Genomic DNA, 111,384 nt, shown 5'->3' with positions numbered 1-111,384 from the left:
TTTCTGAAGGTGAAAGTGTGCAATTATCCTTCATCATACTTCGAACTCATCAGATTTAAAAAGTTAAGGACACTGATAAAACGCTGTCTTTAATATGTGTTGATTTTTACTGTGTAGTTGTTCATACAGCACCACAAAAGCACAGTGCTGTATGCTCACACCTGCTGGAGCTAATCATCTCTACAGGAGGCGGTGCCTGATAACGCTCTCGCTGATCATACCTGTGTTTCCTCTCAGATGACTATCTCCATGTACAGATGCTCAGTCAACTTGGTGAAGCCCTGAAAACACCAGTGTATTATATTTGTAGACATAAAAGACATTTTATAACATAACAAATACGTTAATATAAAAAAAAAACTTGTGTCACCAGTCACTGAACTTCTGTCCCTTAAAGTGTGCAATGAATACAGATAGATGAATGAGACACTCCGTAAATAGTCAGCAAGTGTCTTCTGTCAGATTTCAACTACAGCACAACATGGAGACGTCTCTAGGTAAAGTTCTGAAACATGGAGAGCAGCAGCATTTCAGTCTTGGTGGTTCCAAATAAAGACCAAAAAAGTGCACTGAACAAAAAAACACAGATTTACCAAAGTTATCTTCAAGCCAAAGTAATGTGATGTTAAAGATGACAAAACAACCCATTAAATAATTGCACAAGGCACATTCAAATAATATTAAGAAATCACACAAGTCCTTTGTTCCGAGAGTTCGTTGCAAGGACGTGTCAGAGTATTAGTAACAGATTCAGAGAGTGGGACTCAGAGGGTAAGACGACCAAGAACCACTTACAAAGCATGGGAGGGAACAAAAACTAGTGGGCGGGGTATGGTCACATGGAAGTGTTCAAGTCAAGTTGGCTTTATTGTCACTTCAACCATATACAGTTTAACAGTACACAGTGAGGCGAAACAACGTTCCTCCAGGAACCAAGGTGCTACATGCAACATAAATTTACAACATAATTTAACAGAAAACTCTAAACTAGCTAACTAAGAGGCCTAGTTAGCTGGCTAGCAGAGACAAGACAGACTGACCTAACATAAATTACAACATAAATGAACAAAAAACTATCTAACTATCTAAGGATGACTTTTTTTTTTTGTTATCAGACAGCAGACAACAAAGTGCACGTGCAAATGTGCAAACAAGAGCAGCAAGTGACAGTGTGACAAAAAAAAAAAAACCAACAAAAAGCCCACAACGTAACATAACAATAAGGTTTTGTGATGATGAGTTGAGGTAGTGGAGGAACAGTAAACATTCCTTAGTGTAGCAGCAAAAAATTAGAAAGTGCAGAAGTTAGTGCAGAAAGTCCAGTAATAATATTGTGCAAAAGAGCATTCACAGGTTGGTGTGTGCGATGGTTTGGTGGTGTAGGTCAGTGTGTTTGCACTTGTGTTGATTAGTCAGTCCAGTCTCAATGTTTTGAGGTAGTTGAGTTAAGCTGAGTGATAATGTTAGTGTGTGTGTGTGTGTGTGTGTGTGCGTGTGCGTGTTTATCAGTCCAGTCCCTTTTTGCTGAGGAGACGGATGGCTTGTGGAAAAAAGCTGTTGCACAGTCTGGATGTGTGTGCCCGAATGCTTCGGTACCTTTTTCCAGATGGCAGGAGTGTGAAGAGTGTGTGAGAGGGGTGTGTCCGATCAGCCACAATGCTGGTGGCTTTGCGAATGCATCGTGTGGTGTAGATGTCCTCAATAGAGGGGAGAGAGACCCCGATGATCTTCTCTGCTGTTCCCACTATCCGCTGTAGGGTCTTGCGGTCCGATATGGCACAGTTCCCAAACCAGACAGTGATGCAGCCGCTCAGGATGCTCTCGATAGTTCCTCTATAGAAGGTGGTCAGGATCGGTGGTGGAAGCTGGGCCTTTCTCAGTCTTCTCAGAAAGAAGAGACGCTGTTGGGCTTTCTTGTGCAGGGAGCTGATGTTGAGGGACCAGCCGAGGTCCTTCTCCAGGTGGACGCCCAGGAATTTGGTGCTGTCGACGATCTCCACAGAGGAGCCGTTGATGCTCAGCGGTGAATGGTTGCCTCGTGTCCTCCTAAAGTCAACAACCATCTCTTTTGTTTTGTCAACATTCAGAGACAGGTTGTTGTCTTTACACCAGTCCGTTAGCCTCTGCACTTCCTCTCTGTACGCTGACTCGTCGTTCTTGCTAATGAGACCCACCACGGTCGTGTCATCAGCGAACTTAATGATGTGATTTGAACTGTGTGTTGCTACACAGTCATGAGTCAGCAGTGTGAACAGCAGAGGACTGAGCACACAGCCTTGTGGGGCCCCAGTGCTCAGTGTGGTGGTGCTGGAGGTGCAGTTCCCAATCCGTACTGACTGAGGCCTTCCGGTCAGAAAGTCCAGGATCCAGTTGCAGAGGGAGGTGTTCAGGCCCAACAGGCTCAGCTTTCCGATCAGTTGTTGGGGGATGATCGTGTTGAATGCTGAGCTGAAATCTCTGTACAGCATTCGGACGTGTGAGTCCTTCTTGTCCAAGTGTGTCAGGGCAAGATGGAGTGCAGTGGAGATGGCGTCGTCCGTTGAGCGGTTATGGCGGTATGCAAATTGCAGTGGGTCCAGTGAGGGGGGCAGCAGGGTCTTGATGTGTCTCATGACGAGCCGTTCGAAGCACTGGTGACTGGTGTTGGTGACAAGAAGAGATTAAGCATCTGAAAGACAACAATGAGCTGATAAGTTCAAAGACCAAGGCATATTGTGGCAAAACAAAAGTTTCACAGGGCCAGCATCAAGCATGCTGGGGGAAATTGTCTTCAGATTTACTTGATTAACCAAGATACAATTCAGCAGGATGAACAGGCATTGTTTCAGTAACAAAGTCATGTTAATTAATGAGACACACAATGTGTAAGGATCAAAGAAGCTTCATTTCAAAGAACTCCTGTTGCTTTAAAAATACATTTTTGTTTGTTTTTTTACCAGCTGACATTTAAAATTGCAGATTCCAGCCCTATTTTGTCACAATCAGCTGCGTAGCATGAGGATAGTTTTATTGTGGTGCCAAATGCAGAACACAGCAGACAGAAGTAAAAATATGGCAAGCCTTTAATGCTGAATAGTTCAAAGATAAACATGATCCAAAAAACAGTGGAGCCAGGAAATGCAAATAACAAGGAAACAGTAGGAATAATAATACAGGAAACCCAGGGAATGCATCCAGGAAACAATGGGAAACACAGAGAAACCAAGACAAGGAAACGTCTTGATGCATTCTCAATCATCCAGGAAAGTAAATCTCCAAAAGTTGATTCTGTTCATCTGGACGTAGTGTTTTGTGGGAGAAACGTTTCGTCACTCATCCAAGTGACTTCTTCAGGAGACTGAAGAAGTCACTAGTTTGGACGTAGCCTAAGTCAATACAAAGCACAAGTGACGAAAACTAGGAAGTAACTAAACAGAGAAGACAGACTCTAACACACAAACCTGACACAGAAGGGGATAAAAGGAAGGCTAAGAAAACATAAAAGAGACCATAAAGAAACCAAAAAACAAAGACTTGTGATGCACATGATACACATCAGGAATAAACAATACTGGTCAAACTAAGAACCAAAGGGTATGTTCAATAATAAGAATAAAAAAAAGTCCAAAACAGAAAACCCAGGACCATCACACCTTTTGGTTTCCTTTTCCTCACTGCATTTCTTTTTCCTGTTAGCTGTTGGTTTAGTTTGCTGTGACTCTTTTGGCCACTGTGCTGGCGAGAAAAAGCGCAGTCCCATCGGTCCTGCTGTTCCCGCATAACTTACTGATACTAAGACTTGAGACAGGGTGATTAAAATGATAGTCCAGCAGCTCTCTGTATTACTGCCCTCTGTCAAGGCAAAGACTTTAGATGACACCATTAATTTAGGTTCATTTGTTTCAAGTACACGAGTGCACGCATTCATCCTGAGCTCAAGCTAGATGACCATCAAGAACCAGCTGTGCAGTTTTATGTTTTAGATGATGGCTGTCTTTATTAATGGCATTTGTACATTAATAAACAACAATTGGAGGTTGTATGAATGAATCAAAACCAATCAACTTTCCACAGTTTCCACAGTCAGTGGAAAAATAAGTGACCACTTTTCTATACAAGGCTCCACAGATCTGAGCTCATTTTTGAAATAAAAGCCAATTGTATGTTGTACGGTTGCTTTGCTGAAACCAGACCCTGATGTCAGTCTAAAGACAGCAGAATAAATTTTGTAATGGGATCAAAAGTTGAAAATATTTCAGTTAAACTTGTGGATCAGTGTTCAAACTGACACCTTTAAAAGAATGAGTCAGCTGTGTTATAAGTGCTTACAAATGGGAAATAGTGAGTACTGAAAAGTGACAAATCAATCTTTCTGCTGTGGCGGGTGATGTGATCAGTTGGCACAGTAAACTGAGTGATCCAGGTTCTTGTTTTCTGGGTTGTATGTATTCTGCGCAAAGCAGTGAGCCGCAGCACGATCACACTCGCACACAGCAGCTTGACACGTATCGTTGGCCGCTGCAGAGAAAGAGCTGTGTCAGCACATGAATACACAACTTCACAGTAATAGCTAAACATCTAACACATTTAAACATTACAAAGGTGGTTCCATACATACATGGACAGTTGGAAATTTGTGATTTAAATACATTTTTTAAAACCCAGAACATTAGAATTTAACTATTTCTTTTGCCCAAAATGTGTGTGTGTGTGTGTGTGTGTGTGTGTAAGCCTGTTTAGTAAGACTCAGTGACAGTGTTACCTGAGCAGGTCACTCTTTGATTATTGCAGGTAAAATCGAAATCAATAATGTAAGGAAGGTCTTCAGCATCCCCGCATCCAGGAATCTTTCTGCTATTTGCATAGCATTTATCGTGAATTTGGCAGCACCTGCAAATGGATCGGGAGGAGAGAGCATGTTTGAGACAATGTCAAGTTCCCTTCTATTTCAAAAACTGAAAACAAGTCTGATGTGTCGTGTCTGATTCCTACGCATCCACTCCATCTCGGGGGGTCCCCTTCCCTCCGAAGCCACAATAGCAGCCGTAATTGTTGTATCTTAGAGGGTTAACACCGGGCTGGGCGCACTGGATCATCGACCCAAAATGCCACATTGCCTTAGGCAGCACTGCACCACTGACCGCACAAGCTGTTAGGACGTACTCAAAAAATCGATTAGGAGAATTGATCTATTTATATATATATATAAAATCTCTTGTAAATGAAAAACAACAACAACAACTTTTAAAGCGATACAGTCATTGTGTAAAACACGACTGATAATAACGTACATAGGCTTTTTCATGCTTACCAGTGAGAAGCAGCAGCAGAGGAGGAGTAATCATATTCATGGTTGCAGTCACATGAACCTGAAATTTGGTACAGCCTGCTTTTATAAGTACGGGTGAGAGGGGGTGGAGACATCTGTCAAAGACTAACATCAAATCTGATGCTCTGTTAGGCCAGCACACTTTGTTTTTCTTGTATTTCATTGGTAGAACATAACAGCATTTACTCAGTTTCTGTACTGTGTAAATTTAAGGTAATAAACCTCACTTTAGTATTTTTATGACATGCTTCTTAAACTTTGTTTAAAAAAAATCCATATCAAAGTTTCAGTTTATAATTTATGCTTTTATATATGAACCACCAAATGGTACAGTTCAATCACATGTGGAAAGCACAAAATAAAATAAAACTGAAGCAACAGGTGAGAGGTGAACGATCAAAGGAGTTTATTTCATCCACTAGTTGTTTTTGCAGCAGCAGTGAGTGGTGGGATGGATAAGTAGTCAAACCATGCACTACAGTGAACTTGAACTAATTTATGGGCAGTGGGCACAAAGGCTTGTTATAGTAGGACGAAATGTGATTGGACAGTTAAGATCATTCCCTCAGCAGACTGGTGAACTTGATGTGAACCTGATGAGTAAGAGCAGACCCCAGAATCAGATTTCAGGTTCAATTAGAAGATCGGGGGATTAAATGCTATGAAAAATAACTTGATGTTTGTTAAATTAAAAATAAAAATCTAAATGTTCTTCCAAATGTTCAGCATGAGTATATACAAAAAAGCCATGACATTTTGGGACTCTTACAGCACATCGTCCACCTTTTCTGCCAGAAAATAAAATCCATGCCACGAGACCAGCAAAACCCTTTAAAAACCAGTTGGAGTTGGTACTAACTGCCCCTTTCAGACGCACTCTGACACGTACAGATATGCTCCGTTCACTCTCAGAACAGCTCTGCCAAACACAGTTTAAACACCTGTCAGAATAAACCAAACCAAAGTGCAGTGCCATTGAAAAAAGAGGAACTGGCAAAAAATCCTGACAACCAAAAGAAAACTCTGTATAATGGCTTCACTAGTAAAACACAGATTCAAGTTCCTTCTATAAGGAAAACATTCAGAAAACGTTTATAAGAGCAAAATTATGGAGAATACCAATGGATCATAAAAGGTCTACAAAAAGCCTCTAATTACAGAGTTTATAAAATACAGAAGGTTACATCAAAGATATCTGGATACTGTGTGCAGCTGAACGCATCGAGAAGAAAAGAAGGTGGCACTTTGAGCATTAGTAAGATCTATTAGTAAGGTATTAGCAAATACTTAATTCATCATTTATACATCATTACTGCTTCTTAGTATGGCATTTCTAAGTACAGGTATGTTTATCCATCTGTTACGTTTAGGCTGTTTACGTTTACAGCTGTCACTGCAACCGCATCACTGCTAGCAATAATCATAGTCATAATAATATATGTGCAGTAATAAACTGCTAAGCAGGACTAATGCTGTATAAATGATGGATTAAGCATTTGTTAAAACCTTACTTATATCTTTCTGATGCTTAATAGTGTGACATAAGTGGCATTGCTAAAAAAACAAAACGTCAGTGACCCTTTAACACACAATTTCAGTTTGTACACAAATGAAAATAGCTGAAGTTATAACACTGTACAGAAATAGAGATCGACACCAAGTCACAAGTGATACAGTTACAGGCCTGTTTCTCTACTTTTACAACTCTTCAAAATACTGGACGAAGTTGTCATTAACAGATGAGAACAAATTAATTGATAAACACAAAACAGCTCCGGTTCTTGGTCACAACAAAAACAAAAACGTTTGTGAACCTGGTTTTGGAAGGATAGATATATCATTATATCTATATTTATCAGATAAATAAAAAAAATTTCTTTCTCTCTTTTGTGGGGCGAGTGTAGACAAGTATTGGGGGGATGTGGGGTTAATGGTGATCAGGGTAAACTGGTTTTGAACATGTGGGAGGGATTAATAAGTGTGTAGGTATTCCTTCCTACTCTATTTTGGACTTGGCAATTGAGTTGGTATTTCATGTCACGTTTATATTTTATGTGTATATGTTGATTTGTTTGATTTACATGTCTGGAGTAAAAGGTTATCACCATCATCATCATCATCGTCATCGTCATCAAGGAGGCAGTCAACATGTACAAATATGTCACCGTCTGAAGGTCAGTGAATGACTCACAGCTCAGACATTCATTTGATATACTGTGAAGACTGTATATAATTAAAATATTAATTTAATTATATATGCATTACATAGAAATCTTAAGGTTATAGCACAAAAAACATAATGTGAGATGAGACCTTGGTGACCTCATATCTGGCTTCAGGGACGTATTTACGGTTATTTATGGGGTTAAGCTTTCATCACCATCACCTGCCTTTATATTTTATGCACATTTTTATATAATGAAAGTTTGTTACAGAATTTTTACTTTTAACTGAAAAGTTTTCTTCTACTTGCCTCTATTATACGGTTGGTCTTTTCTCCCTGGTCACTCTGTGTTTCCATGAATTTGAATTATTGGAAGTTGAATTAAAAATAACTCATCAGCCTCACAGCTGTGTAAATAGCCAGCACTTACCACAGTTCCCACAACTTTCCACGGCACATTTCTGACGTGGGGTGTTTTATATGTGTATCTCATAGTGTTGTCACAAAAGGAAGCAGAACATGATGATGAATGTGCTGGACCTTTACAGCACACTGAGTAATTAAAAAAAATAAAGTGATGCATATTAAAGTACGGCTGACAAAATTACAGTTAGAGCTTTAAAAACGGAGAGAGATCAGTATCAGTGCCAGTATCAGAGTCACATAGAAACCTCTCCTCTAGGACTGCTGACAAATCACAAAGAGGACATCTATGACAAAAACAAATGTTCTCACGTGGAACTCTGCGGGTCACGTGAGTTTATTTTAATTAGACTCGATTTTTTTCCCTCTACTGTGCAGTTTACATTTGTCAAGCTGATATTTACTTAGGTATTGCCAAAAGCATTTGCTCGTTTGCTTTCACACGTATGTGCACTTGAGTGACATCCCATTTCTAATCCACAGGGTTTAATATGATGTCGGCACACCCTTTGCAGCTATAACAACTACAACTATTCTGTGAAGGTTTCCACGAGGTTTAGGAGTGTGTTTAAAGGTCAGCAAATATTTGTGGAAACCTGACATAAGTAACATGCCAGAACCTCAATGCAGCATTAAGATAATCCCCCAAAGCTTCTCTTAATCTGCTTGAATTATTTTCTATAAATTCATTCTTCTTGCACTGTGCTACTGCTGCACAGTAACTATTGTAAGTGACCACAGGGAGGCAGTATAACAGCCTCCCTGTGCTGAGGGAGCTGGAGACCCAGCCCTAACCCTAAGTTTTTTGAAATTCCCCAAATGTCCAAGAAATAACATCCCTCTACTCTTTAAAGACCTCTGCATTTTTTAATCAACATCTTTGACATCTTGGAAATCTTGAAAACATTCTGGAGACATTACATGCTAAAATGTGACTGCTCTGTAGTGTAGCTCTTATTTGATTCAGTGAGCAATGACTGGTACTCCAGGCCTGGAGGCTTTAGCACACCTGCTGGTGACTGTGACAGGCAACACTGCTGAGCCTATTTACGCTGTCTGTGTCCGTGCTGTGACCGTAACTGCTGTAAACAGCCTTGCTTCACAAAGACCCAAAGAGTGGATCAAAGAAAACACAAAAATGATCTCTGGGAGACTCACAAAAAGCAGCAGTCTTAAAAGCATCATTAATAAAGAGAACCACCAGCAGAGCCATGACAGTTAAGTTACACCAGGATACAACCGTTCAATAGGACCGTTGCTGTTAGGCTTTGCTCTGTTGCACCAGTAAAACAACTGTATTCACTCATAGATACTTTGAGATATGTGGCCTTCTGTGTTTTCATGTTATGCTCTCTTATTTTGAACAAAACTGCTGCATGTATACTAAAGCTACATATACTTGAGTGTTTCTCTGAGCAGAAGCAATAAAAAGACAACAAGCATTTCCATTTCCTGTCTCCAACATGACTCCTAAAAAGACAGCATTTATCTTCTCATGGACTCCACTAGTAACCTATTATGTGCTCCATAACTCAGCACGAGTCGTCCAGTTGTGGATGTGATTCCTCGTGAATGTTCAGGAAAAAAAATCATCTCTGTCATTCTTAGCCTAATTTCCAGGCAATGTATGATACTAGAAGTGATGTGGTAACAGTGACTGCTGTACACGGTGTAACAGCAACAGAAGGATAATTATCACACACTAAGGAGGAGGAATGGTGAATTAAGCACTTACCAATACTGCACCAATACCTTACTAATATCCTACTAATGCTTAACAGTCTGACATTGTTATAAAGTTACCCAATTACCCTATTTGGGCTTTTTAAAAAAAGATTTTCCTGAATAACGTGGTCTATAATGTATTTCTACATTTTCTGCTTACTCTGTGCTCCCTTGGGTTTGATTACCTGGAGTCAAATTAAAACTTGAACATGCACCTGTGTAAATAGCTAACATTTGGCACAGCTCTCATGACCTTCGGTTGCACCTTGCTTGTGTTCGGTGTGCATATAAGATCAAAGGAAATGAAACTTTACACAACAGAAAAAAAAAATCAACCAAATATAAAAAGCATTAATGTGTTTGTGCTTGCTCTTATATGCATGTGATTGTGTATGCACCTGTTGCTTATTTACAATACATGTGGATCCATATACGTTGTATAAGGTATTAAATAAGGGACTGGATGAGTCCCAGCAGCTGGTCAAAGCAGGACCACCTCTCAGTTGGACGGTCAATATAAAGCAACAGCTTTACCCCAAAGACCATTGAGACACTTCTCCAGTAAAATGCATCTGAGTCATTCTCTGCTCATTGTGCTCTTCGGCCTCCCAGCTCGTAAGTTTAAAAGTATTTGTCATGACAGCTCTCTTTCAGTGAAACTGATATCAGAAAATCTCCCAAGAGGCTTGAGTTTTGATTTTGCCTGATGCAATGCCAGACAGTTCTGGGATGTGAACCTGCTACATGTCTCTGTTGGGTCTCGTAGTGCTGGGTTATCGAGCTCTGTGGCAGTTCAGGTCCATGATCCTGTGCACGGTACCCGATAGCTGGCCAGCGCTGGACTACGCTGATTACGGCTGCTACTGCGGGCTGGGAGGCTCTGGCACACCTGTTGATGAGCTTGACAGGTAAGATTGCTGGAGTCGTACTGCTCATGCTGCCTGCCACGTTCTGTCCCCCAGTGAGATATCCACCTCTGAGTCTCCCACAGTCACTGTGAGTTATACGGTGTATCGCACAAAGTATTTAAACAAACTTAGCAGGAATAGCAAAGAGTTTATGTAATCCAAGTGGACGCTTCTCACGAAATGTATCAAAAAAATGTCATTAAACCCCAGAGTGTTTTTCTGCAGTCTTAATATCACATGTGAGGAGATTTCCCACAAACTGCACAACTGCATGATTATTACTTAGCTGAACACAGGCTGGAAATCTTTATTCACTCTAATCTTGGTCATGGCAGACACGAGTTAAACACAAACAGTAGAAACCACATGAGGACCACAAAACTACTTAATTCATTATTTGAACATTAACAGTCCCATGAGCCTTTGTGCTCACAGTAACTGTTTCCTCAGAAAAGCCATTCAGTTGTTTGTGTAAATTAAATCTGTTGCATTAATGGAATTTAGCTAGGAATTTACAGTGTTCAGTGAAAAGCGTTTCTTGTGCAACTTTGCTTTATTATCTCTTTTTGTTTTATTAATTAAAAGCTCATTAGATAAAATTGATTAGTGAACTCAAGGCGTTAAAAATGTCTCCATGGACTGAGCCGCACTGTTACAGACATATTTTTTAATGTTTGCTTTTTGCTTGTTATAGACACAGATAGATATAGATAAAGAAAATTAGTAAATTTTAAAGGGTTGCTTTAATGGTCTGATTGTGTCATGTGTGTGTTGTAGGTGCTGTCAGGTCCACGACCAGTGCTACAGTGATGCCATGCAGCACGATGACTGCTGGGCCATCCTGGACAACCCCTACACTGAAATATACAGCTATAACTGTGACAAGGCCAGCAAAACTATCACCTGCCTGGGTGAGTGTTAACAACAACAGCAGTGTACTATCGATCAACCTTGTCTACAGCTGGTAGTTAGATTTTCTCTTACTGTGTACAGCAAACACTCAACCGTCTTCTCTGCCTTTCCCCTTGTAGATGACAACGATCCGTGTGAGAAATTTATCTGCGAGTGTGACAGGAATGCAGCCATGTGCTTCGGTGAGGCTGGTTACAGTGAGGAAAATGCTGACATCCCGAGTGACCGCTGCCAGTGAGCTGAAGAGGGCATCATCAATTGAAAAAATAAAACATCAGTAAATGAATAGAAGTGCTATTGTTTCCATAGCTATTTATTTATTGTCCAAGAAAAGACTTAAAGACATACATGAACGTTTCATCTATTTCTGTGACACATCAGCACCAGTAACATCTTTTCCATCATTCTGGACTCCTGCCTGCCATGCAGGGTCGGCCTTGCTGGCGAGGGAGGGGCGGGGTTGTCATCTCAGGGCGTTCCCCTGTTCCTCATGCCCTTTTCTCACAGATGTAGCGGTACGTGATGTTACAGTCGGCATCATTCCACAACCTGCGTTCACGTCTTTCAGGCGGATGAAGCTGCCCGCAGTCCTCTCCATTCTCTCTGTAGTCCCAGTTGTCTGGCTGACCTTCATCCCAGAAACTGAACACAATCAGAAGAGGGAGGAGAAATAATGATGCCACACACAGTGATGACTTCCTTCTGCCTCGATTTGTTCCTCCCACTCATCTGTCTTTACATTTATTTTTTACATTTCTCTTACGTTGGGGTTGACCTGTAGTCAGTTCCGTCCACCCAGCTCCACTGTCCCTCGTGATGTCGTTCCACGAGTCCGATCCAATAGATATACTTGATTGGAACAATTCTGGAAATGTAGTCCTAGAAGTGATTAAAAAAAACCCTTTGTTTAAGACTATGTGTGCTTCTTAACTGGCATGTTCACAGCAAGCTGATGTGATAAAGAGCTCACCAATTCCTCCGCAGTGTTCAGAACCAGCAGGTGTCCTCCGTGTGCTTTGCACTGCTCCTCTGCTTTGCTCCAGGTTATACTGGTGATGGATACCAGGTAACAGCTACTCTGGTAAGACACCCAGCCTTCGCTGCATGTTCCTATTATGATAACGATTAGCATATGTTGACTGTAAAAAGAAATAAAATCTGATATAAATGATTTAAAAGCATGCAGTTTAATACCTCTAACTGGGGTGAGCTCCTCTAAGGCGTCACTGTGAACTGTCATCTCGCCTTAAATGTGGAAAACCACAAAACGACAGCGCAAGATTGTGAAGAGGAGTAAAAGGTTTATGTGTGCACATATTCAAACCAGATATCATTTTGTTTTTTAACCTGAACTGAGAGCTGATGTTGTTCCTCCATGGTTCGTTTTCCCAAGATACTGTTTGAGATCTGTGATTTCCCTGCTTAACTGTGAAACTTTAAGATAAAGGAATGATAGAAAGAAAAAGGTTAGATTCTTATACAGTTATATAATAATATATGAATGAACCAGCTTTACTTGACTGTGGTCACTGTGGACTATAGTCGTACATTTGATCCCAGTTACCAGCAGCAGAATCAACAACAGCAGCACCAGCAGGCCATAGAGCACAAAAATCACAATCCTCTTCATACCTACAAACATTAACCAACCAAATCACTGGAAACTACTGGAAACTACTTGATTAAAATGAAGTGACGTGAAAATGTTACCTGTCTTTGTGGTGTTTTCATGGACAGAGCTTCTATCCAAAGATCCAACCTGGTGATACTGAAGCTCCATTGCTGAAAGAAATCAGCTGATGCAAATGTGTGCATAAGTACTTAAAGCGCAGTTACCAGGATTCAGTCTAGAGACATGATCAGACTACAAGAGGTTAACCAAATGGTTCTTGTTTGTTTTTACACCTCATATTATGTTAACTATTAATGGTTCAATAAATAGATGCTGGTCTTTTAATAGTCTAAAAGCAAACACTTTCAAAGGTGTACAGCTAAAATTTGAGTTATTGTAAATTTAAATTATGTAAATACTTGTTGTATTTATTGATATTTAGATGATTACATTTATAACCCCCTGTGTCATGCACTAGTCTAAGCCTGCAAAGCCATATCAAGAGCAAACAATCCCAACCAATAAAACTTATCACTCACCTTGATCAGCCAGAGTATCTGCGTATCTGGACTCTGACCATGCAACCCCACAAAATCCTCCCCTGTTTAAAGAGAAACACATTCCAGGCACAGGAGACGTTCATAATGTGTTATAGTTATTTAAGGTTCATGAATCATTCTCTTGGGGTGAAGTTGAGAGAATTTAGGGGCTGTAACAAAAAAAAAATGAAAGTAAAAAAAAAAACTAGCTACAGTGGTGTTGGGGATCTAGTCAAATTTGAGTGAATTATAAACACAGAAAAGTACAATCAGATTTTGATCCACCATGCAATACCATGTGGAAAGGATCCCAAACATTACTGGAGCAGCGTGACAGACTACTTAAAGAAATTAGAAGAAAGCTTGCTTAAGACAGTTCAGGCTGTGCTGAAGAATAGAGGTGACTTTCAGGATCATTAGAAATATTTTTTTCCCTCCATATAAACTTTATTGCATGCTACATAAATTGCTGCACATAGGCTGCTGGGGGACTCCCATGATGCATTGAGTTTTTCCTTTCCTTTCACCTTTCTCACTCACTATGTATTAATAGACCTCTCTGCATTGAATCACACTTGTTATTAATCTCTGTCTCTCTTCCACAGCATGTCTTTTATCCTGTCTTCCTTCTCTCACCCCAACCGGTCGCAGCAGATGGCCCCGCCCCTCCCTGAGCCTGGTTCTGCCGGAGGTTTCTTCCTGTTAAAAGGGAGTTTTTCCTTCCCAATGTCGCCAAAGTGCTTGCTCATAGGGGGTCATTTGATTGTTGAATTTTTCTCTGTATGTATTATTGTAGCGCCTTGAGGCGACTGTTGTTGTGATTTGGCGCTATATAAATAAAATTGAATTGAATTGAATTGAATTTTGCATTCAATATACAATATACAGAAACTGAGGGGAGGCTGAACTAAATTAAATATAACAATATTTTACAAAGTTACAAAATATGAGAAATACCTTTAATAAATACAAATAGCCCAATTATAAATATTCAGGATATTATAGGGATTAAATATATACGAATGATACATATAGAAAACCTCACACCACATGAAATCAGAGAAAACAGATCACGGTTACAGCTGTGTTGTTTTAATGTGAAATGCAGGCTGCAGTTCTCCATCTCGCCGCTTGGTGACACAGCAGAGCTCACAGTTGTCCGGCCTTTACGTCACGCATGTGTACAAACCTCTTCCGGTCTATTCGTCAGCCAGAAAGGAAAATGGCGGCCTTTGGACGTTTCTCTCAAGTGTTGCTGAGGTCTTCTTTGACCCAAACCCGGCGTCACCTCTCTGCCGCTGCCGGACACGGCGAGCAGTCAGGTAATTATAACAGTCTATTTTACACCAGTGGTTGCATTTAATTTGTTTTGGCTTTAAGACGACCTGTTATGTTGGATCTAGTGACCTTGCTGAGCTAGCTAGCATTAGCATTAGCAATGCATCCTTGACAGGAGAGCACGTAGTCACTGCCCCCCGAAACGTGTGATTTTCTTGCATTTGTTGTTGTCTGTGTCTCACAGCAGCGCAGTCTGTTAGTTAACATGATTTAAAAGTGGAGCAGTGTGACGAACAGCATGTCTTACGAGCTAAAGTGCAACAAAAGATGAAAGGATAGTCACAAAGACACCTGATAATCGTTATGACCGACAGCTTGTAAAGGAAGTATTTATTTCAACACGAGAAAGGCGGACCAGTGTTAAGATAAAGAGAGGATAGGCATGCGTTTTGAGCAGGAAGGAAAAGGACAGCTTTGAACTGAATTGACTTGAGTTGAATAATTGTGGAGATACAAGGAAGTTGAACTGTTCTTGTATAAATGCACAGTTAATTTTGCATTTCGCATTGACAGTCTTTTAAAAGAGAGACTTTAAACCGTGTCTAACTATTCAGTAAGTGAGGTCATATCTTACAGAATCTTATCAGAAATCTTACAGCTGAAAGTAACAACATGCATCCAGTGGGGCCTTTTTATATGGTGTATTTTTGGACCAGATTTGAATGTAACTGTCTTTTAGTGAGTTAAACTGGTTGTATTTCTTGGATTTAGTTCTGGTCAAGGGCATGCTCTGTCGACTGTCTCAGGGGCATTCATATGATCTAACAGTGTCAGATGTCAGCACATTGTTATCGTTTTACTTCTCTTTCGCTCTTCTTTCTATTGTTACTTGTTAGTTAAATAATTCTGATTTCTTATCCCCAGGTAAGACCTGGAAGATCCTCACCTTCGTGGTTGCCCTTCCAGGTGTTGGAGTTTGCATGTTGAACACATTCTTGAAGGAGCAGCACCACAGCCATGAGCAACCAGAGTTTGTCCCCTACACCCATCTCCGCATTCGCAGCAAGGTCTGACTTCATGAGACTTGTAATTTTAAGTGCTGCCTTTAAAACAACAACAACAACAACATTATTTTTGACTTAATTATGTTTTTCTTATGCTTCCTCTCCCATTAGCGTTTCCCCTGGGGTGATGGCAACAAAAGTCTTTTCCACAACCCACATGTGAATCCTCTTCCTGATGGCTATGAGGGACATGAGTAAAAAAAAAACCTCCAGATGTCACAGATGGGATCAGTCTTTGTTAAGCAGTTGTTATTGGACCACACTCCTATTCACAGTTTACTCTTTCCTCTTTAATCGTTTTACCTCTGTGCTCTTAACACAGGGCACCTGAACCAATAGCTCCTTTGTTCTGGACCATTATACAAAATGTCTGACTTAACATAAATAAAGTAACTTCTATTACCTCACTTCATGTTTCTTGTATGTATCCATGCAGTTTGACCCATTTTATTTCCAGTTAGAAAATAACTAGAATTACCCAGTTGGGCTGTTGTTTGTTTACCCTGTACGTGTCCTTGGCAGTTCTAATGCCCTGCTTTGGGTTTGCTCTGGCACTGGAATACTGCACCTTGTCCTTTGGCCTGTAGGTGCTGTTACAGACTCTGAGGAGGAGCCGCACGTCACTCATCCTGGCTGGGGAAAAGCTGGCGGTATTTTGTGACAATAACGTTGCCAGTGCAAAAAGTGAAATAGAACAGCCCAGTCTCAGTATGTTCCTCTACATTCTTGCTCTCAAACAGTGACCAGTCGGTATCCATGAAACAGTCCTGTCACAGAGACGGCCTGTTCTGGCCAGATTTTAACCTTTTTTGTGAGAGGTTTGGATCCAATTTCTAATTACTAACAGCAGTTTTATTGAAAAGGCATACTCACAAAGCACAGGAGTTACAGTTTGTAAATAATTATCATTCTTCAATATAAAGCTACTCTCATCGGCTGCCTTAGTCACGACAGGTAGCAGAGCATGTTGATTTCATGGTCACGTGAATCACTACACTATGCAGCCATCATTGTTTAATATCGTTTGTTTTTTCTTTTAGATCCTACACAAAATCTTAATAGACCCTGTTCATAGCAGACACTGAGAAGTCCTAATAGAGGAGCTGACAGTAACGAGTGTTCTTTCCCCAGTAAAAGCTTTGTGATGTCTTGCTGAGGGAGTGCCTGCAACTCCAGCGCTGAAGCAGCTCTTGTGTATTGTTCACACCTGTCTTCCTCTGTTACACATAAAAGAAAAAACCCTTTTCTTTGTCTCACTCAGTAAAATCTGGGTCAGGCTTGTGCCCGTTCAGTCTGTGGCCAACCCCCCAAACCCGACATGACTCCTACGTTTTCCACTGGTCACCAGTGTCTATAAACCAGCTCCGTAAGCTTGTCCCGACCCAACAACCATTAACGTTATCAGTGATGATGTGATGATTCGCGCACGTGACTCGCTCTTTGTTACAGACTCCACCTCTTTCACGTGAACGCGCTTTAAGCCGAATTAGAAAATCCAGGGTTAACAAAGCTCGCTGATAGACAGCTCAATGACACCGTTTACCTTTGCCCGCTTCTGGTTTTTTCGAGGCTAACTGATGATGGGACTCGTGCCGTAACTAACCGTGGCATCGATCAAGCTCGGCTTTACTCCGTCTCGCGACCGCGGGTTGCGATTTGATTACTAAATCTAGCATTGAAACATCTCGGATAACTGCGCGTCCCCGCTCCTCCACAAAGGGAAGATCAGTCGCACGCAGAAACCCGGATCGAAATCCATGAACGCAGACGGAGGTGAGGAGACTTTGTGCAAGATCACACAAACTGTAACAAAAACCCCAAAAAACAATCAAAACCAACAACAATCATCACGTGGTGTTTGACTCTCATTCATGCACATTTATATTTCTGTGTTATTTTAAAACAGATTTTCAGATAATGAGGAAACAGGAGAGGGCGCATTTTTTCAGCTCCAAAGAGCAGGAGCTCATTCTGAAGTTGTATGAAGAGGAGAGAGAGATACTAACAGCTAAATCCAACACCACCAGTGCCTCTAAACTCAGAGAGGAAGCCTGGCAGAGAATTGCTGATAAAATAAATGCGTAAGGACATTTATTCACTCGTGTGAGTGTGATTGACCTATATTCAAATTATTGAATATAGACCCTACTGACACATCATCTTTATTTTTCCTGCTTCACAGGGTCTCAGACAGTGGCTACAAAAGGACATGGCAGCAAGTAAAAGTCAAACACAAGAACATTGTGCAAACAGGTGCAAGCACTTTGTCTTAGTTTTGATCTCAGCGAGTCAGCAGTTGCTTCGTAAAAGAGGTTTTTCTTTGTGGTTTTCTGCAAATCAATAAGTCTAAATGAATGAGTTTATGATCTTTGAGCTTATGAACTCTCCGCATCATTAAAATGCTTTATGCACATACATGCACTAGCATGACGGAGCTGTATAACATTCAGTGTTTCTCTTCCTGCACTGGCTCAGAGTCGGTAAAGTCCAGGTGTGTTACGTACCTGTCAAATCTGTCCCTGTGCAGCAAAAAGGAAAAGGGTTGCAATGATGAGAAACGAGGGCGGCTCGGCGACCCCGTCTCTGAACTCGGGTGAGGACGACGTGCTGCATCACAAAGACAACGGGCTGAGGGTGGAGGTTCTCCCTGGAGGCGCCTGTATTGACCCAGCAGCTGTGTCTGACAGCTCTTTCATGAGCGGTAGGTGAAATTCACGAGCATCCCTGCAAAAGTTTCCACATTGGCTTATTTAAATGTTTCTTCGCTGCTGCAGTGTCGGGCCACCCTGTCCTGCTGCTGCCCATAACAAAGACTGAACCAGAGAGCCTCAGCAGCGACGAGACGGACATTAGTGACACTCAGTTTGAGGGGGTGAGTACTGCTGCGCGTGCATCTCCTGGAGCTTTTGCCTGTGAGTACTTGGCGTGAAGACTGGATTGCTCTTTTTAACAGGACGTTCACAGCAGCAGCTTGCAGGAGGGCGCCAACGCGGCTGGGGCTACAGCTGGTGGCAGAAGCGGAGAGGTGAGGTCCATTTGTCACAGCTGTCCTGTGCTAATGAGAAGAAACGAATGCAACAAGAGCGCATGTTTTGTGTAATCTGATTCACAGAAGCAGACAGAAAACCTCAGGTCTCTCTACTGCTCCTACCTCAAGAAGGAGATTGAGAACCGGGACCAAGAGATGGCTTACAGAGCACTTAAAATGAGGAAGCTGGAGAAAGAGATCTTATTACTTGACAAGCAGCTGATGTGATTGCAAGGAAAAAAACAAAAGTACTTTTATCCTTTTATGTGGAAAAACAAGAATTTGTTGAAATGACATGTTGCCTTTTACCCCGGCACGCTCGCAGAGGTGTGTTTAGGTTGTAGTTGGCTGCAGCTGTAGGCAGCATAATCTCTTACATGCTGGTCAAGGTTGTAATGATACATGTCACTACCCTTTTTTTTGCAATATTGCATCACACAACTTATGCAACGGTGCTGATGCTGCCGTACACCGATTCTCAGACCACGAGAGTGTTTAAAGCGCACTGATGGAAGGCAGCATGGCTGCTTGAGGGTTCACAGTAGCATGTAAGTGGAGCCTGTGAGAGCACCATGTTCACTGTACTCTACCACAGCAGGTTTAAATGAACGAATGCAACAACAGATGGCTTTAATGTCAGAAGAGACTTTTAGGACCTTTTATATGTATTTGTGACAACTGGTCCAAATCTTATGCTTAAAATTTTAAATTGAAATTCTCAAGCTCCTTGGAAAACATCCCGAGGTCCAGGAAAGATGTGACAGAGAGTTCTTGCTGATCCACTTTTATTAACCTTTCTCTGAAGTCACATTAATGGATGCCGTTGCTAAGCAGATGCAGCTAATGCAGTCGGTGTTCCACCAGAACCCTCGCTCTGTTTTGATGATTTTATTCCGGCCAGTTGTGGTTATTTATAGAGATACTTCATTAAACCACACAGTGTCTCACACAAGGAGACATCTTCATGACACGACAGATTTGTAACAGTTCATCATTTTCTTGCGGTTGCCTAAACGAAGCTCAGCGCGGGAGATTATGTGATGACTTGCGTCATTTCTCAGTCATGTTGGTTTTTAATACAGGACGCTCCAGCCTATCCTCTGCTAAAGGATAGGAAGCATCTGAGCATCTTTAGTGTCCAAGGAATTTCACCAGCTCTTATCATGGCTGCCATGCAGATACATCTGAGTCACTTTGCTCAGTTGGAAACCTTCTACAGCAAAGCTGACTCTTTGTTTTTAATCACCAGCACGCAGAAAATCGGTGCTAACTGTTCTGTCACTGCTGGAGGCCTCCTAATAAACAGGCCGCTGGGTCACGTGATTTTCAAACGCATAAACTTCGCAGTTTATAAGAATCGTTGTCTGCTCTTTGTCTATGAACAGCTCTAACTCTCTGACATTTATCTCCAAAGAGTGATGTAAAAATCATGAGGTTCAGAGTAGAAAAAACTCAACTGTTAATCATTATGTTGATTAAATATTAATTTTGGTAAAAGTGTGTCTGCTTAGTGTAACTATTACTACTTCATATCATCGCTGTTGAGTCCGGTGTGCCGGAGAATGGGTTGTGAAGACTTTTATACAGAGACAGGTGTGTCCTTGGACTCCCACAGTGCACTGCGCGCTTGTTTGTGGGTCCAGAGTTCGCCGTTAGGCGTGGACATTGTCCAGCAGCTGCACGTCCTCAGGAGGCTTGGACACTAAATCGAAATGTCTGGGCTGGACTGAGAGTGAAAACAGCGCTTCCTCGCCAAAAATATTAAACTCGGGTCCCTCCTTTTGAACAGCTGCATGCTTAAACGTCTCCCTCTGTCACCTGATAAGCAGCTGAGTCCAGTGTCATCGCGCTTTCCTGCAGCCATGGGCTGGCGAGCGGTGCGCGTTCACGGCCCACGAATGGTAGCCATCATTAATCAAGAGCAGAGAAACGGATGTGCGATGGCTCTGCGGAGGAAAATGTGAAGTCAAAGCGGCTGTAAGGTGTAGAGCGTTTCAAAATTTTCCGATCCAGTCCCAGTGGAAACGCGCGTGATGCTGGGAGGGGCTCGTTACAAATGCGTTCTTATTACGCAGTTTTAAATCCACGCTCGACCTTTAACACCGTGCGCGAGAGTGGAGCTGCTGGAGGTCACCTTTCCTGCCAAAAGCCTCTGGCACTGCCTTTCCCAGGATGAAGAGCACGCGGGCATCTCACGTTTCCAGGCTTATGATCGGTTGTTGTCGAAGTCTTATGGAGCAATACACAGAAACGGTCCATGTAATGTGCCACCGGTTTAATTTAAAAATAAAATACAATAAAAACAGAACATTAGTTTTGTGTGGATGTGATTTCTTCGTCTTTTTTAAAAGTTCCGCCTAAAGCATCCGTTTCCACATAAATTAAAGAGTAATTTAAACAGTTGTAAATGACTTCTTGGGCTATAATCTGTCAAAAACACCTCAAACATAACTCTCATGAATGATATCAAGTCATTCCGAGGCAGAAAGAACGGCCCTGTCACAAAGTAGAAGCTGCAATCAAGTTTTGGTAAAGGGACTATTTACTGAGACTAAAAAAATTGTCTCTTTGAAGAGAGATCTGGCCAACATGGAAACAAATATCACATTTCTATAAAGATGTTTTAAGTGTCAAAAGAGGACTGGACTGACTGCAAATATGGAGTAGGAGCAACCAGGCTTGCAATACTGATCATTTCTTGATTTTAGCCCTTCATAAATCCTGTTCATTACCAATAAAGAATGGCTTAAAATAGACACATTTGACTGTGCAGGATTCATACATTCAAAGATGTTTAAGAAGCACGTTGTCTGAAAACGCCATGATAGTTTTACAAAACAAACAAACAAACAAAATAAGAAGAAAGTGACACTTTTCACAACAATTTCACGTAAAAGCACCGACACTGGGATCATAATCAATGTGACACTAAGAGGCAATCCGCCAACCAGCAGTGAGTAATCCTCACACACTCTCGTCTTCACCTTTCTAGTAATGTGCAGCGTAATGGCGCACTAGTTTGTCCCTGTGCGCTCGCCGTCCTTTCACATGATTTCCACTGCGTGTGACTGCCCTGCATTCCTCAAGTGGCGATATTTTCTCTGTGTGGAAGTAATTAAAACTTACGGCGAGCGAAACGTAAACATGGCGTGAAAACACGCTCCGTGGCCGTGTTTTGAGTGATCTGCGGCAAACAGCGGACCGTCTGCGGCGTGACAGGCGATTACTAAGATCAGAATTCGCGGATAAAACATCAGTTCCACTTTTTGTGTTTTAGTAGTTGTGTGTGTGTGTGTGTGTGTGTGTGTCTGTGTGTCAGAGTGCATCTGCAGCCTGCTCGGGCGGATGGATACAAGATACTGAGGGGCTTCTGGGGGCTTCGCGTCGGTCATGGCTGAGCTTCTGCAGCCAGATTCAAGAATGTAAGATCCGCTGAGAGCCACCTTTACTACAGACACCAGCTACAGCATGCAGGATGGACCATAAACATACACGGCTTTGCTACTTAGCTGATAGTGAGCTACTACATTATTATAGCAAACCAAACACATATCTTTATGCACAAAGTTAATTAGATGCTTGCTTCCAGCACAGTATTACTAATGCGTGGTTGAAATGTGTCTTTTCTTGCTTCTTTATTTCTTAAATGACACATTTAGCCACTCGTGTATGTTTACTTCTGCAGGTGTAACTATTTCTTCCTATATGATGGATCCAAGGTCAGAGGAGAGGCTGATCCTACAAGAGACGGAATCTGCTACTTCTACCCTGAAGAGGTCTGGCTGACACAAAGTGCTGCAAGCTGCACGTCTAGTGTGTGTGTGTGTGTGTGTGTTAGGGAGTGTGTCGAAGATGATAACAATCTCCCAGCACTTGTATTTGTGTGCGTATGTTCTTAGCTTGATTTCAGAGAAGTCTGTGAAAGCATCACATGTCTCTGTCAGACCCCACTAGACAAACAGGAGCTGCTGTGTGGGCAGCTCGCCGGCGTGGGCCGCTGCGTCTCCGAGCTCTCCTCCTCTCCAGCGCGCACGCTCAGGCTGCGGCGCAACAAGTTCGCCATCCGCATGAAAGACGACTTCTTCTGGGTGAGTGGGGCTCTACTGGTGGTCCAGCAGCAACCTCTTGTGATATTTCAGGCTTCCCTAATGGTTATTCTGGGGATGTGTTTTCTTTTCTCCCCCAGGCGCTGGGCTGCTCGGTGGATGTCCCTACTGTCAGCGTGTCTGAGTTCCTGGACCAGCTGATAGACCTCTTCTGTTTCTACAACGGCCCTGTCCGCCAGAGCTATCAGGTGCAGCTGCACAAATATTTCTGCTTTGTTCTACGTAGGTTTAAGAAACATTTACATCAGCCGTCACAAAAAGATCAAGATGTCTGACAGCACAACCAGTGACAAGTTAAAGGGGGAAAAAAGCCTTTATGTGTGTGGTTTTCAGCAACACTGTGGGGCTTTTTATTGAAATGGTTTTGGGTGGACTTAGTGTGAAGGGTCAGTGCAAACCTTCATGTCTGGTCTCTTCTCTGAGGAGCCTCCCTGTGCTTCATCCGTAGCACTGACTATGACAACAAGGTGAATCACACGCTGTGGCAGGCGAGCAATCTCGGCCCATGTGAGACATTTCGGGCCGTGCCGTTAAACAGTGGTCTGCCACCTTTATGTTTGAATTTCCTTTAATTTGCCACCTGTCTGAATAAAATCTCCAAATGCTCATTGTCATCAAGTTTGACCTTTGCTTTGCAGCTCAACAGTCAGGAAACCCTGGCAGCCCAGTGGGCGAGGTACCTCTCTCACCTGCAGTCAGGGTCCTCAGAGCTTAGTCACATCTTCAGCTGCTTGAAGACCATCGACTCGACTAACGTAAGTACTAAAGGTCACACGTGGGGTTCTGCTTTTAGCCTGCCGCCACTCAGAAGGCAGAATATATCACAACATCCTGTGGTGTTGAGTAAGACCTCAGCATGGCTCGACAAACCATCAGCGGTTCATTTCTGCTTATTTAGTGTGCCTGCAGGATACATGTAAACAATACAGTGGGCACACGCTGGAGATTTGCTCAGTAGATGATAATATAAAAGCAAAATCATTTTTTTTATTGTTTATTTCTGCATGAGCTGCAGGTAACATTTCATCGGATTCATTTCCTCAGGTTGACCCTCTTCTCCTGCTCAAAGCGGCCCTCATTCTTCAGGCCTGTCAGCGCTGCCCTCTAGTGTTAGCTGGATGTATTCTGTTCAGAGGAAGGTGAGCTCGCGTTTGAAGAGAACGGCCACGACTTCTTCTTTTAAATGTCAGCTTCTGAAATCAGAAATTTTTTTTAATGTATTTTTTTGTGATCTGCTTCAAAGAGTTGTCAGCACACAGATGTCTCCAGGGCTCACAATGAAGGTCATGGTTCACGAGAGTGAAACATACACCACGGTAGGACTTCAACATCTGTCCAGAGGTTTCCTAAACTTTTTTTTTCTTTTTTCTTCAGATCAGCAGTAGTAAAATCGTAGATATAATGAAAGGTTAACGTAAGTAAAGCAGCCTGAAAAGACGAGACGCACCAGCCCCCTCCCCCATTCACACGCATACACATAATTAGGGGATGGAAGCTCAAGGGTACTTCGCAGGTCTCTCCGCTGTGAGGACACCATGCTTGATTGATGCACTGTGCAGTTAGTGTTTTGTGACAAATTTCTTTATTTGACCAAGCTGCAAAAGCCGTACTTTAGAAGTCAGAGAATAACTTATTCTTCATCCAGGGTCACTCTCTTTGATGTGATAGGTCTATAAACGCATAATATTTCCACATCTCCACTGACTCTATATATTTGTTTCTCTAAGACGCAGGCAATCTTTAATAATGTCTAAAATGTAACAAAAAATACAGCATAACTTTGGCCTGCTGTTAAAGTGCAGAACGTCACTCGTGGACGGGCTATAAACAATCAAGAAATTGTTTAAGTTTGAAACAGCAGCTTGTATGTTTTGTAAAAATTAATGAATATTAAGTGTTGGCATATTTTCAGCCTGATGAAAACTTGGTGTATCTCAACATGGTGTGCAGTGTGTCCTATTAATCTATAACAGATTAATAGAATCTGAAAGCAATGTACTTCAGAAATAGGGGAGAAAAATCCATTAATAATGAAGGGAAACGGGGAGAAAGGTTTTATGGAGTGATGAATCCAAATCTCCAAATGTAAAAGTTTTGTTTCAAAGACACTCCGAGTGTCTGTGACCATCTATAAAACACAGCGGAGGCTCTGTCATGGTTTGGAACTGCATTCCCACCAGTCGTTTTTGAGATCTTGTCAAAATTAATGGAATTATGAACCCAGTAGAGTTCCATCATTTTCATCCACTGTGCCAAAAAGTGTTTTATTGGAAGCAGCTTCATTTTTCAGCATGATGATGATCCCAAACACACAGCCAGTGCCCTAAACCTGGGTAGAAAAGACACAGTGGAACACCATCAGTCATGGACTGACCACTCCAGAGACTGGACATCAACATTATTGAAGCAGTGTTTTGACAGACAGACAGAACAGAAGGCAAAAAGAAGAGCTTGTCCGTGAAGAAGCCTGGTGAGCTATTCCTGAAGACTATTTAAAGAAAAGTAAAAGAAAGCTCGTCTAAGACAGTTCAGGCTGTGTTGAAGAATAAAGAATAAAACCTATAAATGACAGAAAACAGAAAAACTGGAGTAAACCATGACAACTAATCTCAACACACGCAGTGATTCATCCTGCATGCTGCTGCTGTGACCCCGGGGTAGCTCAGCTATAAGCAGCTAATGCAAAGACGCAGGCAGAATTGCAGTGTGGTGCCAGGTGTTCTCACAAGCTAGCAAACCTGTTAGATTCCCTGGGAGGATGTGGGCTGGTGGATAATTAAAGTGGGCTGATGATGCAGCTCTCACTCTCAGAGGTGCTCAGAGAGCCTTTATTGTCATTGTGCAGAAAGACACCGAAGTAAGGAGTGCTGCTGCTGCTGTTGCATTTAAGTGTTGCTGCTGTATAACAGGCAGCAACAAATAATAATAATATTTTTGTTTTCTTGTGTAGGCTCAGCGGCCTAATGGAACAAGTGCATCAAGCTCATTTAGCGGTACTGTCAGCTCCACAACTGTGTTCCTGACCGCGCCTGAACTCCAGGACCTGCAGTCCGCTCCTGTCGACAGAGGTTTCAGGTGGTTTCTCCTTATTTATTTTACAGATGATATTCAGTGAAGCTTATTTAAACAAGCTGCTTGAATCCCTTTGTCACACAGTTCTGACATTCTAAAACCTTCCAGCTGTCCTACCACGCCACAAAGAGATGGTCCCTCAAAGAAGACCCGCCTGTCAAGGACTTTATCCGACACTCCTTCTACTGAGTCACAGGTGTCAAATCCAAGTTTATCCAAACCTCCTCAGAAGGCGTCCCTCAGCCCTCGTTTGTCAGACTCCGATGTGTTCAGCCCGGCTTCGTCCCACAGCGCTGCCAATTCCCTCAACCCATCTCCACAGTCGCTCAGGCTTCTCTCAAATGGAGAACACTCTGTTGAAGATGAGGCGGAAGAGAGCCGCTCCCGCGACAGCACAGGTGGTCGCAGCCAGATTCGCAGTGAAGGAGACGGCTCCGTGTTTGAAGACGACTCCCATCTAAATGGAGGAGAAGGGGAGGGAGCTTTTGGGGGTGTGTTTGAGTTTCAAGCGGTCGAGTCTGGAAATGAGCAGCCGCACGATGATAAGGTGGTGGAGGAATACAGCAGAGTCTCCCATGGGAGTGTTTCAGGCCACAAGGCAGGGAAGAGCGATCCTCCTCCTCTTCTTCCTCCTCCTCATCGTCTCTCTGACGCCTCAGAGGAGAATGCGCTGATCCCCATGACGTTGTACATGCACAGAGTGAAGGGCTTGGTGCTGGCTCTGCTGGTGGAGCCTCACTTCATGAGTGACGCCACTTCTATGGAGGAAGTGGTGAGGGCTGTGTTTTGTTTTTCCTCTGCAAACTGCAGCTCAATTTAAATTCAAGAAAATGAGTGCGTTGTTTTTGCCTTTGTCATGCTGATACGTGGCATTGTCGATCTGTCTCCAGTATCACAGCAGCCTGGCTTCACTCAATGGACTGGAGGCCCATCTGAGGACCATCTCTCCGGGTGCCCCGGGAGGTCCAGGGCCCTACACCTTTGCCCATTTCGACTGCATTCAGAGCACGCTCACAAGTAATAACTGCCCCTTAAATATCTAATCAGCTGTCTCCCTGCGTTAAATATTCGGCACTCCCTGCGCTTGTCTTTTCAGCTTTTTTTTCACATCTGATATTCCCAAACATTCTGTCTCTTCCAGTTTTCCAACTTTCACTTTTCTGCTGAAGTGAGTATAAGTCCCTGCATCTCTACCCAGGGCAGTGGGGCTAGGAGGGGGGAGGGTTGGTAGATTGTCTTTGCATGAGCTTACTGCTAATTTCAAGGACTGTGATTAGCATTCTTTTGAGCTGCAGGCATGCCTGTCCAGGTTAATGTGCCTCTGTTATTGTGTGTCTCTGCAGCCAACCTGTCTGGCCGGTCAGGGGGAGCCTGGGATCAACCCTTTGTCAGAGCCACATCACTTCTTCACTCGCATTTCTGTAACACTGAGACTCTGCAGGAGGCTATTATCAGGTCAGCATGGCAATGATGCAGTAGCTTTTGGTTGTGAGAGGGTGGAGGGGGCAGGGGGATTTCTTCTTCTTCTACTCAAGTAAAGGTTAGAAGGGAGGGGGGATTATTTGACAGTTTATCACGTTCATCCCTCTGAACCTAAACCTTCCCTTAACTAGCGTGGATCTCGCTCTGACAGCTGATGTTTACTGGTGAAAACCTCCCACACTGTTTGCCTTCTTTAGTGTGTTTGTTTGTTGCACAGCGGGCTTGAAATTTAAATCTGCGTGACATTATGTCGGCAGGAATGCCAGCACAGCTGTGTATGGCACCCGCAGCGTGGCCCAGGAGACTTACTTCCAGCAGAACGGAGGCTCGCTGAGGAACTCGGGCATCCCGAACCACCAGGACAGCGCTTTCTTGCTACCCAGCAAGGCCCGGCACAGACTGCTGAAACACGGGGTTAACCTGCTCTGACAGGGCAGCGTCGGGTCGCCCGTTCAGGAGGAAATGTATTTCACTGGGAGAAGAACTGCCCTGTAAGTAACATTAAAAAAATAAAATGGAAAAAAAAGCTCTGCTGTAGGAAATTTTACAACAGGATTACATCTTCTTTGCTGCCCTCCAGCTGTGGTTTACTTGTTCCCATGCTGTACATTACCGTACGCTGTGGCACTGTGCTGTAAAACCCTAGTGGATCTCATATTCACAGCAGAACTGTTTTTTTTAATTTATATTGTAACTATAAATTTGCTATGACAGTGGATGCTTGTTAAAGCTTAGTTAAAGTAGGTTATGTTTACTTCCATGCTTGTATGAGTCTAATTTTATTTGTTACATTTAAACAAAAAAAATAAATAAAATAACTGTCTGCAGCAGATGTTTCTGTTGCTTTCACTCATGCATTTAGACTGAAGCCAGAATCGTTATCCTCTCCCACATTTGAGAAGAAAAACGTGCTTGTTCGCTGCTCCTGTATTGGCTTATTTGTCTAGAAGTTCTAAAGCATTTTATAATCAACTCTATGTCAGCAATCAAAAGTGTTATTTAAATATTTGGCTATTAGGACTGTGATTTGTCTTTATTGCTGCCATTTACACGAAATGTGTGTATTCGAAGGTTGTCTGAGAAGAGGTTTGCTGTGATGAACTTCTGTGTGTTTTAAAATAAAATGAATATGTGATCCGCTCTGAGTTGGCCTCTTATGAGCTACTTTTCTCATGACTTGTTGAAAACAGCTGGGGTTGCCTGACCTTCTTATGACTTCAGTGTGGAGCCTATTGTTTTCTGCCTCTTGCTTAATGCCTCCGTTCAAACGACCATGAACAGGTGTGTGCAAAGCGGTCTGAAATGCCAAACGCATGCCTGTAAGATGTTCATACTTTTGCTCTCTCAGAATATCCTCCCCTATACGTGTTCCGAGTAAGGTCGTTCTCGACCATCCAGCTATGGAGTAATTAGGGCAATTAGCTAAGTAGCTGAATGTGAATGGGCTTGCTTGGCGCTCTGGGGGCGCCTAATTATGCAGGCGCATTCAATAAAAGGCAGCGGGGGTCAAATGGGTGGGCAAGGCACAAAAGGAGGGGCAGGGACTGTGAGGAGGGCCAGGATTCAAATTCTAAGTGGTGTGTTGTCCCCCCATTGTCAGTGGGGTATAATAGCGAGGGGTTCAAACTGGCCGCAGGGCTTTGGAGAGCTGGCATCAGAGAAGAAGTGGCCGCTCCTCGTCGCTGGAAAAGCACTGGGCGGAATTCGGGATTTCACCATGGCCTCTTCAAACTGCACGCGGATTACATCACTTTTCATTTTAATGATGCTGAGCTGCTGTGGAGTGTTCGGGCGCGCGGTGGGCACATCGGAGCTTTTGTCACGGGAGCCACACGAAGCGACTTTACGCACGGACCGGTGCGCGGAACTGGAAGCACCTTGGCTGGAGAACACGCAAGAAGCTCGCGTGGATAGCGGGACGCGTTTGGAGATCAGCATGCGGCACTTTTCCGCGAGAGCTTCACGTGGGTTGGTTTTTCCAGGAAAACCTCTGTTCGGCTTCGTCCGGCGCGTCTACCGCTGCTGTCAAGAAGGAGAAAACTGCAGGAGGCTGAAAGGGATTCAAGGTCGCATGAGAGGAGGTAAGAAAAAAAAGAAAGAGAATACACCCAGGCGAAAGAAACTTTAACTTAAACTTCATGCTCGTCCTGTGGAGGTCAGATGTGCTGAGCGGGATTGATCCTGATGGGAGGGAGTATTTCTAAATAATCCCCCAAACAAACAAAAAACCCAACTAAAATCGAAGATCGAAGATAATCCCTGTGGTTAATCCTCCAAAACAGAGTTCAGTTCAATACATAAAACTAGCTGTGTGGTAACCACGGGAACGGACTCTTCACATCTGTAAGCATCAGCTGGCCTCCACACAGCTTCTTCTCATATTTCTTGAGCTTACCTGCTATATTAAGAATCTTAATAATTCCAGAGTTTAAAAAACGTGTGCTGCGAATTAATCAGGAGAGAAGAGAAACTTTGTTCAGTAAACCATTCTGAATGGGTCTAATGAGCGATGAACTAAGTGAATAAATTACAGGGATGAATTGGTACCTAATTTAGCAGAAAATTAAGCAAAAGAAACATGAATAACACGAAGCAGCCACACACAGAGTAGGCATTCTGGCTTTTCCCTTTAAAAATATCATTTTTCAGCAGAGGTGAAGTGAAGACAGAAAGGCAGTTTGGGGGTGGATAATGACTTGAATAATGCAGCTGTAGGGAGGACTCTGTTATCTGCACACAAATGAGTCTTAGCTGGCTTAATGTTCCCTTCAAGAATTGTTGAGACATCCTGCTGACTCATTAACAAGGCATTAGGAGTGAAAACATCACCTCTGCGGCAGAGCCTGACATGAGTGAATGTGCTTCTCTGTGACATGAAATGCTGTACCGTGACTCTGGCAGACTGTTAATTGCCTCTTCTCCGCCTCACCAGATACGGGTGTGGAGTTTGTCCTCACCAGGGAGATCTTGTCATTAACGGTTACAAGAGCCGAGCTTCACCTTCAGCTTTCCAACCCGCAACATCTGGACATCCGCCCTGTGCTTCCATCCATGGCGAAGCACAAGCTTCCTACAAGGTACAGGCTCAAAACTCAAGAAATGTACTTTTGGTGTTTTTACACACAATCTTATTCAAGACCCAGTAATATCATTTGACTGATGGGCTCTGGGAATGGCTGGCCTGATTGTGACACTGTCTCTTGCCACCTTTAGGTACACTCTGGGGTCACGGGGTCACACCGTGGAATTGAGAGTGGACCTGCTGTTCCTTTTCCACAGCGCACAGGAGGTCATGGGTGGTCGAAGGCAGGGCCCCAGCTTGACAAACATCTGGCGGGTGATGTTTTTGTCCGGTGGAGATCCGCCGGGTGAAAACCCCTTCGTAAAGGATCCGCAGGACAACATGTTGGGGAGTCCTCCTCTGGATCTGGGCTTGGTCCTGGGTTGCAGTCAGGGTGGAACTGAGGTGTCATGTAGAGCTGGTGGTGTTGACTTTACGCACACACCTTTCATGGCTCTTTATTTTGGATCAGGTTAACAGTTGGACCTGACTGTTTTTGCATGGCAGCATTCATCTGTCTATTGCCATTACCAGCTGAACACAAAAGGATGCACTTCAAATGTCAAAATGATTAATTTATAGGCTAAAGCTTATGTAAACTATCTATTTCTCTCTCTATATATGTAAATATGTATATTGTAAATATGACATACTGTAAGTTTGTGTAATTTTGTGGTTATGAGACTCGGTCCAGCAGCAAACCGCGTGGCCTCCTCAGTCTTTGTTCAGCAGCTGTCCTCCTTTAGCTACGCATGAATCTGCCTCGTGCTTCTATTTAAAGAAGTTTTCACAGTTGGTGGGAAAAGAAGAAAAAAACAACACCTGGACAAACAAAGGGCTTGCACATGTGCTGCGACCATGCTGAACTGAGCTGCGATTATTCTGTTCATTTGTGAGGACGTATGGTTAGACCCTCGGACCCTGTGACACTTTTCTATCCTACCTCAGAAACCGATGATTATCATCGTTCACTTTTTTTTGTGATTTTCATTTGTTTCATTTGTTTACTCAAAATTTTCTTTGCTTATGTGGTTGAACTGACCATAAAATAACTTATTGGCTACACAATAAATCAGCTATTAATAAAATTCTTTAGACGACAGTGTTGACTTTATTTATCTGTGTTACTGTCCCTAAATTTATGGCACCGAGGAACACAAGGCATAAGATGCCACGACACTGCTGCCATTCAATAAGGGTTTCATAATGAAAATATATACTTATGAAAGACAAACAGAAAATAAGAGATGAGAGCCCCAGCTAAAAAAAACCCAAAAAACCCCAGGCGGTCCTGAGGTGGTGCTTTGCCTGACTTGGAAGAGATTCTTTTTTGTTTCTGGATTCAAAATTGTTATTTTCTGGAACGATTCTTTACCATTGTGAGATACAATTTTGCATCTTATCGCCAAATATATACCAAACTGAAGGACTATGACACAAAATGAGATCCAGATGTTCCTGATGTGGTGTGGCATGTGTGTTTTCAGCCTCTGTGGAGGTATTCAGTTTCAGGCTTGTTCAGTTTTTAGCCTTTTTAGACTATTTGAGGATTTGTATTATTAAACACACACACACACACACACACACACACACACACACCTCACCCTCTGACTCAGTTTGCCAGTGGGGGGGTGAGGCACTCAAAGCTATTTGAGAGCTGCTACCCTTAATCTGAATAACAATAATCTGGCCAAAGGGTTCAGGCAGTGAGTAGCCACCATCATCTGAGAGACAATTATCCATTTGTGAAGTAATTAAAAAAATATATGAATAATGTATGTTATTGTGTTATTTATGCAAGGCGTCACATGACACGGGCACTTTTAAGGTTAAGAGGTTTAAGGTAGAGCCTTGCTTGTCCTGGATGTACTGGTTTAAAAGTAATAAGAATTATCTGATGACCTGATCTTTACTGCAGTTCAGTTAAAAAACAAATTCTTAAAAATATATTTGCACATATCAGACGACATATACCCTGATACAGACAAATGTGTGATAGATCAATAATAATTACCAAGCCAAGCCAATATGTTGGAAGCTATTCATGCATCAACAAAAGGTACAGTACTGTGCAGAGGTCCCTCATTTCTTTATATGTTGTTAAGAAAATGGGAAATAGGTGCTGTGGATGACTGAACCATGCAGTCAAACTTGGATCTAAGTCTTTTATGAACTTTGTGTTCATAATTTCACCAGTTTTGGAAAGATCGCCAACGCTGTGTCTCACAGATGGCTGTCCACACTCACTGTTGTACCTCTGTACATACTGGATTAATCACTCCATAAGATCTGTTGCCGTTCAGTCCAGCTCATGTCATTTAGCATAGATCAGTGTTTTCTCCTCGTTTCTCTTCATTAAGCACGACTTCTTTCCACTCAGACCACTTCTGTCCAGATGCATCTCTCAGTATCAGATCTTTTATGGATTTTTCAGTAAAGACCTCATTAGATTACATAAATTACTTTTGCAAACTGTTCATCTGGTGAAGATATATTTGTTTAGGCTTTTGCCATGCAGAGAAATACCAAGTTTTCGACTAACAGCTCTGTGGGAGTCTCCTTGGAGTAAAAACACTATTTTGTGTGTCAAACTGTTATCTTTACAATTTTTCATAAATATAGCTAAAGAAATAGGAACAGATGTGTTCCTGCAACAGGCTACAAGCAGTAAAATGATTAAATACTACTTTTTGTTTTGCCAAGTTCTCTATTATGTGTAGATAATATTGGTTTATCCCTTACGAGTCTTTTATGCTCAAGTGATTGGTAACGTAACAGAATAAGTTCCTCTGAAAGTGGGGGAGGAACAAGGACTGCAGGGAAAATGAGCAGATAAGACTACTTAAATACAACTCTGGCTCCTCGGAACAAAAGAAAGAGAAATGAGGGGTGGCTCAAGACTTTTGTACGCTACACCCAGTCCAGCATACTTCACACTTTTTAATTCCAAAGTACTTGGCCTAAAAGAAATTCAATTAACCAGAGCACTATGTTCAAATATTAACTGACCTGGAATAATTGTAGGTGGTAACTCCTGGGTGGTGGAGGTGGAAGAACAGCAGCAACACATTCTGATAAAATAGCACATTTATTAAAAAGACAGCATTTATCAGCAGTTCCCATATATGCCATATCTGAGGCAGAAGATCAGGGGTCTCGCATACAGTTTCTCAGTCCACCTGCTGCTGCTTACATCCCTCAGAAGAGCAATTATTTACCAAACACGTGCGTATAAGGTACAACTTGCACACTCCATGTCTCACGCATACACATTCACGGCAGCAGACCCGGCTGTTCAAATTGAATGGGCTGCTGCCTGGGCAATGGGCAAGTTGGCTGATTTCTGCTGTTCAAATTTGTTTCCGTTTAAGTTGATCTCACATGTTTAGTTGTTTTAAAAAAAAAAAAAAAAAAAAAAAAGTTAAAAGAAAACAACATGCCAAAACAAAAACAATTTTACAATAATTACAGAGCAATTCAAACGACTCTTTTACAATGATTTTTAAAAACAAAAAAAAAAAAACAAGATTGAGTATTCTGGCATGGCCTCAATAAATGCGATGACAAGACATGAAATGACATGTTAGCTTGATTTAGCACGTTTCCCAGGTGAAAGAAAGGATGAGAGGTAATTATTTTGCACCATGTTAGGACTCTGATGAACAATTTGGATGGAATGACTGAAATTCTTTGGTTCTCTTGTGGGAAAAGAAAAAAAAAAAAAAGCAGAGCAGATCTTCATTCCACTGCGGTAGTTAACTACGAGACCAACAACAAAAGGTCTGGAAAGAAGGATGTGAGGAGACTGCTTGAAATAAGTTGTGGGTATATGTTTATTACACTTTTCCTGCAAAACTTGTGTATTTTTTAGTTGAGGTTAAGAACAGACTTGATATACATTTTAATTCTTCTGACATGTGTCCTGTTCTCCTAAAAAGAGTCCTTCCTGTGGAATGAAAATCTAGCCCTGAAAAGTTTTTTTTTGTACAGAGAAGGAAGAAAAAAAACTAATAAAATAAAAGGCTGTTTTGACATAAGCCAACAAAAGAGCCACCTCAAGGCGAATGATGGTAAAGCGCATTTGTATTTAACAATTCAAGGCAACAAAGACGCATGCACGCACACACGCACACACGCACACACACACACACACACACACACACACACACACACGACATTTTAAAATACATGAGGCAGTGCAAAATGTCACACCAATAATATATCACGTTTTAAAAAGTCAAACTAAAACAAATCCTGAGGAAAAAAAAAAAAAAATTCAAACAAATCCAAGCGTATTATAAAATATCTCCAGGTCAGCCCCGCTCCGATTTAAATTACACCTAACGCAATGGAAGATCCCATATATTCAGAGATAATCTCATTTGTTTAACAGACAGCTCATCTGGCTGCCTGTTAGAATTTTTATACTCTGTACCAATAACCATTTCTCCCCAGAAGAAAAGGCCACAAAGTCATCTTCATAAGAAACAAAACAAGATCAAAAACAAACCCTCACTTACAACCCCAAATTAAAACCAAAAACATTGTCGTCACACGATAAAAAGTGTGATCTTGTACCTTATATACAAACGCGACTGTGTAGACTTGCAGAGGAGCAGAATATGGTGACTTTGGCGCTGGATTAAATGAACGTTTTGCATCTTTTCAGAGGAAAGAAAGGCGCTTATACAGATTGGTGACAAATGAAAGAAAGAAAAACAAAACAAAAACAAACCCCAAAACAAAATCAGTCACACACTTGACGACTGCAGCGAGGAGACCTTATTTTCTGCTGTGCTATGAGGCATTTTGATGGGATGGCTTGGGTCCACTTGGCCCCCTGAAGCTGGTGTTATATTTTCCCTGCAAGGGGTGAGAACAAGGCTCCAAGAGGACATCTGTGTGCCCCCCCCCCCCCTTTTTTTTTTTTTTTTTAAACCATGCAAATTGTACACTATATTATAAATAGTATACTATTTATAATAAAGAACTATAAAAATTTCTTGATGGCTTCTTTGAGCGATGGACGCAAGCTTGCACATGACAAGGGTGGAGAGTCCACACCAAGCTGGGAGCAAGTTGTTGCCCCAAGGAGGTGGTTGAGTATCTCCAGGTCTTGTATGTGAGACAGAAGGAAGGAGCAGGTGTATGCTCCAGTGCTGTCATGGTGAGGAGAGCGCTGAAGGTGAAAGCGAAGCTGTCGATTTACCTGTGGATCACTTATGGCTATGAACTCTAAATAGCAACCAAAAGAAAGACTGAGCAAATACAAGCGGTGGAAATGAGCTTCCTCTGAATGGTGTCTAGGTTCTGCCTTAAAGACTGGATGGCTATTCAGGTCAGCAGAGCTGCTGGATCTCTGCAACAAAATGAGCCAGTTGAGCTCGATCAGGCATCTGACTTGGACCTGATCTGAGCTCCTGGATGAGGTGTTTCGGTTACGTCCAACTGGGACTAGGCTGGAGTAGACCCCGGACACGCTGGAGAGATTGTGTCTCTGTCTTAGGAACACTTGAAGGTAAAGGAGGTGGCTGGGGAGAGAGAGATCTCTGCTTAAGGAGCTGTCCTGGGACCTGGATAAGTGGCAGAAAATGCAGACAGATGGAAGGACTACGCATTCTCGATATCCGTGTCATCAAGCGAGCCTAAGGGCCACCATAAAGGCAAAGGTCAACGCAATCAAATGGTCATCTTTGTCCTACAAGAAGAAAACAAAAAAACAAAACAAACAAACCTTCAAACCCGATGGGAGTGACTTGAAGGAGGGTCCAAGTCTAGTCTCACTTCCAATTAAAAAAAAAAAAAACCAACATGCTGAGACTCAGTCAAGGCATTTTGGCATCACCAGCAAAATTCTGAAGATACTAACAATTAACCACTTAGGAAACCCCACCAGGTTTGGCTGCCTTAACCCAACCAAAAATAAAGTGAAAATGTGAGTAAACTTCACACTAAAACAACCCAAACATGCTAAAGCTCCCGCATAAGACACCAGTCAGTTTCCTTCGTGACACACTTATCTGGAAACTTCTGGAATCAGTGCCAAGGCACACTGAAACACTGTTGGTTTGTTCTTTCATTTCTCACCAGTCTGTATGAAATAAGAGTAAGATATTACAACATTCAAAAGAAACAAAAAACACACACAACACTACCATAAACTGGCTAAATATTTTCTGGCACCAAATTTTTAAACCACCATCAATCACAATGAGGAGGAGGACTGAGGAGTAAGGAAGCATCCACGACGCCTGAATTATTAATCACTTTTCAAGTACTGCGTATGGCAACAGCAATACTAGTCAGAGAAGGGAGAGGAGGATTGGGTGGATGGGTGGTGAGTACTTAAGACGCATTAGTGAAACAGGCAAAGTTACAAAATCATCCTCAGAGTAGAGCTAAGCACTTAAGGTAAGTAACTAGATACATTAACAGGAGACTTCACAACAACGCCACCAAAACCAAAAAACAAAGCTTCTTTTCAGTCTGCGTGGAAAGCCAAGAAGAACATTTTTGTCCAAAAGCTCAAAGCGGACGCCGACAACATAGATATGTGAGGGGAGTGCGAGGCGGGGGGGGGGGGGGGGGGGGGCTCATAGATTTCATTTTGTCCCAATTTGATCAACTCAAAAGACCGAAATATGACCCCACAGGAAATTCACAATGTAACTACACAAAAAGGTACAGGCAACACTGAAACGTTTGACGACAACAGAATGGAAAAAGCTAAGAGAAGAATTGAATAAAGGTTCACACATAACATCTGGTACACAGTTGATTTTTTTTTAAAAACTTATATTATTGTTGTGCTTTCTCACCTCTCAGAGGACAAACATCCGATATACAAAGAGTGACTTGGAGAATACATGGCAAGTGTATCGGGGGGGGAGGGGGGGGGGGGGGGGGGGGGGGTTAGAATCCTAATATTAAGAAGTCCTGACCTGTTGTGATAGTTTAACACTTCAGAGTCAACTACTCACATTTGTTTTAAAAACACACATTTTGGACAGAGATATAAAATTCAAATTTAAAAAAACCAAACAAAAAAACCAAAAAAAAAACCAGGCCACCATGTTTGAAGTTTTCTGATAAAATAACAAAAATGACATTCTTTGGTGAAACAAAAAAGACACGCACTAGTGAATGAACAGAAAAAAAAAAAAAAAGGCAGATGTCACAGAAAATACAGCGATGTAACTGACTCAATGAAGCTTTTCACAGCATGAACTTTGCCTCTCACTAAATATGAATATGGCGTCTTTTACTGAAGGAAACGGCTTTTTTCTTAAAAGATTAGATGTGCGACTTGTAAAATAAATCCATCCTCGGGATGACCCCCCCCCCCCAAAAAAACCAAACAAAAAGCGACCAAACAAACTCCAATAGGGTCTTGTAATTTGTTATCACAGATGAGCACATTTTTGATGGCCCCAATTTAGTATTTGGTGGAACAATACCAAAGATGTTCATCACTGCACACAGATGCATTTCTGAAACCCGACCTACATTTATGTAAAGGCAAGGCGACTTAGACAGCAAGTGAGCCCACCGGTTTGCAAAGGACTTTCTGATATTTCAACATGGCAGGTAGAAGATGGCACGTCAACAAAAAAGGACCAACTAGAACAGAAAGATACGAATATTCCATCTCTGCACTTGTCTCTCAGATGACAACTGCATTTCCATTAACCGTGACCGTGTTTGATTTCTAGTTTGTTTAATCAAATTCTCAGCAGTACCATTTCCAATTTGAAAGTAACCTGTCTGGCCAGATGCTGAGCAGGAGTGCATTCTTGCTACGCCCCGTACAAAGCAATGCTTTTTAGTTTACAAAAAACGTCCCGGACCAAACACTCCTGAGCATCCTTTTAATGCCGAAATGTTTTTTTTTTTTTTTCCCCCAGCCTTTGAAGGACTGGTGTGGAAATGGCTAACACTGTTCAAAAGGGTCAGCAGAGGTGGATGCAAACAAATTCACAGAGAAGCGCACAGCATACACTTCCTGCATCTCCTTCCCCCCCCCATTCTTACAGCATCTGCGTCGTCTTGCAGTGGGTCTTCCAAAAGTTATTGTCTTCTTTGTGTACTTCCTTGTCCAGCCCTCTCCTGTGTGTATGTTTTACCTGTGCTGCTGTTACCACCATGACCCCCTCCCCCCCTCATTCTCCTCCTCCCTTTCTTCACAGTCCCGTGTCCGTCTCGTTAGTAGATAGTTTTAGCTCACAGCCGGCAGAGGCAGAACAGTGTTGGGATGAACACCCCAAACGCAACGAGGATGGGAAACATTAGGCTGCTGTTGTCAGCTGCGTATGGGTTTGGTGTTCGGGGGCCTGACTGGACCCTGTGATGGGTACCTTTTGGGGGCTTTTTCTTCCCACCTTCCTCGCCTACTTCACCCTCATCATCGTCGTCGTCATCGTCCTCAGGCTTCTCTAAGCCAGGGTGAGGTTGAAGCTTTGGTACATCTTAAAAGATGTAGAACAAAAGTCAGGGAGAGCTCGCTGGTCCCAGAAAGTCAAAATGCTTTAGTCAACACACTTCACTGTAAAGTGCTGAACAATCTCAGGACTCACCTTCTAATGTCCCCTTCATCACGTAGAGAGCGCAGATCTTGGGGTTGTCATAATAACCCTGAAACAGCAGATTCAACAGAGTCAAATGTAAGCAAAACGTGTATCCACATATACTTTCAAAGCTCCCATTTAGTTGTTTGAGTTTCCATATTTGTTTCTCGACTTCCCATTCAGTTTGTGGTGTACATTTAATCCCATTTTGTGCCCAAATGGAGTTCAACTGATTCAGGAAAGGAAATCTTTTTAGACAGGAAAAATGCAAAGAGTGCCAGTGGTCCACAAAAATAATGGAAGAAAGAGGTCACTGCAGAAACTTTCCCAAGTATGCCACTTTATACATTTAGCATACAGTCGCATGCCCTACAAACAGGCTACCTGCTGTCATTCAGAGCTTTTCCTATGGCTGCAGCTCATTGATCAACATTTACTAGTATAAACTGAAAAGTGTAATAATTATGATGCATGTGTGTGAAAATAAATGGTGACTAGACAATTTCAATTTGGAGTCATTCAGTGAAACTAGTTAAACACATTTGAAATGAGAACACTACATAGAATATTTGTACAGTAACAGAACCCATGACTTAATTTTGGCCATGTTGCCACGTCACTCCAAAACCGCAAATAGCAGTCAATAAGAAGTCACACGCATATGTGCGCATTTTATTATTTTATTGATTTATGTATTTTTATATGTGTGTGTGTAAGTAGTCCTACTTAATTAGGTCAAGTAAATTTTGTTTTTCTTTTGGGAGATTTTAATTCATTCATGCTCATATATCTCAAAAGTCTAAAGTCGAACATGATAGATTATGTGAATGGGAAACACATAATACTGCTGCTACACTCACACTGGAGATACTTAACAAAATAAGAATTATTAACTTCTGATAAAGCAATAAATAGCAGGTCACATCAATGAATTAAAATAAATCTCAAAAAGAAAAAAACAACAACAATAAAAACTTACTTGACCTAATTAAGTAGACACACACACACACACACACACACACACACACACCATTTTCAAAGGCACTTATTGGGAACCTCACTGATAACATCGACTCCACTATTAACAGGAGCATGAAAGAGATTCAGGATATAAAAATATGGTACAAGATGCACGATCTAAACTATTCTAAAGACAATTAGGCTGAAAAGCTTCAAGACACTATGGGGGATAAATGATACCAAGGAAGGCAACAAGGTTTGTGAGTCAGCTGAGATAAGGGCATGCCTCAAAACACAGGGTTCAAGCACTGATGAAATTATTATTATTATTTTTTTAATCATTACATTAGCATTACATTGTTTAAAGGAAAATAAGATGTTACAATGTTAACCAATCCAACCATTTTGACACCCCCAACTTTCGCAGACATTACCCACAAAACTCTGACCACCTGTGTCGATATGAAAATAGACGCAAGTAAACATCCAATAAATTCACAGGCAGCGCGGTTGTCCTCTATTGTGCATGCTCTACTCAGACAACACCCTGGCCTGAACTAAATAAACCACTTCTAGCAGTGAGAGTCCTGTTTTGCGCTCAATGTTGGAAAGGACAGCTTCAGATAATATCTTGATGTGATTCTCCTGATATTTACCAAAGCTCGTGTGTCAAGATGATCCAGAAATGAATAAACTCAAAAATCACTGAAACGAATGTGAAACAGCACGCTACATCTGTGACATGAAAACAGACTGTTCAGAAAGAATGAAAACCACAGATGTGCCACAGATGTGCCACACTCTTAGTAATCCTGTCCTTCCTCCGCTACTAATTTGAATTCACCACCTGCAAGCATCAAAGCAAGTGATGTACACCTAGGTTTAATTTTTAGCTTATTTATAACAATTCATGATCTAACAGGTAGTTGTAGTGATATCAGGGAGGAAAAAAAACAAAACATCTTTTTTTTTTTTTTTAAGAAGCATGGTAGGGTCTGGGCTTTAGGCTTTTTTCTTCAGAGGCTTTTGAGTTTAACAGGTTCTGTGACTCCACCCATAAACAGCAAAAACAGCATCTGCTATGCCAGTTATTTTCTTCAGTTCCTTGACAATAATAGTAGGAACAGAAAAAAAAAAAAAAAAAAAATGCCACATCAAGTTCACTCTCCCCTAAGAGCCAATAAGATACTGGATGGTTATCAGTCAGTTTCACAGCCCACACACCAACTGGCTATCAAGAGACACTTTCACAAAGGGAGTTCATTATGCAAAGCTTTATGCGTGTCAGGGGTAATGGCACCCATGACACACAAGTAGTTATGCTCATATCTAGATCAAACTGCATTTGAGTTATATTAATATAAAGTGAGTACTACCTTTTCTCCCAACCTCTGACTATTACACATAGCTGCTTGTTGCCATCTTACAATGCTAAAACACTATTAAAGATATAGAAAATAAGAATTAAACACTTAGTTCATCGCTGTTTTTGGACATGTTGGGTTTAAAAAAAAAAAAGGAAAAGAAAAGTGTTTTAAGCTCAACAAATGACAAATACTTCCAAATACAGCACTCGTATGTAAATGGCCCGCATTACACATTCATGCACTGGTGATGGCAAGCTACATTGTAGCCACAGCTGCGGGGGGGGGGCGCGGCGCGCCTTTGACCACCACCAGTTGGCAGACATGGGGTTGCCCAAGGATATTTGGCATGCAGCCGGGAGGCAGCCTGGGATCGAACCACTGACCTTCTGATTAGTGGCTGACCTGCTCTGCCACCTGAGCTACAGCCCCACCCCACACAGTATGTAAACCGTGTGTAAAAATAGCCAAACTCAGATAATTCAACAAATTAGAACTCACCTTTACAAACTCCACAGTGAGCTTGCCATTGAAAGTGGACACCTCTCCCTGCACACTCAGCTTGCCCCGTCTAATAGAGAAGGGCACGATCTCATCATGAGCAGTACTGTGTCCTACTCGATCAAATATATCCAGGTCCTTCACCACCACGTGGCCATTTAGACGAACATCAAACACCTGGAAAAACATTCCTGAATCAGTAATGATTAACACCTCATTCTTGTACTGTCACTCACAGACACGTTTAACAGGAAACATTAACAACTCATAAAGTACAAGAAAATGTGGATTAAAGGTGAGGTTATGATGTTCCTTTTACGCAGTGGTCATGAGATGGGAAATATACTGGGCCATAACCAATTTAAATGCAACAAAAAATGTTTTTATATAAAAATGCTTCCTGTCCCTTTATTCATTATTCTCACTAAATTAACTTCTTATTAATTAGCAAATCATACCATGAACAGCCTTTTAAAACAGCCTTACCTTTTGCTGTGACTGAGCAAAGTAAACTTCTGCATACTTCATAACCAGTATATACTCTCCTTCTTCACGAATGGGGACGTCATATCCAAAGCTGTCTTCATTGTAGCGCTCTGTCTGGTACAAAATCTGGTCCTCCTGATTGGACCGTAGTATTGGCAGACGCATCCCATAATTAGAGGCTACAAACGGACAACATCATCAGGCTCGGTATGCAATCAGAAGACAAGATCTGCCTAACAGCAAAAGTACTAGAAATGTGCTGCTTTAGTTGACTTGCAGCATATTGCAAAACCCCACAGACCTTCTCTACATTTGATGAAATAACAGCACCGTGCGTCAAAAAAGTAACCAACCATGCTGCGTTTTCACCAAGGTTCAATAAGTTTGCCTCAAAAATGGAACCAAAAACTGTTCTCCAGTCACGCTGATCACATCACTACCTGCTTCCTCTACATATTGAGTGGGGCGGGGCTGTAGCCCTCTATGCTGACTCCTCATAAGTTTGGAGCTACTTGCGGAAGCCAGAACACGCAGGGGTTTCTGCAGGAAATGCCAATTTTACCTCCGTGGAGCACCTACCTTCACAATGTCACTCTCACTAGAACATCAGAGGTGAAGCCTAGCGAAGACACGCACGCATCTTAACAGTTAATCACGTTCACTCACCTTTACCAAGTTTCCCTTCCAGTGGGTCCTTTTTGTAGTGAATACCGTGCACATCTACATGCGCGTCGCCCCCGGCATTTACAGCCCAGATAACCCGTTCAGAGAGGCTGGGCCCCCCACCATCTGCCCAGGACTGCTCGGACAGCAGCGACAGCACCGCTGCGACCAGCCCGGCGACGAGCTGCGCCGTGACCCGCTGCATTACCTCACACCGCCTGCTCCTGGACACACAGACAGATATTCAGCGTCGGTATTTCCCCGCATGCGGCATGTAACATTAACTGTACCACATTAGCCAGTGTCAGGAGCTAGCAAGCTCGTCTTGATGACATGAAACATGATATCTTTAAGTTAGCCAGTATGCTAACAGTACCGGCAGTGGCATTTTGCACATACACACGGAAAATGTCAGTCCAGTCATAAACAATTATTGTAATTTCACGGTGACAAAGTCACGACATATCACCTCTGTATTCATTGGCCAAAGAATAAAAGACGACGAGAAATTAGCAGTGAATAGCGTTGGTTATTTAGCTAGGCTAGCTTGCTAGCTAACCTACCTGTCTAACCAGAAATTCTTGGTGAATGAGAGCCCGGCAAATCTTACCTTCCCCTGCCACAAATATCTCCAACCTGGATTTTTCCAAAGTATAGGCGTGTCTCTGCTTGCCCTGTGAAGCTGAGTGCCTACAATCTACACTGTGCGATAACTTCACCTAGTGCAGATATTGTTAGTTGCTGCTGACTACAGCCTCCTACACTGACTTTCATTCAATGTGTGCATCCAAATGAACATTTGCTCTGCTGCTAGCTGCAGCTGCTGGCAGTTTGCAGAGGGCGGAGCAGCGCTACCTAACTACACTTCAAATGACTGACAAGTACTTCGTCCAATCACTTTACTCCGCCGCTTAAAGGTTTCCCGGACCATCAAACACATTTTGTATAACACAAACCAATCACACAATTCTTTGTTTAAACACAAAAAACACAGCTATTAATTCACTTTTAGAAGAATATGACAGAAAATTACTTTTTGAGGGCTGGAACAATTATGCACCCTTAATAGAAACAGGCAAGACTTGTCGTGCGTCTTTTTTCCACGTCAAGTGAGGGATTTCAGCTGGAATGCCCCGAGTTTAGCCTTAAAGGCAACATAGCGCAGAAGAGTCTTTAGAAGAGTTTTAGGAAGTGACTATGAGGCATAAAAATATTTTAAAACTTCTAAACTCTAATGAAACTATCATTGTGGACTTCACAGCGTGTGAAGTGCTGTATTTTTCAATACTTGCTTAGGATTAAAGCTTTTTTTGCCCGTCGGTTTAACCATCAGTCCCTTCAAAAAAGCCGCTCGAGGGAAGGCTGTTAAGAAATCTGACAGCTCTACTCACTCTGTAAAAACAAAGGGGAAAAATATTCAACGCTGTACTTCCAGTATTTTGTTTTTTCTTTTAAATACAATGAACTGAACTATCTAGTCATACAGCATGCAGCACGTGTTCTTTAAGAAGAAGTACCGCCCCCTGTTTTTCCGGTATGGTAGGGTCTCGGCCAATTGGGAAAGTCCAACGCAACGCGCATCCAGGAGAGCCCTCTGCGCGAACACGGGGCACCTGAGATTTGACCAGAAAGAGATGAATGAAGATAGTTGCTATGGCAACGGCCAACCGCCACGGATGACAGGTGTTTTACGACTGCCCTTTTCCCTTTTTAACTTGCTAAATATCCTTTCTTCTTAAAATAAAGCCTAATAAAAAGAAATAGTTTAGTGCAGCCGTTTCTCTGTTTGAACCAGTACTGACTGTAGTGTTACGGCGGCACACGCCTACAGAGACATAGTGTTTCCACGAAGCACATTGGCTTGTTGCTGCTTTACAGACATTTAGGGCTCGGCTACATCTTTTTCTCCAGAAGACAAATAACCCAGAGGCAGCACGTGATAGTGCAGCTATGTCGTGGGTGTTGCAGTGCCCGCCTCAGTGTTTGGTTGTTTGTGCATGAAAACTTCACCTTGCACTGAAAATGTAGGCAAAGCATTAAAACAGACGTGTTCTTTAACTTTGTTGGTTGCTGCACATAGTTTTGTCAGAGTACTCTGAATATGGTCAGTTTCTGAATAGTCTTACCTGTGAATTTTAATAAAGAGATTATAAAAACAAATGTATGTATGTCTGTTTTATGGAAAATTATTAATTTGCATGTAATTGTCAAACATATTCTCAATAACGAAACTGATAAAAGTTCACACAGGAAGAAGGCACAGTTAACCTCACCCACCTTCACCCACCACTCCTTGCATCCTCACTGTTACACCAGAGCATACCTCCAGTTCTCCAGGCTCTGTTGCACCTGTCCCCTCCTCTCACTACAGATCACAATGTCGTCTGCAAACATCATAGTCATAAAGACTGCTGCCTGACCTCATCTATCAGCCTGTCCATCACCACTGCAAACAAGAAGGGGCTCCCTGATTGATCCCTGATGTAATCCCACCCCCTTCTTGAACCTTTCTGTCACACCTACCGCACACCTCACCATTGCCTCACTCTGCTACTCCTCACTTCCTCATGCAGTCCCACAGTTCCTCTCTTAGTACCCTGTCATATGCTTTTTCTAGAACCGTAGATGACATTTGATGATTGTACAATAATATCAAAACATACCCAGCTAGCAGACTCACAGACATGCCCAGTACAGTATAACAGTCTTGAGCTACCTCTTTGGTTTTAAGCAAGCCTTATTGGAAACACCTTCCGTTTTTAGCATGAAAATGATCCCCAAAACACTGTCAATGCACTAAAAGCATGTCTAGATAGAAAAACACACAATGTTACATTATCATTTGCATTTCGTTGCCCTGTACCTGTGCATGTGCAATGACAATAAAGTTGAATTCTATTCTATTCTATCAGTCATGGATTAGGCCTCCCCAGAGCCTGGACCTCAACGTTACAGAAACATCTTGAATAGAACAAAAGGCAGAAACATCCAAAGAAGAGCGTTGAATGTCCTCCAAAAAGCTTGGAGAACTATTCCTGAAGACAACTTTAAGAAATTACAAGAAAACTTGGCAGAGGGAGTTCAGGCTGTGTTAAAGAACAACATTTGGTCTCACCAAATGTTGACTTCCAAGCTCTTCAGAACTGCACAAGCTCTGTTTTTGTCTTTTATACCGACTGCATTCCCACGCATGTTTGCACTTATTTAAATAAACCGCTGCATCTGTTTGCCGCGTTCCTAGCAAAATATAAAGAAATCAGGGTTGGCTCGTGATTTTTGAATACTGCTATATGAATGACAAATATTATAAGGAGGGCGGAGATTTGTCCTCAGGACATGCAGTAACAGCAGTCTCCCAATCATTCTTAAAATGAATGCATTATAGAAAAACAAACAAAAGGTCCACACTGAAATAATCTGTTGTCATGTTTTCATTTTGATCGAAATATCAAACTAAAGACAGCAACACATTTTCCTTGGCAACATCACCACAATAAAAGGGGCTCAAATGTAAACACCTTTTATTCTTCTACAGTTAACTTGGCGGCTATTTTGTTTACTTTGTTAGACAGGAATGCAAATGTGCATACTGAATGTAATAAATGTCTTTGGCATGCATAGAATTTTCTTTTGACAGCACTGACATGTGGAGCATTACCACAAATACAATCATTGAGACACCGACAGACAGTACATTTACAACGTTATCACATCCACTGTAAATACGCTTCATATACGTTATTTCTACTGTGTAATCCCAGACAGGGCAAGGTGTTTCTTAAAAGAGAAAAACAATCTTGACATTGGCAGGATAGTGTCAGTTTGGCTCCACGGATTTAAAAGCTGTGCATCTTGTTCTTCTATAAATATTTCATCTGCCCTTCATCCCAGACAAGTGAATAACATACATGAAAAGTATTTATATTCAGCAGCTCATTATCATCAGTCTACTGAACTGCATGTCACACAGTGGTGCATTTTATCAGACTTTAACTGGCACAGTGAAAAACCACAGATGGTCACACAGTTAGGATACACAGTTAGGATATTGCCACCACATGGTTTCCTCGGTGGAGCACCAATGTCACACAAAGGTCGTTCTGGTTACAGTTTCTAATATAACACATACTGGGTGAATATATAGTGGAATTTTCAACAGTACAGTGACCTTTAACATCTTTTCTACAAACATTCGGCCTCTCATTCTGACGCCGTTGTACATCAAAGGTGACATTTTGTGAGACGCGTAATTAGACCACGTAAAGACTAAGACACCAGCGATTTATCCACAGAGGAAGTTATTAGTGTTAATTAAAGTGCAAAAAAAAAACCAACCCAAACATAAATTAGGTAATCATCAGCTAGGCTACAGCGAATTCTGCCTCAGTTGAACTGGAGACTTTTCAGGAAGAACACTTATTGACTGAAAGCGTGAGGTGACGCCTTCACTCCGTAACATTCAAAGTAGTTTTATTTTCCAGTGTCATTCAGAGTTGGATGGCTCAGAAGTTCTCAGTATGTCGTCTTGTTGTAGTTAGTCTAGTGTAGAGAAGGACGTAGCTTCACATTCAGGACCGATCATTTTAATGATCTCAGCGAGACATCATCCGTACAAACTCTGAAAGGAGAGAAGAAAGAGCACGAAACTGCAACTGCAGCTCAGCCACACTCTACGCTACACCTTAAACAGGTTGTCTGAAAAGGACGTTTTACCTTCAAAGTCGACAAGTCCGTCCCCATTCAAGTCCACATCCCTTAGGATGTCTTCTACTTCCTTCAGACCAACCTGAAAAACCAAAACAAAACAGGATGGTAGCAGTGAGTAAAGCACAACAAAAAACGTCTATTTCATTAACGAGAACTCTCTTTTCTCGCTCTGAGCTGAACCTTACTTGTTGTCCCAACAGTTTTCTCATTGCGTCTCTGAGCTCCGACGTGCTTATGGCACCATCTCCATTAGTGTCGAACTGAAAACAACAAGCCGAGGTTCAGTATTGAAAACAGAAAAGTAGCTAATAAAACCACTTGAATCCAGACAGTCTCACCTCCCTAAACGCGTCTTTTAGCTCCTTTATTCCAATCATGTCCGCAGTTTCGGCGAGGAGTTTTGGGCCCATCAGCTCTACGAAATCCTCAAAATCAACATGACCTCCCACTTAAAAAAAAGAGAGGATTTGGTACAAATTTCAAACCTCAAAAGACACAGAGGATATAGTTATATGTGTGATGTGTATAGATGACTGCTTGTCCTTACAGTTCATGTTGATCTGTTGGCTTAGTTCTATCAGCTCCATTTCAGTTGGCATGTATCCCATGGTCCTCATGCAGTTTCCAAGATCTTTGCAGCTGATGAAACCGTCCTTGTCTTTGTCAAACTCTTTGAAAGCATCTCGGAGCTCTGTTATAAAAATAGTAACAGAAATCGTATTAGTAATTGAATTATATTGATCCCTAGATGGTATATACAGGGAGTGCAGAATTATTAGGCAAATGAGTATTTTGTCCACATCATCCTCTTCATGCATGTTGTCTTACTCCAAGCTGTATAGGCTCGAAAGCCTACTACCAATTAAGCATATTAGGTGATGTGCATCTCTGTAATGAGAAGGGGTGTGGTCTAATGACATCAACACCCTATATCAGGTGTGCATAATTATTAGGCAACGTCCTTTCCTTTGGCAAAATGGGTCAAAAGAAGGACTTGACAGGCTCAGAAAAGTCAAAAATAGTGAGATATCTTGCAGAGGGATGCAGCAGTCTCAAAATTGCAAAGCTTCTGAAGCGTGATCATCGAACAATCAAGCGTTTCATTCAAAATAGTCAACAGGGTTGCAAGAAGCGTGTGGAAAAACCAAGGCGCAAAGTAACTGCCCATGAACTGAGAAAAGTCAAGTGTGCAGCTGCCAAGATGCCACTTGCCACCAGTTTGGCCATATTTCAGAGCTGCAACATCACTGGAGTGCCCAAAAGCACAAGGTGTGCAATAGCTCAGAGACATGGCCAAGGTAAGAAAGGCTGAAAGACGACCACCACTGAACAAGACACACAAGCTGAAACGTCAAGACTGGGCCAAGAAATATCTCAAGACTGGTTTTTCTAAGGTTTTATGGACTGATGAAATGAGAGTGAGTCTTGATGGGCCAGACTGGATGGGCCCGTGGCTGGATTGGTAAAGGGCAGAGAGCTCCAGTCCTGACTCAGACGCCAGCAAGGTGGAGGTGGAGTACTGGTTTGGGCTGGTATCATCAAAGATGAGCTTGTGGGGCCTTTTCGGGTTGAGGATGGAGTCAAGCTCAACTCCCAGTCCTACTGCCAGTTTCTGGAAGACACCTTCTTCAAGCAGTGGTACAGGAAGAAGTCTGCATCCTTCAAGAAAAACATGATTTTCATGCAGGACAATGCTCCATCACACGCGTCCAAGTACTCCACAGCGTGGCTGGCAAGAAAGGGTATAAAAGAAGAAAAACTAATGACATGGCCTCCTTGTTCACCTGATCTGAACCCCATTGAGAACCTGTGGTCCATCATCAAATGTGAGATTTACAAGGAGGGAAAACAGTACACCTCTCTGAACAGTGTCTGGGAGGCTGTGGTTGCTGCTGCACGCAATGTTGATGGTGAACAGATCAAAACGCTGACAGAATCCATGGATGGCAGGCTTTTGAGTGTCCTTGCAAAGAAAGGTGGCTATATTGGTCGCTGATTTGTTTTTGTTTTGTTTTTGAATGTCAGAAATGTATATTTGTGAATGTGGAGATGTTATATTGGTTTCACTGGTAAAAATAAATAATTGAAATGGGTATATATTTGTTTTTTGTTAAGTTGCCTAATAATTATGCACAGTAATAGTCACCTGCACACACACAGATATCCCCCTAAAATAGCTAAAACTAAAAACAAACTAAAAACTACTTCCAAAAACATTCAGCTTTGATATTAATGAGTTTTTTGAGTTCATTGAGAACATGGTTGCTGTTCAATAATAACATTATTCCTCAAAAATACAACTTGCCTAATAATTCTGCACTCCCTGTATAAAAGATGGCTGTAGCTGTACAAGTATAGAGCAAGTGGAAGGGCAAAATTGCCTTAATTATCCATTCTTACAAATGACCAGAATGGGGTGACTAATTTGATTGCACTTGATTTATGACCCCAGTAAACATGTTCCTTTTTTCAAAAATCCTAGTTTTGGGTCTCATTTATTACACCAGGATGTTCATTTAGTAAATTGTTGTCTCATTAGAAATTACATAATAGCTAATAAATCAAAGTATGATGTGGCGTGTTCTTGTTTTTGCTCAAAAACACCAGTCGCTCCTCACATACGGTTCAAAAAAGCAAAAAGTAATAATAGTCAAAATATTGAACTCAGAGCATGAATACAGTTCACCCTGCCATCCTCAGAATCAGGTTAAAGTTCTGCCAAAACGAAGAAGAACCGAACATGATCCAGAACACGTCTCTCTACTTTTAGCTACAACTCATTTACACTGACTGAGGCAAAGTATGAGACAAATCAAAATTTATAATCCTTTTTGGAAAACATGGATGCTGCATCCTCTGGACTGAAGAAGTCGGGGACCATCCAGCTTGTTATCAGCACCCAGTTTAAAAGCCTGCATCTCTAACGTATGCAGGAGCCTATAGAATTTGCAACTTGCACACCTGGAAGCGCACTGTCAATGCTGAAAGGTATATATGAGTTTTAGATCAGCATATGGTCCAGGCATCGTCTGAATGGGATGACCTCACATATTTAAAAAATATTGGAAACATTGCAAAAGGGAAAATATGACGAAGAAGAGCCAGGACTGTTTAGCAGCTAGAATCACATATCAGACAAGAATGGGACAACATTCCTTTCCCAAAGGTCCAGCAGCTGGTCTCCTCACTTCGCAGACATTTACAGTGTTGTTAAAAGTAGAGGGGATGCGACATAGTGGTAAACATGGCATTGTCCCAACTTTTTTGAGATGTGTTGCTGCTATTAAATTTAAAATGAGTTCATATTTTTTCTTAAAATGATCCATTTCCTCAGTTTAAACATTTGACATGTTTTCCATGTTCTGTTGTGAATATAATATTTGTGCATTTTGTTTTTATTTACATTTTTGCACAGCAGACTGGGGTTGTAGCGTCTGTGCATTGATCTGTACTCTAGCCCTTTCATTTGCACGTTGTTTCCATTTACAAATCCTGGTATTTTTAGACTTATGTTATGAAGGATTTGAATAATTTGTTTCATCTTTTCACTCTCTGTTTTGTTTATCTTAATGGCCTCAGCAAAGAAAGAAAGTGACAGCATTAAGTAAAGGGAAACTTACCATCCATCTCTTCTGGCCTCAGCTCTCTGTCCTGTTGAGAAAAAACAGCACAAAATCAAAATTACAATCCACGAAGAAAACATTCATCATCATCATCATATCAAATATTCTTCTGCATATGTGCTCTATGTAGACATACTGATGACAATGCTGTGACTTGAGTGACGCCTGACTCTAAATCAGCAGTATTTTCCATAACAGTCCGCAGACGCGGACGAAGTAAACTTCAGCTAAAGTAAAGATGTAAGAGCAGATTGGAAACGATCTCATGTCGTGATGACCAAACTTCTGGCATAAATAGGCCAATTCCTATAAAGCATAGCTGGGAATAAAGACTCTGGAGATCATAGAAGAATGTGACTGTTTCTATTTTTTTCCTGCTTGCTTACAATGGCTTACAATAAGTGCAACCTTTAAAGGACAGAGAAAGAGGCAGACATGTCCCAGAGTCCTCAGGGGTTAACAGCAGGAGTCGTGTGAAGTCTAAACACAACACCGAGGGCTGACATTGGGCCCGAAGAGCTCTCAGATGGGAAAAAACTGACATAGAAAACAAAGAAGAAATATGAGCCCAGAGGACCAGCCAACCCAACATGAATGCACGTGCAGTCCACGAGCAAAGCCTGTGTCAATCAGTCACTGCTAATACATCAACCATTATCGGTTATCCAATATACTTATGCTACAGAAAAAGCTGAACGTCTTTGCAGCGCAACACATCAGAGCAAAACGTTTCAAAGACGCTTGTTTGTTTTATGCAAATCACCATCGCGATCAGTCACCACAGTGCAGACAGGAAAATACATGAGCTGTGGATTTTGTGTGTTCTTACAGGAATAGGTTGACATTTAAGGCAATAAAAACTTTTTGTCTTTCTTGCCAAGAGATAAATTACAATGACATCATTCTCATGTCTGTGTGATAAATATGTTGACTCAGGGGGGAAACAGCTAGCCTCAATCTGTCTGAAAGTAGCAAAATCCACCTATCACCCTCTAAAACTCACAAACTAACATATTACACCCTTTTCTTTACAGTGTGTTGAAGTGCACTTGCTGCTCTAGCAATAGTATAGCAAATAACCTCTCTAAAAGGGGACCTATTATGTTTATTCCAGCTCTATATGTTTGTTGGACTCAGCTGGAGTGGTTGTGAATAATTCAGTTAAAAAAAAAAACCTTGTTTATCTCAGAAAAAGAGTTTTTACAGCAGTCTGAAGCCTGAGGTTTTAGCCACAAGGATTACTTCTACACACACCGTTCAACACCTTGTTAACACAGACATCTAATCAGCCAACCACAAGGTTGTTTGTACCAGAGGTTGATCTGGGTATTTTAGAAACAGCTGATCTGCTGGGATTTTCCCCACACAACTGTGTTTTATGTGGTTCGCTTTATAGATACTGGTCTGAAAAAGAGAAAATATGCAGTAAGCAGTAGTTCTCTGGATGAAAACACCTTATTGATTTCACAGGCCAGAGGAGAATCGCCAGACTGCTTCAAGCTGATAGGAAGGCGACAAAAACTCAAATAAAAACTCGTTATAACCAAGCTATGCAGAAGAGCATCTCTGAATGCACATGTAGAAGACCACACTGGGGGCCACTCAGGTCAGCTTAGAACAGGAAACTGAGGGTACAGTTTACACAGACTCACCAAAATTGTGCAACAGAAGACTGGAAAGACCGTGCCTGACATGATGGGCCATGATTTCTGCTGTGAAATTTAGATAGTAAGATCAGAATTTGGCCTAAACAACATGGATGAAAGCATGGATCCATCCTACGTTGTATTAAAGGTTCAGGCTGGTGGTGTAATGGTGGAAGGAATTTGAATATATTAATGTATTTTCTTGGCTCACTTTTGGGTCCTTTGGGACCAAATGAGCATATAATCACCACAGCCTACCTGAGTATTGCACATTGTGCCCATTTTCTGATGGCTGCTTCCAGCAGGTAACACACCATACCAAAAAGCTCAAATCATGTCAAACTGGTTTATTGAACATGAACATGAGTTTACTGTAGTCAGATAGCCTCCTCAGACACCAGATATCAATCCATAAGAGCACTATTAGGATGTGGAGAAACAGGAGACTCTCATCACGGATGTGCGACTGACAAATCTTCAGCAACTGTGTGATGTTCTCATCTTAATATGGATCAAAATCTCTGACTTCCCCACACCTTGATGAATCTGTGCCATAAAGAATTAAATCAGTTCTGACTCAAAAGTGAGTCCAACTTGAACTAGCAATGTCTACACTACATATACACATTATCCATCTATTTTCTTCTGCTCATCAAATTCAGAGTTGTAGGGGCTGAGGCTCATCCCAGCTGTCACAGGGCAAGAGGCAGGATACACCCTAACCCTGGACGGATTGGCAGACTGCTGCAAGAATAACACATAGAGATAAACAACCAATTACATCTACAGTCACTTTAGAATCAACAATTAACTGAACCTCATTCATGCTTTTGGACTGTGGGAGAAAGCTAGAGTACCTAGAGAAAATATACAAACTCCACACAGAAAGGCCCCAAGCTGGATTCAAACCCACAACCCTCTTTTTATGAGGTAACAGCGCCAGCCACCATGCCACCTCTATACACTATACTGCAAAAATGGAAAAGCACAATAGGTCCCCTTTAAAACCACAACATGCCCCCCCCCCCTTTTTAATAATTTTTTATATGGATCGAGTAAACAAGCTGCAGCACGTTAATTAATAGAAGCTTAAGCTGTGCTGGGAGGCGTATGCTGTTATCTTTGGACAGGAACAGGCTTGATGTTTGCCCTTCTTTTTAAATCTTGGCACTAAGCTAACTAATCCAGCTCCAGCTACACATTAACCTGACAAGCGGAGCAGTATGTCAGAATGCTGCTGTAATATTTTGTGCACTCGCTGCACAAACATGCAGATTTTTGATGTTAAAGCGAGAACAAGAGAGACAGAGAAAAGGTGTGTCTGCATTGCTACAGCTGGTTGTCCACGTGTGACACGTTTGGACTGTTGTTGGGTTACATGCATTGCATTTAATCTTTCGGACCTTCTTCTTCACCAGTGAATTCCAAGCTTATAGCTGAAAATGATGTACAATTAAGTTGCAGCTTCTTTAATAATTGCAGAAATGACAGCTTCTCTGACAGGAAGGAGTCATTAAAGAGAATTTTTGTCCAGACTTACGTACAGCCTGCCTGCACTTTGCCATGCCTTTACTCAGGAAGACACAGGATTGTCCCAGTATGTTGCTCACGAGAACGCAGTTTTGTGTCACCGAAACAATGGAGTCCTGATAAGACCCAAGATACCCAGACTGGCCCATCTCCTCACAGGACAGCACCACTCTGACTCTCCGCTCAGCATCCTGGAGCATCTTTCCAGAGGGGTGCAGAGACACAGCAGAATGGAACAAAGATACAAGTTGAGAGGGGATTCGTGAGCTCTTATGAGAAAGTCACTATAGACCTCCTGTATACTTTGAGGGATGACACAGCTGAGCTTTGCAGAGTAGAATAATACTATCTAAGAATTATATATCAGTGCCTGTGTGTGTGTGTGTGTGTGTGTGTGGTGGTGGGGTGCAAGTGTGTATGCAATAGAAACAATGTGGAAAATATGAAGACACGACTGAAAGGTAAATACATCAATAAACCAGCATGCTGCCAACTTTCCACTCATCGTTCATAACAGTTTACTCGCCACATTTTACGGACTGGCACCTCACACCTATACAGTGTCACTGGAACAGTAAACACACACACAGAAGCAGAGAAAAGGCAAGTGAAAGCACCGGGGAAGAGGTTACACATATACTGATCACAGACAGACATCACGACATCATGTCTTCTACAGGAAAGCAGTTCTGGATGGTAACAAAGATCTGCAAGTTTCTGAAACTATAAACCTGACTTGAGTTTAACAAACTATACTCCAGAGCAAGGTTACAAAGCAGTGCAGTGCACGCACATCTGCAGAATTAAACATCAAACTCTTTCTTTTGTTCTTTCTTTTGTTTTTTCTGTGTGTGTGTGGAGGAGGGTGGGAGGGGCTAAAATGAGTATGCATCTAATTAATAATTAGGTGCATGCTTCTTGCACTACCATGAGCATTTGCAATAAAATAAACAGAAACAACTGCAGAAAACTATGCACCACCTATGCAGCAGTACAGTCTGCTTCCAAGTTGCAAGTGCTACTGTAGCTAGTACAAGAGCTATGAAGGAAGCTGAGAAAGGCAGAGTGCAGCAGCACGGGCTTACCGTTCTCAGAGGCCAGTCTAAGCAGTTTCCCATACCAAAGGAAAGAAGAGGCACCGAAAAGGACCATGAGGGCCTTCTCTCCGTTAAGCTTGCACTCTGGGTTCTGAGAGGAGTGTAAACTCTGGTTTCAACAAGACCCATGAAGCCCGGGCTTCTAACCTGTTCCTACAGCCGAATGAGAAACTGTGAAGGATGCTGTTCTGGACTGTGGAGTGTAGCAAAAGCAAGACCAGCAATGATATGGAAAGAGTGAGAGAGAGTTGTGGGGGTAGGGGTAGAACATAAACGAGGGCGGGAAGTGGATGGACCAAAGAAGGAAACAGAATTATGCAAGGAAAAGAAGACATGTGAGCAATATTTCACCTGACTGTCACACTAACCAGACTACTATAAACAGCACGGACAGCTCCAAACAGATTAACAGACCTCCAAACACGAGAATAAATGAGAGAAATGGCATAAACTTTCCTACAGCAAAACACAACAAAGCATTAACAAATGTAAAGTAAACCTTTACGTCATGGGTTGCATGCACTCTGGGAGGGTTTTGGAAAATCTGTAGCAGGCAAGTTTGGAGGAACATTCTGTGATGACCTATTTACAGCTTTGTTTTCCTCCTCGGATGAACTCTCGCTCCAGAACAGTTTGTCAATGTCCAGCCTTCAGATTACATTTGAATTCATTTATGGCCTTTTTATATTTTATGAATTTTGATTTTTTTTTTCTTTCTCTGCCTTCCACCCACCCACCCACCCACCCACACACACCCACACACACACACACACACACACACACACACACACACACACACACACACCCACATCATCCTTTGCCCTCTGCAGGCTAGAGGAAGGTCATGCTGACCTACAGCAGCCACATGGAAGAGACACATATAGAAAGACTGTGAGTGGCAGGAATACTGTCAACATGTAGTCCAGCCATTGCAGTGAAATGTATATCTACATGTGTAAGTGCTCATTTTCATGTGTGTTTCTCTTCTGTGCTGCAATCAGTGCAATGTAAATCCTGCTTACTTTGTATGTACTACCAGAGGCACCATGCGTTGGTATTGCTCAAACCATGCGTTACATCTCTGCCCATCATTGCTTCTCTAGCTGTCTCATCAAAGCCCCCTTTCAGGTCATGCTAATGTTTTCATAGAACTGCTCACAGACTGACTCACGGGTTATTTGTAGAAATGGCTTTTGTACTACAAAGCAATAGAAAATGTTTCTCTGGAAGCCACAAAGGTTGATCTCCATGTTCCGTGCTGAGCTTATTTTACGACTGAGATCGGCCTATTTTGGCAACGTATGTAAATCACTCCCTGATTCATAATCTGACTAAAACCCAAACACTATAAAAGCAGCAAATAAACTCTTGGCCTTTGTGGAAGAGAAAGAAGAGGAAAATGTCCTCAGTAAACATCATTACCAGCAGTTTAAGCAGCAAGCTGGAGCTTAGTTCGGATTTTTCAGTGTAAAATGAAACCTGGCTGCTTTTATACATACCCCCCCCCCCCAACACACACACACACACACACACACACACACACACACACACACACACACACACCAAAATGAGCAAAAGTGCAGCACTGATAAAAATCCAAGCACATTAGGCTGAACTCCTTTCTTCTGTATAAATAGATTTGTCGCCCAAAATAGAAGCCCCCTCATCATCAGCAGGAACATCAATTTTATTTCCTTCAGTCACAAAACAGAAAACGCAGCAGTGTGCCTGACAGACTGATGCTGGAACATGAATGAGTTCCCTCCCCCCTATTTTTTCCTTTGAACAAATACACATTAACACATGTGAGATTTTCACCTCTCTGATGTTGGACCATACAGGACTGAGCAAACCTGTAGGAGGAAGAACTGTAAAATTATATAAGAAATGAGATGTTTAGACGAAGCTTTTTCTTGTACGTCCAGCAGTGTCAGTGTTTGCTGACAGCATCACAGGACACACACAGGACTCAAGGGAAGCCACATGTACACTTCACTGCTTCATATCTGTGTGCACCTCATGCATAAAAATATACTAACAACAAGGCGGCCTTCAGCAGAGAAGCCTCAGAAATCAATGCAGATATAGTCTTTTTTTAAAAAAGGTTTCTAGTAGGGTTAAAAAAAAAAAAGAATAATCATTTTCATACAGGTTATGGAAATGGGGTGTCACTGTCACAGCGTGTAAAATGACATTTACCCAGCTGTTGTGTTCTAACTGAGACCACACTACTGCTTTAATTCTCCCGTATATTTCAGGGCCTTACCTGCCCAAAGAGTGAATTGAGGATGGTGCGTAAATTAATATCTGATGCAGAAGAAGCAGCGCTGGACCTCCGAGAGCGACGAGAAGACCTGCTGGACAGCGGGACCAGGGAGTAAGAGGACGGGGATGGACTGCTGACCTGACCGCCGCTGTTGGCCGCACTGGCCCCGTTGCGGTCCCTCGGCTCGCAGAGGGGAACCCTGTCGTCATTGCTGTCCGACAGAGAGGGCACCCTGGGGACCGCGCGGGAGTGCGTGTGACAGCGACGGGGATGCTCCGGTTCGTCCGGTCCCGCTGCTGCCGGACGCTCGTCTCGGTTGTGCTTCCTGCGGTGGTGGTGACGGTGTTTTGATGTCCTGGAGCGCTCCCTCACACTTCGGCCTGCATCTCCGTTCGGCTCCGGCGGAGCGGAAACTTGGCTGTGAGGAGCATGTGACTTGCACTTGCCCCGAGTGGCTGCATTATTACTACTGTCCTGGCTGCCGACGAGGGAGGGATGGCACAGGGGTCTCCGGGCACTGACGTCGCACTCGGCCGACCAGAAGGATTCCTCGGCTCTGCTGCTGCTGCTCAGAAGCGCGGCGGGACGCTGGTTGTGATGCTGATGGTGGTGCTGATGGTGGTGCTGACTTCTCTGGCTTTCTGCCGTGTGCTCTGGGAGGTGTGTCGGTCTCCTCGCGGCCGAAGACGATTTCAGTAAGGAGGTCGTGGAATCAGATTTTGGAAAGGGGGTGCTCATCGCGGCGAATCTGGTCCGGTCTCTGTGTGCGGGCTGCTCATCGACACCATTTGCCGTTTTCTCTCCATTGTCGACACATATTCTCCCGCAGAGCCCGCTCGCTTCAAGTTGAGCTACCACCTGATTGCTGTGCGGCAGCGGTGCCGGAGCGCGCACAGACAGTGGAATAGAGGCTGCAGAGCGCGTCACCTTCTCATTGATGTGAATGTCTGTTTGTGTGACATCGGCTGTGATGTAGGTGAGGATGGTAGTATCCCAAGACAACACGGTGCTCTAGTTTTCAGTGAGAAAATAACAGATACTAATCTGCTCCTTAAATTTGAATTCAAAGACTCTAAAAATAATAACGTGAACCACAACAGGTGGAGAATAAATATCACAGGAGCTTTAATTAATGACAGAACTACGCATTTGGATAATATTTACCTAAAACTGAGAAAGTGGCTATTCTGCACCATCAGGGGCGTGGCTAGAGCGGGTGTGGTTCAAATTTGTTTTTGGCCAGCATCCTCGAAAATTATGTAATGGTCAAGGTGGTGGGAGGGGGTGTCGGGATCTGGATGCACCTCGTCCTAAATATAAAACTTTAAACCCTATAAAAAGTTATGTTGCTAATGTTTTATTAATGTAAACTGCCCAAACAAACAATCAACAGAGGAAGAAGGAATAAAAAGAAAGCATTATTATGCACCGTAAGCTCTTATGTAAAACAAAAGACTATTCAAGTTTTGAAAATTGAACTCCCCCGCACATGTCTCACAGTGGTTTGCGCCGTTTTCTAACTGTTTTACTCTGAAAAGTTGAGTGTTAGACAAAGGAAGTGTGAGACCCTACACTTTCTGCCACATAGGCAGATAAACATATTTACACATTTCGATATGGATTTGGATTGTCTTCCTGTTGCGTCATTGTGACCACCAAAAGGAACTCATTGCAATAAAGTAGCATTTTTATAGCATTGTTCTAGAGTTACTGACCAATCACAGGAGTTTGGACTGCAAGCCAGATTTAACCTCACTGATACAATGTTATATACTATATAAACTTTAGGTACTTTGTTTATCTCATTATGGGAAAAGCATGGACTGTGGGAGGAAGCAGATTACCCACAGGAAACTCATGGAGGAAGAACATGCAAACTTCACAGAGAGAGGCCCCAGCCAGGTCTCAAACCAGGAACTTCAGTGCAGTGAGTGACAGTAGCTGGCAGGGGTTAGCACACTTTACTCACAGCAAGACGGGAAGGTTCCTGGTTTGAATTATAAGATTTTTTTGTATGTTTTTGCACTTACCTGCTTATTATTGAATTTTTCTTTGACTCAGTGACATCAGTGCAGTGCATATATCTTTTATCCGCTGATAATCCTTGTTTGTATATATGTTGCTTACATTTCAATAACTATATAATCTTAAAGGTGGTCTAACCTTCCACCAACATCAACTATTACTGCACAGACTACTATGACAATGTTGTGCCTATGAAGGGTGCAGCTTAGACAACCACTGTGTTTCCTGTTCTGTGGCATTGGCATCAGGCCTTGAACAATCAGAGCTATAAAGCCCACGTATGGAAACACGAATGAAACTTTAGAGAGGTACTACAAATACAAACCACACTGATCTACCGTGTTGTTCAAAAGTCTTGAGCTATCACTCATTTCTTTATATTTTGCCAGGAAAAGGGGAAATAGGTGGAGTATTTAATTGAAACGTGTGCAAATATACATATAAATACAGTATATAAGGCAAAAATAGGATTTGTACAATTCTAACAAGCTTGAAAGTCAGTATTTGGTATGACCGCCTTTATTCGTTAACTCAGCCTGAACTCTCTTCTTGTCATGTCTTTAGGTGGTCTTCAAGTATATACATGGGAAATCGGAAGAAATTGTGTTTTTGTGACAGACTGCTAGTAATAAAGTGGCTGTTTGCTAAGCTGTCTGTTATACTTGAGTTATGTGCCTCTCTGGTCAGAAACAAGCACTGTACTGAAAATGAGTGAAAAAGCAGCCAATGTCCAAAGAAAAACTTTGAATGACCTTCAGAAAGCCTGGACCACTTTAAAAATTACACGAAAGTTTGGCTGCTTAGAAACAAAATATAGACATGAGAGATGGCTCAAGACTTTTGGACAGCACTGTATAGGAGACACACAATTTTTTTTCATTTGAAATTTTTGCATTGTGGCACAGTGTTTCTGACTTGACATCATATACAAGTAACAAGTTTGAAAGGAAATAACTGTCACAAGCAGAAACCGGAGCAGTGACAACATTGTTGCACTGGTATGCCTCCTTGTGCCAAAAGTATAAAACTGCATCTAGATGACAACAGGGAACAAACTCTTGCTTTATGTTGTGCAAGTAAAAAACCATAAGACTTTGTCCTTCACACAAGTTTTCTCTAGCAAATTGAAGCCTACCTCCGACTCACATCTGTAACTCCTGCGTGCAAGTGAGAATTCAGACACCAGCTGGTTAAATAAGATACTCGACCATTTATTAAATGTACAGAAATACTGTTCAAAATTCACACAAGAAGGTGTCAAAGAACAAATCCTCAGTCCAAATGTAAACAAAACGGTTGCCCCATCATCATGTAGAAAGCTTTAGGAATGACAGTTTTCATTCTCTAAGATGGATTAACAGCGCTCATGATTCGAACCCAATCACTGACAGCTGAGCGTCAGCGTCATCCGATGCCGTCGACAGCTCGGAAATGATCACGCCTTTGTAAACATTAGAACTGATGGGTACCTTGAATTGCAGTGGACTAGTAAAGCTGCTGAAGACTCATTTTCACTAGCTTTTAGACTGTGCACATATATCCATCAAGTGCTGTTAAAGAGTTAAGACTGTGGCCTTGAGAATAGATACAGTGCTGCAAAATTACAGTGATTGAAAGAAAAGGGAAATATAAACCCATCACAGAACATCAGAGCTTTACTTTATAAACATTTTACAGAATATACTAATTTAATCTATCAAAATGACCTCATGGATGGCTCTTTGAAGTGGACAATGAAATGCAATCACTTTAGCTAGAAATCAGGACAACACAAAAGTCTGAAGCATCGAAGACAATTGTTTAAAAAAAGAACAAACATCTGAGACCATTCGATTTTTTTTTGCTTTTTGTGTTTTTTGTTTGTTTGTTTTTTTACCTCAACCTTATTTACAGAAATACAAACCTCATATCAAATGCAACCAAATTACAAGAGTTTAGTAAATTTACCAAAAACACTTCATCTCCAGTGGTACGGCACGGGTCGACTCACACACTCGGATCTAAAAATGTGCTTGCCTAACCATGTCTTGTGAAAGCGGGGGGATGTTTCCAAAGGGGAGCACGACTGACTAGCACACCGGCAGGAGCTGGGACAGAGACATTAGCTGCGTCTGTAAACATTCACGTCATGATCGGCATTGGACCTCAGTTAGCAAACCACACATGGATGTATCAGTTCGCCTTACTGCTGACAAGCAAAGACAACATTCCTCTGTAGCTGCTCTAACACTGTTACAGCTCTATCTGCGATCCATTTCTATTTCCGTATCTACGTAACGGCTGCCAGTTGGGTCGGAATACTACAGAAATCCAACACGGCACCCAGCTCCAAATTAGATTTCCAGAAGGATCCTGCACTGCTTATTAAATCATTTTGTACAAATGGCTGAATCTGTCTTGATGTGCGTATCACAACAGTTGGCACAGCACGCCAACAAACACCGGAGCCTTTTCTTCACCTTTACTCCATCACTAACCATGTGGCGGTTTCATATAAATTATTACAATCAATAACAATATGTTAACATTCAATAAAAAGGAAAAAGTGTGTCCTATATGTTACTATAAATGAAACCCTCTGACAGCTGAGCTGGGAATATGGCTGAATGATAAAAAGCTGAATTATCAAATCTCCCCCAGCAGAACTTCAAGCTTTTCTGAAACATACCCCCTTTATTAGATTCATCAGGTCGGATCCCCCTTTTGCCTTTCATCGTAGCACAGATTCAACAAGGTGCTCTCAGAGAATTTGGTCCATATTGACATGATAGCATCACACTGTTGCTGCAGATTTGGCACGTCCATGACTACTCTCTTGTTTCTCTACATCCCAGAGGTGTTCTTTTGGATTGAGCTCTGGTGAATGTGGAGGTCATTTGAGTACAGTGAACCTAGAGTTTCTAAAATCCTCACACTAGCCTTTCTGGCACACAACAAACATGACACTTTCAATTTATTAAATCACCTTTCTTTCCATTCTGAAGCTCAGTTTGAACACACAGAGGCTGCCTCGATTATGCCATGCGAGCGGCTAATATGATCTGGGTTCATGAGCAAATGAATAGGTGTACCTAATAAACTGGACAGTGAGTGTACACTACACTATATATAAAAAACTGGTATTGCCAAAATAAACACAGTCAAAGGTTTAAGTAATGAGGCAAAGTTATGGAAAAGTAATCAGTTTAGGGCAGAGGTTCAGCATTCACGCAGCTCTAAATGCTTTGCTCCCAAAGGTTTTTTGTACTATTTTGCTCGACTGACATCATCTCGACAAGGTTTTCCTTATTTGGTCACCTTAGGCACAGACAGAACTGTGGCTCTTAAAAATGGCTTGCTTCAAACAGACGGAGTGTGAATCGTAAAAGACAAATAAAGGATGTGTTCAACAATGACACTCTAGCAGTGTTACAGAAAAATATTATGAAGTTAAAAATGAGTTAACAGATGTTGGCTGTCACCAATTGCCTTTCTTAAGGCCTCGAAGGAAGCGAGGGGTCTTTAATTCATGCAGAATGACTTCACTTCTTTGGGACATAACAGGTCAGACTGACTTATGGACCGACGTGTGCTGTGAAAGACTTCCGCGACAGAGTGATGGGTTATTACTTGGCTCGCAAAGAGACTTTGCCCCACATTAGCATACCGCTGCTAAAATAAATGTGACGCAAGTAGAAGATAAAATCCCCAAATTTTTGCTGTTCGGTGACGTCATTCATCTGTACTCAAATAAACATTCAGTGATTCAAAATAAAGCAAAACAACAGCAAGAAATGAGCCAAAAGGTCCCTGCTATGGTGTTATTACACATTAATAAAAATGGCTGCGTGCACCTACTAACCTCTATTTAAAAAAAACTTTTAAATATGGCTGCATTTTATACAATTAGACAGAGAAAAGGTGTTTGATAAAAGAGGCCCAATGTTTGGTCATGTGCTAAGAGGAGTTAAGAGCAAGACTGCATGAGCTGGAGAATATGTACACAGTGAATGTGAGAGCTGGTCTGGAGGCAGGAAAAAAAAGAAGAAAAAAAAAGGGCTGCTTCTCATACTACACACACCTCCCTAAATGCCATCTGTGTCTCACTTGGACACACGGCTTCTCACTCACACCTATTTCCCCTCCCTGTCCTCTAAACGGCCCGGTGTAAAAATGTAGTCCAAAGCCTGTCTCTCAGCGGCGGCCACGTTGGGGTGCCACAGGTCCACCATGAAAACCACCCTGGGGCCGTCCTCCTGGCTCCCTGCGTGCATAAAAACAAAATCGATGTTGTGAACTTAAATCTATAACAGACTCGCATTAAAAGGCTCTACATCTACCTTAGCTGCTGGATTGAATTAGGCCAATCCTCTTTTAGAATAAATAAAATGACACAGCCTAAGCCAAGATTGAATTTTAATGCCTTCTTACCCTCGTGGAAAGCCCTGTGAAGGAAGGAGTCGTCGAAAAGCAAACAGCTGCCCTCAGACCAGCACTGCGGCTCTCCACCAACCACAAGTTCACAGGAAGGGGGCACTCTGAGACCTGTCGGGAAAAAGACAAAAAAACAACAAAGTAATAAACGAGCCAATGTGTCGTTATAATAGTTCAAAAATAAATGCACTTAAAACATTTGTTTTGTTTGGATTCTACTGCGCAGGTGGCCTAAAGCACAGGTCATAAAGGGCCCTGTGTCATTACAGCACGCTGCTCTAAACGCTCTCACTAAAATGACTGCATACGTAACGATAAACGTGACTGTTTAGAGCCATCTCACAGGGTACAGATGGAAAGGGAATCAAAGCTCAGCTGCATGAAAACATTTTCTAGCATAACACAACATTTTAGCCTTTTGCCTCCATGACTCAAGAGAATTCAGGTTTTCAAGAGCAGCTGATTCTCTGCGTTGTTCCTTATAAATACACTGAAATCATCTGCTGTTGCGTTGGCTTAAAATTCACACTGAGACTCATTAGTTCCAGTTCAGTGAACTCTCTTACCCAGGTGGCATCGGAGCCTGACATTTGTCGGGCCGTAATGCTCGGTGATGAGCGCCCCGGGAGTCAGTACTGAGAAGCAGGCGTTCCCAAACACGTTGTTGGAGATGAAGGTGCGCAGCTGGCCCAGCACCCTCCAGGCTCGGGGACATCTCCTGACATTTAGAACCAGAGGGGTGCCTTGGTTGACCAGGTAGTAGGTCCACCACTGCCCGCGAGGAGTATTGTTGGCCTTCCACCCCGGCGGGAGGGAGGAGCCGCTGCGACCCGGAGGCTGGTGGTAGATGCTCTCGAACTCAGCCAGGAGTGCAGGGAAGCTCTGCTCAAGCAGCTCCACGTCATGTCTCTGCACTTCCCTGGAGAAGAAAGGCGCTGACGGCAGGTCGGGCAGGAAGAAGACCTCTGGCCGCTGGATGGTCGGTCGGCTGTTAAGGTACCGGCCTTGATCACGGACTCCTTTGTGCACCCTGCCCATCCCTGACCAGGTGTAGCGCTTGGCGTATTCCTGCAGGCTGTGATAGAGCCTCTGGTTCAGGCTCTCTCCAGCGCTGGTGCAGCGGAAGCACTCTGACGACTGACAGAAAGCAAAGCCGTTCTGCTCCTCCAGCATGGATCCGTGCTTTCCCTTCCCCCTGCTACGACAGTCTGAACTCATGAAGCCCCCCACCACACCTCCAATCCGTCCCGTGCCAGCTAGATACCTCCCACGCAGAGGGCTAGAGCCATGCTCCCGGCCCACCCGATAACAGTACCACATAAACAGCAGCAGCACACACATGGCTATGGCAAAAGCACAGATCTCACACTCCCTTATAGACTGCATCCCTCCAGCCACCATCTCCCTCACACTCTCTAGTGACCACTCCATTCTGGCTCGTTTCTGGGTTGCTGAATCGGTAGGAAACACAAAACGATGACGGGGAAGGATCAGTGAATGTGTCTTTTCTTGATTGTGATAGAAAGGTGGCCGTAAACCACACACACACTCACACGCGGGGCCACGGGTCTAGTGTCAAGCAGCTCTTATCGCCCCTCCATGATGGAAACAGTCTGCTGATTCAATCTGACACGCTCGCTCTTCAGGCCCAACATTTCAGCACTTTGCAGCGAGTGAAGGTTTCTCGTTGCATGATGTCTGGCCGTGTGGTATTTCTGCTGCTGCCTCTCCTGCTCCTTCAGACAAATGCAGACAGACACCACGCCTTAGGGTTATCAGTTCTCTGGAAAACAAAGACAGAAGGGAGAGAAAAGGGGGGCCATGAGAAGACAGGAGGGTATAGAATTCACAGCAGGAGGACGGTGCCATCAGTGCGCCAAACTCTGTCTACGGTGTGACGTGGGACTCGTTACACTTTGCTTTGTATCTGTGTGAGACACACCTGCCTCTCTGACAAAAACTTACCATCCTGGATCCACCACATGTTAAACACAGCTGCTGGAAGTCACCCACACACTGTTGACTTCAAAACAACTGCACCCCATGCACACACACACACACACACACACACACACACACACACACACACACACACACACACACACAGTGAACACAATTTTGAATTTTGAATTCAGCCTTACACACACACCCACACACCCCTGTTCTCCTCTCTATAAAATCATGAGTCATGGGTACATCGCTGCATTTAATTCAAATTTCTCCCCTTTTCTATTTTTTTTGCGCATGCACACACACGCACGCGCTCGGAAGAGTGAATTATATAAACGTAAACAGTTGCTGATACCCACCCACATTTATAATTTGGCATTCATAGGTTGCTCAGCAGGAGCTGCATAAATGGATCCTCGGGGGGAGGAAGGAGAAGGGGGAGCGGGTTCTAGTCTGTGGAATCGTATGCTGAGTATATAACAACAATAAAAAGGCTGGATTACATGAGTATGATTATATAATGATAATGGGACCGGCAGCCAGAATGCGAGGAGTGCAATGCGTCAACTGTGATCAGAACTCCAGTCTGCGCTCTCACCAAAAATGGTCGGGTAATCCTGCTCCAACAGATCCTCCCCTACATCCTGTCTGACACCATCAAGACGCCCCCACACCCCCCCTACACACGCACACAGACAAACACTCGCTGCTTTTAGGACACACTGACCACCAAACCCTGCCGAGGAGAGCGATATAAAACGCTCATTCTTCCAAACACTCCACTGTTTGAATGTAATCCGAGCACTCACGGATGCTGCCACCGGGATCGAGCTGTCTACAAACTGATGCCCAAAATATTGATGAGCTGTAACGTTCCACAAGGCTCGGTAAACAAGCAGAACTAAGGTCACGTTTCCTCCCCTCTACCTGAGTGTCTGAGGCGGGTTTCAGATTCATACCTACTCAACATTCATGACTGTGGGCATGTAGAAGAGACCGGCGCACAGGTGTTTCTCCAGGCGAAGCTGCGCACCACTGCAGTGCACACGGCAGACGGATATCACTCGCCAACATCACAGGAAACAGCTCCAAAATGCACAAAAGAAGTCGTGACTGGAACCAACAACAGAAAATAAGAAAGAAACAGAAATGAGAAGCTGTTCTACCGACAGGAGGAATCTTTGTCTGGCTGTCTGTGGAGGACGGCAGCGGAGGACAGGCTTCAGATAATATTGATGTAAATACTAAAAGCTCCACCAGGGAAGCCACCCAACACAGAAAGGAAAGGAATACCCACCAATATTTCCGGTTATGACTTTCAAAGTAAAAGACTAAAATTGTAAGCGGAGGAGGGCAGACTTTCAGTCGTAGATTCTGCTGTAAAACTGTCCCTAAACAAATAACAACAACAACAACAACAAAAATAATAATAATTATTATTATGATAAGAGCTTCCTCATTAACCACACCTTTGTGCATCAAATTGTGTTAGCTATGTAAGATTTCAATAAATTAATTTAGGGTCTTGGCATTTCCCTCACAATGTTAAGAAAAGTAATAATTCCGAAAAATGTAATAAATTACCGTGGCAATAAAAGTAATATATGGGAACACCATTAACAAATGTCTTGAGATTCAATTTACTGTAGTCAGTTATTTTACTTTGAAAGGAAAACGGCCTTCCCTCTGATTTTGGTCTCTTGATTATTTTACTTGATGGAGGTCTTCCGCATGTCTGATGGCTCGCCCATCGACTGCTGTTTAACATTTCTGGAGACATCATTTCCCAAAATGCATTGCAACATGCCTTGATTTCACCCACAGCAGTCACAAAGCAATAGTTTGCTGGTTATAGTTTATGACAGTGCACATCAAACAACCTTTCCTGGAAGGATTCAACTCAAAAACTATACCAAATTATAATGACATCCATCTCGTCATAAAACGACTAAACAGCCAATAAGATGAACAAAATAACTCACGATCTTTAAAATTTAAGCATTTTTATTTTCTTTGAAGTCACTTGGTCGCTATGTAAATGTGTATATATGTACTCGCATTCAAGTGGTTCCAAAGTGTTTTCTTTAAACAGAACATCTGACAAACACTGACAAAAAGAAAAAAAAAATTAACAGTACAGTTAGGCCCATATATATATTTGGACACTGACACAAGTTTAGTTTAGTTTTTTTTAAACCTGTTTACTGAAACATATGTCTTTTATAAGAGACCAAAGGTATTTGGACAATTGGCTCAAAGGCTATTTCACGGGCAGGTTTGGGTAATTCCTTCATTATGTCATTGTCAGTTAAGCAGATAAAAGGCTTGGAGTTGATTTAAGGTGTGGTGCTTGCATTTGGAAAATTGTGCTGTGAACAAACAACATGCAGTCAAAGATGCGCTCAATGCAGGTGAAACAAGCCATACTTAAGCTGCAAAAACAGAAAAAACCCATTCAAGAAATTGCTACAATATTAGGAGTGGCAAACTCTATAGTTTGGTCCATCCTGTGAAATACAGAAAAAAACTGGTGAACTCAGCAACACAAAGAGACTGGGATGCATACTGTGTGCTCAAATCCAGTTAAATGCAATCAAACTGATTGGGCAGTGTTTCATAATACAGATGGACAATGATGCAAAACATACAGCCAAAGCAGCCCAACAGTTTATTAAAGCAAAGAAGGTGAATATTCTTGAATGGCCAACCTGATCGTAACCCAACTGAGCATGCATTTCACTTGTTGGAGACTAAATTTCAGACAGAAAGGCCCACAAACAGAAACTGAAAGCTGCTGCGGTAAAGGCTTCAGGCTGTCATTGCCCGCAAAGTGCACCTAAGTTCTTTATTTTAAATTCATTATGGTAATCTACAGAACCAAAATTAGTAAAAAGTTGTCTCTGTCTAAATATTTATGGACCTAACCATATTTGGATATTTAACAATATCCAGAGCACCTTTAAGCTAGAATCACTGCTATGGTTGTTTTGACTCAGCCAAACAGTTAATTTGTGGTTTACATCCATGTCTGTGCACTCATGATACAGTATACATATGTAGTCAGTTATGTCCAAAAACACACCTTTGATTACAGAATTGCATTCACGTCATGAATGAATCCGAGTGAACATTTGTCCTAGATTACCACTGTAGATTCTTTACCTTACGATATAATGCGCTCTGAGACAAGAACTGTTGATTGTTAAGTGGTGCTATATGAATAAAACTGAACAGATCTAAAGAAGGTGTTCCTGAAATTGAAGTTTATTAGAACAGGACATATAATAAATAAAACACAGAATAAAACATGAGCAAAGTACAATTAGAAGTGCTTATTCTGATGGAGACATTAGAACTGTAGACAGCAGCTAAGTCAATAAGGATCTGTGTACACGCTCCTCCTGTGTCCAAAAATCCCCAGAAGTGGCATCGCTTGAATAGAATAGAATAGAAGAATAGAATAGCTTTTATTGTCACTGTTACAGGAACAATGAAAGGCTGTTTGGCATTTCTCCAAGTGTGTGAAGTACACAATAGCATAAGTATTTACACAATCACACACAAATTTACATTTACACAAGAAAGACATGTACAGGTTATACATACACCTGCAAACATACGGATACACCCATACAAACATACATACATATGTGTATATATACATGTATGCATGCGTACATACATGCACACACATATTTCCACATACACATACATATATATATACATATAAATACATGCCATCTATTGAGAGGTGCATTGAGAGGTGTAGTGTGATCAGTGATATTGCACATCGAGTGGGGGGGTGCTGTTGCAACTATACTAAATAAGTCTATAATAAATACAGTTTAAAGAGGTAAGGATGTTGGTTGCATTGAAGTATAAATAGAAATACGGTTTATAAATAAGGTGTAATGTCCATGAATGTTGTAAGTGCAGTTATCCTCCAATCAGGGTGGAGGTAGGGCATATTGAGTGCCATAGTTCAAAATCCTCAGTGCCACTATTTTCTCTGCTGTCTTCCAGATGCTCGCAGCTGTTTAATTTTAGGTAGGGGAGAAAAGTTTGACATATTTCACGACCATTAAATGTTAGAGAAATCTCTGAAAACCAGGTCACGGTTACTTCCCGAGCAAAAACCTCTGCTTGTGCAGAAAAACAAAACTGCTAAGTGACACCAGCTGAAGAGCAAGCATTGAATTGAGACGCTGTGTGTGTGTACAGTGCACACTCTTGTTCTTGGTACCTCTCTTCATGTACCAGTGTGACAAAGTCCAGAACGGAGCCTTCAATGTCAGTCCATCAAGTTCCACCTGAGCTTTAAAGAAAATAAACTCAACTTTTCCTTCGTTTGAAGTTTTTCAGTTCATCCAAGAACCTCAGCAGTTTCTGTTAACATGTTGCTGTTATGCTCCTCCATCTCAACCACTGAGCCTGGTCAGGATGTCTTTAGAGGGAAAAGACAAAAAGGAACAAAAGGATTTTTTTGAAAGTTTTTTTGTTGTTGTTGCTGTTGTTTACTTTAAAGCAAATAAATAAATAAATAAATAAAATGAAGAAAAATGCAAAGTTTAATACTGAGAAAACTGAGGTAGAAAATAACTGAAGAATAAATTGATGTAATCGATTTGTATACTTTACCATTGAAAGAAAGAAGTTTTTAGGTGCAAGAAAAGGCGTTGCCTGCCAGAGTCTCTCCATGGGAGATACTGAGATAAGAAACTCACTGAAAAAAAATGCTACTAATTCTAATTTTAGTAGTAGTAGTAGATTGTTGTATACAGTTAATGACCCCGCCCCACTGCCACCCCATAAAATAAAACATAATATGTGTGAGAGACGTGAGATGAGCAAAGCAATGCTACCAGAGACTGCTTATGTATAGATCCCTGAGTTATTTCCTTCATCCTTACATGTAGGCCTGCATAAATACAAAGGAAGGCAACTATATCATATCTTGAAAACTTAGCTAAACCAGGAAAAGTGCAAATATGTAAATATAGCAAAATAAATAAATAAATGTAAAACTAATAAAACTAAATATTTATCTCTAACATACTAGTTATAAATGGACACAGCATTTAAAAAGTACAGTGTTTCCTTGTGATGTAGTAGGTTAGAAATCAGTTGAAGTTTAATTATACGAGGACAGGACATTAGAGTATACTCAAAACACGAGCAGATGTATGCATTACCTTCCAGCACTATCCATTATTCATCTGATCAGACAGTAAATTGGTTGGTGTTCCTGGAGAAATTCGAGGTAGTGCAGAACCACACAGGCTTTATGGGAAGTTGCTGTGGGCTGACATCTTTCAGCCGACCATCAAATTAGCCAGAGAAGGATTCCCTATTCCTCAACTCCAAGGTCAACACAACTCAGAGACTGTTAAAAATGACAGAACCCTGTTGCTTCGGTATGAAATACACCCACAATGTGAGTTCAAAAATATGAGGATCAAATGATGATTGTTTTCTCTCACTATGTTTGTCTTTTAAGACGTTTTATTCATATATAACTGGGAACCTGCTTAAAAGCCATGATTTTGTCAAATTTGAGAAGCTGGATAAAAACTTTGGAGATGATTGCAGAGCAGGGGGCAGATGTGTTTTACCTCAGAACAATAAAAAAGGATTTAATCACTGACATACAGCAAGCAGGTATTGTCAGACAGGTTTCATCCTGCTCTCTTTTCTGACCATTTTCTATGTCTGCCAAGCACAATGATCTAACTACAAACAAACAAAGCAATTGGCTCTGTGAATATTTGCTATGATCCCTCACAGGCTACACTGTGAGTTGTCTGGATCAATTAAAAGTATTGATTATAAGATGCGTTGTGTTCAGTTTTGCTCAACAGATTCATTTGTTTCACTGTTTTTGCTCAGGAGGAAACCTCACACTGGAGGACTCGGCCTTGTGTAAAGTTACAGTGACTGATGCGTGGAATATGTCTTTGGGAGAGTACCAGATGTACCTTCCCTCTTCCCCCTGTAGGAGGAGCCCTCCTCACCTTCATCCTCAACATCATGAAAGGTTCCAATAGACACAGACTGTTGAGCTGCTGCTCATGTTCATTTTGAAATCACAAAATCTCAAACTGACATTTTCTTGAAATCTTAATGTGTTGAGCTGAGCTGTTTAATTTAATAACTGATTTAGTTATGGCTTGAACAGTGGTGGAAGCAGTATTTAGATCTGACTGGAGTAAAAATAGCAACATTCCAGCACAAAACACTAAATATAGATAATATATTTAAGTGAAGCTCCTGGTTTCAAAAAATGATTATTATTATTATTATTACTAAATTGATGGTTATTTCAAACTAGAAAAAGGCATAAAATTTTAAACAAATAAGTATCAGAGGTTTTTGAACTCAAATCTCTTTAAGATTCAGCTTTAATTTGTTGTTTGTCTTTGTCTCTCATTATTTTCTCTAATGCGTTTGTTTTTGCAATCACAGAGCTTTGCAGACAATATATGGAGCTTGATCAGCAAGACTCATGATCTTCAGTATTATGGCATCACATCGTATTTGGAGAGCATGGGTACCACACATGTGTCTGTGCTGACCGAAGATGGATCCGCTGTGTCTGTCACCAGCAGCATCAACCACATGTCAGTGTCTGGATGAATCTGTTTTACTGTTAGGAAGCAGCTATCAAAAATGTGTCTTCCTTTAAAACTGAAAGATTGAAAAGGTTTAAGAGATTATTTTTAGAAGCTGCTTTGTAAAATGTCTCTACTTGTACAGTGGGGCAAAAAAGTATTTAGTCAGCCACCGATTGTGCAAGTTCCCCCACTTAAAATGATGACAGAGGTCAGTAATTTGCACCAGAGGTACACTTCAACTGTGAGAGACAGAATGTGAAAAAAAAAAAATCCATGAATCCACATGGTAGGATTTGTAAAGAATTTATTCGTAAATCAGGGTGGAAAATAAGTATTTGGTCAATAACAAAAATACAACTCAATACTTTGTAACATAACCTTTGTTGGCAATAACAGAGGTCAAACGTCTACTATAGGTCTTTACCGGGTTTGCACACACAGTAGCTGGTATTTTGGCCCATTCCTCCATGCAGATCTTCTCGAGAGCAGTGATGTTTTGGGGCTGTCGCCGAGCAACACGGACTTTCAACTCCCGCCACAGATTTTCTATGGGGTTGAGGTCTGGAGACTGGCTAGGCCACTCCAGGACTTTCAAATGCTTCTTACGGAGCCACTCCTTTGTTGCCCGGGCGGTGTGTTTTGGATCATTGTCATGTTGGAAGACCCAGCCTCGTTTCATCTTCAAAGTTCTCACTGATGGAAGGAGGTTTTGGCTCAAAATCTCACGATACATGGCCCCATTCATTCTGTCCTTAACACGGATCAGTCGTCCTGTCCCCTTGGCAGAAAAACAGCCCCATAGCATGATGTTTCCACCCCCATGCTTCACAGTAGGTATGGTGTTCTTGGGATGCAACTCAGTATTCTTCTTCCTCCAAACACGACGAGTTGAGTTTATACCAAAAAGTTCTACTTTGGTTTCATCTGACCACATGACATTCTCCCAATCCTCTGCTGTATCATCCATGTGCTCTCTGGCAAACTTCAGACGGGCCTGGACATGCACTGGCTTCAGCAGCGGAACACGTCTGGCACTGCGGGATTTGATTCCCTGCCGTTGTAGTGTGTTACTGATGGTGACCTTTGTTACTTTGGTCCCAGCTCTCTGCAGGTCATTCACCAGGTCCCCCCGTGTGGTTCTGGGATCTTTGCTCACCGTTCTCATGATCATTTTGACCCCACGGGATGAGATCTTGCGTGGAGCCCCAGATCGAGGGAGATTATCAGTGGTCTTGTATGTCTTCCATTTTCTGATGATTGCTCCCACAGTTGATTTTTTCACACCAAGCTGCTTGCCTATTGTAGATTCACTCTTCCCAGTCTGGTGCAGGTCTACAATACTTTTCCTGGTGTCCTTCGAAAGCTCTTTGGTCTTGGCCATGGCGGAGTTTGGAGTCTGACTGTTTGAGGCTGTGGACAGGTGTCTTTTATACAGATGATGAGTTCAAACAGGTGCCATTCATACAGGTAACGAGTGGGGGACAGAAAAGCTTCTTACAGAAGACGTTACAGGTCTGTGAGAGCCAGAGATTTTCCTTGTTTGAGGTGACCAAATACTTATTTTCCACCCTGATTTACGAATAAATTCTTTACAAATCCTACCATGTGGATTCATGGATTTTTTTTTCACATTCTGTCTCTCACAGTTGAAGTGTACCTCTGGTGCAAATTACTGACCTCTGTCATCATTTTAAGTGGGGGAACTTGCACAATCGGTGGCTGACTAAATACTTTTTTGCCCCACTGTATATCCGCTGTGTGGGTACTGACAGGCACAACGTAGCAGAGAAGTGTGTTTGTGGTAAGCAGAGGTAGCTGCTACGACGATTGATTGATTGATTGATTGATTGAATCTTTATTTTGAACATGTTGAAAAAGTACAACAACATAGAATTAAAAAGAGACAAACAAACAAAGCAAAACAAAAGGAAAACGAGCAACATCTACAAATAACTGTCATGTTCAAAAAGGAGCAGGAAGAAGCATAAGCTTATTTAATCCCACCCCTTATCTAGTAATCAATAGACTACAGAAATACCTCCTTGCAATTATATTATATGTTATGTGTGTTTGTGTTTTTTTTATTTTATTTATTATATATATATACAGTGGGGCAAAAAAGTATTTAGTCAGCCTCCAATTGTGCAAGTTCCCCCACTTAAAATGATGACAGAGGTCAGTAATTTGCACCACAGGTACACTTCAACTGTGAGAGACAGAATGTGAAAAAAAAAATCCATGAATTCACATGGTAGGATTTGTAAAGAATTTATTCGTAAATTAGGGTGGAAAATAAGTATTTGGTCACCTCAAACAAGGAAAATCTCTGGCTCTCACAGACCTGTAACGTCTTCTGTAAGAAGCTTTTCTGTCCCCCACTCGTTACCTGTATGAATGGCACCTGTTTGAACTCATCATCTGTATAAAAGACACCTGTCCACAGCCTCAAACAGTCAGACTCCAAACTCCGCCATGGCCAAGACCAAAGAGCTTTCGAAGGACACCAGGAAAAGTATTGTAGACCTGCACCAGACTGGGAAGAGTGAATCTACAATAGGCAAGCAGCTTGGTGTGAAAAAATCAACTGTGGGAGCAATCATCAGAAAATGGAAGACATACAAGACCACTGATAATCTCCCTCGATCTGGGGCTCCACGCAAGATCTCATCCCGTGGGGTCAAAATGATCATGAGAATGGTGAGCAAAGATCCCAGAACCACACGGGGGACCTGGTGAATGACCTGCAGAGAGCTGGGACCAAAGTAACAAAGGTCACCATCAGTAACACACTACAACGGCAGGGAATCAAATCCCGCAGTGCCAGACGTGTTCCGCTGCTGAAGCCAGTGCATGTCCAGGCCCGTCTGAAGTTTGCCAGAGAGCACATGGATGATACAGCAGAGGATTGGGAGAATGTCATGTGGTCAGATGAAACCAAAGTAGAACTTTTTGGTATAAACTCAACTCGTGGTGTTTGGAGGAAGAAGAATACTGAGTTGCATCCCAAGAACACCATACCTACTGTGAAGCATGGGGGTGGAAACATCATGCTATGGGGCTGTTCTTCTGCCAAGGGGACAGGACGACTGATCCGTGTTAAGGACAGAATGAATGGGGCCATGTATCGTGAGATTTTGAGCCAAAACCTCCTTCCATCAGTGAGAACTTTGAAGATGAAACGAGGCTGGGTCTTCCAACATGACAATGATCCAAAACACACCGCCCGGGCAACAAAGGAGTGGCTCCGTAAGAAGCATTTGAAAGTCCTGGAGTGGCCTAGCCAGTCTCCAGACCTCAACCCCATAGAAAATCTGTGGCGGGAGTTGAAAGTCCGTGTTGCTCGGCGACAGCCCCAAAACATCACTGCTCTCGAGAAGATCTGCATGGAGGAATGGGCCAAAATACCAGCTACTGTGTGTGCAAACCTGGTAAAGACCTATAGTAGACGTTTGACCTCTGTTATTGCCAACAAAGGTTATGTTACAAAGTATTGAGTTGTATTTTTGTTATTGACCAAATACTTATTTTCCACCCTGATTTACGAATAAATTCTTTACAAATCCTACCATGTGGATTCATGGATTTTTTTTTTTTTCACATTCTGTCTCTCACAGTTGAAGTGTACCTCTGGTGCAAATTACTGACCTCTGTCATCATTTTAGGTGGGGGAACTTGCACAATCGGTGGCTGACTAAATACTTTTTTGCCCCACTGTATGTGCGCAATACGTGGTTCTGGGAAATCAGGCGGTTAACTGTCAGAGGAAGTGAACTACCGACGTTTATGCAGAGAAGAAAGCAGCGATGGCTGAATCAACCGAGCACGTTGAGGGAGGAAATTTGTCTCCCATTTCCCCCCTCAACGAGGACACTGAGGACGAGGACGTTGGGGGGGCAAATACGACTCCTATGTGTCCCCCCAACGAGGACGTTAAGGACGAGGATGTTGAGAGCGCAAAAACGACTTGTAATTGCCCGCCCAAAGTTCCCTGCATATTAGTTGTTGTTGTAGGTGCAGTTTTTCTAATTGTAGGTGCTCTAGCAGCTGGTCTACCAGCTGGTTTTATTGGTTTTTGGAAGGGTAAAAGTGAGTGTGTCAAGGACCCCAGTGCTAATTGCCCTTTCTCAAAAGCTGCTGTGGCCGCAGACTCCGAGAAATGTTCACGGATTGGACGGTGAGTAACATTTGAAACTTCTGACACATTTTTGTTTTTCACATAATATTACGCACCAAATGCAAACTTTAGCGCTAAAACATCTTTGAGAACTACGTAACCCGCGTCTCATCCTGGAAGTGTGTGGTTATGTTCCCCCCCATCTATTTACAAAATAACTACCGTACTCCTAACTAAATTTCTACTTCTTTACGAAACCAATATGCCATTATATAAAAGGCAAAATTCCACGTGATTCTGTATAATACAGATCAATGAAAAATCTTCTTTCCCTACTAAATGATTTATTGGTCAAAAACGGAGAAAAAGCTTTAACATAGAAACTATGATTCTTACAGATGTGTGTGTATTGTCAACATATAGAAAGTACAGTATAGAGATTAAAAATATCATGCCAGATTTGACCTCTGACCTCTTCTGCGAGGTCAGTAGATTGATCTGAAGGTCATAATGCTAGTAATGCTATTTAGAACTATTTACAACTTATGTTTCTTATTAATGATGGGAATTCGAACTCTTTTGAGAGAGCTGGTCCTTATGGCTCAGCTCACTGAAAAGAGTCCTCTTTGGCTCCCAAGCTGGTTGTCAAATTTTCTTTTTCTGAAAATAACTTATTAACAAAAATAAAGTAAAATCATGTGTAAAAAGAAATTAGTATATCAAATGGTTTATGGCTTATTTTTTTCAACAAGTAACAAAAATAAATTTTAAGGAACAAAAACAAATACCCATCTCTGATTGCATGTATAATATTTATAAAATGTAAACTATTTACAGTCAAACGATGGACAGTTACACAACAAAATATACCTTAAAATATGCTAAGCAAAAATTTTAAAAAAGCATCAAGGTAACAGTTTGACTGTTTAATTTTTCAACCTTTCCAGACGGTTTTCTTTGTACCCACTGTTGTTTACTCGTGTGTGTGTGTGTGTGTGTGTGTGTGTGTGTGTGTGTGTGTGTAATCAGATCCCATCATTAACTTCAAAGACCCGGATCTAAGACCTGTTTTGTTCCCAACTGAAAAATCACTATTGTTACTGACATCATCTGTACTGACAGCATAGAGGCATATAGGGAATAATATCAGTACAATATCAGGGTAAAGCGTGTAATAGACATGCTGGTCCAACATGTGGATATCACACTTTGCCTCTCCTAATTTAAACACATACTTGTGTTGCAGTAAGCTGCAGTACCAACAGTGATATTTTACTTCAAGCCAACATGAAAAGAAATTTTTAAAGATTTTTGCTGCAGATTGTGAAGAACAATGCATACCATTCAGTCAGTTAAACACTGGAATCAAAAGTGTATCTTATTCGAATGATTAGTGGCATATGGGGTGGCTGTAGCTTAGGTAGTAGAGCGGGTCACCTCTTAACCGGTTGTTGGTTCGATCCCAGTCTGCATGCCAAATATCCTTGGGCGAGATACTAACCCCAGGTTGCTCTCCCATGCATCCATCGGAGTGTGAATGTGTTTGGATGTTAGTTAGGTAGCACTGAAAACCTGGGTGAATGAACAAGTTGTATAAAGCCCTTTGCTAGTAGAAAAGCCATTTACTATATTATGAAAACATTTACATGTAAATGCATATCAGCTAACTAGCATAACCCTTGGTATCAACTTGTTTAAGTCACAGTTCTAGTATCAAGTCTTCCCAGTCCCCTAAAGAATATCAGCTTACATTCACCATTTTTCTGATTCTGTCATTTCTTTTTTTAATTACTCAGCTTTTTCTCGTGTAGCGTTCAATTCAGTTAATTTAAACCTTGTAATCTTCAGTCTTATTTAAGCTTTTTTTTGCTACAACTTTTAATATTTTTCTCAGGTTTTTTGTTTGAAACAGTATGTAATAATTTACTTCCACTTTTTTTTTATTTGCAAACACAATGCTACTGTCTTTTCTGCATTTTCTGCATACAAATTTTAACTTTCTCACTAATGTATAAGTCGTTGGATCAAAATAAAGTTGGTCCTCCTTATTCACCTAAATTCAGTGCAGGTTCAGTGCAATTACCAAAACCTAACACAGGATTAAATCCTTTCACTTTTAAACTGCTGTTTAAATTGCGTTTCTACTGAAACCGAGCACTCAAAGTGCTTAGTTCCATCAGAGAGCTTTGAGATCAGCTTCACAGTCTATCCAGCATCAAACCCCATGCAAAAAATGTTGTGTGTGATATTTGACATATTTAACTTGGTGGTTAAATACTGAAATGAGGACTTTTCTTTCTGTGAAAGATGGTTAAATTGTAATTCATGCTCTCATTTCCTCCCACTTGGATGATTGCAACTGACTTTACACTGGTCTCAGTCAGTCCTCTCTGCCCTGTCTCCAGCTTGTCCACAGTCCTGATGCTAGGCTCCTCACAGACACCCGAAAAAATGGATTTATACAATTTAAGACCCTCCTGTTTGTCTGGAAATGATCACGTTAATTTAAAAAAAAAAACCTTTTTGTTTATCGAGTGTTTTTTTTTTTTTTTTTTTTTTTTTTCTTCTTCCATTTTTATAGACAATAACATTTGAACATAAGACAACAAAAGGAGGACCAACCACACAAAAATAAATAAATCGGGGAGATTAGGCCATTTAGGTATAAGTTTGACATACACAGGGTTACAAGTTGAAAATTATGTACAACTTGGATACATATTATTACCAGAGATAATATAAAGGAATACCACAAGACTATAGAGTAATTTCTCAGTAAGAAAACGTTTCCATTTCTTCAAGTATTGCTCACATTTTTCTGAGGACAGTCTCAAGGAGAAGGTTAGTCGCTCCATAACGTGAATTTCGTGTACTATTTCTGTCCAGTCCGAAACAGTTGGAGGTTCCTTATTCAACCACTTGTGTGTTTATAGCTTTTTGGCTGACCATCTGAAATACCTGTAGCAGGTATCTGTCTTGTTTCTTCAGTCCAATTGGGATGTTGGCTAAGTAAAAGACACTGAAACTCCTCTCAAGATGTAACCCAGTTATCTGCTTGGTTCTTTAGACCACTTCTGTCCAGTAGGGGGCGATTTTAGGACATTCTCCAAAAATATGGAAGTGGCCTACTGAAGTTTATCCACATTAGGGCTGCCACAAACGATTATTTTGATAGTCGACTAGTCGCCGATTATTTTTGCGATTAGTCGACTAATCAGATCATCATCCATTGGACGTACAGCTTATTGCACCAGCATGCATCTGCTCTTATATTACTATGATTAGCTTACAGCTTTAAGTGTTTTAGGTATGTGCTAACTAAAAATAAAGACAAGATGATTGTTTAATTTGTAATGAAATTTGCAGATTGTTTCGGTGAAGTTTAATAAACTCAGCCGTCTGCTCCTTGCTATCTAAAATATAACAGGACACCGGAGTATATTCTCGAGCATCTCACACTTCTGATAATCAGCTGTCTGCTTGACGTTTATTCAGCTGTGTAAAAACTATAACTTTAATCTCAGCCAAACTGATTTACTCAGGAACAAATAAAATACTGAAAAAATCCAAACAATAACATTTTTAAGTTATCTTAGTGACTCATATATCATGTTTAACCTGAGTAGCGAAAGACTGCGGTGGGTTTGAAAACGATTTGCCGGGAGTCCGGTGTTCTCACGGCTCTAGTGAGCCTTGAACCCGGGCTAGGTATTGAGCTAGTGGGTAACAGACGTCTCCAAAAACGTCGGAGCGCTTTTGAAAATATGTGGTGTCTTGATAAACTGAGCACATATTTGAGGTTTACACAGCTACATTCTCTCCTGAAATATGTTAAACATTTATTTTGTGACCCAGAAAGAATAATAAGAGTAATATTAAGACTAACTAGCTGCCGCCATTGTTGGAAACTGAGCAGGGCTGCCCTATGAATTCTGGGACACAGCTTCTTCTTCTTTGGGGTTTAACAGCAGGTGGCATCCTTGTACATGCAGTGCTGCCATCTTCTGTTTCAGTCCGTTATTACACTCTTAAATCCTACTACTTATTCCTGCGTCTTTTGGGATCTTACAAAGCTTCAAACGACGCATCGACTATTAAATTGGTCGTTGACAATTTTGATAGTTGACTAATCGTGGCAGCCCTAATCCACATTTCCTGCAACATTTACTAGAGCAGGGCGATATGACCAAAAATATTTATGACGATATACATTTGAAAATTTGCGATAGCGATATAACTGACGATATAACTCACACTTGACAAAATACTTTACAACTCCACAACTTTATTAGTGCAAAAAACCCCATCAATGTATTTTCACTTAAACAAGCAGCTGTTTTTCGTGTGCATTAAAGCTATATAAAAATGTAACAAATTCCTTGCTGACAGTTTAACCAAAAGGCATTTCCAGTGGAAACTGGCCGACATATCCTCAGCATAACCATGTATAATATCCACAAAACTTAAAAAGAGGTTATACACACACAATACGGTAACATTATGTTGAAGCACAGTACGTATCACTCCGCGAGGCGCCTGCCTAATATAGCCGTAATGCTCCGACAATCCATCAAGCGGTGCGGCTTCATAGCTTAGCAAAGTTGTACTAAAATATTTGATAGATTTTCGAGCAGAGTGCACATAAAATCGTTTCGAGGTCAGTAAACACAACCAGAATTCATACATAAGGCACACGGGATTATAAGGCGCACTGTCGATTTTCAGAAAAATCAAAGGATTGCTTTTAAGTGTGCAGTATTTTCCAAACGACACGGTAATAACGACGGCCCGCTAGCATGCTCTACCAAAAATAGTGTTTTGTTGTGTATCTGACGGACGAAAGCCAAACCAGTTCCACACCACTGAAGTTGCAGCATTTTCACAAACCAATTCTGGTTCATCCGTTTCATTTAACGATCAACTTTCGCTCTTCTCATTCTGCGTCGCTGCCATGTGCATATGTAAACAAAGGCACTGTGCATTCGCGTTTTACCCATATTCTATCGCGATATGTCATTTTCCTATCGTTGCCCAAAATTACACCGGTATTACCGTGAACGGTATGATATAGCCCAGCCCTAACATTTACCATTTTCAGCATTTTTACTTTGGAGTTCTTTAATCTTAGGGGTGATTAAAAAACCTCAGCGTTTTGTTTCCAGGTGAACTCTCTCCATGAAGCGGAGCTTGAAGTAGTGGCTGTGGTTTTACATATATTAGACCAATCTTCTTCAGATGGATTTATTCCGGCCTCTTTCTCCCATCTGAGTTTAATGTAGGTGGTAGACAGTTTCCTTTCTGTCTGTAGTATTGAGTAGGTCATAGAGATTTGTTTTGTCAGTTTCCCTTTACATGCATTTTATAAAGATTTGCACTGATGGCGTTTTCTCCTTGGACACAATATCTGTATTAAAATTATGTCTTAATTGGAGATATCTAAAGAAGGTTGTAACTGTCTGACATTTGTTGAAAGGTATCGACACCTTATTGAGATGATATTTTTCAGTATGCGGTAATACCAAAGTTGCACCAATATTTAAACCTACTATCAGTTTTTGCGGGGGTGAATTCTGTGTCATATGCTGGCTAGTGTAGTATTCTTGCATCACTTCAAATATTTTGTCTCTAAGTTCCTGGAGCCAGATGCTCAGTGGTACTTTTATGCAGTTTGATACTTTGTTTAAAAGTGAATGCAATAATGGTTTATCCCCGTGAATAGCTGGGAGAGGGACATGAACTTTATCCTGATCTATTTTTTTTTTTTTTTTTTTTCCACCTGGCATCACATGTCAGATCACACCATGCTATCAGGACTCTAAGCTGTGCAGCCTTATAATAATTTTCAAGACATTGGAGCATTGGAGAGCCATGCCACCTTCATTTCTAGCTTATTGCAGTGTCTTGGGGTGATTAGGTTAATTTGATTATGGGACGTGATTCAAGGTTCAAGGTTCTTTATTTGTCACATGCATAGTTATACAAGTATAACACACAGTGAAATGTAGCCTGACACGCTCCTCGACATGTGCAAAAAATTGGGGGGGGGGGGGGGGTAGAGGAAGATATATATATATATATATATATATATATATATTAGTATATACACTGGGTGAATGTGCAGTAGTAGCAGCTTGAGATTGTAGATTTATTTATTATTTAATAAATCTACATTTATTAGAGACAGTAGATTGAGATTAAAATTCAGTGAACTGTGCATCCATCCCTAGCAGATGCAACAACGAAGACAACACATCGTGTTATTCAGTCATGGGAATTTAATTGTGGGACATTATAATTTTAATAAAGATTAAAATTAAATTAATTGTGCACACATGATAACAATAACACTAGAGTGATAACGATGAACTGTTTTAGGGACATTCTTCAGAAAGGCGGCTCTGCAGTAGATGCTGCCATTGCTGCGCTGCTGTGCACCTCCATCATCAACCCACAGTGCGCAGGGATCGGAGGCGGGGTCATATTCACTGTGATGGACAGCTCCGGTAACAAGACACCCTTGCTCCTCTTAGCTCAACCCTGCTGGGGTTTAACATAATAATATGTCATCTTTTCAAAGGTAAAGTGAAAATCATCACCTCCAGAGAGACTGTCCCCAGGAAGGTGAACTCTGACCTGCTTAAGTTGTGTCGTAAAACCACAGAGTGGAGCATGAAGTGGCCGCAAGGTGGGCTGTTTTTCTGCCATAATGCTAATATTTATAATGTTTTAGTCTAATCTGCTCTTGGACTCACCTTTATGACACAGCTAATTTATTCCGTACAGGTCACTGCTAATGCACACTGTGAGTCATTCCTCTTTCCTCAAGAAAGAAAAACAGAGATAATAAAAAAGAAAAGAAAAAAGAGATCAAGCAAACCACTACAGAGGGTTTGGCCGTTGGCATTTATTAAAGACACTGAGTCGGTTTCCTATATGACATCTGTTAGAGTAATCTAACATAAACACAATGAAACACATGCTAATTAGTTTCAGAAAAAGCCAGAGAGATTAGAGTAGTCAGGTCTTTCTCCAAACAGGTCTTAACAGGTCTTTCTCCAAATCATGCACAAGATGTAACACAAAAGTTTTAAAGGTGTAGTCAGTTATCTGTAGAGGTTTTTTTTTTTTTTAAACTCAGCACTTTAGTCTGCAAGACAAACTCAAGATATGAAGGATCATACCTTTGTTTTATCACCTGAGAGGGTTCTTGTCATCAAAGAAGTGAAGGAAAGAGACAGCATGACTGGTATCTCGTTAAAATGTCACCCTCCTCCTCACCTCAAACCTCATCTACTGAATTAAAGTCAGGACTCTAACACACTAAGGAGTGCATAAGCATTATTATTTAATTACTGTAAACAGACTGGACAATCGGCGCTTCCAACTCCAGGCAGTCAACAGCGAACCAGCTAAACAACAACAACTGGTTATAAGCTAACATTAAAGCTTTCTTGCCAGAATGCTGTCCCATCTTTCCCATTTTCTGGTCTTCAATTAATGTAAATTCCTCCCCAAGACCAATCTTAACTCTCCTCACAAGTCCATCTTTATCAGTCATTGTTTCTGCTTTGGCTAATCTCCACTCGTTTCTGTGGCAGATTATCTGTCTGTGGAGGTGAAGCTGGAAATGTTGTGAGATCCTGAAGTGGGGCCAGAGACACAGGCTGCTGTGGATGCACATGTCCCTGTCTCTTATGTTGCTGTCAGCAGAGTACAAATGACCTTCCTGCATTACTCCCTGATTGTCTATAGTGTGTTGACTTTGAAGGGAAGCTGTGGATCCATATATAGCATCAGCATAGTCTCTGTTAAGAAGTGTCTTTTAACAGCATTTGAGTATGGGATGGAGCGCAATAAGAACTGGGAGTAGTTATTGGAGCAGTTCACTTGTGGCAGACATAAAAAAAATAAAGAAAATAGAAATTAGAATATGTGTGAGAAAGATGGATCAAGAAAAGAAAGGGGGCTACAGGCACCATTTATTTATATGGCCCAGAGTTCTGTGCTACACTCCTGCACACAGGCTGCATAAACAGTAAGAAAAGTAAATATAAGATATGCTAAATGCTTCTTTAAGCCAGAAATAGTGTAAATATGTAAATGTAGTGAAATAAACTAAAAGTAAGTGTAGGATGCAAAATGTTATATGTATGTTAGTTAGTTTATATGTTATTTACAAAGCACCAAATTATAACAAATGTCATCTCAGATCATTAAAGGTCAGGACCTTACAATTTACTCAAAACACGAGCAAATGTATGTGTGACTTTCCAGCACTGACTACCCATTATCTATCTAACCAGATAGCAGATGGATTGGGGTTCCTGGGGAAATTCGAGGTTATGAAGCGGCACACCGGCTTTATGGGAAGTTGCCGTGGGCCGACCTCTTTCAGCCGACCATCAAATTAGCCAGAGAAGGATTCCCTATTCCTTACTACCAAGGTCAACACATCCCACGCATTGGTAACACGTCACTACGGTATGAAATACACCCACAATGTGATTTCAAAAATACGAAGAGCAAACAATGAATGTTTCAGCTTTATTTCACTGTCTTTGTCTTTTAGGAAGTTATATTTAGATAAAAATGGGAACCTGCTTAAGACCGGTGATACTGTGAAATTTGAGAAACTGGCTGACACTTTGGAGATGATCGCAAACGAGGGACCAGATGTGTTTTACAACGGAACAATAGCAAAGAATTTAACCAGTGACATACAGAAAGCAGGTATTATCAGACGGGTTTCATCCTGCTCTCTTTTCTGACCATTTTCTGTGTCTGCCAGGCACAATGATCTAATTACAAATTAAAAAATCTATTGGTTTTGGAAAACTTTAACATGATCCCTCACAGGCCACACTGTGATCTGTCTGGATCCATTCAAACTCTTGATTATGAAATGCATTGTGTTCATTTTTGCTCAGCAGAATCATTTGTTTCACTGTTTTTGCTCAGGAGGAAAACTCACACTGGAGGACTTGGCATCATATCAAGCTAATGTGACTGATGCGTGGAATATTTCTCTGGGAGATTATAAAATGTACTTCCCTCCGCCCCCTTCAGGAGGAGCCATCCTCAGCCTCATCCTCAACATCATGAAAGGTTCCTGATTGTTGCTTCTAGCATGTAGAGTTTGATCCATATAGGAAAATGATCCTTCTCAATCTTTACAAATGTGATACACTAAGAATCAATGTTTTCAATCCAAAAAATAAAAATAATTTATATTTTCAGGATACAAAATGAATTCAGAACCTAAGACGACTGATGAAAAGATTTTGTTTTATCACCGTTATATTGAAGCTTTAAAATTTGCCAATGAATTAAAGAAAGATCCAAACTCCAGCTCAGATGGAGTAAGTATCTCAAAATCCTACAGATTTGCACCTGCTTTGTTGCATAAAGAATGATTCTATTTAAGTGACTAAACAATTAAAAGTAACAATACCACATCACAAAACACAAAACAAACCACCCCTTGCCTGCAGCTCATCCACAAACTACACCCCACCACAGTCAGTTTATGCACACTGATAATGAGTTGAGGTTTTTTTTTGTAATATCTCTGAGTTTTGCACAGTTGGACTTTGGGTTAATTTGCTGGGGTGAGATTGTGACTTTGTGTTAACAAAGTGCTTTTACAGAAGTGTTCACCTTTGTTAATGATCAATCAGGGGCATTTGATTATCAGTACCTGGCTGCTACTTACAATTAAAGTTCTTATAGAAGCACTAAGGGTGTAGAAAACCAGTAGAGTGCTGTAAGAATTTCTTTGAGTCTCAGCATTTTCATTTCAGCATCATTCTGAGCAGTGATGTAGCTTTTAAAACATATACATATAAATACAAGTTTTAAAAGCACATGAACCTAAATTGGCTTAATATTTGTCTTTAATTTAGTATGTATATATTATTATTATTATTATTATTATTTTAGTATTTAAATATAAGTATAATTTTGTGTAATGTGATGTTTTCAGATGCTCTGTAGTTCACACAGATGACTGAATTTCAGAGACTATATCTTTGGCAGTCATATGTTGAGCTTGATCACTAACCAATATTATAACCTCTAGTATTAATTAATTCATTCATTCATTCATCTTGCATCAGTGATGGATCAATGATCAAAATTCTGTTAACATTTGGCTGTAATTTGATAATTTTCTTGACAGCAATGTATTTTCTGTAATGTGCATATTTATTTAGTTTTATTAATTCATTTTATTAATTCTCTGTATTTCACACAGATGGCAAAGAAACTGACACAGGATAGCTTTGCAGACAGCCTTCGAAGCTTGATCAGCAGCGACAAGACTCGTGATCCTGGCATCAACTTGTATCTGGACAGCATCGGCACCACACATGTATCTGTGCTGGCTGAAGATGGATCTGCTGTGTCTGTCACCAGCAGCATCAACGATGAGTCAGTACCTGCATCATTCTGTTTCACTGCTAGAAACCAGCTATCAGATATTTTTCTTTCTTGAAACTGAAGATTTAAGAGATTATGGAGGAACTTATTTTTAGACTATTTCTATACTACAAAGAGTGTCTTGGTGTTGTAGTTAATTTAGTTTTTTTGTTTACAGATTCGGCTCTGGGGTCCTCTCTCCAAGCACTGGAATCATTCTCAACAACCAGCTGTCTGACTTCTGTGGTAGAGCTGATAGCTTCTCTCCTGGTAAGAGATCAGCAGGATGCTTTTTACATTTATTATTTATGAAATACAAGTAATTAGACGAGGAAGGTGGATTATTTCAAAACTAATACTACAAAGAGTTTAATTTTTTTCCTGAAATTATTTTCCTGACAGGACATATTTCTTTAAGTAATTTCTAATAATGGCAAAATAGTGCCATTGAGGAAATGAGAGGTGGCATTTCATAATTCATTGTGACGCATCATATTTTGTTGATCATGGAACAACTAAACTTGTTGATCATTTCCACGATGTTTTGCCAAACTGAAACACATCATGTGAATTTGGACTAAAATTGCATTTTCTGTTTAATACCATAGCCTGCTAAAATGTTTGAATGTTCAAGAACAGGCACAGTTGAACACACTGCTGTAGTAAAATCTGTTTCCATGTCAACGTGTTGTTGTGTGAAGTTTTTCCTTCACACTGTCACCAAGTACTTGCTCATAAGGGGCTCTTCTTATTGTTGGGGGTTTCTCTCTACTGAAGTGGGTTAACCTTATAATATAAATGTACCATTGTGATTTGACGGTATATGGATATTTATATTCATTTAAATATATACATAGGACAGCACACTGGCACGGTGTTGCCTTATAGCAAGAAGGCCCTGAGTTTGATCCCACTTGTGTGGAGCTTGCATGTTCTCCCCATGTTTGTGTGAGTTCTCTCTGGGTACTGCAGCATCCTCCCACAGTCCAAAGACATGCAGTTAGTAGGGTTAGGCTAATTGGTGAATCTAAATTGCCCATAGGTGTGAATGCGAGTGTTTCTCTGTGTTAGCGCTGCATCAGGCTAGCGACCTGACCTCGGTTTACCCTGCCTCTCGCCCTATGGTAGCTAGGATTGGCTCCACCACCCCTGCAACCCTGAGAAGGATAAGCTGAAGATAATCGATGGATGAATCTATATATAGATCTATAATATTGATTCAAGTGTGTTCAAGGTTCTGTATAATTCAGTTTGGACATAGCATCATTCAAACATTAATCTAACACACTGACAGAGTCTCAGTAATAGCTGCACTTTGAAAGACATTTCACTTTAGTTTGATACAGATTCAGTAGAGATAACTCACTTGTTGTGTGTGCACTTTCATCATTTGTTGATAAGCATGGGTGGATGCAATTCTAAACTTGTTTGTAGAGCACAGGTGTCAAACTCCAGGCTTTGAGGGCCAGTGTCCTGCAGATTTTACATGTGTCCTTGATCCAACACAGCTAAATTACCTCCTCAGCGGCTGTATCCCAATTCAGGGTCTGCAGCCTTAAAGTACGCAGCCTTAACGGTCCACAAGGGCCGCGTAATCAAAGACCGCTAAGGCCGGAAGTGCGAGGCTTGTGAAATGGGACGGTCTAGCCTCCGTCGCGCTGCCCAGGTTGCCTAGCAACCATGATACTAACAGCTGGAAACGTTTCATGCAGCTTTGTTTGACAGGAATGAAGGAGAAAATCTTTTGTTCATTTGTTTGTTTGTTTCTACATGAGCTTTGATCATTCTCTGTAAGATTAAGCTTAGCTATTGAACGGCGTATATTTTAAAGTAAAGGCTTTAAAACCAAGTTAGTACAAACGTCACTAATGTCACATAACTTTGCCGACATGTGGCCAACAGTAGTGTTTTAATGTTCTTCGTTATTAAACATTTGCACATAAATAAGTGACATAATATTCAGTACTTGCTTAAAGTTTACTCTTCGGGCGCCCCTCATCCGCCGTTTTTTTTTTTTTTTTTTTTGGCAAAATTATCCACACCCACCGCCGCGCTATGCATTATGGGATATGTTGGGCCACGAAGTCTACACTGCCACATCCTTAAAATTCAGGGAAATGAAGGACGCATTTGAGGGCCGCATTTCGAGCAGCCTTTGAATTGGGACAGCCTTCGTCGCGTCGCTGTGACGTAATCTGTTGGGTCTAAACTCAGACCCTGCTGTATCCAGGACTTATTCCCGTGAAAGAAAAACAAGGCAACAGCGATCGATCGATTTACTTGCAAGGGAGGCCTCGTCGGTATCTCAGAAACGCACTTCGAATCTCCTTACGAGTGACCCCGACGATGGCCTCCTCTCGCTGCCTTTTATTGAAAACGTTCACACAATAAACAATAGTTTACAAACACCTCCCCTCATAACCCCCCTTGGTTACAAAGACAAGGCACTGTATGTGTGTGTGTGTGTGTTATGTGAGAATGTGTGTGTGTGTGTTCTCCTGCTGACCAAAAAGGGTCATAAAAGCATAAAAGCAGGAGCAACATCCTTGGTCATAAAGAGGGTAGTCTCCCCCACACCCAATTTATGGTTCACCCTAGATAACAAAGTGAAGCCATACAAAGGGGAGGAAGTTTACCAACATCAAACAGACCTTCACAAGGATGTGCCTGTGATAAAACACTACAGCCCCCACCCAGAACCTCGAGAATCTGGGGAGGGGGGACAGAAGAATTTCTTTCATCACAGAGTTAAAACAATGTAGAGATGGTAAGCATAAAAATGACAAACATTTAACAATTCACTTTAACATAATCGGCCTTAAAATGCGGCCTTTAAGGCTGCAGACCCTGAATTGGGATACAGCCAACATGTCTTGGAGTTCTCCAGAAGCCTGGTAATGAACTAATCATTTGATTCAGGTGTGTTCACCCAGAGTCTTATCTAAAACCTGCAGGACAACGGCCCTCGAGGCCTTGAGTTTGACACCCCTGTTGTAGAGTATAAAAAATTCAGGTATGAAAATACTGCATGAAAATACAGTAACTGATTCGTGTATGAAACATTTGTATAAATGATTTATGCACAGATATGTGTGTACAGACTGATTTCTGTTTTCTAGTTTTGTCATTCAAGGTCTTTGTTGTATTTCTCAGGGGAGCGGCCTCCCTCCAATATGGCCCCATCTGTGCTGAAGTCTCAGTCGAAGACGCTGGTGATTGGAGGGTCTGGTTCTGAAACGATTCCACCGGCTGTGGCCTCGGTATGTATGCATGGTAAACACACAAAAGTGCCATTACATATTAAATAAAATAAATTGATGTGGACTGATGCTGGTCTTTGCTGTTAAAGCTTGCATCATAGTAACAAGATTCTTCACCCTAATTTATCCTGTAATCATCACTTTCTCATCTCATTTTTTTTTCTCTCCAAGGCGCTCATGAACCACCTTTGGTTTGGAAAGAGCCTTAAGGAGGCAATTATTACGCCTGTTGTTCTTGTAGACTCTCAAAGTGAAGTAAAACCTGAACCCAAGCTTGAAAAGGTAATTTATTCAATGTATTTAAATGATAAATTAATAAGTTCTACTTCTCTTGTTCCATCTGAGTCTCTCTCCTCTTTGCCCTGCAGGATGTAGTTGATGGTCTTGAAGCTCTGGGACATAAAATAGTAAAATTCTACAACACAGTTAATGCTGTGGAAAAGGCGGGCAGCTGTATCTCTGCATGGTCTGATGAAAGGAAAAAAGGCAAAGCAGCTGGTTACTGAGACCAAGAATCAGTGATAATAATAATGATAATAATGGATTGGATTTATATAGCGCTTTTCAAGGCACCCAAAGCGCTTTACAATGCCACTATTCATTCACTCTCACATTCATACACTGGTGGAGGCAGCTACGGTTGTAGCCACAGCTGCCCTGGGGCAGACTGACAGAAGCGAGGCTGCCATATCGCGCCATCGGCCCCTCTGGCCAACACCAGTAGGCAAGTAGGGTAAAGTGTCTTGCCCAAGGACACAACGACCAGGACAGAAAGCCCGGGGATCGAACCGGCGACCTTCCGGTTACAGATGCGATTCCCAACCCCCTGAGCCACGGTCGCCCTGATATACAGCATGGCTTTAAGGTTATGGACACTGCTGTAGCTACAACATTGGTAAATCTATATTCGTCTGTTAACTGATAGATCATTCATGCTTTGCTCATGTGTATAAAAAGTTTGTAATATTGAAAACATAATGCAACGATCAGATCAGTTAAATCACAAATTTCATGCAAAAATGTGCAAAGATAGCACTGTAAAAACTAGAAATGTAATTTTTTTTAAAAAGTAGGGATTGCTGTTGATATCCGCCTCAATTTTTTACAATCAATATGACCTTCTAAATATTTGTTTATTTTGGGTTTTGATTCATATAGAATTGACTAAACAAGGAAACAGCTTTCAGGTCAAAATGTGAAGCCCATGCCTGTTTCTTTGACCTGCATTCTTTCTAAAAAGCAGGCCAGCAGGTTGAGACTGACTGCAGAAATCTTTGGTTATAGTAAACAATTCATATTTTCAAGTCTCATCAAATTCATGTTTACTTTGTAGATTTTAGCCCACTGGATAGTCCAGAAGGGAGATAAAGTAGGGTACACTTTAGGGCAGACCTAAGTTATCTATCAATTGATTTGTAGTTTAACCCCCCAGCCCTCACCCCCACCCAATGTTTTTTATTATTATGTTTTTATATTTAGTTTTCATATTAAGATTTTGTGCTTCATTAATCCTGCTATGTTTTTGCTCTTATAAAGTGTGGGTAATTCTGCTGATGTGCTCAGGGTAAAAGTTAATCTGACAAGCAGTTTGTGAGGCAGGTTTTCTTTTTACCTCGGTATCTGTCTGAGCTCCTGTCTGTTTATGATTAATAAAGTATTCTGATTCTGATTGTTTCAGGATGACCTGCCATTATTCAATGACACATCTGCTTACCTGCATCTTTTGCTCGTTTCTCCTCCTCTTCTTTTCTCTTTTTTCTAAACTGAGCACCTGATGGCTTTGAACTTCTCTTGTCCATCTTCCATTGGTTTTAATTTTTCACTCCAATATGAACACCCTTCCCCCAACCCAAGGATCACCACAACATGATCTAACACACCTACACCTTAGTTCACAGATTCACTTTGTCTAGGGTTCATTTCTGAGATTTCACACAACCCAGGATTCAAATCATGAATACATAATGGGCTTGGATTTACAACATTATAAATGAAATGTGCTCTATTTGGAAGCAGCCGGCCCCCCTGCCCTTTCGACGGCTTGTGTGTGAGACTTTAAATCATCAAACTATAAATTTTAAACTGTTATTGATCCCTTTACCCCGAGTCCTAAAGTGTACATTTGTTTTCTTACTCTTCTTATATATATTGTTTGTTTACTTGCACTGCTGTAACTGGAGCCTTGTCGTCTCGTCTCTCTATATACTGGACTGTATGTAGCGGAGATGACAATAAAGTTTACTTTGACTTCAGCAGCAAGCAGGCGCAAATTACAAATCTGTATCATGATGTCTGGTGTGTTTGTGTTTGTTGGTTTCTTTTTATTTTGTTTTACTTTGCGAGATGGTTATTAGATGCTGCTCAAGCCGGTCAGAAAATCCCCCGCCGCCCCGCCCTCTCCTCTCTGCGCCGCAAGCAGCAGGCGCACCTCGCAAACGAAGGACGCCCTTACTCCCAGCAAATGGGCGATAGAAAACCGATCGGTGCCTGTACCATTCCCAATATGCGCTGGCTGACGTCGGGGCAGCATGAGTACGAGCATTTTTTTTTATTTTTTGCCGATGCCCGTGATGCCGCCCCCCCACCACGATGCCGCCCCGGGCAACCGCCCGTGTCGCCCCTTATCTAAAACCGCTACTGATTGATTGTAACTGACTGTAAAAAGTCAGCACAACGAAAATAAACAACATCTAAACTTGGTTTATATCTGACCCAGATAGACTGCAGTTCATAACTTCTTACCTGAAGTTCAGTTCACCGCCTTGGGTCTCTCCTCCTCCTGTATATCCTGAGTTATTTTTACACATTGACCAGCATCTGGCCAATCCACCACCTTTCATTGTTTATACCGTTACAAAGAAAAAAATCATCGACCCATAAAAATTAAATATCACATCGGCCCACCGGGCAAATAAATGCCCGCTGGCCAGTCCAGCTATGGTCGTGCTATCAGTTAACCCAGCCGTGGCATGTGTGCCCAGGCTTGCCGACCCCTGTAGTAGAGCAATCTCAAGATGATGGGCCGAGGAGGATCACTTTGTTTGGGACGTTGGCGATTCACTCGTCGATACACGTTGTGCTCGATTGATAAGTAGCTTCTCCTGGAGAGGTAGCGCCTCCGCCAAAAGTTGTGAAACAAACTCCCTCTGTGCCCTCTGGTATTCCCGCGATTCTTACATTATTCCTCCTGGAGCGTGCCTCAAGATCTTCACATTTCTCATCTAACTTCTTTAACTCTGTAGACAAAGGCTCCACAGTGGCCTCGAGAGTGCCGATGGTGTCAGAGTGGTTTGAGGCACAGGCCTGCAGTTCAGTTAAAGTGTTATCATGCCTGGCCACATCGCTTTTTATGTCCGAAATTGAGGCCTGGATGCTCTGGTTCAAGGATGATATCTCGCCTCTTATGGTGGTAGAAATCTCTAATATGCGAGTGTCCAGTGTAGCGCACAATTCAGACTTGATGGAATTTATCTCTGAACGTAAGCTAGTTATAGCGGTTAGTAGCGCTTTATTCGACGGCTCGCATTCATCCTTTTCCAGTGCAGGCGGGGGGGCGCACCAGACCAGAGTCTGAAGAGGCTTCGAGGCCTACATCGCTCGCATCGTTCTTCTTAAGTTTGGGCTTCACCATTGTCGAGAGGCTCCAAGAAATATATCCACAGTAATCAATGGAAATGTGCCATATAAATGGAATTTTTGGAAGTTTTATGGGTTTTTAACGACATGGAATTTCGCTGAAACTGCCGGACTTTTGGCTCCATGACCCCCCGTCATGGGTTGTACACGTGGAGGCTCAGTTCGCCCTTCGCGGAATCTCGGCTGACGACACGAAGTATCACCATGTGGTGGCCTCGCTTGACCCGCTGGCCACCCGCCGCGCGATGGCGCTCCTCCGGGACCCACCCGCCCAAGGGAAATACGCCGCCCTCAAAGAGCTGCTTCTTCGGCGCTATGCCCTCTCTGACGCTGAACGAGCCGACAAGCTCCTCAACCTGTCAGGCTTAGGTGGCGGTACTGCGCTCGAGCTCATGGAGAACATGCTATCGTTGCTCGGGCCAGATGACGGTGGTTTCCTCTTCGCCCACCTCTTCCTCCGCCAACTACCGGCCGCCGTGAGAGCTGTCCTCGCGAACTCTCCACTTCTGCCTGCGAAGGATTATCGCTCCCTGGCTGAAGAAGCGGATCGCATTCTCCTGGCTAGCCGCACTTTCGACGTTCACGCCCTGGCTACGGACAGGCCGGCGGCACCTTCCACGCCTCCACCTGCCTCCCCCGGAGCATCCGCCCCCTTGCTGACGGCAGGGATTGCTACACGCCGTCGCCGCGGAAAGAGCATCTGTTTCTACCATCAGCGTTTCGGCGACAGAGCGCGTCGCTGCCTGCCGCCTTGCGCTTTCACGGCCCAGGGAAACGGACCCGCCAGCGCGCCGTAGCGGCCGCGACCGCTGGCAATACAGAAAGGCTGCTCTTCATAGAGGACTCGCGCTCCGGGAGACGTTTTCTTGTGGACTCCGGCTCCCAGAAGAGCCTCCTTCCCCCTACCGCTGCCGACGGACTAGCAGCGAACTGTGGGCCGCAGCTCATTGCAGCTAATGGCTCTCCCATCAAAACGTTTGGGGAAAGGTTGGTGACTGTTTGTTTTCATGGCCGGGATTTCCAGTGGAACTTCGTTGTTGCCGCTAGCTCTGTACCTATTTTGGGAGCTGATTTCCTGTGTGCTAATGGACTGCTTGTCGATGTGGCTAACAGACGTTTAATCGATGCTGTTTCGTTTTCTTCGCTACCCTGTTTTACCCGGGCCGCCGAGCCCCTGATTCGGGCTAATGTAGTGACCTCCGGGGATGCTTTTCAGCGTTTGCTTTTACAGTTTCCATCGCTGTCTGTCCCTAATTTCTCTAACACTGTAACGAAGCATGGGGTTGAGCATTATATTCCCACGGTCGGGCCCCCGGTGTTCGCACGCGCGCGCCGCCTCGACCCCGCGAAACTGTCCGTCGCTCGGGAAGAGTTTGCAGCCATGGAGCGCCTTGGCATTGTACAGCGTTCCAACAGTGCATGGGCCTCTCCGCTTCACATGGTGCCCAAATCGGACGGTCGGTGGCGGCCATGCGGAGATTTCCGCCGTTTAAATAATGCCACGGACAATGATCGTTACCCCATCCCCCACATTCAGGATTTTTCTGCCAATCTCGCGGGAACATCGATTTTTTCTAAAATTGACTTGGTGCGGGGGTATCACCAGGTTCCCGTGCGCGCCGAAGACGTTCCTAAAACCGCTGTCATTACCCCCTTTGGCTTGTTCGAGTTTTTGCGCATGCCGTTTGGCCTGAAAGGTGCTGCCCAGACCTTTCAGCGGCTGATGGACTCCGTTTTGCGTGGGCTGCCGTTCGTTTTTGTTTATCTGGACGATATATTGGTGGCCAGCTGCTCAGCAAGCCAGCACGAGTCCCATCTGCGCCAGGTTTTCCAGCGTTTGGCAGCGCACGGCCTGATCATCAACCCTTCCAAGTGCCAGTTTGGGTTGCCTGTTCTGGATTTCCTCGGGCACCGCATTTCCGCTGAAGGTGTGGTTCCGTTGCCCGACAGAGTCCAGGCCGTTTCGGTTTTTTCCGCGTCCCACGTCGGTTTAAAGCGTTGCAGGAGTTCTTGGGGATGATAAATTTTTACAACCGCTTTCTCCCCAGAGCTGCCCACCTGCTACAGCCACTCTATGCTGCCTTAAAGGGTAAAACAGCCAAAGATCCGGTTGACTGGCTGCCAGAACGCGTCCGTGCGTTTTCCGCAGCTAAGTCTGCGCTGGCTGCCGCCGCCCTGCTGGCCCACCCGCTTCCGTCGGCAGAGATCGCGTTGACCACCGACGCCTCTGACGTGGCAGTGGGTGGGGTGTTGGAACAGCGGGTTTCAGGTCTCTGGCAACCGCTCGCCTTTTTCAGTCGTACGCTCAGGGATGCTGAACGCAGGTACAGTGTTTTTGACAGGGAGTTGCTGGCCCTGCACCTCGCGACACGACATTTTCGTTTTTTCCTCGAGGGTCGCAACTTTACTGCGTACGTTGACCACAAACCTTTGACGTTTGCGATGTCCAAGGTCTCTGACCCATGGAGCGCACGCCAGCAGCGCCAGTTGGCGGCCATTTCTGAGTTTACCACAGACATTCAGCATGTGGCTGGTAAGTCCAATCACGTCGCTGACTGTCTCTCACGTGTGTTGGTTTCTCCGGTGTATGTTGGCATCGACTACGCTGCCATGGCCGCCGAGCAACGTGCTGACCCGGACGTCCTTGCCCTTCAGTCAACGAAAACGGGCCTCGTGCTGGAGGACACCCCGGTGTGGGACGGCGGTCCGCACCTTCTTTGCGACATTTCCACCGGCCGCCCCCGCCCGGTGGTTCCCCGTTCGTGGCGTCGTCGTGTTTTTGACTCGGTGCATGCCCTCTCTCATCCCGGCGTACGGGCCTCGGTCAAGCTGGTCAGCGCCAGGTTTGTTTGGCCGGGCCTTCGCAAGACGGTGAAAGAATGGGCGGCGGTTTGTATCCCATGCCAACGCTCGAAAATCCACCGGCACACACAGGCACCCCTCGAACCTTTCCGTGTCCCAGGTAGGCGTTTCGATCACGTTCATGTGGACTTGGTTGGTCCCTTGCCGCAGTCACAGGGTTTCACGCACCTTTTGACTGTGGTGGACCGCACAACCAGGTGGCCGGAGGCGGTACCCCTGGCGTCCACGACAGCGGCGACGGTGGCCAGGGCATTTTTGTCAACGTGGGTTTCACGTTTCGGCCCCCCTGCTGACATTACCTCGGACAGGGGCCCCCAGTTTGTTTCCGAGCTTTGGTCTGCTATGGCTGACGGCCTGGGAGTCAAGGTCCACCGCACCACAGCATACCACCCGCAAGCTAATGGGATGTGCGAACGGTTTCACCGGTCACTTAAGGCCGCGCTCCGGGCTTCCTTAACGAGTGGCGACTGGGTCGACCGTCTTCCGTGGGTTTTGCTGGGATTGCGTAGCGCGGTTAAAGAAGACCTCGGGGTTTCCCCGGCTGAACTGGTCCTCGGCCAGCCTCTCCGGGTCCCTGGGGAATTCTTACCTGAGAGCCCTCCCCCATGTTTCGATACCTCTTTGTTGCCTTTTCGCCCCCCAAGAGACTCATTTCCTGTTCCTGGTCCTGTGCACCACTGCCTGCCTGACACTTTTGTTCCGAGTTCGTTGGACTCTGCTCGTTTCGTTTTCGTCAGGCACGATGCCCATAGGACTCCGCTGCGTCCACCATATGACGGGCCATACAGGGTTCTTAAACCAGGCAACAAACATTTCATTTTGGACTTTGGCGGTCGGGAGGAAGTTGTCTCTGTTGACAGGCTTAAGCCTGCATATGTTATGCAAGAGGATCAGGTGGTCCCGGCCCAGGCCCCTCGCCGCGGCCGCCCACCTGCCGCCGAGCTGATGGATTCTGTTTTTTCCCCCAGGAGCGACCCAAAATCAACGGAGTCGTCTGCAGCTTTTTCTGACCGCCAGTGCCAGCCTCGCTCCCAGGCTGGGTTGCCCTCTGTCGTTTCCCCACCCCCCCAGTTCAGCCGTTCCGGCCGTTTGCTTAAGCCCCGGGTCCTGGACTAGTTCTGCTGGGTGTTCGGGGGGGGGCATGTGTGGTGGACCACTAGAGGGCTCCACTCACACCCAGTGTAAAGGAAGTGTGTTCCTGTGTTTTGTGGCGCGATATGCTGAGTTGTTGTTGAGAGGAATAAATTTGACCTTGAACTTTTTAGTTGTTTTATGTGTTTTACTGATAGGAATAGATAACCTGGACTTAAACTGGATATGTTTTGTTTTGAAACTGTCAGCTTTGTGTACAATAAATTCTTTTCTTCAGTTTTTAATGTCTGCCTTGTTTTTATTGTTGGATTGCATCCAAATTTCCCTTATGGAAATCACAAGTCGGAAACTTTATGAAGCTGCAGAAGCTTATAGAAAAGAATGCCTTTCAAAACACACAGGTCACATGATCACAACTAAATCCAACGCTTTGGTGCGCTTCACCCCAGTTTTAACTGATAAAACAGTTTTTCAGATAATTGTCTACATAGAATCACTGTCTGATGGATTAAAAACCTTACATCCTCTGTGGGTTTGCTGTGTAGGACGACATGTTGATAGCAGGTTGAAAAGCAAAAGATGCACAACATGGTCTACAGGTACTCCCAAATGGAAGGACCTGCTAACCATGTATGGATGGGGGCTCATCTCTGTTTATACACCAAAGAAACCTCAAGAATTGTTTGTCTTTGGAGAGTAGGCACACCTGGTGAAACATGCCCCTACATCACTGATGCTGTGCTCCCTGAAGCGCACTCCAACCAGGGAAGGACTCAAGATAGGCAATAGTCTTGTTCAAATTAAGTTCCTTGTAATGAAAGGAGCAGTTCAAGACCATTCTATTTTTGCCATTGCGCTGGACCATGTGATGAAGTATTTACCATCTCTCTTTGCTCTTGGGAGGTAACATCCGGTTGCAGTTTGGCTACAACACCACAGCTTACCAGTTTTTCAATTTCTGCATTGTTTGCAGCACCCATTGCTTAGATGTTTCTCTATACTCTTATAGTTTGGCAATATTGCCTCTTGGGTTGCTTGGAAAAATGGCATATCCTTTCTCCTCAACAAGGGTTTGGCATACCGGTACAGTATCTAAAGGGCTTTCTGATCCTCCTTGGACATTGTTACCTCCTTTTCACTTTTTTATGGTAGAATGTCAACTTGCCACTGTTTTTCAACACGCCTCTGAAGCTCAACAGATAGGGGGCTGCAGGAGGCACAGTTGCAGCTCTAGCTGTGACTCAAGAGTCTTTGCTGTGTCTTGCAGTGTCCAACCCTTGCAGCTGTCCCCCCTAGTGATTCAAAGTGCACAGGTTCTGCAGGGTTTATAAGGTGCAGCTGCGAAACTTGGCTGAAGGTTTGTAGGTGTAAATACTCGAGAAGTCTGTAGATTGCTTGAGGAAAGTAGCTGGATATGAATGTTGAGCTAAATCAAAACGCTAAGTAGTGAAGGCATGAAATATTTGCTAGTTCTCATGGAAAGGTCCTCAGGAGTGCCTGTTAATCCTAGCTGCTAAGCTGAAGATGAACGTAGCATGGTGCAGTCAGAGCCATCATGCAAGACAGCATAAGTGTCCAGTGTCATGTCTCCATGTTTCAGTAGGACTTTGATCACTTTAAGCAGAACACAGGAGAGGTCTGAAGGTTTGTCTAGTTGGAGGACTTCGGTGGCAGAGCTCACCAGGAAAGTACCTTCCTTCACATTCTTGATGTTGACCTCATGTAGGATCCCGAGATGTTTGACTTGATGTATGGTGCACACTTTCTTCAGGTTGCACTGTACTGCTAGATGTGATCTTTCACATCACCAGCAATGTTGGTTTGTCTTAACCCAGTCTATGATTTGAACCTTATCAAAGGATTTGAATGTTAGTCCTCTGTATTGCAGTATGGACAGTAGGCTTTCAGTGGGCCTTTCTTGCTCTGAGCAGACGATTTGCAGTTCAGTAGCTCAATAGACTGCTTTGCCAGCAGATTCTCTGTGCCATGGAGTATAGTGGCTGTGCGTGTTACTGGCTTTGACTCTTTCAGGTGCTGATTTCTGGATGGTCCTCTCTCTGTCCTTTTGCTATAAACTTACCAAGTATCTAAATGTTTCCATGTTTTCAGCTTCAACCAGTCACATGTGTCTCCAAAACTCAAACCTCATTTCAGCTGGCAGCTTACTAAGGAGTCATGACACGTGAGAACCGCAAATCAGTTTCACTTAACCATCCAGACCAAGGGTCTTCAGCATACCAACAAGAGCACAAATCTGCAGCACAAAATTCTCAAAAGTCCCCACATCCCCACGACGGATATCTGGTGCATCCATGACACTTGCAATCTTTCTGTGAGTTTAACTGGTGGGGCTGGAATAGAAGGAGTTTTACATTCTCTTTTGTGCAGTTATGTATGATGGCTGGTATGCAAGGGAGGAATGAGGTTTATACTTGTTTTGTTTTGTTCTTTTGTTTGTTTGTTTTGTTTTACTCTTTTGCTTCGAGCTCTATCTACATGAGCTGCATGCTAAATGATCTTTTGTTAAAAGGCTTGGCATAATAAGCATGTGCTTCAGCCAGTACCTTTTTGATTAGCCTCATCTCGTGCATTCTTACTTTGTGGTAGATCTTTATTCTGTATTCATTGAGAGATTTGAATGCTAATCAAATAAATAAATTAAAAAAAAATACTGGAATGATGTTATGATGGGTTTTTGTGCTGCTAAAGAATGGTGCTGGTCCCAGATGGTTGGTGGGTGCTTGAGTCTGATAATTGGGATGGACACTGGCAGCTAACTGCCCATACAGGCGAGACTTCTAACTCTACTGGATGATAGGTGGATGGATGAATGCTCACACTGTTGGGCATCACCTCAAATCTCTTGGAACCCTGACGGAGTAGGTACTAAAAAAGTACCAGGTATCAGGTACTATCACCTGGCTGGTGTTTTTAGAGACACGGCTGCAGCCTTTCAGCTTGCAGCCGAACATACACACTACTAACAACAACACTCAAGACCCAACACAGCCTTTTAATACAGATGATCACTGATGCTACTCAGGTGTGTCCACCTTGCCGCAGCTGCACCACTGACCACACCCCGCCACATAAATATTAATGGAAGTGACTTGAGCCACATGCCTCTATGTCAAAGTTGCTAATGGTAACACTACGTCCAGCAGTTCATGCAGCAAGTCCTCCGGCAGGCCAGGCAGCAAATCCTCCGGCGGAGGTGGCAGGTGATTGGTTGCAGTTGGTGAGTGAAGATGCAAAGTGTTAAGGAGAAAATCCTGTATAAGCGGATGAAGGGAACTCAGTAGCCAGGGGAGACCGGAAACCAAGCAATACTTCTCCTCAGGATAATCCAGCCACTGTTGGGTCCATTGTTTGGTCACATTGTTCTGTCATGATACGGCTGTGTGGCAGGCAGGATGTAGACCCAAATGCATGACTCGAACTCAAAGTGTTAACCAAAGGAGGCTGCTTTATTGCACTTGCAAAACACCATGAAAAAACACTTGCAAAAAACAAACCAAAACTCGAAACTAAATGCTAACAGAGCTAGGGAACTCGGAAGGAAAAACGCTTACACATAGGAGTGGTGAGGGGACGACGCGACACTGATAGAGAGAAACCCAGGGCTAGGAGCACAGCTGGGAGTAATAAGACATAACATTCAAGGGAAAACAAAACTAGACACGCTGACATGAGACACGGGACCGTCAAAGTAAAATGAGATGAACACAAGAAACACAAAGGAAGCACAGAGAACACCTAAACACTGGAAAAAACAACAACAAACCTGAAAACTCTAAATATTAATAAACACAAAACATGAACATGGAGTCACCAGACTCCAGACCATGACACTTTGAGCTCTACTTTCTACTGTCCTCTACAGTCATTTCATCATTGTTCATTAGCACGTCTTTGAAATTACCAGGTTTTATATCATGACAGACATCACAATTTCGGCATCATTAAACTGTTCTTTGAGACCCTCTTCAATCTGGTGACAGATGCTGTTATAACTGATGTCTGATCCCTGGTGTCCAATCTGGTCCATGTGAATCTGAAGAAGAAACACTCAGTGCATCATGGGAATCCCTTAGCAGCCTACACCTATTGCAGCATAACTAAGGGAGGATTCAGGGTCACCTGATCCAGCTCTAACTATATGCTTCAGAAAGGAAAGTTTTAAGACTAATCTTAAAATAGAGATAGTGTCTGTCTCCCAAATCCAAACTGGAAGCAGGTTCCATGGAAGAGGGGCCTGAAAACTGAAGAACTCTCCGTCCCATTCTACTTTTAAATACTCTAGGAACAAAAAGTAAGCTTGCAATGCGAGAGGGAAGTGTTCTAATGGGGTGATTCGGTACTATAAGGTCATTAAGATAAGATGGGGCCTTATTATTTAAGACCTTGTATGCAAAAAGCAGGATTTTGAATTCAATTCTGGATTTAACAGGGAGTCAATGGAGGGAAGCCAATATCGGAGAAATCTGCTCTCTCTTTCTAGTCCCTGCCAGTACTCTTGCTGCAGCATTTTGGATTAACTGAAGGCTTGTCAGGGAGTTTTAGGACATCCTGATAATAATGAATTACAGTCGTCCAGCCTAGAAGTAATAAATGCATGAACTATGTAACCCACCTAAAATTGCATCATGAAATTAACTGCAGTTCCCAAAGAATGTCAGTAGGTGGCACTCTGAGATTGTGTAGTGCTTGTGAACTTGAATCGTTATCGCGAAGGAGAACAACGTTAAGGCTACAAATGCTGGTCGGAGCAACTCACCAGGAATTTTTCCCTATTTCTTGTAAAAAAAATGGATTTTACTATTCCGCTTGTTGGGAAATGCGGACATTTTTGGTTGATGCCGATGTACCTCTTTTATGATCCCTGTTCATTTCCGGTGAGTTGACTCACTACGTTAGCATAGCAAGCTAATCGTTAGTTAAGTGTAGTGTAAATTCTATGTGTTTTTTAAGTGCTGTATTATCTTTGATACTCTAAGCCAATCGGAGATGTTTTTTCTGAAAGCTAGGAAGTAAGTTTTATTTCCTGTAAGGAGATGATAATCAATCAATGATAATCAATGATATAAGTGACCATTTACCAGTCTTTGCATCTTATAATTGCCATTATAAAATTAACAGAAATGAACACAAGATTATTTACAAAAGAATTCGAACAGAGAAGACATTTAACTGTCTTAAAAATTAACTTTTAAAGCAAGAAACTTCTTCATGTTCATGTTTATGAACACGAAGAAGTTAATAAACCTTATGAAGCATTTTTAAGAACACATTAAACACACATTAGTAACACATTACTTGGTAAAAACTGCCAGGTGATTGAAATCAACAGGAAACACAACTATGCAGGAAGACCATGGATGACTAAAGGACTGCAAAATGCCAGCAAAAAAAGAACACCCTATATCTTATATATATATAATATTTTATTAAAAGGTTAGAACACAATAAAGAAAACACAAAAGGTATATGGAATGTCATAAACAGTACAATCAAAAATGAATCAAGGAACAATGATTACCCTGGGTACTTTATAGAAGGGACAAAAAGCATTAACAAAATGAAAGAGAAAGCAAATGGTTTTAATGAATTCTTCGTAAATATGGGGCCAAAACTGGCAGAGGAAATAAAGGCCGATGGAATAGAAAGGAACACTGGTGAAAATATTGAAAGGAATAGAAGCTCAGTGTTTCTAAGAGCAGTGGAAGAGAATGAAATATATGACATCGTTAGAGGACTTAAGAACAAAACCAGTACAGATTGGAATGACATTGATGTTGTAACAGTAAGAGAGTTGCTGATTATTTATGGTATTGGAAAACCGTTAAAATACGTTTTCAACTTGTCTTTTCAAAAAGGTTTTTTTCCTTTTTTTATAAAAAGTTTATAAAAATTTATAAAAAGATTTGACAGTTTTGTGGACAAATGTGAATTGCCTACATAATAAGAAGTACACACTTGGAGTTTTTTTAAATTAAAAAAACTGTTCGATACTAGGGCTGCCACGATTAGTCGACTAGTCACGATTACGTCGACTATCAAAATCGTCGAAGACTAATTTAATAGTCGACGCGTCGTTTGAAGCTTTGTAAGATCCCAAAAGACACAGGAATAAGTAGTAGGATTTAAGAGTGTAATAACGGACTGAAACAGAAGATGGCAGCACTGCATGTACAACGATGCCAGCTGCTGTTAAACCCCAAAGAAGAAGAAGCTGTGTCCCAGAATTCATAGCGCGGCCCTGCTCAGTTTCCAAAAATGGCAGCAGCTAGTTAGTTTTAATATTACTCTTATTATTCTTTCTGGGTCACAAAATAAATGTTTAACATATTTCAGGAGAGAATGTAGCTGTGTAAACTTCAAATATGTGCTCAGTTTATCAAGACACCACATATTTTCAAAAGCGCCCTGACATTTTCGGAGACGTCTGTTACCCACTAGCTCGATGGCTAGCTGGGGTTCAAGGCTCGCTAGAGCCGGTGAGAACACCAGACTCCTGGCAAACCATTTTCAAACCCACCGCTGTCTTTCGCTACTCAGGTTAAACATGATATCTAAGTCACTTAGATAACTTAAAAATGTTATTGTTTGGCTTTTTTCAGTATTTTATTTGTTCCTGAGTAAATCGGTTTGGCTGAGATTAAAGTTATAGTTTATACAGTCATTGGTTTTTACACAGCTGAATAAACGTCAAGCAGACAGCTGATCATCAGAAGTGTGAGATGCTTGAGAATTTACTCCGGTGTCCTGTTATATTTTAGATAGCAAGGAGCAGACGGCTGAGTTTATTAAACTTCACCGAAACAATCTGCAAATTTAATTAAAATTTAATAAACTATCATCTTGTCTTTATTTTTTAGTTAGCACATACACTTAAAGCTGTAAGCTAATGATAGTTATATTAGAGCAGATACATGCTGGTGTAGTAAGCTCTATGTTGCATGATCTGATTAGTGGACTAATCGCAAAAATAATCGGTGACTAGTCGACTATCAAAATAAACGTTTGTGGCAGCCCTATTCGATACTGTCAATCATGAAATTCTAATAAAAAAAATGGAAAGTATGGGTTTAGGGGAGTGATTTTGGACTGATAAAAAGCTATGTAGTGAATAAGCAACAATATGTACAAATAAATGAGTAGGAATCTAAATTGATGGATGTTGCTTGTGACATACCTCAAAGATCAGTATTAGGTCCAAAAGAATTCATGGATTCTTTATTGTCATTCGCATCACATGTTTACATGAGGTGGAACAAAAATTACGTGCACGTGGTCCCGGAGCGAAAGAAACAGAGTAACGAAGAAACAGAATAAAAAGAAAACAGAATAACAAGTAATAAGTATTTCAAATAAATTAAGTGCAGCAACCTGAGTATTATAAATGCAAGTATTAAAATAATACAAATAAAATAAATAGAGTGCAACAACCTGAGTACCAGTATGGAGTATAGATATAGAAATGTAGGTATAAATACTTTAGCAGCAAATGGCATGATGTCTAGCATTGATAAAGTGACGATGTCAGTAGTGACAGTAGTAGGTGCTACAATAACAGTTCTTGTCCATTATTGACTGAGAAGTCTCACAGTTTCTGGAATGAAGCTGTTTCTCTGTCTGGTGGTTTTGCATTTAATGCTCCTGAGCCTCCTGCCTGGGGGGCAGAAGGTTTATTATGTATAAAAATTATATTTGCCAAGTATCGAAGATTCTAAAGTTTGTAATATTTGCAGATGACACAAATATATTTTGTTCAGGTGTGGAATTGCCACAGGTTTTGGAGGTGATCACACAGGGATTAAAGATATTAAAGAAGTGGTTTGATATAAATAAATTATCATTAAATCTAGATAAAAGCAAATTTATGTTATTTGGAAACCATAAGAAAAATATCGAAGTAGAAATATGTGTTGACAATGTATATTTAGAAAGAGTAAACGAAATAAAATTTCTTGGTGTGATCATTGACCACACCATCATTGTTAGGGGGAAATTGGAAAGGAGGCATTGCCGTTCTGGGGAAAACAAAGCAAATCTTGGATCAGAAAGCACTTCACATATTATACTGTGCTTCACTACTACCATATATGAGCTATTGTGTAGAGGTCTGGGGAAACACATACAGAAGTAATACACAAACAATAACTATAATGCAGAAAAGGGCCATTAGAATAATAAATAATGCAGGGTACAGGGAACATACAAATGCACTCTTTATCAAAATGCATGAAATTCCAAGACTTGGTGAAGTTTGAAACAACGCAAATAATATATAAAGCAAGAAATAAAATGCTTCCAAAAGACATCTGTAAATTGTTTATAGAAAGAGAAGGGGGGTATAACTTAAGAGGAAAATGGAATTTAAAAATACAAAGTCCTAGAACGACAAAGTATGTCTATCTCAATAGCGGGAGTTAAATTACGGAACAGTCAGAACAGAACAAATAAAAGAAAGTAACAACATAAACTAGGGCTGGGCGATATGGCCTAAAATTCATATCGCGATATAATTTGAAGCATGTGCAGTAACGATATATATCGCGATATATTCTTTTCTTCTGTATAACGTATTTTCCGCACTATAAGGCACTTAAAATCCTTTAATTTTCTCAAAAATCGAGAGTGTGCCTTATGTATGAATTCTGGTTGTGCTTACGGACCTCGAACCGATTTTGGCGTGCAGAAATCTGTTAAAAAATGTTTTAGTACAACTTTGGTAAGCCGCACTGCTTGATGGATTGTCAGAGCATTACGGCTGCCGTAGTGAGGAGCCTCGCGGAGTAATCTGGGTCCAAAACTCCGTCTGCTTCAGGTCCCAAAGTCAAACGAACACTGAGAGTTAAAAACGGTCTAAATTCTTTCATCTTTAATAAAATTATCAGCGTTGCTGCTTTATCAGGTGTAACAATTAAGTTTAACGTCCATGCGTCCATGAAAACAGAAGTTATTACATTTAACGGAGTTAGAAGTTAACAGGAAGTTAGCTCGCTAGTTTACACCTAAACATGACATACCATGTTCTGACTGAGAGATTTTTGAAACTAATTCAAACGTACAGCTCTGCTACCACTTCCAACATAAATGAAAACAGGAAACTAAACAGCAGTGGCGTTTGTAGGGTTACTGAAGTTGGACTACCTGGTATATAATGTTGTGCTACGTGATTGCTAGCGACACAGCTATTTAAGCATAACATTAGCACAGTGAAGGATGAAGGATGAACGCCAACTTTTTTTTATCACTCATTAAAAGTTAACGTGAGGGATTCTGGTGGTCAGGGACAAATGCAATCGCATAGCAGGATGCTATACACGGGGCAAACTTCAGTCAGGAGAACAACTAAGATTATTCATCCACAATACGAGGTTAGTTATTAATATACTGCAACAACATGGGAATAGAGCAGCTGCGAGAGAATTCAACATTAATGAATCAATGTTACGGAAGTGGAGGAAGCGCAGTTTTTGGCTTTCCCCATATTTCAAAAGTGCTTCATCTCTTTGCTATGACTGTCGCCCAGCATAATTTGCAGATGATAATGGTTGTAGCCGCTGCGATGCTTTCAACCAAAACAGGCGCAGTTTGATGACATCATCAACATGCGCCATCGCGATAGAGTGATATAGTCAAAATCTCTATCGTTGGCCAAAATTATATCGTTTATCGTTTATATCGCCCACCCCTAACATAAAGCAGTTTAAAATAAAATATAAAAAACAAATCTTAAACAAATATAAAAATGAAGAAAACGGGGTTAACACAGGACCGTAATTGAAGGGATGTTTTGGTTTGTTGGTTTCATTATTTGTGAATCTGCATATTTACATATTCTGTCTTTATTTATATGAAAGAAATGATATTGTCATTTTTTTGTTTGTTTTGCTGTTGTTTCATTTGTTTGTTTGTTTAATTTAAGACTAAAAGAAAATTAAATGAATGAGATGTAAAATTTGAGGGGGTAGGGGCAAATAAGTGTATACTTCTGCCTACTCCTTTTCAAACAAAAGAATTGAATGATATTATGTAATGATGGTGAATGTACATGTTTGAAATAAAAATGAACTGAAGTGAAATAAATATGACCAGTCTTTGGATAAATAGTACTGCAACCACGTTTTGTACTTCTCTCGTGCATCGATGAGGTGCATTCTCACAATTCAGTAAGCGCTGGATTATTGTTACTGCTGTTCACAAAAGAGGAGATGTGAGTTAATTTTGTGTGATAAGTGCCTATGGAAACTGTTTTAAGGTTCTTTAATTCTGTTATTATCGATTGCATTAAGTTGTCATATACAAAAATGAGAGGTGTATGGTCACTAGTGTTGATTAAGTTGTTTTATAATATTAATGCAAAATGTGTTCACTGCCCTGTGCAGGTTGGTCTTTTTGTTGGAGTGTGAAATTATGCGAGTGAGACCAGTAAATTCACCTGCAGCGAGCCAGGATTCAGGATCCCAGCTGCGATGGAGGAAGGTTTGCAGCCTACTAAGAAGTGACAGACGCGTTACTTCCTGACAGATAAGCTTATGAGATCTCAAAACAATACACTGCCTGGGTAGTACTACTAACATTAACACTATCCACACACACTTCACACACCTGAACAGAAAAGACTGAAAATAACTCTGAACTTAGTACACAGGATGACAAACATGGACTATTGGAATTTTCTCATTGTGAATTGTTGAATGACTATTTATGGTTTTGTTTAAATAAATGTTAACTGTTCTTTTAACTGTGTGTCACTTGCTCCTTAGTCGATTTCTAGAGAACATAAACCCAAGATCCTAACTTCCTCTACGTTCTGTAGTGGTAAAGTATCATGTGTTACAACTAGGTTTTTAGCGTCACGCTGAGACAGGATATTCCTCATTTCAGAGATATTGCACAAATGGAAGAAAGCAGTCCTACATATTTGTTTAATATGTGCATTGAAGGACATATCCTGGTCAAAAATTACTCCAAAATTACTTTCCTGCAACCAGGAAAGAAATTACTAGCCAGGGAGACGTGGCTAGTCATTGCTCCATTATTTATTCCAATTCAAACTCATGCAGTCTTTTGTTACTTTATAGTAGTACAACTGTGTATTTACTTTTTCCAAAAATAGCTCACATTATGATGATGATGATGAAGCTTTATTTGTCACTTGCAGTTGCCTGCAGCAAAATTGGACCCCTTCTGACCATACATACATTACACAAACATCACATTGGGGAGACCGGTCAGAACAGGGAGCTTACAGAAAAACAGTGAAATGTACAACACAATAGGGGAGTGGAGGAGGAAAAAAGAGAACTCTACTCAGACTGAGCTCCTGGTAGGGGATCAGTATGAGAACAGAAAACAAAAATTCCTCAGCACAAAAAGCACATGAATCTTCACACTGTAACACCATGAAAACACATGACAAGCAACAGGGATGGGTAAATGGGGTGAGAGGTTGCCAGTGTAGACAGCAGCATGATTCCACGCTGGCCCGGTCAATCGCCGTCTGCATCGGGTGGGTGCAACCATTGGAGGCGTTTGGAGGGGGGAGAGGGGTGAGTGTACATCTGCGTCAGTGTACGTGTGTGTGTCCTGTTCAACTTGAGAGAGAGTGTACTTTTACCTGGTTAAGCAAAGTCAACAGTCCTGATCCGACGCAGGTGTCCTTGAAGGATACGATCAGAGAGAATTTCTTGTTCAGGAGCCAAATGAGTGAAGGAGATGATTGTTTGGGTTAATGTGAACAACTGCATGCAATTTCACAGTTGGTCTAATGTCCATCACTGGTCACTCGATCTGTCAATTTCCCATTGCAGAGCCGTGAGCTTCTCTAAGATCTTATCCATATTGCGTTCAATAAACGCAGTGTGAGTACTCAGAGATTGCCCATCGTCAATCACGTCGGCCAGCCTTGTGGGACCGCTTTCTTTGTTTTCGATAAGCCAGGTTCAAGCCAGCTCCGATCAGCCAGAACTCTGTTATCATGGTTCCGAATGGGTAGATCTCGTTCAACGTCCTCTATTGAGAGTGTCGCCAGACACACGACGCAACCGACCATCAAGTATCCGGCAGCAAGGGGCTCTGCAGGACAATCAGGCTCTCCCGAGCCCAGGCTTCTCATCAAAAATAGGGTGTCAATTTCGTTAAGGGACCAGTTGATCAAATTCATAATTCTTTAGGTCTTAGAGAACAAGACTGAGAGACTCTCTGAGGGTTAGAAAGTTACACGAGAATACACAAGGACATGAGAAGCCAAGCAGGAAAGATAAGGGAAGGGAGAGGGAAAAGATGCAACTGCTTCCGTCAAGAGCGAGATAGGATTTCACATATTCTCAATACGTGTTCCGTTATCAGATAGACAAAGAGAATGAACATATTCCACTGTCATAGACAAAGCCGATTTTCTTATGAAACTCGCTTCAAAATGAATGCTAAAAAGATAATCCATGAATTTCGAAAGATTCCGAAAGAATGGTGTAATCACTACCATCTTGATATGTGCACTGAATTTAAGTAAATACTTTGTGGCAGAAAACAAACAACTAAAACAACACACTATAAAGGTGGAGCCGATCAGTAACATTACAGAACGTTGAATTTACTAGACTAAACAATGTTTCTGTGCTTTCAGTGTCTGACTTTAATAACTAATCTATGCAATATATCGGGTGTGACTGCTTTTATTTTCTATTTCTGGTACAATACTAGCCTGCAAGCAGGAAAGAAATGATAAGGCAGGGAGTACATGTAACATTATGAGAAAACAGTGCTGAGCATGCTTCTGACTACTAACAACAGGCCAAACCATGGTCTCACACTGCCACCTACTGGTACAAAAATGGAGCATCAGCTACAAATATCCCAGACTAGTTACCAGGTCTATAGTTAAAACTAGTTAATTTAGAGGATT

At 42.0% G+C, this 111,384-nt stretch overlaps 11 protein-coding genes across 20 annotated transcripts; 6 read left to right on the top strand and 5 right to left on the bottom strand.

Moving 5' to 3' along the window:
• Positions 1–4,299: 4,299 nt before the first annotated feature.
• LOC120731441 (phospholipase A2-like) lies at positions 4,300–5,374 on the bottom strand. 2 transcript variants are annotated; one of them, XM_040028436.1, is made up of 4 exons: positions 5,291–5,374; positions 4,972–5,128; positions 4,742–4,869; positions 4,300–4,497 (listed from the first exon to the last, which is right to left on the bottom strand). In XM_040028436.1, the coding sequence occupies exons 1-4, from the start codon at positions 5,328–5,330 to the stop codon at positions 4,373–4,375; spliced, it is 450 nt and encodes a 149-aa protein (XP_039884370.1). In that variant the 5' UTR covers positions 5,331–5,374; the 3' UTR covers positions 4,300–4,372. The 2 variants fall into 2 exon arrangements, with proteins under 2 accessions (XP_039884370.1, XP_039884371.1); XM_040028437.1 differs by having other exon boundaries at positions 4,972–5,141; positions 5,291–5,326.
• A 4,729-nt stretch (positions 5,375–10,103) lies between these two features.
• pla2g1b (phospholipase A2, group IB (pancreas)) lies at positions 10,104–11,731 on the top strand. Its single transcript, XM_040028438.1, has 4 exons — positions 10,104–10,235; positions 10,387–10,528; positions 11,306–11,439; positions 11,560–11,731. The coding sequence occupies exons 1-4, from the start codon at positions 10,187–10,189 to the stop codon at positions 11,676–11,678; spliced, it is 444 nt and encodes a 147-aa protein (XP_039884372.1). The 5' UTR covers positions 10,104–10,186; the 3' UTR covers positions 11,679–11,731.
• On the bottom strand, positions 11,719–13,494 carry asgrl1 (asialoglycoprotein receptor-like 1). Of its 2 annotated transcripts, XM_040028434.1 has the most exons (7): positions 13,151–13,491; positions 12,989–13,072; positions 12,788–12,874; positions 12,635–12,685; positions 12,411–12,550; positions 12,204–12,319; positions 11,719–12,082 (listed from the first exon to the last, which is right to left on the bottom strand). In XM_040028434.1, exons 1-7 carry the CDS (start codon positions 13,218–13,220, stop codon positions 11,929–11,931), a joined length of 702 nt encoding a protein of 233 aa, XP_039884368.1. In that variant the 5' UTR covers positions 13,221–13,491; the 3' UTR covers positions 11,719–11,928. The 2 variants fall into 2 exon arrangements, with proteins under 2 accessions (XP_039884368.1, XP_039884369.1); XM_040028435.1 differs by lacking the exon at positions 12,989–13,072 and having other exon boundaries at positions 13,151–13,494.
• A 1,288-nt stretch (positions 13,495–14,782) lies between these two features.
• On the top strand, positions 14,783–16,252 carry LOC120731443 (cytochrome c oxidase subunit 6A, mitochondrial). The gene is made up of 3 exons (XM_040028439.1): positions 14,783–14,913; positions 15,794–15,936; positions 16,045–16,252. Exons 1-3 carry the CDS (start codon positions 14,814–14,816, stop codon positions 16,129–16,131), a joined length of 330 nt encoding a protein of 109 aa, XP_039884373.1. The 5' UTR covers positions 14,783–14,813; the 3' UTR covers positions 16,132–16,252.
• Positions 16,253–16,276: 24 nt separating this feature from the next.
• si:ch211-107p11.3 (GT1 domain-containing protein) lies at positions 16,277–20,821 on the top strand. The gene is made up of 7 exons (XM_040028433.1): positions 16,277–17,706; positions 17,840–18,014; positions 18,116–18,186; positions 18,461–18,634; positions 18,708–18,805; positions 18,887–18,958; positions 19,046–20,821. The coding sequence occupies exons 1-7, from the start codon at positions 17,691–17,693 to the stop codon at positions 19,187–19,189; spliced, it is 750 nt and encodes a 249-aa protein (XP_039884367.1). The 5' UTR covers positions 16,277–17,690; the 3' UTR covers positions 19,190–20,821.
• Positions 20,822–20,948: 127 nt separating this feature from the next.
• On the top strand, positions 20,949–28,766 carry hps4 (HPS4 biogenesis of lysosomal organelles complex 3 subunit 2). Of its 3 annotated transcripts, none has more exons than XM_040028422.1 (12): positions 20,949–22,383; positions 22,647–22,737; positions 22,906–23,049; positions 23,148–23,255; positions 23,706–23,822; positions 24,112–24,206; positions 24,311–24,383; positions 26,018–26,142; positions 26,224–26,911; positions 27,030–27,156; positions 27,483–27,594; positions 27,879–28,766. In XM_040028422.1, the coding sequence occupies exons 1-12, from the start codon at positions 22,352–22,354 to the stop codon at positions 28,048–28,050; spliced, it is 1,884 nt and encodes a 627-aa protein (XP_039884356.1). In that variant the 5' UTR covers positions 20,949–22,351; the 3' UTR covers positions 28,051–28,766. The 3 variants fall into 3 exon arrangements, with proteins under 3 accessions (XP_039884356.1, XP_039884358.1, XP_039884357.1); XM_040028424.1 differs by lacking the exon at positions 27,879–28,766 and adding an exon at positions 27,281–27,307 and having other exon boundaries at positions 27,483–27,591; XM_040028423.1 differs by having other exon boundaries at positions 21,668–22,383; positions 26,248–26,911.
• A 132-nt stretch (positions 28,767–28,898) lies between these two features.
• Positions 28,899–32,445, top strand: si:ch211-170d8.2 (uncharacterized protein LOC571755 homolog). Its single transcript, XM_040028430.1, has 3 exons — positions 28,899–29,702; positions 30,554–30,698; positions 30,835–32,445. The coding sequence occupies exons 1-3, from the start codon at positions 29,096–29,098 to the stop codon at positions 31,157–31,159; spliced, it is 1,077 nt and encodes a 358-aa protein (XP_039884364.1). The 5' UTR covers positions 28,899–29,095; the 3' UTR covers positions 31,160–32,445.
• A 1,313-nt stretch (positions 32,446–33,758) lies between these two features.
• Positions 33,759–44,838, bottom strand: mlec (malectin). Of its 2 annotated transcripts, none has more exons than XM_040028432.1 (6): positions 44,612–44,838; positions 43,224–43,444; positions 42,558–42,736; positions 42,072–42,248; positions 39,256–39,313; positions 33,759–39,147 (listed from the first exon to the last, which is right to left on the bottom strand). In XM_040028432.1, exons 2-6 carry the CDS (start codon positions 43,423–43,425, stop codon positions 38,903–38,905), a joined length of 861 nt encoding a protein of 286 aa, XP_039884366.1. In that variant the 5' UTR covers positions 43,426–43,444; positions 44,612–44,838; the 3' UTR covers positions 33,759–38,902. The 2 variants fall into 2 exon arrangements, with proteins under 2 accessions (XP_039884366.1, XP_039884365.1); XM_040028431.1 differs by lacking the exon at positions 44,612–44,838 and adding an exon at positions 43,831–44,198.
• A 2,010-nt stretch (positions 44,839–46,848) lies between these two features.
• Positions 46,849–61,176, bottom strand: cabp1a (calcium binding protein 1a). 3 transcript variants are annotated; one of them, XM_040028425.1, is made up of 7 exons: positions 58,090–61,176; positions 51,548–51,578; positions 48,475–48,618; positions 48,266–48,375; positions 48,113–48,187; positions 47,934–48,006; positions 46,849–47,838 (listed from the first exon to the last, which is right to left on the bottom strand). In XM_040028425.1, exons 1-7 carry the CDS (start codon positions 58,825–58,827, stop codon positions 47,813–47,815), a joined length of 1,197 nt encoding a protein of 398 aa, XP_039884359.1. In that variant the 5' UTR covers positions 58,828–61,176; the 3' UTR covers positions 46,849–47,812. The 3 variants fall into 3 exon arrangements, with proteins under 3 accessions (XP_039884359.1, XP_039884361.1, XP_039884360.1); XM_040028427.1 differs by lacking the exon at positions 58,090–61,176 and adding an exon at positions 55,812–56,529; XM_040028426.1 differs by lacking the exon at positions 58,090–61,176 and adding an exon at positions 54,741–55,754.
• A 133-nt stretch (positions 61,177–61,309) lies between these two features.
• Positions 61,310–67,767, bottom strand: asphd2 (aspartate beta-hydroxylase domain containing 2). Of its 2 annotated transcripts, XM_040028428.1 has the most exons (5): positions 67,437–67,767; positions 66,081–66,310; positions 65,094–65,978; positions 64,525–64,638; positions 61,310–64,357 (listed from the first exon to the last, which is right to left on the bottom strand). In XM_040028428.1, the coding sequence occupies exons 3-5, from the start codon at positions 65,956–65,958 to the stop codon at positions 64,227–64,229; spliced, it is 1,110 nt and encodes a 369-aa protein (XP_039884362.1). In that variant the 5' UTR covers positions 65,959–65,978; positions 66,081–66,310; positions 67,437–67,767; the 3' UTR covers positions 61,310–64,226. The 2 variants fall into 2 exon arrangements, with proteins under 2 accessions (XP_039884362.1, XP_039884363.1); XM_040028429.1 differs by having other exon boundaries at positions 65,094–66,310; positions 67,441–67,766.
• Positions 67,768–76,826: 9,059 nt separating this feature from the next.
• Positions 76,827–91,476, top strand: LOC120731431 (glutathione hydrolase 5 proenzyme-like). Of its 2 annotated transcripts, XM_040028420.1 has the most exons (12): positions 76,827–77,262; positions 83,578–83,705; positions 83,780–83,887; positions 85,506–85,683; positions 85,772–85,932; positions 86,161–86,307; positions 86,440–86,561; positions 87,455–87,630; positions 87,797–87,888; positions 90,772–90,878; positions 91,050–91,160; positions 91,247–91,476. In XM_040028420.1, exons 1-12 carry the CDS (start codon positions 76,892–76,894, stop codon positions 91,382–91,384), a joined length of 1,839 nt encoding a protein of 612 aa, XP_039884354.1. In that variant the 5' UTR covers positions 76,827–76,891; the 3' UTR covers positions 91,385–91,476. The 2 variants fall into 2 exon arrangements, with proteins under 2 accessions (XP_039884354.1, XP_039884355.1); XM_040028421.1 differs by lacking the exon at positions 83,780–83,887 and having other exon boundaries at positions 76,828–77,262.
• Positions 91,477–111,384: the final 19,908 nt, after the last annotated feature.

The sequence above is a fragment of the Simochromis diagramma genome, unplaced genomic scaffold (assembly GCF_900408965.1).
Source record: "Simochromis diagramma unplaced genomic scaffold, fSimDia1.1 OVJJ01000781.1, whole genome shotgun sequence".
NCBI lineage: Eukaryota > Metazoa > Chordata > Actinopteri > Cichliformes > Cichlidae > Simochromis > Simochromis diagramma.
This window is presented reverse-complemented; position numbering and strand designations above follow the sequence as displayed.

Coding starts and splice junctions, on each gene's coding strand:
- asphd2 (XM_040028428.1), bottom strand. CDS start 65,958: ATGGAGTGGTCACTAGAGAGTGTGAGGGAGATGGTGGCTGGAGGGATG. Junction 64,639..65,093: donor CAGGCTCCGATGCCACCTGG/GTAAGAGAGTTC, acceptor TTTTCCCGACAG/GTCTCAGAGTGCCCCCTTCC. Junction 64,358..64,524: donor TCACAGGGCTTTCCACGAGG/GTAAGAAGGCAT, acceptor TTATGCACGCAG/GGAGCCAGGAGGACGGCCCC.
- cabp1a (XM_040028425.1), bottom strand. CDS start 58,827: ATGAGCACCCCCTTTCCAAAATCTGATTCCACGACCTCCTTACTGAAA. Junction 48,619..51,547: donor GAGGCCAGAAGAGATGGATG/GTAAGTTTCCCT, acceptor TTTTTATAACAG/AGCTCCGAGATGCTTTCAAA. Junction 47,839..47,933: donor CGGACTTGTCGACTTTGAAG/GTAAAACGTCCT, acceptor CTCTCCTTTCAG/AGTTTGTACGGATGATGTCT.
- hps4 (XM_040028422.1), top strand. CDS start 22,352: ATGGCTGAGCTTCTGCAGCCAGATTCAAGAAT. Junction 22,384..22,646: donor CTGCAGCCAGATTCAAGAAT/GTAAGATCCGCT, acceptor TTACTTCTGCAG/GTGTAACTATTTCTTCCTAT. Junction 24,207..24,310: donor TGTATTCTGTTCAGAGGAAG/GTGAGCTCGCGT, acceptor TCTGCTTCAAAG/AGTTGTCAGCACACAGATGT.
- si:ch211-107p11.3 (XM_040028433.1), top strand. Junction 18,015..18,115: donor ATTGCTGATAAAATAAATGC/GTAAGGACATTT, acceptor CCTGCTTCACAG/GGTCTCAGACAGTGGCTACA. Junction 18,959..19,045: donor CTGGTGGCAGAAGCGGAGAG/GTGAGGTCCATT, acceptor TCTGATTCACAG/AAGCAGACAGAAAACCTCAG.
- pla2g1b (XM_040028438.1), top strand. CDS start 10,187: ATGCATCTGAGTCATTCTCTGCTCATTGTGCTCTTCGGCCTCCCAGCT. Junction 10,236..10,386: donor GCTCTTCGGCCTCCCAGCTC/GTAAGTTTAAAA, acceptor TGGGTCTCGTAG/TGCTGGGTTATCGAGCTCTG. Junction 11,440..11,559: donor CAAAACTATCACCTGCCTGG/GTGAGTGTTAAC, acceptor TTCCCCTTGTAG/ATGACAACGATCCGTGTGAG.
- mlec (XM_040028432.1), bottom strand. CDS start 43,425: ATGCAGCGGGTCACGGCGCAGCTCGTCGCCGGGCTGGTCGCAGCGGTG. Junction 42,737..43,223: donor GGAAGGGAAACTTGGTAAAG/GTGAGTGAACGT, acceptor GTCCGTTTGTAG/CCTCTAATTATGGGATGCGT. Junction 39,148..39,255: donor GATGAAGGGGACATTAGAAG/GTGAGTCCTGAG, acceptor ACATCTTTTAAG/ATGTACCAAAGCTTCAACCT.
- LOC120731443 (XM_040028439.1), top strand. CDS start 14,814: ATGGCGGCCTTTGGACGTTTCTCTCAAGTGTTGCTGAGGTCTTCTTTG. Junction 14,914..15,793: donor CGGACACGGCGAGCAGTCAG/GTAATTATAACA, acceptor TCTTATCCCCAG/GTAAGACCTGGAAGATCCTC. Junction 15,937..16,044: donor ATCTCCGCATTCGCAGCAAG/GTCTGACTTCAT, acceptor CTCTCCCATTAG/CGTTTCCCCTGGGGTGATGG.
- LOC120731431 (XM_040028420.1), top strand. CDS start 76,892: ATGGCTGAATCAACCGAGCACGTTGAGGGAGGAAATTTGTCTCCCATT. Junction 77,263..83,577: donor AAATGTTCACGGATTGGACG/GTGAGTAACATT, acceptor GAACTGTTTTAG/GGACATTCTTCAGAAAGGCG. Junction 91,161..91,246: donor CTGAACCCAAGCTTGAAAAG/GTAATTTATTCA, acceptor TTTGCCCTGCAG/GATGTAGTTGATGGTCTTGA.
- asgrl1 (XM_040028434.1), bottom strand. CDS start 13,220: ATGGAGCTTCAGTATCACCAGGTTGGATCTTTGGATAGAAGCTCTGTC. Junction 12,320..12,410: donor TGAACACTGCGGAGGAATTG/GTGAGCTCTTTA, acceptor AATCACTTCTAG/GACTACATTTCCAGAATTGT. Junction 12,083..12,203: donor GACTACAGGTCAACCCCAAC/GTAAGAGAAATG, acceptor GATTGTGTTCAG/TTTCTGGGATGAAGGTCAGC.
- si:ch211-170d8.2 (XM_040028430.1), top strand. CDS start 29,096: ATGCAGGCGCATTCAATAAAAGGCAGCGGGGGTCAAATGGGTGGGCAA. Junction 29,703..30,553: donor TCAAGGTCGCATGAGAGGAG/GTAAGAAAAAAA, acceptor CCGCCTCACCAG/ATACGGGTGTGGAGTTTGTC. Junction 30,699..30,834: donor AAGCACAAGCTTCCTACAAG/GTACAGGCTCAA, acceptor TGCCACCTTTAG/GTACACTCTGGGGTCACGGG.
- LOC120731441 (XM_040028436.1), bottom strand. CDS start 5,330: ATGAATATGATTACTCCTCCTCTGCTGCTGCTTCTCACTG. Junction 5,129..5,290: donor TCTGCTGCTGCTTCTCACTG/GTAAGCATGAAA, acceptor ACGTCCTAACAG/CTTGTGCGGTCAGTGGTGCA. Junction 4,870..4,971: donor CCCCGAGATGGAGTGGATGC/GTAGGAATCAGA, acceptor ATCCATTTGCAG/GTGCTGCCAAATTCACGATA.